Source organism: Aethalodelphis obliquidens, unplaced genomic scaffold, assembly GCF_003676395.1.
Source record: "Aethalodelphis obliquidens isolate GAN/ISIS:26980383/991018 unplaced genomic scaffold, ASM367639v1 scaffold26, whole genome shotgun sequence".
NCBI lineage: Eukaryota > Metazoa > Chordata > Mammalia > Artiodactyla > Delphinidae > Aethalodelphis > Aethalodelphis obliquidens.
In genome coordinates this window covers 443,790-585,002 of record NW_020837970.1, presented here as the reverse complement: position 1 = coordinate 585,002, position 141,213 = coordinate 443,790, and the positions used below count along the sequence as shown (strand labels likewise).

The following is a 141,213-nucleotide window of genomic DNA, read 5'->3' as shown; positions in this document are numbered from 1 at the left end:
CCTGAGAATCCCAGGATTAACTTTCCAGCAAATTATAAAGGTAGTAAAGATCTCTCTTCTCCTGTTTCTTCCCTCTCTTTACATGTCAGGAATTTCTTTCTTTCTTTTTCTTTTTCTCAATGCCTCTCTTTTCCAAAACAAGAAAATCTCTTCCTAGTTTTTTCTTAGTCCTTTAGAGTTGTGGATTGTACTGATTCATGAACTGATTATACAGTAACATGAATGCATTTCCATGTTTGTGTTACTCTGGCCAATTATTTGCATTTGAACACTTTATTTCAAAGAGAAGATTTGTTCTCTACTTAAAGGGTTAAGACTCAGGTGAGAAGTTTATTTTGGGTGAGGAATAGGAATCAGGAAGCGGCCTTTACTCTCAAGTCTATCTGAAAATGTACTTGATTGACTTTTCGGAACCTGAAAGAAAGTCCCCTTCCTCCCTTCCCTCCCTTTTCTGTTGAGAAGAGGCCGGTTAGGACATGTAAGTGAGAGGAGAAGTTTCCGGAAGGGGTATGCTGTTCTGGTTGAAGAGTCATAGTACCCCGAGCTGCTGAACAGGACTGAGAGGCATTAGCCTTCCCTTCCTTTTGTTCATTTTTCATTTTCTCCTATTTAACATTTCTCCTAAATTAACATTCACTAGAATTTCCCGAGGGTAACTACACTCCTTTTTTTTTTTAAAAATTTTTTTTTGAAGTATAGTTGATTTACAATGTTGAGTTAATTTCTGCTGTACAGCAAAGTGATTCAGATATATATACATATACATTCTTTTGTAATATTCTTTTCCATTATGGTTTATCATAGGATATTGAATACAGTTCTTTGTGTTATACGGTAGGACCTTGTTGTTTATCCATTCTATATGTAATAGCTTACATTTGCTAACCCCAAACTCCCACTCTACCCCTCCCTCAACCCCTTTTCCCTTGGCAACCACAAGTCTGTCCTCTATGTCCGTGAGTCTGTTTCAGTTTCATAGTTACGTTCATTTGTATCATATATTAGATTCCATAGATAGATAGATAGATTCCATATCTGTGATATCTATGGTATTTGTCTTTCTCTTTCTGACCCCTTTCTTGAAGTCCCAGAAAACATCCCTAGGCCTCCTGTGGTTCCACCCCCTGTTGACAAGGTTTCTATGACATAGAGCTAGTGTAGAGATGGGACTAGGATTTTTCTGGCTATCCAAAGCAAAACTGCTCTCAGGAGTATATGTCAATTCCAATCTCATATACACACTACTGTATTTAAAATAGATAACTAATAATAACCTACTGTATAGCACAGGAAACTCTACTCAATACTGTAATGACCTTTATGGGAATAGAATCTAAAAAAGAGTGGATATATGTATATGTATAACTGATTCACTTTGCTATACAGAAGAAACTAACACAACATTGTAAATCAACTATACTCCAATAAAAATTAATCTTAAAAAAAACTGCTCTCAGGGGCTCACATATGAAAGGCAAATGAATTTAACAATATTAAACAGAGTTTTATTTAACTTTTTTTTTTTTTTTACTGAAACGTTGTAAGAATAGTACAGAGAACTTCTGTGTACTCTGTACCCAAATTTACCAGGGTTTCAACATTTGTTTTATCATTCTCTCTCTCTCTTCTCTCCTTCCCTCACAAAGCCCCACCACTATTTTGCAATTTTTTTTTCACCCATTGGAGAGCAAGTGGCAAATACCATGGGCCTTCAGTGTTTATTTCCTAAGAACAAGGATATTCTTTTACATAACTACAATATAATTAACAAATTCCAGAAAGTTAATATTGATAAAATAATCTAATCTATAGTCTATATTCCAGTTTTGTCAATTGTCCAAATAATACTTCCTTCACCATATAAGATCATACCATGTCTGTAGTCTCCTTTAATCTGGAATACTTCTTCAGTCTGTCTTTGTCTTTCATGACACTGACCTTTTTGAAGAATGTAGGCCAATTATGTTATACATTCTTCAATTGCTTTATCTAGTGTTTCCTCACTAGAATTCAAATTATGTATCCCCAGCTAGATCATTACTTGGTGATTTTGTGGTCTCCCAGACTATCACATCTGGAGACACATGATATCTGTCAGCATTTATTGGGTGATGTTAATTTCAACCACCCAGTCATTGTTTATTTCTTCACTATATATTCATTGCTGTACCCTTGCAGCCAATCAACAATCTTTGGAGACAATAAGACCATACAAATACCCTGCTCCTCATCAAATTTTCCCACTAGATTTAGCATCCACTCTTTTCCATGATGGTTGCAAAATAGTAATTTCCCAGTTATACCACCACTGACTCTACATTTATTAAATGACATTTGTTGTAAGAAAGAGCTTTCCCTTCTATGACACTCTTTGTTTGTTTACAGCTTTAGTGATATAATTCACCCTTTTGAAGTATACAATTCAGTGGTTTTTCTCCTTTTTTAAAATTATGGTAAAATATACATAATATAAAATTTACCATCTTAACCATTTTTAAATTATAGTTCAGCGGTATTAAATACATTCACGTTGTTGTGCAACCATCACCATCATCCGTCTCCATAACTCTTTCATCTTATAAAACTGAAACCCTATACCCATTAAACAATAACACCCTTCTCCCCTCCCCTGAGCACTTGGCAACCAACACTAATACTCTCTGACTTTATGACTTCGTCTACTGTAAGTACTCTCAGTGGAATCATATGGTATTTATCTTTTTGTGACTGGCTTATTTAACTTAGCATAACGTCCTCAAGGATCATCCATGTTGTCTCATATTGCAGAATTTCTTTCCTTTTTAAGGCTGAATAATATTCCTCTGTGTGTGTGTGTGTGTATTTACAACTTATACATACCACATTTTCCTTATCTATTCACCCATTGATGGACACTGGGTTGCCTTCAAGTTTTAGCTATTGTGAACAATGCTGCCGTGAACATGAGTATACAAATATATTTTCCAAACCCTGCTTTCAATTCTCTTGACTATACACCCAGAAGTGGAATTCCTGAATCATATGATAATTCTATTTTTAATTGTTTGAGGAACTGCCTTACTGTTTTTCACAGTGACTATGCCATTTTACATTCCCACCAACAGTGCACAAGGTTTCAATTTCTCCACATCCTCACAAACACGTGTTGTTTTCTCTTTCTTTGGTAGCAGCCATCCTAATGCGTGTGAGGTGGTATCTCATCATAGTTTTGATTTGCATTTCCCTAATTATTTGTGATGTTGAGCATCTTTTCATGTGCGTATTGGCCATTTGCATATCTTCTTTGGAGAACTGTCTACTCAGATCTTTACCCATTATTGAACTGGGTTGTTTGGTTTTTTTCTTGTTGAGTTTTAGGGGCTTTCTATATATTTGGGATATTAATCCCTTATCACATATGTGATTTACAAATATTTTCTCCTACTCTGTGGGTCACCTTTTTCTTCTGTGGGTAGTGTCTTTTGATACACAAAATTTTTTTAATTCTCATGAAGTCTAATTTGTCTGTTTTTTCTTTTGTAACCTGTGCCTCTGGTGTCAAAATCTTGCAAGTTCTGAATCTGGCTGGTGGGTAACTGAGTGTACATTGTACCATTTTCTCTATGTGTATGGGATTTTTCTCCTGTTTCACCCTCCTGGGCTCCCCAGTCCTGCTCTGCCCACCCTGGCTCAATCTTTCTGGGGATAAGGTCTGTCTCCCCGCTGGAAGATGAACCCCATGAGGGAAAGGCCTGGGCTGTCTCTGTTACCACCTTGTCCTCAGCATCAACCAGCACAGTGTGACAAATTAGATGAACCAGTGAATGAGTACCTTCATTGTGTAGAGAAGTCATCATGTCAATTGAAAAGAAAATACTAAATATTGTGTATCAGATTTCTACTTTGGACCAGACTTATGCTAACTGCATTATATTATTAATAGTTGTGATTAGTAGTAACGACACCAAATAATAGTTAATCATGACAAGCCATGAAATTACTTGCTTTTCTCTAAATGCTCCACCCCCTTCATTCATACTCCCGCCCCCCATGCTCGCCCTCCGGTCATATTCCTTCCACCTCTCCTCCATTTCCAATTCTTCATCCATTACCCTTTCCTCTCCTCCTTAAGAAGTAGAGGATTTAAACAACACAATAAACCAACTTTATCTAACAGACTTACACAGAACACTACCCCAAAACAGCAGAACACACATTCTTCTCAAGTGCACATGGACATCTTCCAGGGTAGACCACATGTTAGGCCACAACTCAAGTCTCACTAGATTTAAAATTAAGATATCATACAAAGTATCTTCTTTGACTACAAATGAGATGAAGTTAGGAATAAATAACAAAAGGAAAGCTGTTTATCTATTCACATGATAATGGGCATTGGGTTTTTCCAGTTTAGAATTACCACAATTAAAGTTGCTATGAACATTTCCACAGAAACTAAGACCCAACACAGCCAAAAATAAAAATAAATAAATTAATTAAAAGAAGGCTCAACATAAAAAAAAAACAAACAACTTCTATTTTCATTCTCCCTTTTACTCATCCAAGAATAACTTTCTTATTTTTTCCACTGGGTCGACCGGCAGTTTGTTTTGGACTATATTAAAACCATTTTCCAAATGGCTTTGCCATGGTTTGAGTTTCCCTAAACATTACCACTTCTGCAGATCTGACCAACTTTATTTTACTTAGTGAGTGATAACGTACATGCAGCAAAGTGCATAAAGTACACAATCTTAAGCATATAGTTTGAGTTTTTACATACGTATACATCTGAATAACCACCATTGAGGTAAAACTGTAGAATACTTCCTGCACCCTATGAGATTCTTTTGTGTACTTTTCATTCTTTTCCTTGAAGGGTTAATCACTATTCTGGCTTCTAAAAACATCTTTTTTTGCGGTACGCGGGCCTCTCACTGTTGTGGCCTCTCCCGTTGTGGAGCACAGGCTCCGGACGCGCAGGCTCAGCGGCCATGGCTCACGGGCCCAGCCGCTCCGCGGCATGTGGGATCTTCCCGAACCGGGGCACGAACCCGTGTCCCCTGCATCGGCAGGCGGACTCTCAACCACTGCGCCACCAGGGAAGCCCCTAAAAACATCTTTTAGTTTAGCTTGCTCTTAAACTGTATGTAAATTGAATGACATACTAGAATTTTTTTTGTGTCTGGCTTCTTTCCTGCAACACAGTATCTATGAGATTTTTCCATCTTGTGTTGGAGACTTTCATTTTTAATTGATGGGTAGTATTCCGTTACATAAATTATCATAATTTATTTATCTGTGTGATGAATATTTGCATTGTTTCATATTTTGGATATTATAAATAAAGCTGCTTTGAATATAATGTACAAATTAGAGGGCATAGGCATTTCTTTGGGGGATAAAAAATGGAATTGCTAGGGCTTCCCTGGTGTCACAGTGGTTGAGAGTCCGCCTGCCGATGCAAGGGACACGGGTTCGTGCCCCGGTCCGGAAGGATCCCACATGCCGCGGAGCGGCTGGGCTTGTGAGCCATGGCCGCTGAGCCTGTGAGCCATGGCCGCTGAGCCTGCGCGTCCGGAGCCTGTGCTTCGCAACGAGAGAGGCCACAACAGTGAGAGGCCCGCGTACTGCAAAGAAGAAAAAAAAAAACAAAGGAATTGCTATATCCTAAACCAAATGCATATTTAACTCTAGTAGAAACTAACAAATGGTTTTCCAAAGAGATTGCATCATTTTGCAGCTCCCACCGACAGTATATGAGATTTACATCCTTGAAAACCCTTGATATTGTCAGTCTTCTAAATCTTAGCCTTTCTGGGGAGGGAATAGTGGTCTCTCACTGTGGTTTTTTTTATTTTTATTTTTTATATTGGAATATAGTTGATTAACTATGTTGTGTTAGTTTCAGGTGTACAACAAAGTGATTCAGTTATATATACATATATGTGCATCTATTCTTTTTCAAATTCTTTTCCCATTTAGGTTATTACAGAATACTGAGCAGAGTTCCCTGTGCTATACAGTAGGTCCTTGTTGCCTATTTAAAATATAACAGTGTGTACATGTCGATCTCAAACTCCCAATCTATCCCTCCCCACCACCCTTCCCCCCTGGTAATCTTGTTGTGGTTTTAATCTGCATTTCCCTGATGAGGCATATAAATCCCTGTTGAGCTTTACTTATGTTTATTGCCCACATAGATATCCTTGTTTTCCAAATTCCTGTTCAAGTCTTTTGCCCTTTTTTTTTTTAAAATTGAGTTGGTTGCCTTTTTTCTTATTGCTTTATAGGAGTCTTTTGTTTTTGGTTTTTTTTAAGGTGGTCTGAATCCTTTGCCAGATGTGTGTATTGCAAATATCTTCTACTCTGTGACTTGCAAGCAAATTTATTTATAAGCAAATGGATTTATGATATGATTAGAACAATAGGTTTAATCTTTTTAATCTTTTCTGGCCTTGAATGCCTTTGGAAGTCTGCCTATGAAACCTATGAATTCCTAAGAATAAATTCCTAATAATAATAATTTAAAATGTATAAATGAAACTACATAAGAATTCAAAGGAATCCAATCATCTTGAAATACAAATATTTCTAAATTATGGCATTTGTTCCATTTATTTATTTATTTATTTATTTATTTATTTATGGATGTGTTGGGTCTCCGTTGCTGTGCGCGGGCTTCTCATTGAGGTGGCTTCTCTTGTTGTGGAGCATGGGCTCTAGGCACGCGGACTTCAGTAGCTGTGGCACAAAGGCTCTAGAGCTCAGGCTCAGTAGTGTGGCGCACGGGCTTAGTTGCTCTGCGGCATGTGGGATCTTCCCGGACTAGGGGTCGAACCCATGTCCCTTGCATTGGCAGGCGGATTCTTAACCGCTGTGCCACCAGTGAAGCCCCATTTGTTCCATTATTGGCATGTAAAAAGATCTAGTGGTAGATCTAATAATTATCATAATTTCAAAGTAGGTATGGCTATAAATGATGTCTTGAGATATATGTTTCAGCTTTAATGTGATACAAAAATATCTATAATTTCTGTTGACAATAGTCATGGGTTCTACCATTACTATGGTTTGTTGCTTACATTCATAACTGAAAGAAATACTAAATTTCAGTTAGATGTTAGTAAAAATTAAAATGTTCTTTTCTCACCAAGCTCACAGACCCAGTGAGTTCTATGTGTGCATCTCAGATGAAGATTCTTTGTGATCAGAAGGATACCATTGCTGATAGGATAGACTAGAAGAAGGGATAAGCTAGAGGCAGGGAGACCATTTCAATGGTCCAGACAAGTTTGAATGGAGGCCATTGTAGTGGGGTTAAAGGCAGTGTCTAGTATTCGGAAATAGAATTGAGGTGTGTGTGTGTTGGGAGTAGGTGGGGCGATGACTGGGAAAGCAGGAGAGAGCCCTGACTAGAGGAGTTCACTGAGGTTCGGAGACTGGATAAGAGGGCTGTTGGCAGTCCAAGCCACTCTAACTCTTACCTAGATTTCAGTAATAGCCTACTAACTGGTTAGTAGTGTCTGTCTTTATCCCCCACAGTCTGATTTCAACAGAACAGTCAAAGTGGACTTTTAAAATGTAAGTAGGATTACATAACGTCTCTGCTCAAAGCCCTGCAATGACCAAAGTCCTTACAATAGTCCTTAGGGCCCCACATGGTCTGAACCTCCGTCCTCTTTCTGACTTCATCTCCTACTGTCTCCACTTCCTCTCCTCTCCCTCCCTCCCCATTAACTGTTTCAGATACAGCTCCTCTTCTCAAACAAACAAGGGAATGTTCCTGCCTTGGGCTTTTGCACTGACTCTTTTTCAGTCTGGGACAGTCTTCTTTAACCAGATGCTAATTCCCTTAACTCCTTCAAGTCTTTGCTCAAAGCTCTTCAAGTCCTTTCTTCCTTAACCTCCTTCAAATCACACTAGTGAGGCCTACCTTGACAACCCTGTTTGAAATAGCATCTCTGTAACCAAGAAGGACCCTATGGGGCCTTTCTGGGACAGACCCCTCCCCCATATCCTCTGCTTTAGCTCCTCTTTGAAATTCCTAGATAATAGTATCTAATACATATTTCCTGAGTTTTTCAGATGCTAAAACCACTACCTCAAGGAAGAAATTAACTACTTGATGATCATAAGAATGTAGCCCCCAGGCCTACTGGCACCTAAGAATTGATAATGTTAACCCCTGTGAAACCAGTTTGTTGCCTCACCATCAACCAATCAGAGAATTGTGCACAAGCTGATCACATACACTGGGACACCCCTCCCTCACCTTGCCTTTAAAAATGCTTTCTTGAAACCCTTTGGAGAGTTTGAGGGTTTTGAGCATGAGCCACCTGTTCTCTTTGTTTGGCACTATTACAATAAACGCTGCACTTTCCTTCACCATAACCCAGTGTCAGTAGATAGGCTTTACTCCATGTGCGTGAGTGGACCCAAGTTTGGTTTAGTAACATTTCCTCAAATCCCACTTACTCTGATTTATTTTTTTCCTGCCTTTTACATACTGTATCACTTATTCAATTTCTTGTCTATCTTCTCTCACGAATGTAAGCTCCATGAGAACAGAGATCTTTGTTTTGGTCACTGTGGTCCCAAATATCAAGAATAGTGGTTGGGGGCTTCCCTGGTGGCGCAGTGGTTGAGAGTCCGCCTGCCAATTCAGGGGACACGGGTTCATGCCCCAGTCCGGGAAGATCCCACATGCCGCGGAGCGGCTGTGCCCGTGAGCCATGGCCGCTGAGCCTGCGCGTCCGGAGCCTGTTGCTCCGCAACGGGAGAGGCCACAACAGTGCGAGGCCCGCGTACCGCAAAAAAAAAAAAAAAAATAGTGGTCGGTACATAGCAGGTGCTCAATAGATACTGTATGAATGAATAGGGGATGGTGATGCAGCTCCAAAAAAGGAAAGGCAGGAGGGAAGTAGAAGCTTTCAGGAAACAAAGAGAATGTTATTGATTTAATATTTTAAGGAAGGATCCGTGGGTCATCCTGGTGGGTACCTGGGCGGTCTGGAGTTCGAGGGAAAGGACTATTGGTACAGAATTTTAGATTTGGAAGTTGATCAGCATGTGGGAGATAGCTGAAACTTGGGCTTGTTCATAGAGTACCTGTTGACTAATGACAGAAGGAATTTGGGAGGAAAAGTAACACTTAAAAAGTAGTCAGAAAAAATGTGATCGCAAAACAAAGAACACTAGAAAGAGCTATCAGAAAACGTACAGTAATTATTAAATTTAACAGTGGAAAAGTATGGTAATCCAGGGAAATAGACAGGACAAAATATATTTCAAAATTAGATTTTAAAAACGTGTAATGGGTTTTTCTAATTCTGTGAAACAGTGGGGTTTTGTGTATGTTACAAATGTTTTGTTTCAGTATTGTTTGTATTTCGTATTTTCTACCTGACCTAACACAAAGGTGCCATATCAAATTTCTATGAATTCTTGAGTCTCAGAGGAGAAATGGTAATTATATGCTTTAATTCTAAGCAATCACATATTTAAAATGTACTCAGTTGGAGGTTTAAGTGTAAAATGCAAAGAGACTGATGTGAAACGTTGCAAAATTCTAGGTAGTATTTCTTTAGAAAATGTATCAAAGTGACGAGTAGTCACATTATATAGTGCACTTAATTTAGAGAACTCACCTAGAGTCTTTGAATAAGAGAAAGGAGAGTTAGGTATGAGAGAGAAGAGTGCAGGCACTGCTATCTGCCATCCCCCTCAACTAATATCTTTTTCTATGTGAGCATGAGAAGTAAGGCTTGAAGAGGTGATTCCATTAGCTGGTATTAGTTTTCACATGCTCTTAGTATAAGCATTTCACTGTATTAAGTGTAATTCTAGGGTTTCATGTAAACTTTTGTAATCAACTTTTCAAATTCCATTTAAAAATCTTGTAGAGATTTTGATTGAGGTTGTATTTAACTTATAGATTGAGAAATCTTTGTGCGTGTGTGTGTATGTGTTTGTTTTCATGTTTATTTTACAGGTAATTTGTAACAATTATAGAAAAATCAGAAAATACATACTATAAACATAAAGAAGATAAAAATCACCTAGATTGATTGAGGTATTTTATCTTTAAACATTGAGTCTTCCTATCCAGTAACATGGTCTGTCTTTCCAGCTATTTAAATATTTTATGTCATTTTGGTTTTGTTGTTGTTGTTTTCCCATGTAAATCTTCAACATTTTTCATTGGGTTTATTTCTAAGTGATGTAATGGTTTTGTTGCTGAAATGAATGGCTCCCTTTCCCCTAACATTTTCTAATAGATTATTGTTGGAGTGTTAGAAGCTATTAATTTTTCAAATGTTGATCACATATTTGAACATGGTACTAAATTCCCTTATTTGTTCTACTAGTTTAACCATAACCTCTGAAATAGTTTTGTTTCAGCCTTTCCATTTACTTGTATCTTATGTCTTTCTTCCTGTTTTAGTGCGTTGACTAAAGCCTCAAATACAATAATGAATAGTAATGGTGGAAGTAGATATTCTTATCTTGTTCTTTCAAGGGGATGCTTGCTTTGAATGTCTCACTATTAGGATGATGTTTGCCATAAGGTTGTGGTAAATTCTCTGTAAGGAAGTTTTCCCGTCTTGTTAGCTCTCTCAGGCATTTTGATAGGAAAGGTATTAAATTTTATCAAGTTCTTTTTTCAGCATAAGATGATCATTTGGTTTCTATTTCTTTAATCAGATAGTATGGTGATTTGTATTAATAGACTTCATAATGTTGAAGCAGTTCTGTATTTCCAGAATAAACTCTCTTGTCTTGATGTGTTAGTCCTTTAATATACTGCCATATTCTGTGCTAATACTGTATTTGGGATACTTGCTTCTGTGTTCATAAATGACATTTGTTTCTTGTGGGGTTTTGGGGGGGAAACAGTACTTTCCATTTTGGGTTGTTATCAGGGTTATGTTGGTCTCAGAATGAGATAGGAAGCTTTTTATCCTTTTCTTTGCCCTGGACAGTTTGTATAACAAAAGAATTACCTGTTCTTCAGTGGTTTGGCAGAACTCTCCCAAACTCTTCTGGGCCTGTTATGTTTTTTGAAGAAGTAGATATTTGACTAACTTTTCTATTTCTTAGATGATGATTAGTCTAGTCAGGTTCTCTACCTCTTCTTGATTCCATATTATAAGTTTATATTTTCCGTAAGATTATCCACTTCATATTAATTTTATAATTAATTATATAAATTATGTAAATAAAATTTTGTGCTAATTAAATTATCTTCTGTAGCTGTGGTTATGTCATCTCTTTAATTTCCATTGTTGTCTGTGTTCTCTGCTTAGAGCTGCAGACCTTTAAACTGCAACCTATTGAATTGAAGACAACAAGAGATAATTTCCATAGCATTACTATAGCAACCAGACTAACTCTCATACAGCAATTAGAAGTTCAGGGGCTTAGGGATTTGAGTATCTTGGAAGGTAAACATGAAAAAGTTTTAATGGTAAAATATAACTAAGAGTATTTCAGTCCCTTGATGCTCCAAGTAAAATAATAGAGTGCGAGAAACTCTGAAGAACTTAACAGTGTTCCCCCAACTCTCTACTCTCACTGGACCATCTTATCTCCACTGAGAAAGACATTCACTCTTAATTTAGTCAGCCTAAGAAATATAGCATTAAAATTTTTTGCTTGACTATTGAGTTACCAACAGGATGCATCAATGTCAACTCCTTGAGACTTCAGTTTCACCAAGCACCAGATTCCATCTTCTCCATTTTTCTTCAGTCTAGTTTAATGAATCACCTATACCTTTATTTTCAGCCGTGTTATCTTGGGCAATCCATGCCATTAATTTTCAGTTTATCTTTTATTTAAGGCAAAGAAAAATGTTCAGCCTTTCTACTTCAGGACTCACTCTCATTTATAGGTGGCACGTTACCACTGTTGCAAAATACTGGCATACAAATGTCATCACTTTATTCTCTTTGGTTGATTTCTATATACAAGCCTCATCTTGTTACTATACTTCTGGCTCTACTTAGGGACCAGGTTCTAGTTAATAGTTTATAGTTTTGTTAACCCTGATTTCTGTTGTTTGCTCTGTTTCTAATATGGTAAATCTTAGAAAGCTCTGAACTGTTATTCAGATATAAATGTAAGTATCCTTAGACCAAAGTATTAACACAAGTATTAATGCTATACCCTTATCAACGTCATATACTTGGAAAACCATAAATATTTAAAACAAGAAAAACAACTGTAGATCACAAGCTTGTGAGACATATTAAGTTTAGGTTTGTCCATATAGTACATATTAAGACCCAAGTAGTCTACGTATTCCAGGCTAGACCATAGCACCATACAAGAAGGAGTCATGTCAATCTTGTTTACTACTAAATTCCTAATGCTAGTACACATCTGGCACATAGTAGGTAATCAGTACATATTGTTGATTGAATAATTAATTGATGTGTGTAGGGACCCTAATTCAATAATGTATCTCAACATTGTTACGATAAAAAGCAATGTAAAATTATGTTAGATGCTTTCAAATTTCAAGTATCAGAGATCTTCAGATTGCCTTTGTTATAGGGGTTTATTGGAAGGATTCATGGAGCCATAAAAGGAAGATTAAAAAAAATCCCAACAGGTATACAGCCGACTGACCATCATTTCCATCATTTGGGACTGGCAACACCCCTAGCAGCCTAATTGCAGCTCTTGGGTTAAGAGCAGTTAATGCTCTTTCAGAATTGGGTGTCTGTTGCCCCCTTTCCCATTGTTCACCATTAAGGAGGCCTCTGTGTTTGCTCAGCTGCCACTAACTCTGCATGTCTGAAGTACATCACTACCCTCCCACCACCACCATCATAATGAATATGATTAGCCAGTCATTAACCAATATAATGGTACTCCTGCTGGGCTTAGTTCTCTAGCACTGAGCCACTTCACAGGTCACTTGCCAACCTATATAGTGTTGCCTTCAGCTCAGGTAATGATCCTTGGTTCAGTCACCTGTGGCAAAGGGGGTAAGGTCACATGGCAAAAGGGGGGCCACAAATGAGGCAGGTACCCTGAGGCAGTTTGCATGGCCTAGTACTACCTTACTGTTAAAAGCAATAACCAGGGCCTGTCCCATATCAATATCTAACAATCCAGACCGCCACACGAGTTGTAGTTTACATTCACGTTGCCACATCTTTGCTGTGTGGATTTCATTTACTAGACAAGCCATCAATACCCAATCACGTTTCCTAGAATCACCATGGTGTATTCTGATGAAGAGACAGAAATGAACCATGATTTACTGAGAGAAAAATGTCATGTATATAGCACACTGAAGAGAAATTCAATATATGGGCACTTATGAATAAGAGCTGGGGAGGGTTTTTTCTGGTTTTTCATATGTGACACTCCTATAAATCAGAAAACATTTCTGAAGTACATTACTCTCAGAAAAACAATTTCTGTGAAATCTCTGAATGTTGGATTTTGCTGGTACACTTCATGAAATCAAGGATAATGGTGTTTCTGGGATATAGCACAAATGATTTTAAATTCCCAAAGCATGTGCTCATAGTCAGATATCAACTGTTCTCAGAATTATGCCACACTGACTGACCTGGTGTAAAGTAGTGATCTGATTCAAAGCACTGGTGCTGTGCATTTCCCAACTATGGGTTATTTTCTGAATAGACAATGAGTTTAATTGGACCCAGGCTACTGCTACTGCTGTCCATCTGTTAAAACAGTTTCAAAATTGTTTCTTCTCTTAAGGGTGACGTGATTGCTAAATCAAAAGAATATTTCCCTTACCTTATTTGACTTCTCCGCAGCAGCCACCATTTCTGAGCACCTTCCTTCTTCTATCCCATGATAGCACCTTCTTCTATCCCATGGAGTACCCACAATTCGTTATGGTGATGGTTTCTGAGCACTACGCATTCAGATGAGACCTCATCCCCAAGCTTCGGAGCAGAATTTTCCTCTGCTTTCATACTGTCTGTCTAGATGATTACAGGTTTTTCAAACTTAATGTATCTAAATTAAATACATTATCCCCTGTTGCCCACCCCTACCCCAGCCTTCAGTGGCCATCTGATTTTTCCTGTCTAAAAGTACATGGTGATTCATCAGCTATTCTGAGCCAGGGTAGGATGGCGTGGTAAGCGTGGGAATGCTGCCCTCTCTCTCTGCCTACAACCAGTCACCACCCAAATTCTATCAGTTCTATCACCTAAACCTCTCTCCAGTCTGTCTTCTCTACTTTATTCCCACTGCCAGTGCCTTAGTTCAGGTCTGCATACTCTCGGGGTCGGGCAACTGTAGTAGCTTTTTTTTTTTTTTTTTTTTTGCGGTACGCGAGACTCTCACTGTTGTGGCCTCTCCCGTTGTGGAGCACAGGCTCCGGATGCGCAGGCTCAGTGGCCATGGCTCACAGGCCCAGCCGCTCCACGGCACGTGGGATCTTCCCGGACTGGGGCATGAACCCGCGTCCCCTGCATCACAGGCGGACTCTCAACCACTGCGCCACCAGGGAAGCCCTGTAGTAGCTTTTTTGCCACCATCTCTTTCCGTCTCCATCTTCCACTTTGTTGCTGAAGCCATCTTTCTGAAACAATCTAACTATTCATTTAAAAATCCTTTATAGTTTTCTGTCATGCACAAGGTAAGACCCAAATTCATTGCTACGGCTGTATTGGTTTTCTAATGCCTCAAAAATGCTGTGTAACAAACCACTCCAAACCTTAGTGGCTTAAAACAACAATTCATATTCTTGGGTGTATGGGTTGGCTATGGTGGTACTGCTAATCAAAGCTGGAATGATCTGTGGGTCATGTGAGGTGGCTAAAGTTCCTTCCATTTGTCTCTCATCTTCCAGGGACCTGCAGGTTAGCCCTGGTATCTGTTTTTCATGGAAATGGTAGAGGCACAAGAGAGCAAACAGCTAAGGCCTCTTAAGGTCTAGCTCAAAACTATCATGTTAGCCTCATTCTATTTGTCAGGGTAAGTAGTGTGGCTGAACCAGGATCTGGGCAATGTATTCTGACCTATTACTGGGAGAGACTGCAAGTTACAAGGGAAAAGCATGGATACCTGGAGGGATGAAGAACTGCGGCCAATGGCAAAAGGGGTGGGGCTGTCTGATATTGTACCTATCACTTTCATTTAACTTTCTTGAATCTGACCTAATATGGCATCTTGAACAAAATATATTCTATCCTGCCTCAGTAACATGCTGGAGTGACATGCTAGGAACAACTTCCCCCATCTGCATCCCACCCCATTTTGCTTGTCTGATGATGACTCCTTCATGCTCCAAAGCATAGCTAATATGTTCCTTTTCCTTCCTAAGCAACTCCTTCTCCTAGAGAGAAGCAACTTTCCTTCTTTGTGACAGCTGTTTTCTTTATCCATGAATTTTTTGCTGCTATCAAATAAATTGCAGTTATTTATTTACATTGCCACCTCCTTTTTAGATTAATAAAGCTTTTGGAGTGTAAGTACTTGCTTTTCTGGCCTCTTTTTCTCTAGAGCCCGGCAAAGTATTTGGCATTCAAAATTCAATGAATGCCAAATTGAATTAAACTTATGTTAGACAGAAATGACGTTTTGGAAATAAAGACCAATTACACTGAGTTGCAAGTACAGAATTTTGCCTGTGAAATTTGGAATAAGAAGGCAGCTAATGTTCTCTTCTCTCTGAAGCATGGCAGAATGAAATTATTAAGATATACACAGCAGGCAAATAAAGGAATCACTTCTAGAATTCTTTTTATGCTGCATTGAGCTTTTTGGTTCTGGCAGAAGCAGCAGAAATTTGATTTGAAAAATTATATTACAAATTGTTCTATCATGCTCTATCAATTGCACGTGAAGAATTTAGTTTCAGTTATGAGTTTTCCCATTTGTAAAAAAGAGTTGGAGATTTTCTGCATTATTTTTGTACAGTCTTACACTCTTTTTTCTTTCTTAAAAGCCTAATAGCATAATAACCTAAGATTGCTTCTTTAAAAACTTTTGGAAGAATAAGACTCTGCTCAAAATACTTTTTCTGAAATATCTAATCATTTAGTTTATCACATACATTTTTAAAAATTGGAGTATAGTTGCTTTACACTGCTGTGTCTTATCATACACATTTTGAAACAGAGGTCACTGTTGTTGTTTATATCTACATTCAAGTCAAATGGTCTGGATTTTTTTTTTTTTTACAGTGAAAAACACTGTCATAGAATTCGCATTAGGATGCAATGAACTGATATATTCTGATGAAAAGATTTAAAGGACCAGTAACTTGATTTATATTAGACTTAATGTCTCTACCAGCTCATGGAGAGTTTAACTGAAATCCACCCATCACTGCTTCTGAAAATAGCTCACACTGTTTGGGGGCAAGATAGTTCTGTGTGTGATCCTTTAACAGGCACAAAAGGGAAAATAATTTCTATGAAAACACTACTGAATTTAACATGTGTGTTTGGAAGGGTCATTCACTACTGTGTCTACTATATCTAAGGTATGCTCTCACCATTTTGTGGTGCGTTCAAGTCTCATTACGATGCATAGAAATTTTGTGTGTGTGTGTGGCCTCACCGCTATGCTTGCAGGATCTTATTTCCCTGACCAGGGATTGAACCCATGCCCTCTGCAGTGAAAGCACCAAGCCCTAACCACTGGACCACCAGGGAATTCCCATAGGATGCATAGAACTCTTTTTTTTTTTTAAATTTTCATTGGAGTATAGTTGCTTTAAAATGTGTTAGTTTCTACTGTACAGCAAAGTGAATCAGCTATATGTATACATATATCCTCTCTTTTTTCGATTTCCTTCCCATTTAGGTTACTGAAGGGCATTGAGTAGAGTTCCCTGTGCTTTACAGTATGTTCCCATCAGTTGCCTATTTTATACATAGTATCAATAGTGTATATATGTCAATCCCCATCTCCCAATTCACCTCCCCTTCCCCCTTGGTATCCATACGTTTGTTCTCTACATCTGTGTCTCTATTTCTGCTTAGGATGCATAGAACTCTTGATAGGACTAGAGCAAGCAGTAAGTTCCCTTAGCCCTAAATCTGAACTGCTAGAAGGCATCACTTGGTTGGGGAGCATAGCTGATTTTCAAATGTCTTTTGTGTTGCTGCTACTAAGCTACCAAGTCCTAGAGCAGTGTTGTCTAATAGAAGTATTATGTGAATTACATATGTAACTTTACATTTCCCAGTAGCCACATTAAAAAAATTTTTAAAAGAAACCAAATCTATCTAAAATAGGATCACTTCAACACATAATCAACATTTTTAGAGTATTAATATTTTATATTCCTTTTTTTATACTTTTCCTAAGTCTTTGAAATCTGGTGTATATTTCAGACTTTCAGCACATTTCAATTTGGTTGCTAAATTTTCATTAGAAATAATTGATATAGTGCCTTGGTCACACTCTCCCTGTCCTACTCCAGCTCCCTCTTTTCTACACCACCCTCCTGCCCAGCCCTCATTGGTCTAGCAAACTTCTGCCCCCATGCCCAAATTCAAATCTTACTTCTTGCAGCATCCCTTATCTCCCTCATCTGTTTTCTCACAATGTTCATATTTTGATTACAATAATCGTCACATCACATTCTACTATGATTTTTTTAAATGTTTCATCCCAGTTGAAAGTGATCTCATTAAGAGCAGATTGTCATATTTATCTTCATACCCTTGGTGCCTAGCAGGTGCTGAGCCTGAAAAATGTTGGTTGATCTATTTATGTGAAATGTGCAACAGAGGCAAATCCATAGACAGGAAGCAGAGTTGTGGGTACCAGGGACTTGGGGGAGGGAGGATGAAGAGTGACTGCTGAATGGTGGGTACAAGGGTTTTTTTAGGGCGTTGGAAATGTTCTGGAACTGATAGTGGTGATGGTTGCATAACATTGCGAATGTTCTAATTGCCACCAAACTGTACACTTTAAAATGGTTACAATGGTGAATTTTATGTTATGTGAATTTCGCTACAATAAAAAATTTCGTTGAAAAAAAAGAAATAATTGATCTATATTTATATTTCCTACAATTTGCAGTTGGAAAAAGTAGATTCATATACCTAAGTTGTTCCAAACATACTTACTTTTCTAATCATGGAATCAAGAACCAGTCATTCAGTTTATATTTAAATTAAAATGGAAAACGCAGTTTCTCAGTTTCACTAGTCACATTCCAAGTGCTCAGTAGCCACATGTGACCAGTGGCTACTGTATTGGCTGGAGTAGTTCTAGAGAATAGTGATGGCCTCAGGTCTTCAGTAATTACTTCAGGCTTTGTGCCCAGTTTGGTGTCAGTCAACACAAGAAATAAAAAGGAACCCGAGGTCACAGTTCATCTCTGCCCATAAAAAGATAAAAAAATATATAGTATGTGGTTTTAACATAATAAATAAAACATGAGTTCATAGAAAAGACAGATGGGTGTGTGTGAGTGTGGGCGTTAGAAGGCATTGTGAAGTAAGATTTTGGGCCCTGAAAGTCCACAAGGGTTTAGATAGGAACTGGGGAGGAACATTTTGTGGGGGAAATGGCAAAAGCCCAGTGGCAGGAAGATACAGGGTTTAGGAGGAAAACCAAACTATATGGGACCAGTACTAGGTGGTAGTTAAGGACATAAGCTCCACAGTCATGCTCCTTGGGTGTGAATCCTGGCTCTGACACTTCCTAATTGCTTGACTTTTGGCATGTTATTTAACTTCCCTTTTCCTGTTTATCTGATTATAAAATAGGGATAATAATACTTCATGGGGATATTGTGAGGATTAAATGAACTAATACCTATAAAGCACTCAGTATAGTGCTTACTACTTAAAAGCTCAAGAAATATTAGCTGCTGTTATTAACTAAGTGTGACTATTTGCTCTTTGGAGTTTACATGTAACAAACCAACCACAGCCATTCTATTTAGAACTTATATCTCAAAGCACTGAGCTTAAGTTTACATAAACCAATTTGCATTCCAAATGTGCAACCATTCTCAAATGTTTCTGAGTATTAGTTTCCCCATTTGAAAAATTTGGAATAATTTAACCTACTTTATCATGTTGTAATGGAAATTAAATGAGCCCACTTAGGAAGCAGGCTGCTTCTACTTATTAACTGCAGCCTTGGGAAACTTACTCATCTCAGAGCCCCAGTTTCCTAATCTACAAGATAATATCACCCTCTCAGGATCAAATGTATAATATATGTGAAGTGCTGAGCACAATTACTGTCACAAAAATGAACAATTATTTTTAACTTTTGAAAAGATCTTAAGTCTTGATGGCTCAGAGACCTCTAGCAGCTCAGCAAACCTTCAGATGAAAGGTTCCCATGGCTTGAAGTTTAGAAGCTTTCATATTTCTGAGTACTATAGTCACTTTCTGCAAGCAGGAACCAGAAAGAATCATTTTTCACTTCCTTATACCCGTGGTTAAAGAAGGTGGACAAACAGGAGTCTCAAAAAAGAACAGATCAGCCAACCGATTTAAAAGAAGGTGGAGGGTTGCTTACATGAGAACAATACCTTAGCAACGACTCCATGACCTCTCTCCCTTAGGAAGAAATGAACTGTAATAAATATGACTGAACAATCAGAAACAATTTTGGTACAGAAAAGATAGCGTGACTTTCCTCTTGTTGCTTCAGGAACTAAAAGTACACAGTTTGATATTTTTTTACTTACCTTAGAAGATTTATCTATACATTCCAGTTAATTCTACTAGTCTTTATTTCCACAATATGGTGAAAACAGATCTACCAATCTCCATATCTAAAACAGTGTATTTTCATGTGATGATTCTCAACTACTTATTATTCATGATCATAAAGTTGTTCTTTTGTGACACTAGAGAGATTTTCTTCACATTTCCAACTATTTACTGTAATTTTTATAGAATTAAAGATCTCCATGATTTGGTGACCATTCAGAATCTGGAAACTTTAGAAAACTTGCAATATCAGCAATGCAACTTACAGGCCAAGAAAAAATTATGGCAATATTCTTTGCTGGAGTTTTATATTAGTTTCCTAGGGCTACGGTAACAAAATACAACAAACTTGAGTGGCTTAAGACAACAGAAATTTATTCCCTCACAGTTCTGAAGATGCAAAGGACAAAAGCAAGATACTGGCAGGGACATGCTCCCTCTGAAATTTCTGGAGAAGAATCCTTCCTTGCCTCTTACTAGACTCTGGTGGCTCGTGGTAACCTTCTGCATTCTTTGGCTTGCAGCTGCATCATTCCAATCTCTGTTGCCCGGTCGCATGGCCATCTTCCTTGTCTCTCCTCTGTCGTCAAATCTCTCTCACTTTATAAGGACACTTGTAATTGGATTTAGGGCCCACCCCACTCCAGCATGACTACATCTTAACTTGATTACATCTGCAAAGACCCTAACTCCAAATAAGGTCACATTCACAGGTATCAGGGTTAGAACATCAATATAGCATTTTGGAAGGCACAATTCAACCCACAACGAGCTCCTACTATTATAAGACAATACCAAAAGTATAATGAAAACTTATCCTTCATGTATGAAGTTTGTGCCACCCACTGATTTCCCAGCTCTCTATCTAGCTTTATCCCACTAGGGAGTAAATGCCAACTGGTATTAGAGGTACAGTTTGTGGGCATGTACAAGAATATTTTATTGGTGAATACAAAGGTTGACATGTATTGAGCTCCTACTCTGTACCAGGTCCTATGCTTGGTGTTAGAGATACAAGAAGAAAAATGCACCAGTCCCTGCTTTGGTGGAGCTCATTCTGGTAGCCTGGACTGGTTCCATGACCTTGGTAACAGTAATAGCCTTGTACTAATAAAGTGAGCAAACCAGTAATCCTCATCACCTTAGTTAGTAAAACACCTCCATTAAACACACAGTTTTGTTATACACTGCCCATGTCAGCAAAACATATCAAAATTGAGGGGATTACCTCCTAGCTGAAGATGAGCTAACTTTTTTGAAGTTAATTACTCAAGTCTTTGCAACACTAGGGGAAAGCAAAATGGAGAGCAAATCAGATGCAAAAGGGGAAAGGTTCCTACCAGCTGTTTTTAAAAAAATAGTTATTTATTTATTTAATTTTTGGCTGCGTTGGGTCTTCGTTGCTGCGCGCGGGCTTCCTCTAGTTGCGGCGAGAGGGGGTTACTCTTTGTTGCGGTGCACAGGCTTCGCATTTCAGTGGCTTCTCTTGTTGCGGAGCATGGGTTTTAGGCATGCGCGCTTCAGTACTTGTGGCTCACGGGCTCTAGAGCGCAGGCTCAGTAGTTGTGGCACACAGGCTTAGTTGCTCCCCGGTATGCGGGATCTTCCTGGACCAGGGACCGAGACCATGTCCCCTGCATTGGCAGGCAGATTCTTAACCACTGCGCCACCAGGGAAGCCCCCTGCCAGCTGTTTTGACTTGCTTTCTTCACCCACTTTCACACCTCACCAAGCAGGAACCAGAGATGTTTGTTTTGCTTGAGTGCTCCAAGGTGCAAACACACTTTACCACCAACACTTAAGAGTTGCCATGGTAGGTAGGTCCTTATTTCCAACCATTCTACAAATGCTTTATACAATTACAGGATTGTTTTAGAATTAGAAAGGAAAGAGATTATTTACTGCCTGAGTCCAAACCCCTCATTTTTATAGGTTAAAAGAGGCTGTAGAATGTGACTTGACCTAGGCTATGCAACTGTAGTAATCAATACTGTAAGCTCCATGAGAGTAATGACCCTGTTTTTGGTGACTTTTGTGCTCTCAGAAACTAGCATATGCCTAGCAGACAGTGAGTGCTCCATAAATGTAGGCTGAGTGAAAAAATAATTTGAAAAATGAATGAATGAGTCAAAAATACACCTCTTTTAAAATATTTTTCCACTACCATAATGATCTCCAATTTTTCAACAAATTTAAGATTCTCAATAAAAAGCTTCAAGGTAGTCTAACAAATGTTCAGACAGCATCATTTATCCATGTGCTGTTAAAACCTAATTGTTTAGGGCTTCCCTGGTGGCACAGTGGTTGGGAATCTGCCTGCCGATGAGGGGGACACAGGTTCGTGCCCCGGTCTGGGAAGATCCCACATGCCGCAGAGCGGCTGGGCCTGTGGGCCATGGCCGCTAAGCCTGCGCGTCCGGAGCCTGTGCTCCACAACGGGAGAGGCCACAGCGGTGAGAGGTCCGTGTACCGCAAAAAAAACAAAAAACAAAAAACAAACTTAATTGTTTAAAAGAGAATTGTTTTCCAGATTATCCAATATTCTCAGCTTCTACTCTCAACATTTTTCTGGTCTTTATACCTCTTGCAAATTCGGCAGAGGAAGAGGAGCTAAATCACAAATCTTGCTGCCTGTTCACCCAGTAAGCCTTTACAATAGCTATTATCTGGTCCCAGCTGTTGTGCTAAATTTAGGATTTTGGATTATCTTTAACTGCTCTTTCTGTCTCCCATTACCAAGGTTAATTGAGAAGTGATGTTAGAACAAGTAAAGCTTCAGTTCATAAAAGAAACTACATACTACAGTATTCTGTAATATCAAAGTCAAATCCACTGGGAGTTAACATTTGCAGCTATTACATAAAGGAACTGTTGCCATTTGTCAGAAGTTTCATCTTCAGGATGCCAGAACATTTCCCATGAAGATGAATGTTACCTTCCTAAATGTTCTGTCCTGTTTTGATTAGTTGCAATCTTAGAGTTAAGGTTTTTAATTGCAGGTGCATATGTAATTTTACTGTGCATATGAAAACATCCAGAAAATATTGTTTTCTTCATAATAAAAATTTCATGTATTTAATAGATCTGAGGCAAAAAAAATGCAATCCCAATCTTGTAATTTACAAAAACTTTTCTGATGTAGAAGTAAACATACTTCCTGTAAAACTTTGGAAACCTCAGAAGAGTACAAAGACTAAAGTAAATCACCTTTAAACCTAACCTAGTACTTGCCTGTTGTGATTCTTGTATGCAAAATTATTTCTTAAAAAAAAAAAGGCTTTTTCTAAATGAAACCAAAGAGGATTGCAAATTTTGTACTTCTCTTTGTCTCTGTTTTGAGCTCACAACCCCATGTGTACTTTGTCTATAAACTGAGTAGCTAATAGCTTCAGCCCTTGTTAGGATTGCTTGTTTTAATTACAGTAGATCCTTGTCATCTGTTTGTGTTGAAATGATGATACAACATCGCAACACGAAATGTCATCATGTCACATTGTTATAGCACAACAACAAAATTACAGCTCCCTAACAATAACACGGTGTCAAAAGTGTCCTCCTGCCATGAGTCAGTGTTTTAGAGGTTATAAAAGTTATTTTTAGCACAGTGAAGGCCTCTAGAGCTTGGGTTCCGAATCCTACTAAAATCCCTGGTGATTTGAAAAAAATCTGGTTGGGGAGGGTTTTTGCTCTTAAACTCCCCAATCCCTGCAGCATATGGCTGCCCACTCTCCTGTCTTGGCCACATTAATTAGACCCGACTTCCACCGTGCACTGCAAGCCCCTTGGGGCTGGGTCACAACTCTGCGCCAGCATCCAGTGTGGAGGAGGAGGAGGAGACTATAATTATCCTCCACGTCTGGGGCAGGCCCTCGGATGACATCTCCCCAGTTACCCTGTGCTCTAATAGCGCAGCTCCGGTTCCTGGTCCCAGAAGCGCCGCAGCCAGCTCGGAGCGCAGGCAGGAGGCGAGCGCGGCCAAAGCGCCGGGCGCCTCTCGGGCCTCCCGGGCTCCGCCGGCCCTTCGCAGCCGGCAGCACCAGCAAGGGAACCCAGGCCCCCAGGCTAGCGCCCCGGGGCGCGGGGAGCGTTGCCATAACAACCGGGCGCCCGCCGCGGAGGCCGCCGGGGAGGAAGTGACGAGCGGTGGGTTGGCTGTTGTTGGGACACGTGACCCGGGCAGTGTTTTGACAGGGCAAACTGAAGAGAAAGAACTGGGCGAGCGAGGGGGACCGGGAGCTGGGGCTCCAGAGCTAGAGGCAGCGGGCGGGCGACGAGCTGGCAGAGGCGCGGGGCGAGCGGGCCGGCCGGGGCGACGGGCAGGCGAAGCCCGGGGGCAGCGGGGCTCGGGTGCGAGTCGGGCAGGCAGGGCGAGGGGCTGAGCGCCGGGAGCGGAGCGAGGCGGCGGCCGAGGCGGGGGTGGATGGCCACAGGGGCGCCGGGGAGCCGCGTCGGGCTTGTTGTCTCGGGCCCCCATGGTCCTCTAACGCAGCCCCGGGGGCCGCTGCGCGCCACATTCCGCTCTCGCCGGCCCTGCGCCTCTCGGAGCCTCACGTCTGAGGTGGGAGTGTGATGTGAGCCGCTGGGCGAGCGGCGGAGAGAAGTGCCAAGAGGAGGAGGGATTGGGACGGGAGAGGAGAGCGAGTTAGTCAGCAGAGGTCGGCCGAGGGAGCCATGAAAACAACTCTCCGGCGGGGAAAAGGGCTGGCGCGGCGCTCCGGACGGCGTGGCTGAAGGAAATCAGGGCCGCGGCGGGACGGAAGGGGGCCGCACGGGCAGGCTGCGCCGAGCAGGGGCGAGCGCCCGGCCGTAAACACCTTCCCGGGAAGACTTCGCAGGGCCGGGGGGTGGCAGGGGCGCCCCGGGACAGCCCAGTAGAGTTCGTTTGGGACTGGGGGCTGGGCACGAGGAGATGACTCGTGTTTCTTTCTGACCCTCTCATTGTGTCAACTTGGCCGCGGTTGAGGCAGGAAGACTAGCCAGAGGGTAACTACACAGGTGAGGCCCGGCGGGGCGGGCGGAGCTGTAGGCGAGGCGCTTGGGGTCTTGAAGAGTTTCCTGCGCCCAAGTCACCAGGTCGGAGCATTTCTATACCAGCCACTGCGGAGGTGCCACTGTTCCCAGCGGTATTTTTCTTACAAAGGGGTTAGTTAGCTTGTGTTGTTTGAATCCTTTTTTTTTTTTTTCCCTGCCTGTACCTTCAGGTTATAAATAGGTCTTCCTTTTGGTTCCGAAACACTGTGTCAAAGAAGGACACGTTGGCCTGGAGAGCACAGGGGCGGGGAAGAGGGGTGCTTGGTCCGGAGGAGACGGGGGAGGGCGGTGCAGAGTTTTGCTTTTTTCAGACCTGCGGATGGTGCTGTCACCGCGCTTAGTGCCAGGGAGAGGCCTGTTAGCAGTAGTTTTCTTGCAAGATCGAGTGTTGAGGGCAAGACCAGATTAATTTTATTTTGATGTCTTTTAGCATTTTAAAAACGGAGCAGTAGCCACAGAATCGGCGGCGAGCCTGTTGAAAGAACCCACACGTGTATTTCACAGCACCTTGGGTGGAAATTGGCGTGAAGATGAAGCCAGACCGAGGTAAATAATTGATTTAAGTAGGATTTTTTTTTTCTGTGCCCCATTTTAGAAAAGTTAACCTAGTTCTGCGGCAGGATCAACTCTCTGTGAATTACATATGATTATTTGTTTCTGTTACAGATTCCAGCTGGTAAGGTAGAGAAGGGCGCATGGAAGAGTTAGGAACTAGATGGGAGAATACATTCTTCAAAAGTGTCTTCAAAGTATTAGTTTCAAGAGATATTAAAAATGAAATTGCCAAGAACAGCACGTGTATCTGTTGCCACAATACTTGGTATCATTTTAGAGTTACATTACTCATTTTTAGGTTCAATCTAACTTCGATTTTAAAGAAGTTTAAAAGTTTTTTCAACTTGAGAATTTGATCTTGATAAACTGAGAAAATTTAAAATTGAGTTCACAAATATTATTTGTCATTGCTGATTTTTGTGCTTTAGGCAAACTCTAAAAGTTTGCAGAGTACTCCAGGGCTTTGTCCAGTATATCAGTATATACACAGGGCTACTGAAATCCCTATAATAAGTAACTGTAAATGTGCCATTTCCTTAATAAACCTGTATTTTCAGGACTTATGGGAATAATGCATACACTGTGTTTCTCAAGGATTTCAAAGGAATTGAAAACTCATTTATCAATCTGCTTTTGATTGGCCATTGCAAGGACCAACTTTAGAAGGTTTTAATATAGTGGTAGTAGGAGTTTGTCATATGGGAATTTGAGTCCAAGGAACATTGTAGGAAGAGGATTAATGTATTTGGTAGGGAGTTGGACTAGATGACAGAGTTCCTTCCAAATCTGAGACTTTCAGATTGGAAATGTTAATTTATCTTTATGAATTAGATGCTTATTTAAAAAAAGATATGGGAGGGCTTCCCTGGTGGCGCAGTGGTTGAGAGTCCGCCTGCCGATGCAGGGGACACAGGTTCGTGCCCAGGTCCGGGAAGATCCCACATGCTGGGCCCGTGAGCCATGGCCGCTGAGCCTGCGCGTCCGGAGCCTGTGCTCCGCAACGGGAGAGGCCACAACAGTGAGAGGCCTGCATACCGCAAAAAAAAAAAAGGGAAATTCCGTGGCGGTCCAGTGGCTAGGACTCCGTGCTTCTTCTGCAGGGGGCACAGGTTTGATCCTTGGTGGGGGAACTAAGATCCCGCAGGCCTCGACATGGCAGTCAATCGATCAATCAATAAATGATAATTTAAAAGAATAAAATAAAATAATTTTAAAAGATATATATTAAACTGGTTATTTTTTCCATATATTTTTTCAAACTGGATTAGAAAGTCAAATTTTCTTTTCTATTAAAATACATCTTTGGTAATACTGTCTTAAAATGCACTAGAAAGAAGTGGAGAAAGCCATACTTAATTTAGTGGATTAGTTTAAGTGTTTGGTTGTTTCTTAAAATCAGCTTTGTATGAATTAAGTATTAGCAAGAATATTGTTACTAAGCAGGTTGCTTGTGTAGAATGCCAAGTTTAGACTTTTAGATTTCATCTGTGACTTTGGAAAGATGGCACCAAGGTCGGTAATTGCATCTCAAAATAAACAAGCAAAGAAAATCAGAGTTGCTCTTTGTTTTTTGTTTTTGTTTTGGTGGTTGTTGCAAAAGTCGCTTTAAGGTCCTACACAGGTTTGTTTGTTTGTTTGTTTATTTTAAAAATTTTGGCTGTACCAGGTCTTTGTTGAGGCACGCGGGATCTTTTAGTTGCCTCATGCACGCGGGATTTAGTTTCCTGACCAGGGATGGAACCTGAACCCCCTGCATTGGGAGGGCAGAGACTTACCCACTGGACCGCCAGGGAAGTCCCCTAAGCAGTTAAAAAAAATAGTATTTGCACACAATCTCTATTTTAGCCAAAACTAGTACTAAACACAATAAAATGTTATATATTAATATAGATTACTAGGAAAAGTAAATACATTTATGCATCAAGACTCCTAAAAAGGAGACTTTTTTCTCGTTAAAATTGTAGCTATCTTTAGCATTATGATGTAAAAATGAGGTGATTGAAAGTTTAGTATTGTGACTATATTTTATAATATGAGTCTTTAGGCCCATGGCTTTCTTTTGACCAGGACCTAGAGTAAGAAGTATCTTTTACTTTGCAAAGTAGTATAGAAATACTGAAATAAACTTCACAAAACATACTTACTCGTACTATGTGCAGTGTGGTCTTGTACTTTCTGTTCTATTTCTGTTGTTAAAAATTGCTTGCATAATCCATTGAATTGATTTCTTGACCTGTGGTTGGCAAGGCACAATTATGGGAGAGCTTGACAACAGTAATACTTCACTTTTTCTACATTGGTAACTAAGAAGCTATTCTATATGAGTTAATTTTCTGGCTAACTGAAACTTTACTCTTCGAATGCCAAAAATATTTTCAGTTGTAATCATGATATGTGGACACAGATTTTTTTTTTCCTCTAGCTTAAACCACTTCAGCCTATTTTTTTTAAGATCTGATTTTTGAATTCCCATGCTGTCAACAGTCTTTGTTGTCAATATGCTTATTCTTGTCTCATTTTAATTTTACTGCTTTTAGTCTCTGGGATAAAGAACTAGATAACCATGCTTAGCACTGAGTTCTCTAAAAAATGAGAATAAATAGGAAAACCTTCAGATATTCACTCAGAAGCTAAGAAAGTATACGAATTCTAGTGTAGAAACTGTGAGATATTTGCTTAGTGGTATACAGCTGTGCTTCAGAAAGTTTCTAAGTGCAAAAGGACCCTCTTATCCTACATGGTTGCATGTGGTAGTTGGTTGGCTAATTTAAAAAGTTTAAATGAGGAATCAGAAAAAATAACAGCCTTAATTATTTCATTTGTCTTTTGGTGTAGGCTCAAGGCCCTTTTTTGGGGGGTGAAATGGGGTCTGTTTTTCAGAGTTAGATATGATCTTCCCTATGTAAACCACACCAAAAATGTACACCTAAGATTTCTACTTTCAATTTCTTTAAAGTGGAATAAGACTGCAAAAAAATCCAAGGGTGGAATATTTTACATTTAAAAAGTGTTAAATTCTTTTTTAATGTTTCACACAACTTTATAGGTGTCTGTGTACACCAGGAATTACAAGGATATTTGTGTAGTCAACAGAAATTTGTTTTGGGAGGAGAGGGAATATATATTCATCAAAATTATGTTCATCAAAATATGTGCTTTCCAAAGCATTCAACGTAGTTTTCACAGAAATAACCTTTTTGTGCATTCATTTCATTGATTTATATAGTTTTAAAATAAATTCACATAAGCAGATTTGGGAAGAAACACCAGATACTACTTAAGCATACAACTCAACTAGTAGGAGTAGAAGTGTGCAGGCAACTGGAAAGTAACTTATTAGCTGCTCATGTCTGTCAGTTTGCTTCTATGGAAGATATGGAAAGCATTGGACAATCTTGCTAGTTGATTAAGTGAAAATTAAAAGACCTTCTACTGTACTTCCAGATAATTAAGATGTTACTGTACAATGGCCATGTTTCACAGTAGTCAATAGAATTTTACTATAGTCTGAGGTAAATCTTTTTTTTCCTCTTTTTTCTTTTTCTAAATTTTTCAGCAGTTATATAACATTACTTGTGCAATGCTGCCAAAGATGAGTCTTTGATGTTATCATTAGCACAGGTTTTGGAATCAGACCTGTATTTGTATCCTTGTTCCATTACTTGCTAGCTGTGTAATCTTCATTAATTTCCTTTATCTTTGAGAGTCTCAGGTTCTTTGTCTGTAAAATGGGGATAATTCCAACTTCTCATAGTTGTTAGAATGAAATACGACACTGGTTGGCACATAGTAGGTTTTAAATAAATGATCATTACCATGTTAAACAAGATATTACAGGTGGTTATATGTTGGTCGGTTATAAAATATGTTCAACAGAGGTAAAGAAATAGTCAAATGTGCAATAACCTAATAGTATCTTGTTTCGTTTTGCATTCATAACCTGTAACCTGCTAAGGCTCAAGCAGATTTAGTAGGCTTTTAATGTATAGTTATCTGAGAAGATACAAAAGCTATGAAAGGATGTTTGATGTATGTGTAATTTATTTCTGTGTCATTTGTTATTACAGTTACATCTTAACCTCTATATGTAGGGGGTGGCATGGGTGGACCAAGCTTCCTGGAAATATATTTTTAAATTCTGACTAGAGCTGGGCAGCTGGAGAGGTTAAACAATGTTACTTCACCTTGTACTCAAGGATGTAAAGTTTGGATCTGATCCTAGTTAGATATTGAATGCCCAGTGTTTCAAGAGATGTCTGAAGTATGGTCTTTGCATAGAAGCAATTAAAGCATTTTATGTTTTTAACATTTAATATTTATTTATGGTATAAATGTATGGTGTTTATAATCTTGTTTGTTTTTGAATGCATATTTTTTCTATAAAAATATTTTTCAAAATAATAGAATATAAGCTTATGTTTTGATTTCAAAAGTCCCAAGGCGGGCTTCTGTGGTGGCGCAGTGGTTGGGAGTCCGCCTGCCGATGCGGGGGGGCGCGGGTTCGTGCTCTGGTCCGGGAGGATCCCACGTGCAGCGGAGTGGCTGGGCCTGTGAGCCATGGCCGCTGAGCCTGCGCCGTCCGGCGCCTGTGTTCCGCAGCGGCAGAGGCCGCGGGGGTGAGAGGCCCAAGTACCGCAAAAAAAAAAAAAAAAAAGTCCCAAGGTTTCAGAAGTCCCAAGTTCATGGTATTGTTCAACAATTTAAGTAGAATCAACATCTTTTCAATTTAAAAGATAAATGTCAATTTTGCTATGCTTTATGCTTTGGTTAGAAACAGTTTATTCATCAGACATTTCTAAGAATGTTGTCTGAGCTTATCAACTGTTATGAAAGGTTAAGGCCTATAACATCTAGGAAATCATCAAGGCATTAATAATTTAAACATACTTTGTTTCAATTCATATTTGAACACATATTGTAAGTCATTTATAATTCTTAAGAAAAAACTATTAGTGCAAAACCTGTTCCACGAATAAAATACCAATCAATTTGATTTTTTGAGGTTAAAACTGAGAGGAATGCTTAGTTTTTTCCCTCTGCTGTAGATTGAATACTTGTGTGCCCCCAAAATCCATGTGTTGAAATCCTAAGCCCTAAAATGATAGTAGTAGGAGGTAGGGGCCTTTGGTAGGTGATGAGGTCATGAGGGTGAATGGCATTAGTGCCCTTATGAAAGAGACCCAAGAAAGTGCCCTTATCCCTTCCACCATCTGAGGTTATAATGAAAAGACAGCTGCCTAATGAGAAAGCTGGTCCTCACCAGACACCCAGATCTGTTAGTGTCTTGATCTTGGACTTTCCAGCCTTCATAACTGTGAGAAATAAATTTCTGTTGTTTATAAGCCACCTAGTTTATGGTATTTTGTTATAGCAGGCTGAATAGACTAAGAAACCCCCTTTTTGATTGTATTACAAATTTAGGCTTTAGCTTTAGTATTGCGATGGCTTATGAACTTGCCTAGAGTATAATGCAAACCATTTTAATCTCAAACAGTTCTTCCTGGGCAACTGAAATAGGAGGAAAGAAGTGGTAAGGACTAGAAAAAAATAGCATGGGAGTTAGATGTGTTGCTTACTTGCTAAGAATAGTTCATTGTTAGCCAGTGTAAGTCAGACAATACGAATGACAGATGTTAGAGGAAAAGAGTGTTGACTAGATTAAACAGATCAGGCTTTTGCTAAATTCCCGGGGTGGAAGTGGTGTGGTACTATTACTAATAACAGCTAACTCTTATACATACTATGTGCCAGGCACTATTCCAAGTAGTTTATATAGGTAACTCATTTATTTATTTATTTATTTATGTGGTACGCGGGCCTCTCACTGTTGTGGCCTCTCCCGTTGCGGAGCACAGGCTCCGGAAGCGCAGGCTCAGCGGCCATGGCTCACTGGGCCCAGCCGCTCCTAGACCGGGGCACGAATCCATGTCCCCTACATTGGCAGGCGGACTCTCAACCACTGCGCCACCAGGGAAGCCCTATATGTAACTCATTTAAACATCACAATTGTTCAAGGAATTAGATGCTATTGTCATCTCCATTTTATAGATAAATGAAATTGAGTCAGAGAGAGAGGTTTGGTAACTTACCCAAGGTTACGCAGCTAATAAGAGGGCTAGCCCAGATTTGAAATAAGCTTGGGTACATGCTCTTAACCCTCTGACTTGTAGGAGTATGTTATATTAAAGTATTATAAGATATTGGGACCAAATTTGTTTTAAAATAGGCCTGAGGAAAATGAAAAACAGATTTACTAATTATTGTGATCTTGGAAAACTGTATATCTTATTTGTGCCTCACCTTCTTCATCTTTACAATGGAGGAAGTAATAGTACCTTGCCTTAGGGTTACTTTGAGTAAATAAGTTAGTGCATGTAATGTGCTTAGAACTATGGCTGGGATATAGTAGACATTCAAATGTGAACTGCTCTTGCTACAATTGGACATATTCTAATTAAGAAGTCAATCATTTAGGGAAAGCTGGGGAGGACAAAAGAAAGGGGCTAATTAAGCTGTATATGTTTTGTATACTCCCTGTGAGCTCAAGTCCAAAAATGACTACTGTTGATCTTTCATCCATTTACATTGATGGGTCTTGACACATCAGTAGCTGTCAAATAATTGCTGGCTTGATACAACTTCTGAGATTCAGTACTAAAGGGCTTGACATAGAGGTTCCCTATGTTTTTGCCTGTCATTCAGTAAGAAGGAAGTGATTCAGTGGGTGGAACACTGTCATTTCTTTGAAGGATGAGAAAAAAGATAATTGGAAGGTAGAATTGAGAGGCTAATGTGTACATAGGGAGAGTGACTCAAAAGCTGATTTCCTTTTCAAAAAGTGAAGAAACCCATGGGGCCTAAGCATTCTGTATTATGAACAAGTATAGAAAAAAATTAGTTGTTAAATGAAGAATATTTATATTCATTTATTCTTTTGTCCTTCTCAACTTTGCACCTAATTATGGTAGTATTTTTCCCCCATTTAAAGCTGAAGTTTTTAAAAACTGAGGGAATGTTAAACTTAGAAATTCTAACTTAATACTGACTTTTTTTTAAATGAAAAAGCAAAATTGTAGTACTAGGAAACAGTATTTCTTTCTTAGTAGGTAAACCAAAGTCAATTTGTTAATACTTAATTCTGTCTTTGCTCAAATGGGTGAAAAATCTGACGTTGATTATGTCAGACTTTCTTTTTAAACTGAAACAGGATGGACTGGCTAAAAATGCCAGTAACTAGTCAAAATATTAGACATTAATCCATGTGTAATACCAAAGACAGACCTAGCAATAACCTGAGTTGAGATTTCTCATATATTCCTTTCCATATAAAAGAAACTCATCCAGTAAAATTATAATAAGGCTTTTTGCATCTCTTCCCGTTGTTCAGCATGCCCAGTGCCATTGGCCAGCTTTTAGGTTTTTGATGACCATTCACAGCCCTGTGTGCACTATTTCCTCTGCCTAAAAAGCCTTTCTCCCTAGTTATCACATGGGTAGCTCTTTGTCATTCTTCTGACCTTGGTTTAAATATCACTTTTCAGAGAGATGTTCTCTGACTACTCTATTTAAAGTGCTCAATTAATGCTAGCTGTTATTATTATTTATTAAATTAGTGTCCTATGTTGTTCTGTGTCTCCGCAGTCTGTTTCCTTCATAGCGTTTACCACATTTTTTTTTTTTTTTTTTTTTTAATCTTTGGCTGTGTTGGGTCTTCGTTGCTGCGTGCAGGCTTTCTCTAGTTGTGGCGAAAAGGGGATACTCTTTGTTGTGGTGTGCGGGCTTCTCGTTGCGGTGGCTTCTATTGTTGCGGAACATGGGCTCTAGGCGCACAGGCTTCAGTAGTGTGGCTTGCGGGCTCTAGAGCACAGGCTCAGTAGTTGTGGCGCACGGGCTTAGTTGCTCCGCGGCATGTGGGATCTTCCCAGACCAGGGCTCGAACCTGTGTCCCCTGCATTGGCAAGTGGATTCTTAACCACTGTGCCACCAGGGAAGTCCCGCATTTACCACATTTTGTGATTTTTTTCTTTGCTTATTGTCTGTCTCCACAGCTTGATTTTAAGTTCCATGAGGACAAGAACCTTATCTCTTGTTCGCAACTATATTTCCATCACCTAGCAGATAGCCTTATACATGGTAGGTGCATAGGAGGTGCTTAATATATATGCTGAAAGAATGAATCACTAGTATATCCCAATATTTGTGGAGCAAATAGGAGTAGAAGCAGATGATTAGCAATCATTGATTGTTTTAGTGTCACCACCTGAAATTCTCTCACTTTAGGAATTTGTTTGCATTATTGACTGTTAGTCTATTATCACAACTTTATACCTAATTAACAAAAATAAATTTAAGATATATTTGCCCGTAACTTACCTTAAAAGAAGGTTATATTTAACCAACAAGGACCTACTGTATAGCACAGGGAACTCTGCTCAATATTATGTAACAACCTAAATGGGAAAAGAAGTTGAAAAAGAATAGATACCTGTATATGTATAACTGAATCACTTTGTTGTACACCTGAAACTATCACAACATTGTTAATAAATTATAATGTAAAATAAAAAGTTAAAAAAGGTTATATTTTTAAATTGATTAAATTGAAATAAAATGCTGTAAAGTAAGAAGTAGGCAAAAGCTGTTTGGTATAGGTGGTCCCCAGTTTATATACATCTACTTAACAAATGATCCACACACAGACATCTTCTGGTAGCTCTCTGCTCTCCAACCACCATGCTGAATTTGTTCCTGTTACTATTTCTTTGAAAGAAAGAGAGATTAAATTTGTTGGATAACTTCAGATTTATGAGTATAAGTAGGATAAAGACTCAAAGGATTTAGAGTTTAGATTTGGGGCTCATTCTGTCACTTATAGGTTCTGTGACTTGGGTCAACTTCCAAGCCTGTTTTCTCATCTCTAAATTGTACTGGGCTCAAAGTGTTGCTTCTGAGTTTCAGGTAAGATAATGTGTCAAAGAACTTTATAAGGTGTGAAATGCTATATATGTTGACTGGTTTGCCCTATGGACAGGATCATCTGTACAGATGAGCAAAGGGCCAGGTGCTCCCAAGTGTATCTTAGGTGGGTTCATTCTGTCTAAAATTATCCATTCACACAGTGCCTGGTTTTTACTGTTTTTAAAGTTTCCCCTTGTTATTCTGATTGAAATTACACCAACAAGAGATCCATTTAGATTAATAAATGTATATTTAATTATACATTTTTCTGGATTATTGAAATAATGGGCATATTTTGTTATAAAATTAGTTCAAATTTCAGCATGCTAAAAAGGAAGAGTTAAGACCCTAAGGCTTTAGGGTCAAACTTAGAAATTCTAACTTCAGCACTTATCAGCCAAATGACCTTGAGCAAATTACATAACCTGTCAGAACTTCAGTTCATTTTGTTCTAATAACATCAACCTTAAGGATTGTGGGAAAGACGAACTGAGAACCTATGGTTCGGCACCTAGCTTGTGCCTGGCACAGGATAGAGATTGGTGAGTGTTTTATTTCCAAGGATACACAACTTGGATCAGCTGCACTGAGGAAATGAATGTTTCAGTACTCTGTTGTGAAAGTTAATCAGAAAAGGCATAAGAGGTCGATAGGCCCTTATTGTTTGTCACTCTGAACCTTGTATTCTGGAATATACAAATAGAGGAACTCGAAACAAGTACTGAACTACACATCTGTAACGTGCATGCAAGGGGAGAGGGAAAGTAGGTAATTGGAGCACACCAACTATTTCTGGGTGATCATACACCATTAAGAGCATTTAGAGCAGCGTTAAGGTAAAGAGATTTGGGTGGGGGTGGACACTAGAAGGAGGTTGATGGAAATTATTAGAATGGTCAGATGGTGCCCCAAATTGCTTTTTTCTTTATTTTAGAATATAAGCTAGGATTGATTTCAGTGCTTGGAGCATGGCCCTTCTGCATCTGTGACCCAGAATTTACACTTGTTCCATGATGCTGTAAGAAATGGGCTAATATTATAGGTTAAGAAACCTTTGGTAGGCTAGCCTGGGAATCTAGTCATAACTTTTTATAATTGTTATTTATTTATTTATTATTTATAAATAATATTTATTCAAAGTATGACTTTTATTTGGACTTTAAAACATCCTTTTTGAGAGCACAACTAGTTTATAGTTAGGAATTAACATTTTAAATTAATATGAAGTTCCCATTTGTTATTTTCCCACTTATTAAACTTATATATTCTGAATGGAATTAAAATTTGATAACAGTAGCTGAAATCGGGCCATTTATATTGATAAAACTTTACTCTGACATCTAGAGAATTCTTTTACATTTTTTAACCAAATCAGCCATTTTCTTTTGTGAAGACATATCATGGTTTGTTGCATTATCCAGTGGGTCACTTCTACTTAAATTCATAATAGTAGGAGAATGTATAACTTTAGCATTCAGTATTGGCAAATTGCTTTTTTTTAAAAACGTTTTGATCTTTTTTTTTTGGCTGCGCTGTGCGGCTTGCGGGATCTTAGCTCCCTGATCAGGGATTGAACCTGAGCCCTCAGCAGTGAAAATGTGGAATCCTAACCACTGGACCGCTAGGGAATTCCAAGGTTTTGATCTTAAAAATAACTTTAAGTTAAAGCTCTATATCATATTCGGTATACTTCCCCAAATTTTTTTGACATACAAAAAAAATTTTGATATACAAACAAATTTTTTGGTATACAATAGAGTTGGCCATAGGATTTCTTTAAACTTCCGTACATTGCTTGCTCTACTTCAAACCCACAAGAAAAGTTGGAATCATACAGTTAACATCCAAGTACTTTTCATGGATTGTAAACATCTTACCACTTTTGTTTTATCTCTCTTGAGTGGGAGGTCAGTAGATAGGTAAGTGGTTAGACAGACAGACATAGGGGCTTTTTTGTTTTGTTTTGTTTTTTGTTTCTATAAATTGAGAGTAAGTGGCAGACATCATGACACTTCAACCCTGTGTACTTCAGTGTGGAACTGGCTGGTAACAGCATGTGAAAGCTGATTGTGTACATTTCTTCCCAGCTCTGCATCAAGTTGGTTGCTTGAAATCAGCAATGGTACCAGCATTTACACCATGGAAATTGGCAGTGCTACAAACCAGGGCTTTTTTTTTTTCCTTTGCAGAGCCAGTCGTTAAACATTTACCATCATACCACTGTGTGTCTCCTAAAAATAAAAACATTCTCCTACATACCTGCAATACAGTTATCCCACCCAAGAAATCTATTGGCACAATGCTAATATCTAATATACTGTTTATATTCATATTTCTCTAGTTGTCCTGGTATTGTCTATAGTCATACTGCCTTTTAAGGAAGTAAGTTGCTTTCTGTTACAGAAAAGGAGTTAGACCCTGATGTTTGAACAACATTTAGAAAGCTTTTGGAGTACACCATAAGAATATGTAAAGGTACAAGTAAATAAAATGATTGGCTTCTGGAAAAAAAAATTAGGTCATGTAAATAGGACAGTTAATTAAGATTTTAGCAGATTTTTCCTTATTTTATTTAGCTTTAAAAAAAATTACCTGGACTAAGTAGATGTAAGAGGAAAATGAGTATTGGTGAAATTCTAAGACTTTTTCAATTGAAAAAGAATTATATTTTAAATTATTTTTGCATTGGGAAGAATTCCATTTTTAATCCTGAAGCTTCATGCTACCTATCTGACCTCATTTTTTGGTACTCTCTAAGGTTCCCTGTACTCTAGGCACATCGATCTTGCTGTTCAGTCACCACAAGCACATTGGCACCATGGAGACTTGGCATTTGCTGTTCCCTTTTGGAATATAAGTCTCATGACTGTCTTTTACTTCATTTGACTTTCTGCTCAGTTGTCAGCTCCTCAAAGAAGCCTTCCTAGATCATCCTATCAAAAGAGTACAGTTCTTTTATTGTCTGTTGACTCTGCATTACTCTTCATAGTCCTTACCACTGCTTGACCTGCTGTTCTATGTTTATTTATTTGCTGTTTTTGTTTTTCTCCCAATAGGAACGTAAACTTCAAGAGGGCAGGGGCTTAGTGGTGTTTGTCCACTGCTGTGTTTCCCCATGCATGGACTGGTGCCTGGCATTTAGTAGCTGCTCAATAAATATTTGTCATTGAATGAATGCTTGCATGCATTTTAATATCTTTGTGGTGCAGCATAAAACTTATTACTGGAAAACTTTTTGCATTATTTTTCTGTGATTTGTTAGTTTTATAACTAAGAATTAATTCTACAGTGTCCATTTTTGTTTCTAGATGAGAATATTTATTCCCACTTCTCAAGGTTATTGGAAGGATCAAATGAGATAACTACAAACAAACAAACAAACATAATACAAGATATTCGTAACTGAGTACAGTAAATGGTAAAAGTAATGTCTACTATCAGAGTTTGTAGGGAATGATTAATTTCAGCTGGGATGATTAATTTCAGGGCAAAGCCTGTCTTTTGGCAGAGACAGCAGCTGTATTGAGCCTTAAAAGTTTGATTTGGATAGATGGAAATTTTACAGAGATTAAGAGGGGGAAAATTGGAAGAGAGGACATGAGCAATAAAGATGTTTGAGGGCTAGCAGGTATACTAATGTGAATTGGAAGGGTTACTTAGGAATGAGGGGATTTGGGTTTTGAATGTCAAGCTAAGGACTTTGAGCTTCATTCATTCGATAGTGGGACACCATTAATTACTGTTTTGTATGATTAAGAGAACTTTTTGGAAGAATAATTTGGCAGTACATTTATATAATTTCATTATAAACCAGAACAGAGATTATTGAATGTCTGACAGTCTTAAATTCAGTTTTTTAGCCCTCAAAATTACATTATTACCTGGTATTATAAAAATTACCTGACACTCATGTCTACTGTTGGCTGTTTTCTCCTCTATATGTTTTTCCCTTCACCACCATTTGTTGTAATATATGAGGGATTAGTGTGTATTGCCTTTTATGAAAATTCTTGGGAATATTAAGATGGCACACAATACCATGGCTATTGTTTTATGATATTCTTTGGTCAGAGTAGTAAACTGCACAGTTTATTTTAAAGTAGCTGTGTGTTAGAACAAATAAAGGGGAAAAGAACAGGATGAAGTTGGAGATTCCTTCTCTCATTCCAGACAATTGCTGGGAGAAACTTAATGAACTCTGTAGGATTAGAAGCCCTTGTACCTCCCAACTGCATGTGAGCATTAAGAGTAAGGAGATTCCCCACAATACTGATAAGCTTTTCTAGCTGTGTTAAGGAGAGAATGAACATATATCTTCTCCACTACCCAACCAAATAAACACTTTTCACACCAAAGCTTCAAGAAAAAAATTTTGGTTATAAGAGGGGTTTGTTCAGCAGTGTATTGTGGTAGAAAGAGCACAGCAGGAAATCTTATTTTCCATCATTCATAACTCCTTTCTTAAAAATTGTTTCTCTGGGCATGTATGTTCTTAAGTTGGTATACTTGCTCTTCAGAAGTTGGAATAAGGAACATACCTGTGCCTTTGAGGAAGTATACTCAAATCTTGGTAGTTATTCTGTTGGTTGAATGATAGTCCTGGAGACATGTTTCTGTAGTCCAGCATATAACAACCCTGGCCTGTGCTGTTTCTTGTAGCTTATGTTGCAGAGTTCAGGGATCTGCCAGGGGACTCTGAATGACTAACAATGAAAAAAAAATCATCGGGTTACATCGTAGTACAGATTAAATTCCATTATGAAGAGCTCAGGACATGAAAATGCTTTTGTTATTCTGAAATTACTCTAAAAGTTATGCTATTGCTAGACAACAGATTTGGAAAGGTCCTTAGAGAGTGTGAATCTCTTTCATTTTTACAGTTGAGAAAACATAAGGCCCCCCAAAAAAGAAGTAACCTCTCTAACTACAAAAGTAAAACTTAAATTACCTGCTAGCCAGTTGAGTATTTTTCTGTACTCTGTTACCTCTAGCAAGATCACAGTTGCCTCTAGGTTCTGGCATCAGAAATGACATCATGATCATCCAGCCTTCCTCAAGGAACTTGAAAGAAACAAAGGCTAGGTGATTATATTTTAACATTCTTCTCAAGTAATGTATACATACTTTTAAAAGAAAGTCAAATCGTAATACATAGACTCAAAGTGAAAGAAATATTTAATCCTTGAAACTGGGTTGCTAAAAAGAGAAAGGAATATAAAGAAATTAGACATAACGCCTAAAATTTAAAAGTCAAGAAATAGTGTAAGCTGCTTATTAAGAATTATAGAGGAAATCCATCTTTAGTTTTGTCATGCGAAAAGCAGGGCTAGTAATAGTGCCTAAATAAAGGACTGTCATAGTGGTTAAATGAAGTAATCCATGTAAAGTGCTTAGAATAGTATTTGATTCTGAAGAAATATTCAATAAATGTTACCTATTATAATACATTAACATTTCTTCAACAAGTAAGGTAAGTACATGTTCTAAGTGCTCTGAAGGAAATATACAAAGGTTAAGAGGGTGACAACTTAGGGCAGGGAGAAGACCCCTTTGGTTGGGATGATTAGCTAAGGCCTCTCTGAGAAAGTGAGGTGAGAACAGGAGCTAGCTGTGTAACGAGTGAGGAGAAGAACATTGCAGGCCAAGGGAGTAGTATGTACAAAGGTCCTGAATTTAGAAAGAGCCTGGCATGCTTTAGGAAATGAAAGAAGACTAGGACACATACCACAATTTGGGCTTCCTTCACTAGAGTATTTGTTCTCCAAGGGCAGCACAGCATCTGACTTCTTCCCTCACACCTGTTATGGTGCTGGGCTCAGAGCTGGCATTTATTAGATGTTTGAGAAAACATTTAAGTGCCTATTGTGTGCTTAATCACTGTCAGTGCTTTGTGGGTGAAGACCTGATCTTTCTTTCCCTTCCTTTCAGACAAGAAAGCTAGGACTAGTGAGCTGCATATGGTAACTTTTTTTTTTTAAGGACATTTGAAAAACCTAATGCACAGTTGTAAAGTATTTCAGATATCATAGAATATCATAAATTTTATATTTTGACTCAGATCAGTGAGTTTCATGGAATAAAAAATTTACATTAAAAAATTAAGTTAACCATTTTATATATCTTTTTTTAAACCATTTTATATATCTATTTTAACCATGAAATTCACATTTTCTTGGGGGATGGGATGGATTAAATGCTACCTGGGATGGTCCTGGTTTTATGCCTGTTGCGCTTGTGTTCAATCCTATTTCACAGTTGTCTCCTTTCACTCTAAATGTGTCATTGTTTGGACAAAGAATTTTATGTTCACCCTAGTTATTAGCCATTTTGTTGTCCTGCTAGTGCACTCAAATCTTGTCTTCCATTAACTTGTATTTTATTCTTTATTTAGCTAGCTTAAATATAGCTCAAGGCAGACAATTTGCCTCAGCTGTGTTCTGTAGGATATTGCATCTAGTATTTTATAATTTATGTGGACTCTTGTACTAAATCAAGGGATTGACAACATGGAATGTTTGCTTTGATTTGGTACAAAACACCTGGACTTTGTTTCAGAAATTCTTGATTTCTAAAATGTTTCTACCAAAATGCACATATTATAGCAAAAAAAATATTTATTCAAAGTCATCTGAATTCTTATGAACAGTGCCTTCTGTAATAAACTTTAAATTAGTGATTACATAGTATATGGATAAAATGACTTATCATTTTTAGAATTTACTGTTAAATATGATAAAACTTTGGACAGTTAGATTCCTTTCCCTCTCTTCTCCTGAAACAAATATTCATTGAGCACCTCCTATGTGCCTGGCACATATGTGGTAGAAATATAATCATGAGCAAGAACTAACATGATCTTTGCCCTGTGGAACCTGTTGTCAAATGTAGTCTTTCCTGACTTTTTTTCCCTGAGTCAACAGACAAATCAGGACTGGAGTGGTTACCCTGTGCTGTTTTGGAAGAGGCGCAGGTGGTGAGTAGGGGAACTGGCCCAGAGGAAGAGAGTATCAGATGGCCTGCACAGACTTGTAGAACTTTGACGTTCCACTACCCTTTTCTATTTGTGGTTGTCTCAAATATTTTTGGTTTGAATATAGGGGGTATGTATGTATGTGTTGGTTGTTCTGTTTTATTTCGTTTTTGAGAATAAGGAATGGAAATTTATTCTCAGTAAGTGCAGGTTTCAATTGAGGTGCTTAGTTCATGAGGTCTTGTTGATTTTCCCCTCTAGGCGATGCAACTAAAACCTTCCTGGTCTAAAAGGTTAGAAACTATTAAGGTATGCAGAGTATAAGTACTTTGCACTGGCTTGCTGGGTAAAATAATTGTGTAAACTGAAATTGTATTGAAAGTGGAAAGCTTTGAGAGGTTGACTAGCATTTGTGTGAAGAAAAGGCTCTCCCTCTACACAAAAAAGTGTATTTAGTAGTTACAGAATTCATGCATTCTGGTGGTAAATCTCTAGCAACTACTTCTTTCTCAAACTAGGTAAAACTTAATATCAGCCTTTAATATATGCTTCCAAAGTCCATGTTGGTTGAATGTGATAAGGTAGAACCAAACACCTATTTGGGAAAATTAAGGGGGTGGTGGTAACTGAGAGGCAGTATCAAACGGAGCAGTAGGTTAAACATTTTTTTGACTGCCCACAAAGACAGCTGAAGTTCCTGCCCTATAACAACATTCCCTCCTCCTAAGCAAAACTCATTACTCAATCTTGCGCACGCAATGGTGGCTCATCTTTTCTTTTTCCTGTTTCATTTAAAAAGAAAATGATAGTCCCAGTCCCTTAAATTAATTTCACATTTAATCCTGCAGATTGTTTTAGCATTTAGAAGAACTAGAAAGACCTGGGTTAAAATTCTGGTTTTGTCACCTGTTCTATGTAAGCTTGATCAAATTACCTAACTTCTCTGAGCTTCAGTTTCTTCATTGGTTAAAATTGAGATAATAATGGTATTCATTTTATAGGTTTGTTGTAATGACATAACTTGAGTAAAGTCGTTGTATCAGGCACTTAATAAACACAGAATCAGTGGCTATTTTTATTCTCTCCGAAGTTTGTTAGCTTAGGAAACTGGGAGTGATAATGGTGAATCCTAATCAGAGGAAAAGTAATTCAGTTTTAGATACATTAGAGTTTGCAGTGATACAGGTAGCCAGAAGAGTTGTTATATCATTTGGAAACAAGACTATATGAAATAGTCTGAAATTAGCAAAATTTTTAAAAATGCAAGTAAATTATTAAAACTTTGAGGGCTTAGCAGTTGAGTCTTAAAGCTACATGAGGTTGTCTTAATTCCACATAACTAATTTACTTTACTAGATTTTTGTTAACATTCTCCAAAATTTTAAATGCAGAATCTGTCATTTGTATGACTATTGGCATAATTAGTAGAGGTAATGACATTACCAGTGATGGCTAGTTGTGGGGAAAAAAAACAACAACAAAACAAACCAGGACTTGGAATTAAACCTGGGTTAGGTGATTCTGTTTCTTCATTCTTATTTCACAAAGTTGTGATCATCTAAGGGACAAGTAAATGTAAGATACATTATCTGTATGGAAATACTTTTATTAAAATATCATTTTATCAGAATAAAAAACCCTTGATTGGTTCTAGGTTGATATGAATCAAACATACCATTCTTTATAATAGCAGAAGGTTAACAACGTCCTAGATCATATCTTTAAAGAAATATGGGTATAGGTAAAGGGGAACCCATGTGCATCCTGGCACATATTTAATAATGATGATAGGGGACTTCCCTGGTGGTGCAGTGGTTAAGAATCTGCCTGCCAATGCAGGGGACACAGGTTCGAGCCCTGGCCCGGGAAGATCCCACATGCCGTGGAGCAATGAAGCCTGTGCACCATAACTACTGAGCCTGCGCTCTAGAGCCCGCGAGCCACAACTACTGAACGCACGTGCCACAACTACTGAAGGCCACCACCTAGAGCCTGTGCTCTGCAACAGGAGAGAAGCCACTGCAATGAGAAGCCTGCACACCGCAACCAAGAGTAGCCCCTGCTTGCCACAACTAGAGAAAGCTCGGGTGTAGCAATGAAGATCCAATGCAGCCAAAAATTAATTAATTAATTTTTAAAAAAAGAAAATAAATAATGATATTTTTATTAAGACCAAGTACTATAGGATATTAAAAATGGATTCTTATACCTGATCTTGATACTTATTAAATCTGACTAGTGTGTGGATATTATTAGAGTGTTTGTCCACTAGCTTAGATTATAAATAATCCCTGTTCTAGCTCATTTTAAACAATGTAGTATGAGTGATGCCAAAAAACAGGCTAGAACATTTTCTTCTCTCCAAGATCTTAGATTTTGTAAACAAGGCTCTGCTTCTGGAACTAATGTAGGTCATCATAACCCCAAATCTTTTGAAAGATGAGAATCCCAATTAAGTCTCTTAGGTACATTTTAATATTTTAAATTTAAGAAGTGTTTTAGCTCTTAAAAACACAGTATGTTTGGATTGTTGTTTGGCCACTTGGCTTATTGGTACCCTGTCATAATAAATACAAATCACTGGATAATCATTTCAGCAATAATGATCACTAGGAATCTCCATGTGAGTGGAAATTAATATAGCTTTTTATGGCTTAATTTATCCCAGTAGTGACCTGACAGCATAATTTTTGAATAAAAACTCTGATTTAATTAGAAAAACCATAAATTTCCCTAATTCCCCAAACTGTAAAATTTAGTTTTGTTTAGTCTTTCTTGCAAATAAGTTAGTGAGCTGTGAAACGTGTCGTCAAAGTGACATCATTTAACGAACTTAAAAAATATCAGTGTCGGGCTTCCCTGGTGGCGCAGTGGTTGAGAGTCCGCCTGCCGATGCAGGGGACATGGGTTCGTGCCCCGGTCCGGGAAGATCCCACATGCCGCGGAGCGGCTGGGCCCGTGAGCCATGGCCGCTGGGCCTGCACGTCCGGAGCCTGTGCTCCGCAGCGGGAGAGGCCACAACAGTGAGAGGCCCGCGTACGGCAAAAAAAAAAAAAAAAAAAAAATCAGTGTCATAAAAATCTTTCTTTGGTAGTCAAGATTTAAATTTTATCCCCACTGTTATTAATATGGGATACTACTGATGTATTGCCCTTTATTTGTTGGTATGTGTATGTGTGTATGCATGTACATTTGCTCTTTAGTAACATCTTATGGAACTGATGTTTGCAAAAGAAAAGAGGACACTTAAATTGCTTGAGAGCAAGTATTGGACTACATGGTTCATAACTCTTAGAGAAATTATTACTCCCACTTTACAGATGAAGAAAGAGACTGAGGTAGGTTAAGTAATTTGATAGCACAGCTTGTTAAGTGGAAAGAACTTGAACCCTAGACTGTCTGGCTCTTCTCCATTATGTCTTGCTGCTTTAAGGGATCTTTTCAGTAATTACACTGGATTTTGTGCAAACATGTTTACTGTGCCAACCCGTAGAAGACTGACCACCAGGGATGACAATATCCTATTTGTGTAGCATTTTGCTGTTTTCAAAATAATTGTTTCTTGTCCTATTTGATCCTTGCAACATACCAATATTGCAGGCAAAAAAAAAAAAGAAAAGAAAAGGAAAAAAAAAAAGATTCCTGACTTAGACGTGAGCAATTTTAGAGAAGTGCTTAAGATCACAAAGCTCATTAGTGGTAGAGTTCAGACTAGAGCCCAGATCTGTGGTTCCTGGTTCAATGTTCATTTGTATAATACTCCCTTTATACTTTATCTGAATCAGGTATGTGTTCTGTGACCATAAAGTAGTGAAGTTTTACAGATTGAATCTTTTATTGTGCCTTCACTATTGCTACAGCCTGGCTCCCTGTTTAGTAGTCAAATCCTGTTTTTCTGTATTATAAGTAGTGTATCAATGACAGTTCTGAGGTGTAATGGGGCTGTAGTGGTGGTTATTGAATGAGTAATAAGTGGAAAATGTTAACTTGAGATTTCTGTATTTAAACTTTATTCTTATGTGATGCCATATTTATCTTATGGAAATGTAATTATGAAAGGAATTGTTAGGAGCACACATATTAGATTTAGGAAGACCTACTTCCTGGCTTTGCCCACTTAGTTCTGCTTACTTGGGCAGGTTACAAGCCGGTTTCCTTATCTCTCAGGATAGTTAACTACCATAGAGTCAGAAGAGATGGGCATGTAAAGAAATTAGCCCCATGCCTGGCCCGTGGGCCTACATATATAGCAGCTATATAATCATTACCTTTGAAGGGTTATTTTTTCCTTCTAGAAGGATATCTTTTTGTTTAAAAACTGTCCAAGCTAGCATGGTTATATCTAAGGTATTTTAAAAGTAGATAGTTTCCAATTATTTCTGCTAACAGAGGACACAAATGATCTGAAACAGTTGATAATTCAAATTTTTCCATTTTATATTTGGAATATGTACCTTAGAAAACTCTTATGGAAGATCTGCTTTCCTATTTATTTCCTACATTAGTATAATATAAATAATTTATATTTCTTGAACTGGTCTATGGAGAGTACAGTTATGACCACGCTGGGCAAAAAGGGGCTTTTTCATGGTTAAGTGTTGAGAATTGAGAACCTGAGACTAGCACTTAGTATAGCATTTTATATTATTCAGATTCTTTTTTTTTGGCTGTGCTAGGTCTTTGTTGCTGCGTGCAGGCTTTCTCTAGTTGTGGCGAGCGGGGGCTACTCTTTATTGAGGTGACTTCTCGTTGTGGAGCACAGGATCTAGGCGCGCAGGCCTCAGCAGTTGTGGCTTGCAGGCTCTAGAGTGCAGGCTCCGTAGTTGTCGCGCACGGGCTTCGTTGCTCCGCGACATGTGGGATCCTCCCGGAGCAGGGCTTGAACCCGTGTACCCTGCCTTGGCAGGCAAATTCTTAACCACTGCGCCTCCAGGGAAGTCCTATTCAGATTCTTAACTTGTAGACTGTTGAGATTATTTATAGCTTTGTGTACCAAGATGACCCAGGAAAAAAAGCAAGCATTCTTCAGAGTTATATAAAGTGCCATTTTGAAATTTATTTACCATTTAGAAAACTGGTAGCAGAGGAAGCATTTCACTAAATAAATCTCTTGGTTGGATTTTACTTTTTAAGGTGGCATGTCTCTTGGAGTTCATTTTATTCACTTATAATTACATATTTCTGATTAAAGTTAATATTTTTTCAATAAGTTCTCTTTGTAAATGTTAATCAGTAGTTTTAGATTATAGAAACAGGCTATCATTAGACTTTAATTAAAAAGTTTAAGAATTCTAACTGAAAGGAAGTATTCTAAAACAGTTTAGAGATTATATGTTCTTTTTTTCAAAGATATAGGAAGAAGTTAATTCTGTTTTTGTTTTTGTTTTTTTGTTTTTGCGGTATGTGGGCCTCTCACTGTTGTGGCCTCTCCCGTTGCGGAGCACAGGCTACGGACGCGCAGGCTCAGCAGCCATGGCTCACGGGCCCAGCCGCTCCGCGGCATGTGGTATCTTCCCGGACCGGGGCACGAACCCGTGTCCCCTGCATCGGCAGGCGGACTCTCAACCACTGCGCCACCAGGGAAGCCCAGAAGTTAATTTTGAATTATAAAGTTATTCATCCAAAAATTTTAAAAAATTTATTTCCTTTGACTTCTAGTTGTATGACTTGAGTAAATACACATTTAGAGCTGATTTTCTTATTTGAACAATGCCGATAATGATACTTGTATTTACCTCCCAAGGTTATGAAATCAAATAAAATAGTATGTGGAATATAAATCAGGCATGGTGTTAGGTAAGCAATAATGTAGACAGATGTAGTACCTCCCTTTAAAGCACTTACAGTGTAGTGGAGGAGAATGTCCAAACAGTCTTTTTGCAAATAATTATTTAACGTTCTGTGAGCTAAGTACTAAGAAAAAAGTACAGGGAGCCTGAGACTAGTCTTGGCTCACAGAAAGCTGCCCTGGGGAAGAGAAATTTAATGGAGACTTATCAATGGAAGGGGTTGTGGGAGACAAGTCCTAGCAAAAGAAGAATAGTATTTGCAAAGACCCTAAGTTTTGAAGAGACTTAGTAACCAAAAAAGCAGTCTGGCTGGCAAAGAGCACCTTTTAACCTTCACAATAATCCTGTGAGTTAACTCCATTTTATAGATTAAAAAACTGAAGCTCAGAGTGGTTAAGTAATTTGTATAGTGTCTTACTGTTTGTAAATGGCAGATTAATATTTTGAACCCAGGTTGGTCAGCCTGACTCCAGCGTCCTTGTTCTCTCTACTATGCCATTCTTTCTCCGAGTCACTTAGCTCAGCGGTTATTGTGCTCCTAAACACATCTTCTCTCTTGTTATTTCTCAGAGGGCTTAGCAGCTCTCCCTCTGGCTAATTGTGGAGGCAAGGATCAGGTTCTTTCCTTACACTAAGGTAATAATAAGATTTAACTCTTACAGGTTATATCTCTTGTTTGTATACTGTAGAACTCCAGAGATCCTAAAAGCTTTTTCAAGGGTAGGAATTTTGTAGATTCTGGGGCTGATATGAAACTGCAGTGTTGTTTGTAGCCTCTCATTTAAAAATAGCCTCATGGTGCTCATGGGGTGCTTTAGTAGTGCCAGCATTTCCATCAGCCTCTCTGCCCTACCCACAAGACACTCCACATAAACAAAGATCTGAGTAATAAACAGCATGCTTCTGCTGTTGCCTCTGCCTACTCCCACAAACCCCTCCTGTATAGAAATCCTAATGCCACCACTAATAATGCATTTTATTGGAAGAATGCAAATTAAAAGGGTTCCATTGCTTTAAAAATTTGAAAAACACTATCCTAGCTTGTGTGAAGTTCAAGGGAAATATTTCCTAAATGAGGAATTTTTCCGATTCTTCATATCTGTTTATCTCCTACTACACTTGCATTGACTCCCCCAAACATCTTCGTAAATTGGGGATGGATTTTTGTTTTTGTTGTTAAAGCTTGTGGAGATAGTGTAGATTGGTACATTGAAGCCCAGTATTTGAAACCTAGGGATAAAAAAATTCCTATGCCTTCCTGTCTCCAGATACTTTTATGATAGAGAAAATAAATTAATCCAGGCTCAGTGTCGTTGTTTTATATTTTATGTCATTGTCGTTTATGTAAGAAGAGATATTATTAATGCAGATACCTAGTTAAATCTTTTATTGTTGTCAGAGTTTATTAAGCAATTATTTTTTCCTTTTAAAATCTTTTTCTAAGCAATCTGTTAACCTCAATTTTTCTTGCCCTCTTAAAAGGCACTGCATAAATTTGAGGGAGGACTATTTTTAGGCCCTGTCTCATTTTAACTATCTAACTGGTCCTGCGTGATTTCCTTGGAATTTGTGAACTTTGTTGTAAAGTAATTCATAGTTCTAGGTAGATGGAGGTTGATGCTTTATCCTAATTGTCGAAAATTTTTGTATTCTTTGTTTTCAGAGGGTTTCACTTGGTAGAGCCTGATTTACTTGAAATGCGAAGTAATAAATTGATTCCCTCCACTACCCCTCTTTGTCCTCAGTTTTATGTGAAACACTGACTGAAGTAAATGTTTGCCCTATGAATTTCTCTCCTTTTTAAAAGCGCCCAGAGATGCACATTTTAGGGGCTCATGCTAGAATACTTTGTCATTATCGTTCTCCTGATCTTTCCTTTCACGTTGCCTAAACACAGCTGAGTTGGTAAGAGGAGCGAAGACAACAAGATACCGCTGCCAAGCAGACAGGAAGCTGTAGTGGACCTAGCGAGCAGGGGCGGCAGAGCGTATCCTCCATCCAATCAGCTGTGAGTGCTGTTGCTATGTGAGCTCTTACTCTGCTGCCTTTGTGAAAAACCTTACACAGAGGGAAGCGGAATCAGCACCCACTGCTGAACATTTGTTTTAACCACTGCAGACATCTGGATCCCTCAGTTACTGACTGTATAGCTATTGACAGCCAGAAGGCAACTTATTTTACACAAGGATTCCAGTATGGTTTTCAGTGGAAACAAAGGGCTTCACAGAGAAGGTGTGTAATGAAGTGTTTTCAACGGCTTTATTTTTAAGCTTCCAATTTTCTGTAGCTGTTTACAGTTGTAGTGTTTGATTTGCGTGGATTTTTAATAAATAGGTCCAGGAAAATGATCTCAGGTTGAAAAACATTGAACTTAGGGAATTTTCTTTAGCTTCATATAGCCTGTTTTCTTTGAACAGCATTGCTTAAAAGATTTTTAAAATGCTGATCTGAACAATGAGTAGGGAGAAAAGAAACCAAAATACAATATGCTTACTTTAATGGGGAAAAAAATATGATAAAAATGAGAAAACTGGGACGAGAATGAGGTTTAGACAGAAGTATTAACTGTACTTGGGGGTAGGAGGTGTTTTTAAAATAAAAGCTGTTAAGGAGAATGTATTTAATATAAGTTACGTATTTTTAACTGAAATTCATTGTTTCTGAATTTGACAGAGATTGTCAGAATTTAGCTTAGTGAGAATTTTGACATACTTTTGACATGGTGTCTTTCTATAAAGGATTTGTGAAGATGCTACCTCAAATTGTATAACCTCTTAATTATTTGATCTGTTGGCTAGTACTTCTCAGTTCAGATAAAAAGGATAGTAGTAAAATCCAACTGCAAAGGTAGTGGCATGTTCTATTAAATGTCCATATAGAAAACTGAAAAAATAAAGGATTTTGAAGACAAACCAGAAATGTTTAAGATAATATTTTAAAATTAAAGTAAACCTTAATTAAATATAATAATTCCATATCTGACTTAGTTAATACTGCAAATATAGTACAGTCTTATTAAATTGAACCTAATTCAATTTTGTAATAATTGAACAGAATATGGGTTACAGTTTATGAGATCTGGAAAAACCAGTTTATCCAACTAATTATAGGCAAGTTTTAAAATATCTTAGATATAAAGAAAAGTTTTACATAATTTCAAATACTGTGAAATTATATTTTATATAGTTGATTTAGCTAATGATTCTTTTAAATTAATTAAAGCAGAACAGAATACTAATTAGTATATTACCCATTTATGAACAATTTTCTTTTGCTTATCCAGTTTCACCCAGTTGTGTAAGTGGCTCCTTTTTAATTCACTAGGTAACTTATGTCTGAATAAAATTAATATAATATAAATTCCAAGTTAATATTCAAGCTTTATTTTTTATCTCTACAAATGATATATTTTGGAATAGGATTGGTTTTGATATTGTTGTTCTCTTCAAGAAGTGCTTGTCATTAGGAAGGGGTAGCATTATTTTATAAGAGAGGAGAGATATATCTTTTCTTGAAAAGAACTCAAAATACATTTCATGCTTTTGCGCCCATTACTGATCATTTTTAAAGATACATATATATTTATAGTAAGTTAAGGATTTCAAATAGGAGGTGAAAATTTACAAAATAAATTGGCCTTAAACGTTAAAAAAGTGTTTTATGTGAGCCTACATGTTGCTAAACTTTAAAAGACTGGCATTTCTTAGTTTTTTCAGTTCGTTACGTGTACCCCCAAACTTGAACTTGATAGGAGTTACAAAAATTATGGCAAAATAAGGAAAGCTATTATAGTTTTTGGACTTGGTGGCCTTTGCAATATAAAGCACTCATTTGCAGAAGAGGAGCTATGAGAAGGGCAGGGATGGGAGGCAGAGGTATGCTGAGTAGACCCAAGTTCATCAAATGTAGCTCTAACCACATGGAAGTCAATCTAGTTTCCATTTTTTTTTAGCTATCACTCTCATCAACTACTATTTTATTTTTTAATATACAACCACAAAAACCAAAATGTTGCTTGAACTGGTTTACTACTCCCTTTTCCTTGGTTTATTTCTTAAGAATTAACAGACTTTCCAAGAGCAGGGTGATTTCATTCATACGCTGCAAAAATAAAGGTACATGATATTGGCAAGAAATTTGGATCTACTGTTGTGTCACACAAAAGCTTTGCCTTGTGTTGCAGGAGGAATAGTCTTGGCAGAATCCCAGATTTTATTCCTGGGCTCAGCCCCTAAAGATGGTTCTTACACGTCTTAACACATCTGAAAGTTCCTCTGGTCAAGGCTAGTGACACTGCTAGCATATTTCAACTCTTTGAATTTATCTGTTATTTGACAATAGAATTTTAATTGTCTTATTCTGTGCCAAATCTTTAAATTAACTATACTTCTTTGTACTTGAAAATAGAAAAATACTTCAGTTCTCAAAAATAGTGATTTCTTTTTTCTCTTAGCCACTTGATACAGTAGCAAATAGAAGTTCTTATATTTATCAGATGCAGTGTGATTGCTGTAACAGATTTTATTTTAAATAAAATAATTTTTTTTGTTTATTCTTAAATAACCAGGCAATAATATGAAGATAGTATTTCATTTATAGTTCTTCAAAAAAAATTCTGTAATTTAAAATTTCAGGCTGGGAAGGGGTAACAATCTGAGTATTTCTTTCTCTTTTGGTCTTTTGTGAAAAATCATTCCTACAGCAAGTATTATCCCAAACGTTTGATTCCTACAGGTATGCTCTAAGTGCTCTATGATACAATGTTTCTTTGACTCCTTCTTGCAGAAATTCCATCACTTGTTCATGTTCTGAATCCAAAAAAGATTTGATTATTATAGTCAGCTAGGCAGGGAAGTTTTGTCTTAACAGCACTTTCTTTTTTAATGATTTTTTTTTTTTTTACAAAAGTTTATTCTTAAATGTACAATAGGTTTCAAGACAACACTTCATTCTAGCTATAGGTGGCAACAGATGTTATGGCAGGGAATCCAGATGTTTAATCCAGATGTTTAAACAGAATGGAATTAAGGATCATCATTGCCTCAGGCACAAGGAACAGCTTACTTTTTTTTTTTTGATAAGTAGACATATTTGATAATATATGGTAGCAAATCTAGATTCTCATTTCTTACCCCTGCCCCCCACCCCATAGATTGTTGTTGCTGCTGCTGTGTGCACATGTGTATGTGTGTGTGTGTTGTTCATTAACTTGCCTGGACACACTACGGGGAGTCTAGAAACAGCTTACTTTTTACCAGATTTCTTAATTCCACCTGTGCCCAGGGGGCCTTTCCTGGCGGCCTTTACTTTTAGCTCCTCGAGTTTCTTTTGCTCCTCCTTCAGTTTCTGCTTGAATGCCTTATCTTCCTCATCCATCTCCTTGGTTTGCATCTTGGGCTGCTTCAGGGGCTTCTTCTTGCCACTTTCGTGGCCCGACGTGGCGCCTGCTGCCCCTTCCCCAGACCCTGCCACCAGATGCCTCTTAACAGCATTTTATCAAGCATTTTCATGTTGCAACAGTGTTATTGCATAAACTATATTGCTTTTGCAAGAGCATAGTAAATCTTTTTTTTTTAAATCTTCAGATGCCGTTGTATCTAAAATCAAAGACCCAAGTTTTAAAAAACATAGTCGTTTACTGTACTGCTTGAATCTGATTATATAATCCTTTGTGGTGAGGCTGAGTTATAAGTGGTAGTATGATGACTGTTACTTGAGAAACTGGAAATGTTGCCTTGTTGCTCACTGGTCTCTATTTTACTCATTTAAAGACTTCTGAACATCAAAGGATTTGAATTATAAGGTTTATGATAAGCACAGGGACATTAAAATTATAAATTACAGGAAGTAGTCAAGATAGGGTAGAAAAAATAGCCGGGCCCTAAGGGTCATACATAGTTGGGCCTCAGATTTTGCTGTAGGCATCTTGTCATCCAGAGTATGAAAGGGGAACTCCGCCAGTTATTTACAATCATTGTTATTTATATAATTTTTTTTGCTAAATATTAACCATTCTCTTTTCTTTAAAATTATTCTACATTTTTAAATTCTGAGAATTTTAAGTATAGTTTTTTATATTTTTCCCTCTAAATTTCACATATGCAGATATACTTTTATGCAGATGTCTCAATTTACTTTATGACCCAGAAAGTTGTGGAAGTTTGGGGATTTGGGCAGAAGAAAGGGCAAGGCTGATAGGGAAGTATGCGACTAAACCTCTGAAGAAAGATAATAGTCAATAATGGCAAGGAAATAATGAGTAAATGGGAAGATAAATGAAGAAGAGAAGGCAGAAAAAAATTTGTTTGATGTAGTGTTATTTTTGGTGTGCGTGTGTGTGTGTGTGCACACCTGTGTGTGCATACAAGTGCCCACAAGTGCTGGGCTGACTAGAGTTGGTAAATCCACTGGGGATTTGTTTACCGGGAAGTAACTCATTTCTAACTTTTCTTTTGAATTCCTCAACTAGGATTGGGCTAAGGGTGACCTTGTATTTACCACTCATTGATGACAAGGGACAAGCCAGCTGTCTGGAAGCCAGAAATTAAATATTGTCACATACGTGATGAATGTAACAGTTTTGAAATATAAGAACTTACAGAATAAAAATCTGGTGGTGTAGGGCTAAAATTTGAAAACTCAAACTTCTAAGCCAAAATGTTCAGAAAATGCTCTTTTGTCATTTTAATAAGTACACAAAATTTCAGATTCTTTTCAGCTGAGCACAGTATTTTCATTGCTTTGGGTGGTGATAATTTTAAGTTATTTTGGGAGAGAGGGTTAATCTGGGTTCCCATCCTGGTTTTCATATTTTCATCAAATGCTAAGATTTTGTGATTCTTATGTAAACTATTGTTTTTTAATAAATTTATTTATTTTATTTATTTATTTTTGGCTCTGTTGGGTTTTTTTGCTGCACACGGGCTTTCTCTAGTTGCAGCGAGCGGGGGCTACTCTTTGTTGCGGTGCGCAAGCTTCTCATTGCGGTGGCTTCTCTTGTTGCGGAGAAACGGCTGTAGGTGCGCAACACAGGCTCTTAGTTGCTCCGCGGCATGTGGGATCTTCCCGGACCAGGGCTCAAACCCGTGTCCCCTGCATTAGCAGGCGGATTCTTAACCACTGCGCCACCAGGGAAGCCAACACAAACATATTTAGTCTTCCAATTTGCTGAAGATAAAGTTTAGCTTACTGAGGATTAGAGAACAAGCAAATGTAAAGAAAAGACAGTCTCTTGCAAGTGTACTCCATTTTTTCACTGTCAATGCATTCAGTGGTACTGCCCAAGTGGCTTCTGCATTGGGTCCAGAGACTATTTCACATCTAACAAAAAGGGTAGGAGAACCTTTTTAGAAATAAGTATCCTGATTTTACCTGATTGCATTGCATTGGTATATTTGTTTACCTTAAATCATTTTTTTCTGAAAAATGTCCACACAGAAAAAGAAAAAAAAGATTGCTCTATGTCATTGTTTCTCATTTAGGGTACTAACCCTTTTGAGAATCTGCTGAAAAGTATCAACCCTCTTGCTAGGAAAAAAAATGCATCTGTGTATATACATACATAATTTTGTGGAAAATATCCAGAGGTTCATAAATTCTCTTAAGTTAAGAAATCTTGTTAAACATAATTTGCCTTTAGTCAGAGAATAAAGGCATTAATTTTAGAGAACTGAGGTTTAAAACAAACTGGATAAGAACTTCAGGATATGTATACGAGCAAAGTGTTAAGTAGTGAACATGGGATGCTGTTTTGTAACTTCTGAGGAGGGGGAAAATGTTCTATCATGTACTCTGTACATTAATACTCTTGCAAATGGATTTGTCCTAGGGAGTACCCCATATTCCTGCGCTGACTCCTATATTCTGGATGGGCTTCTGGTAAAGAACCTAGTACAAAAGGACCAGGCCTGGAATGTAATATCTAGGTCCCCAGCACCTACATATCATCTCTGAGTTGCAGACTGAAATAAGAGGAGACCTAGAAGACACCTCCTATGGCCTTAGGCTTTTACCTGGATGCTCTTACAGAAATAGCTCTGCCCTAGAGATGACAGGTCCACTGCAACAGATGTTACCTAATTCCATCTTTGTTCAAGAGAACTGAGCAGAACTGATCTTAGTGTGTATGTGCAAGTTTTCAACTCTTAACTAAAAACAACTCTCTATCCACTTTTTATTTGTGCTGGAGTTTTAGGGTTCACACATACCAACACACAGTCAGTGGAAAATATGAATGTTAAGAGTACTTAAAAGTAGGAATCATGCATGTGGTAGAGGGAAGGAGGTTGAAAGGACAGGATGTATTTTTGGGGACCAGCCTATGTTGTAACCATATTCCCACGAGATAAAAATGTAAGAAAGACTAAATTAGGTTAAGCTTGAGAGTAATTTTGGAAAGTTATGTGCCAGTTATCTGGGATTAGGAAAGCTGGAACAAAACAAAACAGAACTAGAATAGTGGATTGTTGCTTTTTTAGCACAGGGTCATCTTTTGAGTGTATAGCTAAATCTAGAACTTGTGGTTTTGAGAGACAGGACTTTGTTTCCTTTTTTTTTTAAAAAATAAATTTATTTATTTTATTTTTGGCTGCGTTGGGTCTTCGTTGCTGCGTGTGGGCTTTTCTCTGGTTGCAGCGAGCAGGGGCTACTCTTTGTTGCAGTGTGCAGGCTTCTCATTGCGGTGGCTTCTGTAGTTGTGCAGCACGGGCTCTAGGCACACGGGCTTCATAGTTGTGGCACACAGGCTCAGTAGTTGTGGCACACTAGCTTAGTTGCTCAGTGGCATGTGGGATCTTCCTGGATCAGGTCTCGAACCCATGACCCCCTGCCTTGGCAGGCAGATTCCTAACCACTGCGCCACCAGGGAAGCCCAGGACTTTGTTTCCTTTTGTGGCAGTATTTTCTCAGCTTTTTTGTCCCATGGTTCTTTCTGCATGTGGTATGGAGTGATAACACCCTATATGGGAATATAGGAATATTCCTACAAAAGTGGAAAGGACAATATTTTCTACTTGAGGATTTTCAGGCCCTGAAAAAGTGGTGAATTAGGCTTAATGGTTTACACAGAGCACAGAGAAATTAAAAAATAGGGTCAGTGCAAGTAAAAAGGAAATGAATAAAATCTGTGTAGCTCTAAGTTTGTGCCTGTGCATCTATGATACGTGGCTAAAAGCACAGTTCTGGCAGCCTGAACTTAAGGAGGCAAAACAAAAGAACACCTCAGTAACACTGACTAGGTCTAATTCTTTCTTTCTTTTTTTATTTTTTGGCCGTGCCACACAGCATGCGGGATCTTAGTTCCCCCACCAGGGATCGAACCTGTGCCCCCTGCAATAGAAGCGCCGAGCCCTAACCACTGGAACACCAAGGAATTCCCTAATTCTTTCATTTTAAATATCAGGCCTTCTGGGAGCTTTTTCTGATATCTGAGATTGAGTTCCCACCTAAGCATTCTAGTAACACCTTTATTATCTATCAGGCATCACCCTGAATTAGACTATCTGAATGTGCTCCATAAGACTGTCCTCTACTTGAAGGCATTCTCCCATTGCCTTCTGGAGAAGAGCTGGATTTCACTTGAATTTTTTGACATGCAGATACCTCTTTTTTCCACTCTTACCTTATAGCCAGTCTTTAAATTACTTAAAATACAGTTTTCTTTCTAGAGCTTAAGTTGCCCCCAACTCATCACATAAGCAATCAATAGGTTGGTATGATGAATTCTCTGTTATCCCTTAAAAGACTGTTGAGGCCTAGAAATTCCAATAACCAATATGGAAATTAGAACTCAGAAAGTACTCTCTCTTTTTTATTTTATTTTATTATTATTATTTTTTGTGTGTGGTACGTGGGCCCGTCACTGCTGTGGCCTCTCCCGTCGTGGAGCACAGGCTCCGGACATGCAAGCTCAGCGGCCATGGCTTACGGGCCCAGCCTCTCCGCGGCACGCGGGTTCCTCCCAGATCGGGGCACGAACCTGCATCCCCCACATCGGCAGGTGGACTCCCAACCACTGTGCCACCAGGGAAGCCCCTGTCTTTTTTATTTTTTAAAATGAAAATGTTTTTGTCCTGGGCTAGAGATGTGGTGATTACCTAATGCAATTTCTTTATTTTAAAAACAAATATTTCCTTGTCCCGTTTAAGAAAATTATATAGATAAGGGCATTTAAAAAAAAACTCACAAAAACTATTTCAGTGCAAAATGTCAAATCCAAGAGAAGAATAAAATGATAATTATCTGGAAAGGGTAACAGCAAGCCTTTATCACTTTAACCAGAAATAAGCTGAAATAGGCAGAAAACAAAATATGATGGAACATTAACCATTCAGTATTTCAACAAGTGTTTGAGAGCTTCTTCATGCTAAGTGCTGTGCTGGGTAACTATAAGAGAGTTGGTCCTTGTTCTCATGTAGCTTAGTGGGTTAGAGAAGAGAGGCAAATAGTGATTTATTTTTATCTGTGCTAAGTTTTAGGAAGGAAAAGCATAAGGTACAATGAGCTCTTCTCCTAAAAACAATAAAACATCATGGGAAGGTATAATAGGACCAGATGAGCTGAGATAAGACCTAGGGAAGAATTGTGTATTTAAGCTGAACTAGAGCTCATTGCATTATTTCATACCCTGTTCTTTTTTTTTTTTTAAACATCTTTACTGGAGTATAATTGCTTTGCAGTAGTGTGTTAGTTTCTGCTTTATAACAAAGTGAATCAGCCATACATATACATATATCCTCATATCTCCTCTCTCTTGCATCTCCCTCCCACCCTTCCTATCCCACCCCTCTAGGTGGTCAAAAAGCACCGAGCTGATCTTGCTGTGCTATTCGGCTGCTTCCCACTAGCTATCTGTTTTACATTTGGTAGTATTTATAAGTCCATGCCACTCTTTCACTTTGTCCCAGCTTACCCTTCCCCCTCTGCATGTCCTCAAGTCCATTCTCTCCATCTGCATCTTTATTGCTGTCCTGCCCCTACGTTCTTCAGAACCATTTTTTTTTTTAGATTCCATCTATATGAGTTAGCATATGGTATTTGTTTTCCTCTTTCTGACTTACTTCACTCTGTATGACAGACTCTGGGTCCATCCACCTCAGTACAAATAACTCAATTTCGTTTCTTTTTATGGCTGAGTAATATTCTATTGTATATATGTGCCACATCTTCTTTAGCCATTCATCTCTCGATGGACACTTAGGTTGCTTCCGTGTCCTGGCTATTGTAAATAGAGCTGCAATGAACATTGTGGTACATGACTCTTTTTGAATTATGGTTTTCTCAGGGTATATGCTCAGTAGTGGGATTGCCGGATCATATCATACCCTGTTCTTTTAATCTGTAGAACTTTGATCAAGTGGTAAAGTTAAATTTTTAACTTCATGAGAGTAGAGATTGTTAGAAAATGTAATTTTAAAAACCCATGCACAAGTGTAACAAACAAATCTAATTTTGAATGAACTTAATAGCAAATTCTTTATGAAGAAAATTTTTAAGCTCTTCCAAAGAATATTTTAGAAGGCTTGTATAAATGGTGAGATTTGAACCTTTAAAATGCAGTTTTAAAAAAGTTAGTTGAGGTCTTCCCTGGTGGCACAGTGGTTGAGGGTCCGCCTGCTGATGCAGGGGACGCGGGTTCGTGCCCCGGTCTGGGAAGATCCCACATGCCGCAGAGCAGCTGGGCCCATGAGCCATGGCTGCTGAGCCTGTGTGTCTGGAGCCTGTGCTCCGCAAAAAAAAAAAGTTAGTTGAAGTGATTTTTGAGTCACTAGCTGTAATTTTTGGGACTCATTGGTAAATTAGTGGGGTATCAAGAATGGAAAAGCAGTAAGAGTATTAGGAGAGTTGGAGCACAAAGGATGAATCACCTCCTTACCACAAAGTTTTTCCATGGTGTGGCTTTAAGAATACTGGAATAGTTGGAGAGAATGATTAAAACAACCGAGGTGGGGCTATGAGGCTTGCCAGGAGGGGAGTGCTGGAAACAAGAAAATTATAGTGATTCAGTGGAATACGGAGGGGTGGGATATCTTGAGGTGGCTCTGGGAGAGAATAAGATCAGGTGAGCCAGACCATTGGATGCATAAAGGGCATTAATGACAGATAGCGTCCTTATTTTACCTCGTCTCTCATTGCTTCTCTTTATGCAACCAACGCTTTGGCCAAACTGGGAATGGTGAGGGATCAGATATGGGAGATTGTTAATAGAAGCAGTCAGACTTTACTTATTGGAGGCGGGAGAAAGGGAGGAGGCATAGATAATTCTAAGATTTTGAGTCACAGAAAGCAAAAACAGCTGTAGTTGGGACAAGTTTTGTACTCTGACCAGCACCCCCATGATTATTTTTAGTTTGTGGTAGGCTAGATGTACCAGGATCAGTCTGTGCTTGTGGACAAAGTGGTACTGACAGTAAATGGGATGATAGTATTTTATAACTCCAAAAATTGGCACATGTAGAATCAGATATTATTTAAATTGGAAGGGGCCATCTAGTTTCACATTCCTTCATTTTACAAGTGAGTTTGTGTTTAACTGACCTTTCCCAAAGTCTTGGAACCAGTTCATGACAAAGCTGAAATTAGAATCCAGATCTTCTGACTTCTAGTATAGCATTTTCATACTTTTTGCAAGTTATTATAAAATTTTTTTCATTTGTCCTCTGTTTTATTGAGAGATCTGTCAATTTCAAGATCTGTTACAAGTATAAATGTTAGTGTTAAGATTTATTTAGCTATCAAAATTTAGGTAAAAGATCTAAGTTAAATATGGAATTAAAGCATGTTGGCAAGTTTATCTTCTAAACAGATGATTTTAAAATAATATAACAATAAATAATTGCTTGATGATAATAGCTATGCTCGACTGACGATAGTTCTAATTGTGTGTATACTGGCTGAACTAAAACCAGTTTAATCTGGTTCTAGGAAATATCCTGTACTTGGCTGATTGAAGTTGACGATAATGACCACAGAGTTATCCAATAAAACGTTAATTAAAAGCATTACATTAGCATTAAATCCCCCTGCTTGATCATTATCTTTATCAAAGGATACTGTCTTTGGCAGAGTTACCCATTTTAAAGGGGAAATAGAGCAATATGAAACTGCCTTTGAGGAAAAAAATTAGAGAGAAAAAAGTATTGTTTCTTTTCTTACCAACCTTGTATATAGCAAGGTGATATCTTTACAATAGCCATTTACAGCTAAACTGCAACTTCCATTCAAAATAATTGATCTCCCCACATTTGCACAGAGGTTAATGAATGAATCCACTTGAACAAACAAATGGTTAAAAGGGTGGCATTGTCTCCCTGCTTCAACCAGTTGGATCACTGAAGGAACCAGTGGGTATTCTTTCTTGGTGCTATTACATCATCTCATTTTCTTTTTGGCAAGCTATCTTTCTCATTGACTTCTGGTCCATTGCCCCCTTTTTTTTAGAATTGGCAGTTTTCCACTTTTGTGGAACATGGTCTCTACCCTCCCTATCATTGCTCCTTCAAATGATAGACAAGCTTCTCAGGCTGATTGAAGTGGGAGCAGTAGAGACAGAAAGAGGAAGAACCCCCAGAGAACTGTAGTTGGGCTCTTGGTTATTATTCACACAGGGCCTAAAGTCCAGTAGTTTTCAGGGTAGTAGTAGTTGGTTCCCAAAGACTGGTCCTCAGACCTGTGCTAGTCTAACATAAGCTTTTCATTTGTCCATGGCAAAGATGGCAGCCTTTCTCAAGAGAGACTCCTTTTTCTGGATCATGACTGTTAAATTTTTGTTATTTCTTTTATGAAATGATGGTGAAAGTAAAAAGATAGATAGATAGTACTGTTTTTCTTTCTAATTTTGCTTTTAAGAAGTAAAGTATTTAAAAATCTTCAGAAGCTTTAGAGAGCTTATTTTAGCAAACTTTAGCAAACTTATTATAGTTTTTTATATTGTCATTGTTTCAGATCATCTTTATATCAGTTTATACATTATTGAAAAAAGTCCTAAATATAATATTGTATGTATTGCTGTTTAACTTAATGGATTTTGAGTGCATTTTTCTAAATAATATAATTATTTTAATGGCTGTTGGATATTCCATCATGTTGACATAACATCACTCAAACCATTTTTCATAGATAATTAAAAAAATTATTTTTAACTTTACTATTATAGTAGATAAAACATGGATTTTCAACATGGTTTTAATTGGTATTTCTTTGCTAGAGAGAGTAAACATTCCTCTCTATGTGTTTACTCTTTTTATTTCACCTTATGTGAATTCTTTCTCTTTTCAACTTTTGAAATAGTAAGTTTAATTAAAGTAGCATATAGAATAATATAATATAAATAGGAACACTTTGTCAACCATATAGTATAGAAATATTTTCCCTTTTTTATAAATTTATTTTATTTATTAATTTTTGGCTGCATTGGGTCTTCGTTGCTATGCACGGGCTTTCTCTGGTTGCGGCGAGTGGGGGCTACTCTTTGTTGCGGTGCGCAGGCTTCTCATTGCGGTGGCTTCTCTTGTTGCAGAGCACGCACTCTAGGTGCATGGGCTTCAGTAGTTGTGGCACGCAGGCTCAGTAGTTGTGGCACGCAGGCTCAGTAGTTGTGACTTGCAGGCTTAGTTGCTCCATGGCATGTGGGATCTTCCCGGACCAGGGCTCGAACCCGTGTCCCCTGCGTTGGCAGGTGGATTCTTAACCACTGCACCACCAGGGAAGTCCCCTTCTACCTTTTACCTTTAAGAAATATAAAAAGAAATATATAAAATTTAGATTTAAAACATTTTAATCTGCCAATATTTTCCTTTGTGTGTATTTTTCTCTTGCCAAGCTGAGAAAGGTCTCATTATTCCACAGGTCAAATAAATACATATTGAATATTCTGCTAGTTTTCCCCGTTAAAATTTAGATGTGATTCTTTTTACTTGTGAGGTATTTATTTTGATGTATATTCTAAAGTGCTATTTCTCAAAGTATGATTCAGAGATCACCTGCATCAGAGGCATAGAGCTTTCTTATTAAACATGCAGACCTCCTGAGTCAGAATCTCTGGGAGTAGGACCTGGGAATATACATTTTCTGCAAGCTCCTAAGATGATACTTGTATTAGGATCCTATTTCTGCTGTAAGAAATTGCCACAACTTTATGGCTTAAAACAACATACATTCATGGTCTTACAGTTCTGGGGTCAGAAGTTTACAATGGGTCCAGAGGGCTGTCTTCCTCCTTCTGGGGGCTTTAGGGGAAAGTCTGTCTCTTTGACTTTTATAGCTTTCTAGAGGCCTCCTATTTTCCTTGGCTCATGGCCCCTTCACCAGTCTTCAGAGGTAGCAATGTAGCATCATCTTTCACCTCTACCTCCTGCCTCTTTTTTATAAGGATTTGTGATTATGTTGGGCGTACCAGGATAATCCAGGGACCCCTCCCCCACCATCTCAAGATTAACTTAATCACATCCTCAAAGTTCCTTTTCAATGTAAAGTTACATATACACAGGTTCCAGAGATTGGGACATGGACATTTTTTGGGGGGTCATTACTCTGTCTACCATAATATTTAGAAAAATTAAAATTTGAGAAACACTGGTGTATGGTAGATACTCAATATTTTTCCCTTAATCACTGTATATATATTTGAACTGTTATTAAATAATATTGTTGTGTCTTGGAAAGTTTATATAAGATAGAGGTCTTAAAGTTTTATATATAATTAGTCATCTTAGGAGTTCTCTATTTCAGTAGTCTTTTAAAAAATATCTAGCAAAGTAAAAAGTTGGTAATGCTCTAGTTTTTATGGTAGGTATTTCTTATCTGTGATTTTAAAATCCTTTAAAGGCATGTATCTTTATTTGATTCTCACTGCCCCCTCCCCCAGTTTTGAAAAATTTGATTAAAAATTACAGTAATAGTACATGGTGTTTGAAAAAAAATTCAAACAAACAAAAAGTGTATAAGCAAATAGGGAAAACTCCTTACCTCTTCCTATGCCTACTTTCCCAGGGATAAACAGTATCTATAGTTTTGTGCTTGTATCTTTACTCTTTCTCCTGTCCTCATGTAAGTATATATAATATTAGATGTCTTAAAACTCTCGCAGGCTCAGCGGCCATGGCTCACGGGCCCAATCGCTCCACAGCATGTGGGATCTTCCCAGACCAGGGCACGAACCCATGTCCCCTGCATCGGCAGGCGGACTCTCAACCACTGCGCCACCAGGGAAGCCCTTAAAACTCTTTTTAAACAAAAATAGGATCATACTCTCTCTATATAATTGACACACAGCACTGTATAAGTTTAAGGTGTACAGCATAATAATTTGACTTACCTGCATCATGAAATGATTATCACAATAACTTTAGTGAACATCCATCATCTCAAAATTAAAGAACAGGGAAAAAAACCTTTTTTTGTGTGATGAGAACTCTTAGGATCTACTGTCTTAACAACTTTCATATGTAACATACAGCAGTGTTCATTATATTTATCATGTTGTACATTACATCCCTAGTACTTATTTATCTTATAACTGGAAGTTTGTACCTTTTGACCACCTTCTTCCAATTCCCCCTTCACCCACCCCTTGTCTCTGGTAACCACAATGATCTCTTTTTCTATGAGTGCATTAGTTTTTTGTTTTTGAAGTACAGTTGACATCCAACACTATATTAGTTCCTGTTGCACCAGCATAGTGATTTGGTATTTATACATTTCAAAATAATCACCATGATAAGTGTAGCTATGATATGTCACCATACCAAAGATATTACATAGTTACTGGCTATATTCCCCACACTGTACATTTCATACCCATGACCTATTTCTTTTCTCCCCCCACCCCCTTCCACTTTGGCAACCAACCCCCTTCCACTCTGGCAATTTGTTCTCTATATCTATGACCCTGTTTTGTTACGTTCGCTCATTTGTTTTGTATTTTAGATTCCATATGTAACAGAGATCATACAGTATTTGTCTTTCTCTGTCTGATTTATTTCATTTAGCATGATACCCTCTAGGTCCATCCATGTTGTTGCAATGGCAACATTTCATTCTTTTTTGTGAGTAATATTGCATTGTATATATAAACCATAGCTTCTTTATCCATTCATCTGGGCACTTGGGTTGCTTCCATATCTAGCCTATTGTAAATAATGCTACAGTGAACATAGGGGTGCGTATATCTTTTCCAATTAGTGTGTTTGTTTTCTTTGGATAAATACTCAGGAGTGGAGTTGTTGGATCCTATGGTAGTTCTATTTTTAGTTTTCTGAGGAACCTCCATACTGTTTTTCATAGTGGCTGCAGCAATTTACATTCCCACCAACAGTGCCCGAGGGTCCCCTTTTCTCCATATCCTCACCAACACTTGTTATTTGTTGTCTTTTTGATAATAGCCATTCTGACAGGTGTGCCAAGTATGACTTTTTGCCAACTTCAGAATAATACCTGAGAGAGAGAAAGAGATCTTAAAGATTTTATGAAAAGTTGAAAACCTCCTCCTTATATAATGGAACTGAGATTTGAATCCATTCAGTCTTTCTTCCAGGACTCCCCACAACTATTTAAGGGAAAAAAAATTTTTGAACCAGCTGACATAAGTTATTTTTTAATTACATTGTAGAAAACTGAACTCAGTATAATTTTCTTATAGACCTCATACAACTATAAAACCAAAATGATTTTTAAAACCTAAATGCAGGCCATCATCAAAAAGTCTACAAACAATAAATGCTGGAGAGGATGTGGAGAAAAGGGAATCTCCCTACACTGTTGTTGGGAATGTAGATTGGTACAACCACTATGGAGAACAGTATGGAGGTTCCTTAAAAAACTTAAAATAGCTACCACGTGATCCAGCAATCCCACTCCTGGGCATATATCCGGAGAAAACCATAATCCGAAAGGATACATGCACCCTGATGTTCATTGCAGCACTTTTTACAATAGCCAAGACATGGAAGCAACCTAAATGTCCATCAACAGAGGAATGGATAAAAAAGGTGTGGTACATATATATAATGGAATATTACTTAGCCATAAAAAAGAAGGAAATAATGCCATTTGCAGCAACATAGAGATTATCATACTAAGTGTAGTAAGTCAGAGAAAGACAAATATCATACAATATCGCTCATATATGGAATTTAATTTTAAAAAGATACAAATGAACTTATTTACAAAACAGAAGCTGACTTATAGATATCGAAAACAACTTATGGTTACCAGAGGGGAAACATGGGGGAGAGGGTTAAATCAGGAGCTTGGGATGAACACACGCACACTACTATATATAAGATAGATAACCAACAAGGACTTACTGTAGAGCACAGGGAACTCTATCCAATATTCTGTGATAACCTATATGAGAAAAGAATCTAAAAAACAATGAATATATGTATCTGTATAACAGAATCACTTTGCTGTACACCTGAAACTAACACAACATTGTAAATCAACTCCAATAAAATTAAAATATTTAAAAAGTTTTTCAAAATTAAAAACTAAGTGCAAATAAAACTGTAGAACCAGTAAACTTTAAATCATTATGATGTGTTACAAAGTTACTGGTCAAAATGTGACTATCGTGATTGGTATTATGGGCCAAGTCCTTCTGAGATGAACGTGCCTACCGTACTATGGCTTGATATTTGCTTGTCCCATTTGACTCATTGTCAACTTTTGTTGGTACCCCAGACCACCATTTTGCACACAATATAAAAACATCATCTGTGTTAAGTCCACCTCTCTCACTAGCCTAGAGCTGTTAAAGTCGTGTTATTTAAACACCAGCAAAACTGTAAATGTAAATCATAATAGTACATATGAATATAGCACTGACATTATAAGGCAATCCTTGATTATCATTGTCCAGGATGTTCCAGGCTAGGTTTTTGCTCATTTTTTGAGATTTTCATTGAAAATAAATCACGTGTTAAATTTGGAGAAAGAGCTGTCAGATCCCCAGAATGTCCACAGACCCCAGTCTGAGAACCACTTCTACCTCAGTTATATATTATAAATGGATATTTGAAAATTCACAGCTATAACTGAAAATGTAACTCCAGTGTACATATGTTAAAGCGGGTCTCTTGCTTTTTGAATGTCACCACTATTTTCTCCATGTACCACCTTGCCTAATATCCTCATTTTCTCCCCTTGCTTAGCCTCAAGCTTCCAATTAGAGCAGTGGTTCTCAATCCTTGTTGCATTAAAATTACATTAGAATTACCTAGGGAGCTTTTATAAGAATATAATATCCAGTCTTGGATGTGTCCCTGGGTTTTGTTTCTGTTTTTTGTTTTGTCTTATACTTTGTTTTTAAAGCTCTCCAGTTTGTTCAATGTGCAGCTGGGATTCCAAACCACAAGATTCTAGAACTATTGTAAATTTCTCTCCAGATACTTTGGCTTATTAAGGAACAGTAAGACTATGTATTATATAAAACTGCTTACTGTATGCCATGTTGTCCAACACAACATACTGTTACCTCATGAAACCATTGATGCTATGAAATAGGTATTACCTCCATTTTTCAGGAAAGTAAAGTTTAGAGAGACTAAGTAAGTTCCTTTGGGCTACATCGTTATTAGCAGCAGAACCAGGATTCAGATTGTCTGTTAATCATGATCTTAACCACGAAACTATAAATATCCAGTCTTATTTCACCCTTTTATTACAATATAGATTAACCAGTCACTGTTAAACACACACTTTGATGAAGGTGTTTTTACTTTGAATAATGAATGTACATAGTTAGACTAAAAATATATAAGCGTAAAGTATGAATGCAGTTCATATGAACACCTGCAGCTGTAGCTCTCTCTCTTTTTTCCCATTCAGTTAAGAAGTTTGTTGGCGAAATGATTTCATTCTCCAAGGTTGGATTTCTTCTCAAAAGAGGCTGAAAAACATTCAGTTAGTTAGCTCACTTTGTTTTCAGGTCTATTAAGAAATACTGCATTTAAATCAGATTCTGATTAAACTTATAATTTTAGGATTACCATATTTGGTTGATTTTAGCATGCACATTTTCTATATTTTAAATCTTTGAAATCAGAAAGAAATTTGTTTCTTACACTTTGATGCACACTGTAGTTAAATTGGCAGATTTTTCTTTCTTAATGAAAGATAAAATAGTCATGTATCTTAAAATTAATGACATCTTAGATTTGATGAATTAACAATAGTGGTTATATATGAATGACCATTCCATATATAATCAGGCTATTTTTGGAGGTAAAACAGTGTGATGTATTCTCAGTATCGTTGTGAAGATTAAATAAGATAAAATAATCATCATAGTATCTGGCACATAGTAAGAGCTTAGGAAGTGTCAGCTGTTATTATAGCATTGTAAATACTAGTGTTATAATTGCATGATGGATCCACAACCACAGACCAGAGAAAGGTGTCCAAGCAGTCTTCAGTTTGTAAGTGAAACTTATTTAAATTATTTCCTGTAGGTGGGTTCTTTTATAAACAAATCTGACTGGCATTAAATTGATATTTCCAAGACTGCTGTATTTATAGAATGCTGAAAGCCATCATTATACAATATACTGCACTGTACTGCTCATTAAGGACTCTTACTCTGGCATATTCTCAAAATACAGAATTTAACATAGGTATTCAATAGTCTAGTCTAGGGGAATTTTGTCCAAGAAGCTCAGCACCAGAGGTTATATGAGAAACAATATTATTGTCAGTAGACTTTGAGAATATCAGTTATAATAAGAACTGTGCTTCCCTCAGTCACTTAACTTCTTACCTGTAATACAAATTAAATAGCAAATAATGTGGCAGAACATTATTTCAGTTCTTTCAGTAACTTACACATTTTTTTCAGACCCTGAAGACTTTTAAGTATATTCATACTTATCAGGCATTAAAATGCTTTAATATAAAACATGAACTATGTTAATTTAAGTTTGTACAGAACGTCTTTTTTTTTTTGATCCTGGGACAGTGATAGCTCATCTGAGATTTGATAATTTTCTTTTGTGCTTCTTTTGTTGCTTTCTACTATAATTATTATTATTATTATTTTTTGTGGTATGCGGGCCTCTCACTGTTGTGGCCTCTCCCATTGCGGAGCACAAGCTCCGGACGCGCAGGCTCAGTGGCCATGGCTCACGGGCCCAGCCTCTCCGCGGCATGTGGGATCTTCCCGGACAGGGGCACGAACCCACGTCCCCTGCGTCAGCAGGTGGACTGTCAACCACTGCGCCACCAGGGAAGCCCCTGTAATTTTTGTTTTTGTCTTCATAATTCATGCTTCCTGAGGGAAACTTCTTAAGTACAATTTTGGGATAAGTGAATAGATTATTTTCAGTATTGATTTTTATTTTTTTAAATCTGCAGAAAGTAAAAAAAAAACACCAAGAATATTTTTCTGGCATTTTATAGAAGGGAAATATTTTTTAATTAATAAACTTTTTTTTAGAGAGAAGTTTTATTTTTTTTAAATATTTATTTATTTATTTTGGCTGCCCTGGGTCTTAGTTGCGGCATGTGGGATCTGTTTTAGTTGCAGCATGTGGACTTCTTAGTGGCGGCATGCAGACTTCTTAGTTGTGGCATGCAGACTTCTTAGTTGCAGCATGCATGTGGGATCTAGTTCCCAGACCAGGGATCGAACCCAGGACCCCTGAATCGGGAGCTCGGAGTCTTACCCACTGGACCGCCAGGGAAGTCCCTAGAGAGAAGTTTTAGATTCACAGCAAGACTGAGCACAAAGTACAGAGTGCCATATACACCCTGTTCCCCACACATGCACAACTTCCCCCACTATCAATACCCCATGACACAGTGGTACATTTGTTACAGTCGATGAATCTATATCGACACATCATCACCAAAAGTCTATAGTTTACATTAGGGTTCACTCTTGGTGAAATACATACATATTTTTTTATAGCATTTTACAGGAGGTATTTTTTAACATATGGCTATTTTTTAAAATTTTTTTATTGAAGTATAGTTTACAATATCATATAAGTTTCAGGTGTACAGCACAGTGATTCAGTTATATGTATATATATATATGTATAGTCTTTTTTCAGATTCTTTTCCCTTATAGGTTATTACATAGTATTGGGTATAGTTCCCTGTGCTGTACAGTAGGTCCTTGTTGGTTATCTATTTTATACACACTAGTGTGTAACATATGGACATTTTTTAAAGTATGTATTTTTTAACGGTTTCTTTATTTTATTTTTTTATTTATTAATTTTTTGGGGCACGCCATGCAGCATGCAGGATCTTAGTTCCCTGACCAGGGTTCTAACCCATGCTCCTTGCAATGGAAACGCAGAGTCTTAACCACTGGACCACCAGGGAAGTCCCCATATGGCCATTGGTAGTATAGGTAGGGGCCATAGAGTGAGGAAGAAAAGTGGCTAGAGCTGTTTAGGTGGTGCCGTTTATAGGACTCCATTGCCAAGTTTTTGGCTTGGGCAGTTAAGCATCGATAATGTTAGACTATATAGGGAACTCAAGAGAAAGAGCAGATTTGGGTTTGGAGATGTATAGGTAGTAGGGGGGAGTAGAATATGATGTTGTACTTAGTGAATTCTACATGTATTTATCATTACTTTTGTTTTTCTTTTCCCCTTATTCCTCACTCTTTTCTCAGTTTTCTCCTCTTGCCCCCACCTTGACTTCATTAAGTAGCCATGCCCTCGAACAGAAGGGGTTTTTTTTCCTTTGAGTAAGATTAATTTAATGAATCAGTGTTTGGCATACCTCACTTCTGATCATCATGACAATTATGTAAGATGGTTGGATAGTTATAATTGCTAGGGATTCATAGTACTAACTACCATTTCTCCTTTCCAACTGCAAGTATATACACACAAGATTGATGGTATCAATAGAATGAGAAATAGAGTATCACTTTATTAAACCAGGCATGCACCCTGTGGTTCTCCAAGTGCAAGGATTCTGGAAACCCATTTATGCCTGGTATTTTTACTCCCTCTTTTATTAATTGAGAACATGTAGGCTTTAGGCACTGGCTCCAGCATGCCTTATCTAGAAATCTGGAACAAGGTGCAGGACTACACCCTCTGAGTTTCAGCAAAGAACAGGAAATATAGAGGCAGATTCCTGGCTTTTATCCTTGATGTATTAGTCAGGTTGGGCTGCCATAACAATATACCATAGACTGAGTGGCTTAATCAACAGAATTTCATTTTCACACAGTTAAGGAGGCTGGGAAGTATTAAGATCAAGGTGCCAGCTGATTTGGTTTCTGGTAAGTGTTCTCTTCCTGGCTTGTAGATGGATGCCTTCTTGATGTGTGGTCATATGGTCTCCCCTTTTTTTAAAATTAATTAATTTATTTATTTTTGGCTGCATTGGGCCTTTGTTGTTGCACGCAGGCTTTCTCTAGTTGCAGAGAGTGGGGGCTACCCTTCGTTGTGGTGCACGGGCTTCTCATTGTGGTGGCTTCTCTTGTTGAAGAGCATAGGCTTTAGGCGCACAGGCTTCAGTAGTTCTGGCTCTTGGGCTCTGGAGTGCAGGCTCAGTAGTTGTGCAGTGCAGGCTTAGTTGCTCCACAGCATATGGGATCTTCCCGGACCAGGGCTTGAACCCGTGTCCCCTGCATTGGCAGACGGATTCTTAACCACTGCGCCACCAGGGAAGCCCTTATGGTCTTTCCTTGGTGCATGTGCTTGGAAAGGGGGGAGGTGGGAGGGGAAGGAAGAGAGGTAGAGAGATTTCTCTTTTCCGCTTCCTGTAAGGCCACCAATCCTATTGGTTTACGGCCCCACCCTGATGACTTCATTTAACATTAATTGCCTTCTAAAAGCCGTGTCTCTTAATACAGTCACATTGGAGGTTAGGGCTTCAACATATGAGTTTGGGGGTCGGGGGAGGTGTGGTGGGACACATTTCAGTCCATAAACTTGGAAACCTCACTTCAGAGTAAAGAGGTGGTCCAGTGACTATTGAAATCACACCAGTTATTTACTTCCAAAATATTTAGAGATTTTCCAGCTATCTTTCTCTTACTGACTTCTAATTTAATTCCATTATGGTTGGAGAACACACTTTGGATGATTTTAAACTATTTAAATTTATTGAGACTTGTTTTGTGGCCCAGAATATGGTCTGTCTTGGTAAATGTTGTATGTGTACCTAGTAAAGATGTGTATTCTTCTTTTGTTGAGTGGAGTGTAATGTAAATGCCAATTAGGTCAAATTGATGGTACTGTTCAAGATTTTTATGTTCTTACTGATTTTCTGTTACTTGTTCTATTGATTATTGAAAAAGTGGGTGTTGAAATCTCAAATATAATTGTGGATGTGTCTGTTTCTTCTTACAGTTCTATCATTTTTACTTTATACTTGTTGAAGCTATTTTCTTAGGTACGTAAATGTTTAGGGCTGTTATGCTTTCTTGATGGATTGGCCTCATTATCATTATGAAATGGCCACCATTATCACTTGCAAGTTCATTTGCTCTGGAATCTGTTTCATCTGATTACTGTAGCCACTCCAGCTTTCTTTTGGCTAGTGTTAGCACTCACTTTTAGCTTATTTGTGTCTTTATATTCAAAATGGATTTCTTATAGGTAGTATGCAGTTGTGTCTTGCTTTTTTAACCAATCTGATAATCCTTGCTTTTTTTTTTTTTTTTTTTGCGGTACGTGGGCCTCTCACTGCTGTGGCTTCTCCTGCTGTGGAGCACAGACTCCGGACGCGCAGGCTCAGCAGCCATGGCTCACGGGCCCAGCCACTCTGTGGCATGTGGGATCCTCTCGGACCAGGGCACGAACCCGTGTCCCCTGTATCGGCAGGCAGACTCTCAACCACTGCGCCACCAGGGAAGCCCAATCCTTGCTTTTTAATTAGACCATTCACATTTTAGGTTATTGTTGATATGGATGGGATTAAATCTGTCATCTTATTATTTGCTTTCTATTTGTCCCATCTGGTCTTTGTTCCTTTATCCTTCTTTTTCTGTCTTCTTTTGGATTGACAGTTTGGGGGGTTTTTTTGAATAATTTCATTTTATCTCCTTTGTTAACTTATTAATTATAATTAGTTTTATGGGGGTATGTTTTGTTTGTTTTTTCAGTAGTTACTTTAAAGTATGCAATAATTAACTTGTCACAGTTTACCTTCAAATACTTTGAAGTATTTACCTTCAAATACTTCAACATTTCCTTTAAATAGTTCTATTTAAAAGCGATTTAAAAACAAATAATAAATTATTTTTTATTTACCTACATATTTATGATTTCCAGTTCTCTTTGTGTAGATCCAGATTTCCAAATGGTTTAATTTTCTTTCTGACAGAAGGATTTCCTTTACCATTTTTGATAGTGAGGGTCTGTTGGTGATAAACTTGTTTCAGCTTTTCTGGGTCTAAGGTTTTTGTTTGGTTGTTTGTTTTTCAGGAATTCCAGGTTGACAGTTTTCTTCTTTCACTCCTTCTCTATTTCTCCTGAGCTCACCTTCTTTGTGCTACTCTCCCTTGTCTGGTACTCTGCCCTGTGACTCTAGCCACCTAACTTCCCTTTCCCTTAGTTCTTTTGTGCTTGATTCAGGGAGACTGCTGGATTGCATCTGCCTTCTCCTTCCCTGTCCTTCGGCCTGGAAACGTTCTCCAGGCATTAAAGTTGGGCAGTTTAGAGCTCACCTGTTTATTTTTCTCTCAGAGATCACTGTCTTACACTGTCTGTTGTCCAGTGTCTGGAAACAGTTGTTTGTATTTTGTTGTGGTTTAGGTGTGTGGGTAAATCAAGTCCCTGATACTCCATTTTGACTGGAAATAGCACAGTGACTACCAAAATCAAACCAGTCATGTCAGCCATCCTACTGGCCTTGTGGAAGAATTCATAAAATGGATGAATATAGAAATCATGCGTTTCTCCCCAGTATGTTCCTTGGTGGAAGATAAGAGTTGTGGTAAAGTCCTGCTCTCCCTGTGTACAGAGACCCAACCCAGGTAGAGGGAAGAAGTTCCTTTCTCCCCTGACACTTACCATTATCATTGTATAAATGAAGAAATTAAGTGACATGCCTGAACTTGCCCAGGACTGTCCTCACTGGATCCTACTGTCTTTGTGAAAACAGTAAAATCAAATTCTGCAGTGAATGTTTTACGTGTTGCAGTTACGAAATTAGTTATTAAAGGTTAATTTTATTTTTAGATCTTTACATGAATTTTAATTTTCACTTTGACCATCAGTTATGTTGTATATAACCTCATTTCATTTCTGGAGATGGGAAGGTTTTATGCTTCATAGCATTCCTTGGATCAAATACATTATGAAGGAAATACAGCCTGAAATCAATAATTAATTTATATTCTGGCCCTTTGTATGAAAACTTTACTAAGAATGTCTTCTGACCATAAAGAGCAGTGAATTTATAGTGGGTTTTTAAATATTTGTCAATAAATAAATAAATATTTGTCAACTACATGAGGTTTGCTGTTTAAGGTTAAAATAATAACTGAAATTTAATTTGATAATTCCTACCATAGCAGTGTATGCCAGAGATCAAAGGGCAGAGTCTTTTTTTTCTCAGAAATTTCTCAAAGAATTATTTTAATTTGCCTAGATTCACTCAGTATTTGAATTTACATCTACTTGATCATAAAGCCAATTTTTTCCTCGAAGTTAGGCCACAGTTTAGAACCATCACAGTTCTATAGAAGAACATAAAATTTTAATATTTCAGGTTTAAAATTCACAGTTATAATTTTGGCTTATTATGTGTCCTTTAGAAAAATTAATCTTTAAGATCATTTATCTAAAACCAACAGAAAAATTATTATAAGCAATATGGTTATCAAACAATAAATCATCTCTTAGTTACCAGAGAAATAATTAAGACAGCAACTTGCCTAGGTTACAGTTAATATTTTATGCTCACTAAATTGAAGCTCTGTACCTTTTGAACACTATTGTGAACTGAAATCCAGATTGAATTGGCCTTTTCTACTTTAAAATGTTTTTAATCAATGGGTATACAACTACCTAACAAATTTGGGGCTCCTTTTAGGGGTGCTAGTAGAACATGTGTGAGAAGACAGGGAAGCCTACTTTGCAATGTTTGAAAGATGGGAGTTTAGGAAAAGAGTCTAAGGAACAATTAGAACAGAAAGTGATGGCTCCCCTGAAAAGTTTTTCCCTCCCTCATCTGTTCAGCTTCCTCTAACTCTACTCTTACTCTGTATACTTTATTTTTCCTTTTATATTTCCCCCCCCGCCCCATCTTATTTTCTTGTTTATTCTTTCTTCTTTGTCTATTTTATTTCTCCCTGTCCCTTTCCTCCTTTTTTTCTCTTTATTTTGATCACAATTCTTAGTTACTTATCCTTCTATTCTTTTCTGATTGTTTTCTTTAAAACTTTCCTTATCTCCAACCAAATTACTGTGGTTGAATTGGTAAGGAGCCAGGAGGGGAATGTGGATGGCACTTACATATTAGAGGCTTTGTGTAGTTGGGAATTCGGATTGTAGAGGAAAAGATGTCTGTTACGGCAGCCAATTACAGTCCTCTGGGAAGAGAGTCGCCTTGCAGAATTGTGTGAAGTACAAGCTTTACCTTCCTTGGCTTCTGGTGAACTCTATTTACTCTTCTGTGCCTAGACAATATCTATCTGCTAACAACTGGGTGAAAAATTCAGTAGTAAGTATTGCATAAATTAGATTGAATTTTTTTTAATGAACTCACCAATTGTTTTACTACTATAAAGAGTTGTTTCTTTTGTGTTATGCCTATGTAGCACTTTTAGTTAAAAATTATTTTGATGGAAGATATGTAAATACTAATCATAAATGCCATATTTCTTTGTTATGCAAGCTTTTAACCTATAATATAATCATCTGAGCAGTTTAAATGGCATAAAATATATGCCTTTTTTAAAGTTTTAATATAGTCTATGATAGTGTTTTAAAAAACTACATAGCATTGTATTTTTTGTTACTGTAATTTATTTAATAGTTGTGGTAAACAAATTCAAATTGGTAGGTGATTGCTGTTTTTTATTATGCAATACTTGCAAAGGTGGGAAAAGGGTTAGTACTTATTACTTGACTGTAAGTAATTTAGGGAACATAGGAACTCAGTATGGGCTGAGTTCTGAGTACACAGGCTTGTCATAGCTCATATCAAAGGAGCACCTTCTATGCTTCCAGAATTCTCTTATGTTCTTTTTTAGTTTTAGAACTAGAACTGTTTGTCTTTTAATGTTATTTAGATCCTTGTTTCAAGAAGTTCAAAGTGCTTTAGAAAATACTATTAATCTTAAAATATCTAAGAATGATGGAATGAATATTTTGTATTGATTTTGTTCACAATAATTAAATTTTTGTGTATATATATGAAAATTTCAAAACACCAGTTCTGAGCCTGTTAGAATGTCTACAAACATGAGCAGTTTTAGAAAAATTTAAGAAACATTTTGGAGCATTGAAAATAATTGAAAGTCCTAATTCTCACCCGTCAGATCACTAAGCCTGCCTTCCTTTAGTCCATTTCCATTGGTTATACTAGTTGTGCTAATTGTTAACGATAGAGAATTAGTGATTAGAGAATTAGCCAAGGCTTTTCCTTTGGTTTCTCTGAGATTTAGTGTGAAGATATCTGTAAGATCTGACCCTCAAAAATTACCTGCTTTCAACATTTTAGAGAATACACTATCAGATGGCAGAACTGGCTGTCAAATTGGAATGTCTCTTGAGATACTGATGATTGAGGCCCAGGAACATACATGAATATAATCATTTTAGTGGTGTCTCTGTGTGTGTGTGTGTGTGTGTGTGTGTGTGTGTGTGTGTGTGTGTGTTTTAACAACTCTTTATTGAAATGTCAGTGTGAATAAGTTAAATTCTGTTTTTAAAAAAATGTAGTAAAATAAAAGCTAAAAGAACTTCTTGTGCATTGCCTGATGTCCTGGCACCTTCAATCTGCCATTTGTTAGAGGGCTAATAATCTGAGGTCACTTGTCCTATAATACCTGAATTCTTCAGAGTTGGTCATACTTTAACATAGATCTCAAGTTGATCTGCAACTGAGATCTTATTAATTAGTTAAATAACTACACTTTAACCACTCTTTCATTTTGCTTATGTATTCATTGAGCATCTCCTATACGCCAGGCACTGTCCTAGGCACTGGTAATAGAATGATGGATGTGTTAGACCTGGCTCCTGCATGCCTAGAGTTTATAATCTAATTAGAGACAATCGGCCATTAGAGTAGATTAAGAATTGCAGTAGGAACCCATGAAGCTTATGAGAGGATTTCCCTCTGTGTCTGCTTCCCGCCTGAGTTGAAATTTAACTGAAATCAGGGACTAGAAAAAAGTTGGCAGATTTTCAGTTTCTCCATTGGAAAATACACAGTTTGTAACAGTGTACTCCTTAGTTAAGGTTTTTAACCCGTTTCCCTTCCCCCTTTGGTTTTCCAACTCATTCACAACTCTTCTTTTGCAGCTTTCAAAGTGTCAGGTTTAGTTTGGGTAGCCATGGCATATAGGAATCCCTATCAGATATAATAGATATTGAGGAAACAGTCCTGAGATAGGTAAGCACCTCATGTCTCAGTGGTGAAAGACAGGGTTCAGAGTGGTTGCATGAGCAGAGAAACAAAGAAAATTCTGTCAAGATTGCAGAATAGTAACCGTGTAAACTGGGAAGTCCAGTTAGAATTCAAAGGAAAACAGAGATTGGGAATTAAACATCAAGATGTTTTACAGTAAGGACCAGAATCAGCATTCACAGGCTGGATAACCAATACAGAATGAGCTGTAAGAATGATCTTGATGCTAAGCCAACAAATACCTGAGGCTGAGTCTCCATCCATTATTCTTTCCTGAGCCAGTATTGGAATTGGACTAATTGGGGAGTAGAGTTTAGGTAGGCACCCTGGATGAGACTTGGAAATAAGTCCTCAGATTTTTAACATTTTATATACATAGGAGATCTTGATTTAAGGCCTCACGTTACCATTATATTGCTCTGTGTGTCTGAGCTGTCACTTTACTCTCTGAAGTCCAATTTCTTCATCTATAGATTAATGAAAATACATACTCTTGAAGGTTCCTTTGAGTTCTTACTCCTGAATTCTATACAAAAGCCAAGACTCCCCCCACCTCGCCCCACTTTTTAACTTATCCCCTGTAGTTTTGCCCACAGAAGCTGCTTATTTTTCTTTGATGACAGAGGGACCAAGTTTGGTTTTAATTAACTCTAAGTGGTTTTGAATGCACAAAACAGAACATTGAAACATTTTATTTATAAGCAGATGTAATTGTACAGTTTTGCCAAGCATTATAAGGATAATGTTTTTAAGTGGGGTATCCTCTTGCTCTTTCTGGAACTGCATGATCCAGACCTTTTCCATGATATCTAAATTGAGAAACCTTTAAACTTGGGAGACATAAGGAGAGAAAGGAATAGCTGTCCAAATTCTTTTAATACCAGGAATCCTTGAAGATATGTCTATCTGAGGAGATTTCTAGAATCTATGCCCTGAGTTGGTAGGGTAACCTCTACCCTAAAAATGAGTCTTTTTTGTGTGAAATGAAAAATAAGAATGAACTTTCATAATTGAGAATTATTAAGAACTATTGGTAGTGGAAAGTGGGCTCCTACAGATGGTTCTCTACTTACTGATACTGTTTGTGACCTTGGGCAAATGATTTTACAAATTTAGTTTTTTCATCTGTAAAATGAGAGAAAAACCTATGCCTTCGCATTTATTTTTGTTTTATTTCATTTTGTAAAATAAATTTATTTATTTATTTATTTATTTATGGCTGTGTTGGGTCTTCCTTGCAGTGTGCAGGCTTTTCATTGTGGTGGCTTCTCTTGTTGTGGAGCATGGCCTCTAGGCGTGTGGGCTTCAGTAGTTGTGGCTTGCAGGCTCAGTTGATCCGCAGCAAGTGGGGTCTTCCTGGACCAGGGCTCGAACCCGTGTCCCCTGCATTGGCAGGAGGATTCTTAACCACTGCACCACCAGGGAAGTCCCTATTTTATTTTAAATTTAAGAAACGTTAGATGGAAAATAAAAGAAAAAAGAAACAGTATGGTGCTCACTATGTGCCAGGCAATATTCTAAATATTTTACAAATAACAACCTATTAACTCCCCTCTGAAGGTCAATACTACTATTATTGCCATTTAATAGATTTTTTAAAAACTAAGGCAAAGAGAGGTTGTATCGCTATAACTTGTACAAAGCCAAACAACTAGCAAGTAACAGAACTGTTTGCCTGACCTCAGAGTTCATGTTCTTAACTATTACTTTATGCTACATCATGAGAATTAAGATGAGGAAGCACTTGATAAAACACTCCACAACTCAAGATGATAATGATCATCTTTGTTTAACTGAATGTTTGTATTACGTGACAATTAAAATTTATAGCCAATTTTCAAAGAGCTAGATTATTATAAAAACATACACATGACTTTGTTTTTCAGATAGAACCTCAGAATATTCATTGTTTTAATCATAATTTTGAATTTTGGTGGTTACTGTAGATGTACAGCAGAAATACTTGGTTGAATTTAAGCCACACACGTCTAGAAAGCTTTTAAAGTCAGTCCATGATAAGTTTGTTTACAGATCACTTGCCTTTTTCATAATAGAGTGCTGAGGATTTTTTTAAATTCAGTTTAAGCTTTGTTGTTGGCTAACAAAAACAGAGAATATTTTTGTGTTTGAAGGTACTCTTCTGACAGTGGAAATATTTATGTATCACTAGTATTAATAAAATAATAGTACAGATATAAAGTTGCTTTCATTTATAGCCACAGCCACTATTTTTTGCACTTGTCATTAAAGTCAGCTTTGTCTTTTATTCTCTGCTTAAAGACTTCTCATGGTGTATAAGTCAAGTTGCACTAGGAATGAAGAAACCTGGATTTCTCCAGTATGCATACTGCATACAACTTTAAGCAAGAAAGTTAATGTCTTTTTACCTTACTCTCTTCATCTGGAAGTAAGGTAGATTAGGCCACATGATTTCTAAGGTCCTTTACAATTCTCACTTAAAACAGAAACACTCAACACATACCTATGAGATTGGAACATATAAATGAGAAACCAAAAATATTTCAATGTATGTAGAACTTAACCCATTAGGAGATAAACATCTATGAAATATTAAGAATATTTTTATAAAGAAATGGATGGGTTAGTGTAACTCTGGAAGTGCCTGCAGTTGGGAGAGGGTTGGCTAAAGTTAGCAGTACAGAAAGAAAAAGCAGTGGTACAGGGTGAGAAATGAGTAGAGCGTGGTATACACAGCAGTTTGGGTAGAACACAGAGAGCAGTAAAAGATGAGATTAAGAACCAGAGGTGGGTGGAGTCTTAAGCAGGGTCACCTCAGTGTATAACTTCAAGAGGCAGTGTTCACATCAGAATCTGGCAATGCCCAGCCAGAGTAGCTACCTCTATACAGTGGCGCTGGCCCTAATGTCAGGCTTAAGAGTTCACACTGGGTTTAATAGGAAGTTAGGGAGCCAGTAAAACAAACAAACAACAAACAGAAAAACTTTGAGGAATGTGATGGAATGGCTTTCGGGAAGATTAATCTGCATCAGGGCGCAAGATGAATAAAAAAGGGCCTAGAGTCCTAGACCATAGCTAGGAGACTGGTGTAGTAATTTATGTGTAAAGTAATAGGAATCTAACTTGGTAACTGTTTTGAGGTTAAAAAGGAAGGTTTAATTTCAAGAGAAATTTGAAGAACAAGTTAGTGACTTGTTCAGTCACTGGATTTTAGGACCATAAAGAGGGAGAATCTCCTGCCCCTGTACCATAGACTTAGAAGGGAACTTCTCTTATTCCCTTTTGGGATTTGGCGACAATTTTGTATGAGTGATGATTTTGCATGTGTAATACTTATATTGTGATACATGAATTGCCATTGCGTTAAGAGAGGACTACGAAAGTAGGCTTTTGTATTTATCATCTGTACCCTTCAGAATAATTGACAATGTATGTCACATCTAATCTTCCATCATCACCACCTACTGAGATCGCTATTGTCAAAGTCACCAATGACTTCCTTATTGTCAAATACAGTGGTCATTTCTTTGTTTATATTTTATTAAACCTCACTAGTGTTTAAGACCATTGGCCATGCCCTCCATGAAACATTTTTTTTCTCACAGCTTCCATGATACCATACTTGACATATACCAGCTCCTTTTGCTGGTTCATCATCTTCTAACAGATCTCTACTTCTTAGAGTGCCTCTGGCCTTTGTCATGAATACCCTCTACATGCTTCTAGGTAACTCTTCACTCTAAATACTATCCAAATGCCAATGATTCCCAAAACTATATCCCCAACCCTGGAAAACAACAACCTCCTAACTAGTATACCTACTCTGATTCTTTTTCCCCTATTCTGTTATCAACATAGCAGTCAGAGCGATCATTTAAAAAAGTAAATCAGATCGTGTCACTTCTCTAGTTAAAACCCTCCAGTGACTTCCCATTGCATTTAGGATAAAATCTGAACTCCTTGCCCTAGCTTCAAAATCCTGTGTGATGTAGTCCCTGCCCACCATTCTAAACTATAGTTCTTACCACTTTCCCTCTCTGCTACTGCCATTCCAGCCTTACTCACCTTTTAGTTCCTGGGACATTACTCCTTTATTGTCACCTTAGACCCGCTGCTCAGAATGCTCTTTCCTCTGATATTTGAATTGCTTGTTCCTTGTTCAGACCTTGGCTTAATTAAATGTTATCTGCTCAGAAAAGCCATCCCTCAACAGTTAGTATAAAGCATTTACATAATTATTCTCAATTTTTGCAATTATAGCATGGCACTTAGCACCATCTTCATACCTACATACTGGTAATATCAACTGAGAGTCCAATTCTCTGAGCATAACCTCTTCTACTAATTCTTAACACCCTTTCTCAGATTCATCCATATGTTTCTCATATTATCAGTTTGAGGTGCTAGTTCTTACCTAATTATTTTTAAAAGATTATTTATAAAGAGAAAAAAAGAAAGCAAAGCAAAGCAGAAAAGTGTTTCAAACTGCTAAGTTCTAATTTTTCAACACCAGAACCAGTGTGCTGTTACTTACGTGTGTCTTCACAAATTCCTCTACTGAGTAACCAGACTATGATCTCCTTAGCAGGGGTTTTACAAAACAATAACTCTAATTAAAATATATGACACTATGTAATTCTTTTATTTACATATTATTTTTCAGTTAATAGGCTTTATCATTTATCTAATGCCAGTCAGAGAATAGTAATTTATTTAAAATTTAGTTTATGTGTTTGTGTGTTTGCTTTATAAGACTGATAATATTTTGTTGCATGTATATCTTTCTATGCATGTGTAATTCCACAAACACGTGATCATAACATTCTTTTGAGAGTTGTGTTTCACTTATGATGTAGATAATCTTTCCTTGTCAAAAGTAGATCTATATCATTATTTTAGATAAAACTGTACCACAGTATATTTAACCAGTCCCTTTTTGTTGGACATTTAGATTGATTACAATTATTTTTGACTGGTATAAACATTTTAATAAATATCCTTCAACATTCATCTCTGTGTACTTGTTCTATTATTTCATTGGAATAAATTCATGGAATAATTTTTATTCATATTATTAGATTGTCCATCATAAGTTTGAAAGGACGTTATTTTTAGAGAAACTTTCTTTTTGGCAATCCCCCAGGGGTTCTCATGCTTCTCTTGCCATTTTATTCCATATATGAGGGGGGTGCAATCTACTACCTTGGCAGGCTTTAGAAGTACATTGAACAGTATATACAGCAGCCCAATGGTAGGAAGGACCTTCTTCTGTTTCCTTGAGACAGAGCTTTGAAGTATCCTAGGTTTTTGTTTTAAATCAAGGATCCAGAGGCACCACCATTAAGTGTTTATGATGAGTTCTGATTGAGAGGGGCTCCTGGTTAGGGCCTCCCAAGAAGGAAGTGGTGGTTCTGGTCTCTCCCCTAGGTTTTTTATGAAGTACTTCTGAAGAACAGAGATTCATAGACTCTCAAGGTTGAAAGAACCACTGCAAGTCTAATTCAGTTTCCACTTGACAGCTAAATCCCTTCAACCACACCCCTGGCAATTGTTTATCAGTCTGTTTGTGCCTTGGTGATGAAGAATTTACTTCCCAAGTTAGTCTGTTTCACCTATGGGTCATTCTGATTATTTAAGGTTTTCCCAGTGGCCAAATTATTAACCTCTTTTGTTGGAGAGAACAGATGAAGAACTTTAAGATGGCTGAACTCCGGAGCCAGAAGAGTGTGCCACAAAAAAGGAGCTAGTCTGGTCATGGCTTCTAGTCCGACTGTGGTGTAAGCACTATCCTCATTGAGGTTTTGGGGGCAGAGGGACTATGATTTGATAGATTAATTCCCACTGTCAATTGTCATTGATAGCCTGTGACAACTTATAACATCCTTTCTGTTCTTTTCAAAGTTATATTTTACATCAAATAATTTATCTCTTTTAAAATGTATAGCTAGTAGGTAAGCCTTAGCAGCCCGTATTTGTCTAGATTTGCAGCACTTTTTGTTTTTGTAAAGAGTAAATTGTTTTCAGAGACCCAAAAATTATACCTTATTTCTTGAGTAAGCTATGTCCTCAAAGTATCGTCGGATCTAATGAATTTTCTTTAGTATGACATAAAATTTCCCAGTTCCTTAGTCATATTCTTTATTACAGTAAACTCTGCGCTATGGCAGAGGTTTTAGAGATTGAAATTATCAAAATTTTAATAATGCAACTTTTCTAATGACTACTGTGATTTAGTATTCTCATTTATTAAAATTCAGACACTCATAAATTTTTCCTGACAAGTTCCTAAAGGTTGTCATCACGTAACAGTTCTTTAAAATTTTTATTGGAGTATAGTTGCTTTACAGTGTATAACAGTTTAATTTTTATCACTTTAAACTTGGTAATTTCTAGTATATGAGTAAGCCATTTCCTGATAGGGTTGTTTTTTATTTTTTTACAGTAGCTCCTTGTTAATTATCTATTTTAAATATAACAGTGTGTACATGTCAATTCCAAACTCCCAATCTATCCCCCTCCCCACCCTTCCCCCCAGTAACCATAAATTCATTCCCCTTTCCCACCCTTCCCCCAGGTAACCATAAATTCATTCTCTAAGTCTGTTTCTGTTTTGTAAGTAAGTTCATTTGTATCATTTTTTTTCTTAGATTCCGCATATAAGTGATATCATATGATATTTGTCTTTCTCTCTCTGACTTAACTTCACTTAGTATGATATCTCCAGGTCCATCCATGTTGCTGCAGGTGGCATTATTTCTTTCTTTTTAATGGCTCAGTAATATTCCATGGTATTATATATGTACCACGTCTTCTTTATCCATTCATCTGTCAATGGATATCCTGCTAGGGTTTTGGAGATAAATTATAATTTAAAAAAAATACTGCCAAATATATATGAGACATTACTTAGGCTGTGAACCATCCTTGGTACTCACATGGAGTAACTGACATCTTGACATCATTCAGCTTTCCATAGTGTAAGAGCCACTGCTCTGCCACAATTCTTAGCTCTGCAGGATTACCCCACAGTCCGAGAGAGGAAAAAGGATGAGCCCAGAGAAATCTCCCGGGAGCTAAAATCATCCCATGTAGCCAGCCCATGGCAAGCCTGAGCTAGCCTTGAAAACCCACAGAACCATCAGAGAAAGGTCTGAATGGATTTGTTTTTATGTCTTTTGCTTCCCTCTGAAGGACACCATGGTTTAACTCAGTGAGTCCCAGGAGACCACAGGAGACCCTTGGCTTATGACCTAATTGGTTCCTGGAGGGAAGTTGAAAGTTGAGACCTCTTTTTTTCCCCCAGTTTGGCACATTATTATAAATTATGGTCCTTTTCCTGGAAACAAATCCTGTACCACAATATTCCAAAATATATTGTTAAAATATATGTTGAATACATATTATTTATATTTTTACAAATGTCTATTAAAGTATATAAAGGCAAAATTTGTAGCCACAGTGAAAGGAAGCATGTGTGGGGTAGTTAGGGACTCAGATTCTAGAACCAGACTTGTGTAGGTTCAAATTTCAACTTTGCAACTTCCTAGCTGGGTGATCTTGGGCAAGTTATTTAACCTCTCTATGCTTCGGTTATCTATAAAAATGGTGGTAATAGTCCCTTCTAGAGGTGCTTTGAGGAGTAAATGAGTTAATGTATAGAAAGTAGTGAGAACTGGCAATGCCTAACAACATTACTAAGTGCTGGCTGTTATTTTATATATTGCAAATGGTCATTTTAGGGACTGAATGGTCTTAAAATACCAGCTCAATCAAGTTGGCTCTCAAGACTCCTTCTTTTCCTGGTAAGGCCTTCCTGAGGCTAGAAATAGGCACTCGTCGTCATACTCTTCAAGGCTATTCACAATCAGGCTCCAGTCCTGCCTTTTCTACACTGTTTTTGTACAAATGCTCCGCTCAAGTTGCACTTTCTCTCTCATGGTTCAGCTTAACATCTACCTCTTTGGCAAAATTTTACCACTGTTATCTGAACTTCTTTGGAATTTATTATATGCTTCAGTGTTCTATTGTTTTAAAAAATCGTCCCTGAATCAAATCCTCTGAAACTATTAGCTATGCGCAGTACAACTTTGTGTCCCCTTGTCACCTACTACAGTGTGCTAGGCACTTAAAATATGTGTTGCTTAGCTGGCAGAGATAAGAGAAAGCAACCTTTTCAAGTTTGCACTATAAATTGAATTTCGTGTGTGCATGTACACATGCATGCATGTTCAACCTGCATAGCAGGTTAACAGTTTTAAAGACTAACCGTGCTTTTAAAATTGGAGGACTTGTGAAAAAAATTTAATTTAATATATCTAAGTGAAACATCTGCAGGTTAGATTGTTTGGAACTGCCTAGTAACCAAAAAATATCACACTTCATATATTGCAATACAGGCCTGCATCTCCTGTTGGATAATTATAAAATTTCTTCCTCTGAAACTACTACCACTGCATAGCAAGGAAAGAGAAGGACCCTGTGGCTGTGAGTGTCCACATCACAGAATTAGGGCTCTGAGAACAAGGAACTAGTTCAGGAAGGGAGAGGGAGAGAAAGGGAGAAACATACATTTGTATCTGCCTCTTTTTCTAATATTTAATAACAGTAATAAAACGTCTTAGCTGAAAATATTTATATGACCTAATAAGACATTTTGACCTTTTGGCTATTGGCGAAGTTTTGTGTGTGAAAACTATTGTATTTGATGTCCAAAAATATCATTATCTAAAAGATTATAAATGTACTCCTAAATCTTAAACATTTTAATTGAAGTTTACATAAAAACAATTTTATGCCGTAATTTTAACCGGCTTTGTCTTAAATGAAATTTTGAATTATCCATCATCATCTGACTTCTGTACCTTGTGAATTAAGAGTTTATTGGGTTTTTTAAATAAGTTTGTTTATTTATTTATTTTGGCTGCATTGGGTCTTCGTTTCTGCGTACGGGCTTTCTCTAGTTGCGGTGAGGGGGGGCTACTCTTCATTGCGGTGCTCGGGCTTCTCATTGCAGTGGCTTCTCTTATTGCAGAGCACGGGCTCTAGGAGCGTGGGCTTCAGTACTTGTGGCTCACGGTAGTTGTGGCACATGGGCTCTAGAGCACAGGCTCAGTAGTTGTGGCGCACGGGCTTCGTTGCTCCGTGGCATGTGGGATCTTCCCGCACCAAGGCTCGAACCCTTGTCCCCTGCACTGACAGGCGGATTCTTAACCACTGCGCCACCAGGGAAGTACCAAGGGTTTATTGTATTTTAATTGCCTCACTTTTATTCTCTTTTCACTCTTTGTTAGTGAATATACTTGAATTTGGGCTATGGTATTAGTTATTTTAGACATAAAAAAATGAGTTCTTGTAAAGCAGTTATACTCCAATACAGATGTTAAAAAAAAAAGAGTTCTTGTCAAGAATACCTTAAAGCAAGGACCCATCTTTCTTTCTTTCTTTTTTTTGATACCAGATAGTCTGGATGAATATTTTGAATATGATGCAGAGGAGTTCTTGGTCTCTCTGGCCTTGTTAATAACAGAAGGACGAACACCTGAATGTTCTGTTAAAGGTCGGACGGAAAGTTTCCATTGCCCTCCAGCACAGTCCTGTTACCCAGTAACTAGCAAACATGAATGTAGTGATAAGCTGGCCCAGGTGAGAACTGTGTTTTGAATGTTTTTTATCTTTTATATAAACCTGTTTAAATTCTGTCATTGACTTTGTTAAATCACAATTATAATGTTCACATTTAAGTATAAAATTGGTCACAACATAAAGAAAAGGTACTAATCCTGAACTGCAGCTAATAATTTTGGCTGTGAACAAGGCTCTAAAAGGCTTTTCCATCAGCAGGCAGGTGGGCAGCCAGTTTCATACCTGCCTCCACACACACCAGATTTAAGATTATCTTTGTTACTATGAATTAGCTTTTCTTTAGTTTTAGTCTCAGCCCCGGTTCATCAACTTTGTGTTCTTGTTTATTTAATAGATTGATGTTCATAATTATTTTCCCCACATTAATCACTTTCCCTCTTATATCCCTCCCCTTTTTAATGGGAGGATACTTTTTGCTATCATTAATGTTTTTGTAGAATACTGTTAAAAATATTTATTTTGATATGTAGCGTATAATTTGCTGTAAGGATTTTCCTCCCAGTTAGTCTCTTAACTGTAGTCCAAAATTTTAAACTTCTAAAAATGTTGTCTACTTTGAGTGTTTAATGAAAATGAGTTTTTAATATTTTGATCTTAGAATGAATCTTTCCTCTAATTAATGATGATGTAATTAACAAATGAGGCGAGGCTGGGCCATCTTGCGGCCTGTCAGACATTGGGCATGGCAGTTCTTTTTCCGCAAAATAGAGCAAAGATATCCTCCCCGGAGAAAATTTGCATCTTAATTGTTGTTTGCTACTAATCCCCACACTCTAGAGCTCCTAGTGCTGATGCATTGTTTAATGAGGAAACCTAAATAGGCAGACAAGCCTGAGCTGAGCCCTGCAATAGGCAACTCATTTTCATACAGATATCTGCTTTACAATTATATTTTTCAAATTTAAATATAAAATTGGGTGGGCTCTTGAGCCATTTTGCTTATCTCCATCTTCTCCAAGTGTCGCCAAGCCCGACGAACTAGGTCTGAGGTCGCATTATTGTGGAAGAATAACCTTCCAATCATGGTGGAAGTGATGCTACTACCAGATTGCTGCTACAGTGACGATGGGCCCACCACAGAAGGGATTGATCTAAATGATCCTGCAATTAAGCAAGATGCGTTATTATTAGAAAGATGGATATTGGAGCCAGTTCCTCGACAGTAAGTTGAACTGAGTTTGAAGTTGTCCTTTGTAAATCAGGTTTTCCATTACTTTCTATAAATTATTTTAATAATATATCATATCTTTGAGTCCCTCTATTTATGTAGTAAAATTTACATATTTAGTACTTATGTGACTTCAAATGACACTGGTAAATGCACTCTTATACTCTTGAAAGCACATGTCCTGAGTGATATGTTTATTTCAGCTTTTATCTTTCTAAAATTTAGCCATTTTGTACTTGTTGACATTTAGATGATGCTTTTTTACTTCCCTTAGGAGTGGCGATCGATTTATTGAAGAGAAGACTCTCCTATTGGCTGTCCGCTCATTTGTGTTTTTTTCTCAATTAAGTGCTTGGCTGAGTGTTTCTCATGGTGCTATTCCACGAAATATTATTTACAGGTATGTCTAGGGCAGAAAAAGGACAATGTGTATTCAGCTACAGTGGTTAGCTACTGAATGACATTTTACCTTTTAGGCAGTTTATATCCTTCATTTCTAAATATAAGTGGACAAAATTTACTGAAATTAAAAATTAAAAACTTTACTTGTTTTTCAAAACAAGTTGGAGAAATTTAGATATGACTCAATATGCATTTTGCTTCTTGGGTTAAATCTGGTGTAGAATAGTTTTCAGAGAACTTTTTAGCTTACTTTACAGAACTAACAATGAGAATGTACCACCATTATAAATAAAGTGGAAAAACTTTCTGGGTTGCTGAATTTCCATAATGGTAGACTTAATTTTTAGATCCTGAAAATTATAAACACACAGGCTGCTGAACAACTGTCTTAACTGTCTCTTTAGGCAGGTGGCCGTGAGATAGAGAGTATCTCTTAATCACCATGCGCAACAGAATTAGCTGAATCCATTTATTTAGTAGTAAATGGAAAGTCCTTTTTTCTGTTTTGACAACAAATTTTAAATTATAGTATTTTTGAGCTTTAATGCTTTAATAGAATGGTGTTCTTAAAAAGAAGATGGTCTCTATTCCAGGTATAATCTATTTATGTTGGTTTTGTTAGAATGACATGCATGGTAAAGTAGGTTAAAATAAAATCTCAATAGTAATTAATGCAAACAAAGATAAGTATATGACTGTTTAACATTTTTTAAATAACATATAATAATGATATGTTTTATAATCCACTGATTCCATTTTTTTCTGTGTGATTCTAGAATCAGTGCTGCTGATGTAGACCTACAGTGGAATTTTTCACAAACTCCAATTGAACATGTGTTTCCTGTTCCCAATGTGTCTCACAATGTGGCCTTGAAAGTCAGTGTTCAGTCCTTGCCCAGACAATCTAATTATCCAGTTTTGACCTGTAGTATTCACACTAATATTGGCCTTTTTGAGAAAAGAGTTCAAGACCATGAACTTAAAACCCATCAGCACCGAAATTCTACTGAAGCAGAGCAATGTAGTACAAACAGTTCACAGCGTCTGTGTAGCAAACAAACTTGGACCATGGCACCCGAAAGCATAATATTACATGCAAAAAATGGCACAACTCCAGAATATACTGCAGCTGTCAAAAATGTCAAACTATATCCGGGCACTAGTGGTAAATCTGACTATGGAACATCTCAAGGCAATATTCTGGGCTTCAGTGGTATAGGAGATAAAAAGTCACATGAAACATCAGTGAGAACTTTAAAATCATTTTCAGTGATTGATTCTAGTGAATCTAGCCGCCAGAGTTCCTGGCAGTCAGTTGGTGAGACTAATCCTTTAATAGGCTCTTTAATTCAGGAGCGACAAGAAGTTATTGCAAGAATAGCTCAGCATTTGATTCATTGTGATCCAAGCACTTCACATGTTTCTGGACATCCACTTAATACACAAGAATCTAGTTCACTTAATTCAAAGCTTTTCCGGGTTTCACAAGAAAATGAAAATGTGAGAAAATGTAAAGAAACGTTCTCCATTTCTTTTGGTAATCCAGCGCTCACCTCCTCAGAAGACACCAATGAAGGGAAAATTCGAGTAAAACCAGAAACTCCTCGAAGTGACACTTGCATTTCTAATGGTCTTCATTCTGATCAGTCTGTTGGTGAGATTAATCCTTTGATAAGCTCTTTACTCCAGGAGCGGCAAGATGTCATTGCAAGGATTGCTCAGCACTTGGAGCACATTGATCCAACAGCACCTCACATGCCCCGGCAATCATTCAACATTCAGGACTCCAGTTCAGTTCCTTCTAAAGTGTTTAGGAGTTCCTATGAAGACAGAAATTTGTTGAAGAAGAACAAGGATGACACCTCTGTTTCCATTTCTGATACAAAATTTTCCTTGTTAGATAACATCAGTGAAGGGAAACACTTAACACCTAATAAACGTTTTAGTTCTTTTAAATGCAATAGTAATGTCAAGCCTTCTTTGAAACCTCAAACAAGAAGAAATCTGCATCAGAACAATCCTAGTGAAATCCAAAGTACATTTCAAGAGACACAGAACAAAGCCACTGGTTTAATGACTCCTTCAAATATGTCTCTTTGCAAAGAAGATAACTTAGATTTCACAATCAGATTGGAAAACACACTTTCTGAGTGTCAATTTAAGGAACAAGAAATTGACAATGAAATCAATAAACAGTATTCAAAATGTAACAGTATTGACAAACAGATGTGCACAAATAAGTATAAGGACAAAATAATAATAAATGAAAATTATAATCCAGAATCTTTTAACAATCACCAGTTTGATCATTCAAAAAAAAATGACTCGAAAATAAATGTTACTGTGTTGGAAATGTCTGGATATTTGAACAAACATGCAAATGAGTGCTCAGATAAAAACTCAAAAAAGCCTAAGTCATGCGAACAAAATACTCAACTTAATAGTATAGAAAATTACCTCAATAAAGATAGTGAAGGTTTCAAATGCAAAAAGCCAAACCAATTAAACAATGAACAGGATAAGAAAGAAGATCCAGTTGATGAAAAATCTCAAAACTGTTCTCAGAGGAAGAATATAAAAGACTGTTTGTTTACGTGTGAACGCCTGAAAAATAAAGAGGTATTGGTAGGTAATATCTAACATTTCAAATGTAATCCTCAAACATTTGTTATGGTTTGAACTTTGTTTACAGGAGATCTAGTTAGGCCCAAGATGCCCATTATCTATAGAACTCACTGTCTGATATAATAAACATCCTTGTAAATAACCCGCCCACTTCAGAGCAAATGCTAGGTAAATTCTTCCTGTTGCCTTTTTTTGTTTATTTTAATACTGTGAACAGTTGCTGGAGAGTAAATAAGAGTCAGAAATGAAACTTGTATCATTAGCTTAAGGTATTGTTTGACAGCAGCTCTGGCCTAGTACAAGCAGTGTGCCCATTGTGTTATGCCTAGGAATACCTATAGTGAAATAACTGGGCTGTTGGTCAGAATACCCAAGTGTCAGTCCTGACAATTTGGTCCTTGAGTGAAGCTGAATAAATCACGTAACTTGTAAAACCCTCAGTCTCCTCGATTTTAAAATAAGAACGATGAATATCTTTTGCTTATAGTTGTGGTGATAATCAAATTATAGATCTTTAAACATTTTGTAAGCTTTTAATGCACTACCTAAATCAAAGATATTTAAGTTAGTTCCATTTTATTTGTCTACCAAATCACTTTTTAACTTTAGAAAATTATTACTAGGCTTAAATTTCCTTTATTTTTCCAAGAAGTATCACAAATTTATATCTCAGTTATATGGAAAACTACTTAACTGCCTCAATCCAAATCTGAATGACCTTGATTCATCTTCTTTATCATACAAATTAGTTTTGCCGGACATTAGAGTCTTAAAAGTATGCCATGTTTCCAATTAATATTTTTCAACAGACGATCTCTTTCTAACACATGGGTTTAATCAAATGACAGTTTCCAATTTCCTAAAACTATAATTGTCACAAAAACCTACCCTGGCCTTAAGAATACTAGCTTTTCACGATCCTTTCTGGTACCTAATAGGGAGACTTACTTTGACCATGGTATTTTTCAAGCCACTAAGATTTGTTTTTTCGTACACTTACTTTAAATATAATTATATAGCATTTACTGGATGCCCAGGCACTCTTCTGAGTGTTTTATACATGCTGGCTTACTAAATCCTTTCACTACGCTCTGAGGTTAGGCGCTATTACTAACTCCAGTTTACAAATGAGAACTCTAGGCCCAGAGAGGTTAAGTAACTTGCCCAAGGTCATAAAGCTAGTAAATGGTAGAGCCAGGGCCCCAATTATTCTTCTCTGATTTTTATTCATGTGTTTTTATGCATTTTTTGTTTCTGGTATAAATTTGCCATTTTAAATTCTTAAGAATTAGTCTATTTCTTATATCACTTCAAAAACATGATACTGTGACTGTGTTAAGTATATTTTAAAATTCACATTTAAATTTTTGTATCATGCTGTACCAAATTATATTTTCTGAGAATGGCTCTTGCTACTGACATAGTTTTATATTTTAGAATATTTTACTAATTTTTTTCTGTGAGTTTTTTTTTTTCACAGATTAAAAGAATTGAATATTAGCTTACTAGATGATAGACTGAGTTGTTTTTTTTTAAAACAAACTTATTTATTTATTTGTTTTTATTTTTGGCTGTATTGGGTCTTCATTGCTGTGCGTGAGCTTTCCCTAGCTGTGGTGAGCGGGAGCTACTCTTGGTTGAGGTGCAAGGGCTTCTTATTGCGGTGGCTTCTCTTGTTGCAGAGCACGGGCTCTAGGCGCACGGGCTTCAGTAGTTGTGGCTCGTGGGCTCTATAGCACAGGCTCAGTAGTTGTGCATGGGCTTAGTTGCTCCACAGCATGTGGGATCTTCCCGGGCCAGGGATTGAACCCCTTGTCCTCTGCATTGGCAGGCGGATTCTTAACCACTGCACCACCAGGGAAGCCCAGACTGAGTTTTGATAAATATGTTGATAAGGCAATTGTGTTTGGACATACTTTTTTTAGAATATTTGAGTTTATTCATCAACTTAGAAAAAACTCTTAAACACTGTTTTTTGATTAAAGTGTATATATATGTGTGTATAGATAGTTATATAGGTTGTTAGCTTTACCACCAAGGATGTAATACCTCAGTAGATGTTAAGAATAAATCTAGAAACAAAAAAATTTTAAATATTGCCATTAAAATCTAAATCTTTTCCTAGCAGAGAACTATACCACTTAAACACTCAAGTGTCTGGCGGAAACATAATTTTCATTCCTTGGATGGAACCTCAACCAGAGCCTTTCATCCTCGAACTGGATTGCCTCTTCTTTCCAGTCCTGTAAGTGTTTTTCTCTTATTTTATGTTTAGACTTGCAAAACATGTAAAATGTTTGCAAATCACTTTATCCAAATTTTAATTGAAAAAATTTAAATACCTTCAAAATAAATTTCTAGTGGGAAAACATTTATTTTTTGATACATGTAATAGCTAAATGTTAATATGGAAAAAGGCAGAAAAAATGAATAAAAATGAATTTATTGTATTAGGATTATAAAATTTCTCTGAAATTCTTTTGTCCAGCATATTAATTCTCACTAATGTAAAGAAAATACTTAGTGTAAAGTGGATTTTCTCTAAATAGATTTGTATCATAGTACTGTGGCTGGTTGACACCACCAGCTGAATCATCTGGGAATCAAATTTGTGGCTGTCTTTGACTTGCGACCTGTACAGTTAATCGTCTTATTTTGAGACGTTTCCCCACTCTACATTTACTAATAAATTTATAGATCTGAGTGTGATGGTTAAGAACCTCGCTTTGGCATCACGCTGACTTCACCCTAGCTGTGTGACATTAGGTGAGGAATATTGTCTCTCTGAGCCTCAGTTTCCTCATCTGAAAAATGGGTGATAATGTCTACCTTAGTGTTGGGAAGATGATTAGTATCATTCCTGGTAAGCATTTGATAGTCGCTAAAGCTGCCATTTCGGTTAAACCAGAGGTAAGCAGTCAATATCCTAGTAAACTAAAAACATGTTTATTTTTGCTATTGACATAATTTTTGTTTTTATGTGAGTTTTTTTAAGTAAACTCAAAGCATACAATATCTAGCATATTTTCAAAAATTAATTCTTGAATAAGAGATTTAGTTTTAAATTTGTAACTTGGACCTTAGGTGTTTATTTTAGGGAAGTTGAATTCTAAACAATTTAAAATAACCCCAAATGTTTGACCTATGTATGAGGTGCTTTCAAAATGCCCAAGTGATGAGGAAAAAACTTACAGCATCATGCTGGTGTAAAAAGCACTACAGACTTCTGTTCAATGTGGTGGACTGAGTTAATACAAGAAGATCCTTCCTCCTTCCCAAACACAAAAATCCTGGACAAAATATAACACAACTTTTAAATACATAATATAGTGTAAGTGCAAGAAAGGTAAATCTCCAAAACTCACTTGGGGCAAATTATGACCTTCTAGGATATCTAAATCTAATATAGTGCTAGGGTTTAATGCTCCTGCTGGATCAGGAGTCAGGTCTATACCGGTCGTAGCTGGGACCTAAAACCAAACTCCATAAAGCCAGAAACAGGTGAGGACTGCCATTCTAGAAATGGGAGAAGAGAAAAGAAATCACCTATTTACTTAAGGGGTGCAATAGGAGGGATAGAGTAGATGGGAAAAGAAGCCCCCAAAAGAATTTGGACCTAAGCCTAAGTCACCCATGGTTAGGGGGTTCTGAATTTGTGCTGTCTATGAGAAAACATGAAACTATCCCACATCTATCACCCATGGCACCAAGGATTTATTTTCATGGAAGATAACTCTTACTGAGGATGATCTCAGGGGAATTAAAATTACAAAGCACCTTAAAAGAATCAGCAAGAAGAAGTGGGAAAATTCATATTTAGGAATCCTGTTATCAGAGCAACTTGAAAGAGAATCAGAAATAATTCTTTTTAAAATGTTTCAAGACAGGGAGATCATCTTGGTGCTTTGTGTCCATCTAGAGGGGTGGGATAGGGAGGGTGGGAGGGAGGGAGATACAAGAGGGAGGAGATACGGGGTTATATGTTTATGTATAGCTGATTCACTTTGTTATACAGCAAAAACTAACACAGCATTGTAAAGCAATTACTCCAATAAAGATTTTAACATAAATAAATGAATGAATGAGTGAATGTATGTTCCAAGAGATAAATGAAGATAAAGACAGGGAACTGAGATAAGAGAACATGTGGGATTGGAAAAATAGAAATCAAAAATATGAAAAATATAATTGAAGTGTACACACACGTGCGCATACACATACACATGGATTAAATGGTGGACTGGAATCAGCTGAATAGAGATTTAGTCAATGGATAGACACGTATTAAGAAAGCACCTAGAATAAAGTGCAGAAGGGAAGAGAAATGGTAAAATATGAAAGAGCCCTGGAGGATAAAATGAGATGTTCAGTATAAGCCTAGTAGAAATTCCAAAAGGAAGGCTAGATGGAATGAGGAAAATGCAGTATTGGAAGAAATGAAAGTAGAAAACTTTCCTGAATTGAAGACATAAGAATTTGGATTGAAGATTTCACATTAAGTTCTAACTCCAAAATATAGAATGGTGTGCTTGTACAACTCTCAAAAATATTGAGGTTTTTTAGACTTTCAGTATCATCTGTTTCTTAGTCACAAATTAGACCAATCACTCAGATACTTTATACATATTTAACATTAATTCTAGAGACAAATCCGTCTAACTTGTATGTTGTATGTGATTTTACCTTTAATTTACACTTGGGTCTTTCATTTTTAGATCATTTTTAGCTAGTTGGTGGTTTGTCTTAAATGTAATTTGTTATATAATAGTGGTTAAAAATCCACAGTAGTATTTTTCAAACCTATTCTCTGTGAAGCCCCAGCCAGGGTTCTGGGAAATGTGCAGTCGGGTAGGGATGGTTAAAAGAACAGTAGAGTTGTCAGGACCCCAGACTCCCATCGCCATTTAATTCTTTTTTTCCCCCTTTTATTGTAAAGCTATTAATCATTTATTCCTACCCCCTCAATACAGAAGTATATAAAGTAAAAAAGTAAAAGTCTTATTATATTATATGTTGGGATTACATGTAAGATTTGGTTTTAGAAAAAACTGGTTCTGGTTCTTAAAAAATCAAAACCGAGGGAATTCCATGGCGGTCCAGTGATTTAGACTCAGCGCTTTCACTGCTGTGGCCAGGGTTCAATCCGTGGTTGGGGAACTAAGATTCCGAAGTGCGGTTGGCCAAAAAAAGAAAAAAAGAAAAACCTAGTAAAAGTGCTTTTATTAATCATCTTTTTTTCCAAACTAGTTAATAAAATGAGGACATAGGGACAATATGTAATAAAGAGCATGATTTTAATAAGCTGTTAGGAGAGAAGTTTTATTATTTTTTAAGATATGCTTAGCTTTCATTTGAAAATTGTTCTGTCAATTCAAGAAAAAAATTATAGTCTTCTGAAATTCTTTTGAAACCTAACAAGTGATTATTTTAACCTTAGGTTCCTCAAAGAAAGGCACAATCAGGTTGCTTTAATCTGGATTCTTCATTACTGCATCTGAAAAGCTTATCATCTAGAAGGTATTTATCTTAAAATTCATTAGTGTATATGAAATAATCTTGCACAAAATTCTAGCCTTTCACAGTAAATAATGTTGACTCTGAAAATCAAACTTTGAACAGGAATCCCATTTTTCAGTTTATCATTTTCAAGATGATTTCACACATACAGTTATTAAGGATGAGTGAGGGAGAAATTAAGATGATGAGTAACTAACTATATACAGTGGTCATTATGATAAACAAAACACTTACATTGGTTTTAACATTTAAGTGGGTTTGTCTGTTTCTGGTCATTCACCTCCTCCTTTGTCTTATACTCCTTTGCAAAAAATCCTTGGCAATTTGTTCCATGTTGACAAATAATACTCTCATTATATTCCTTAGTCACATAAGTTTGCCTTTGTATTCTAATTTTTAACTTAAAATGAAGATTGATATAGAAGACTGCATTACAATATTATATATTTCCAGTAGATGCTGCTATGTGATATGTTATAAATTCCACCTTGAAACCTAGGATGTTATTTATATTCTTTATCAAATATTATAACAAAGATTATAAAATCTAATCAGGAATTTAAAATGAGATATTTCATATCTTAAAATTTGGTTACATTAATTTTTTATTATGGTAGTTGAAGTAAAATTGATCAGATCCTCCTAATTTAATTTGTACAAAAGTGAATTAGAAAATACTGTTGTTAATATGTCCATTTGCTGATTTGTTCTTTTTTTAAATAGTCCTCGACCATGTTTAAACATTGAAGATGATCCAGATATTCATGAAAAACCATTTCTGAGTTCTAGTGCTCCACCTATAACAAGTCTTAGTCTCTTAGGAAATTTTGAGGTAATGTTTTTTGAAACTATTTTAAGAGTTGAAGTTTCCTAACCTAGACCCATGGTGTCATTTATGTCATTTGTTCTTAAAAAGGAAATAAGTGGATTATATTTTTCTAAAGCCTTGAAATCACCTCCTTTCCTTTCCCTTTTTCTTTTTTCCTTATCCCTTTTTCCTTTTTTGATTTCCCTTTTTCCTTTCCTTTTCATGAGAAGTAAAGTTGGGAGAATTGTTGGCAGTGACATTTTAGAATTGGGTAGCTGGTGGAGGAGATGCAGGACTTAGGTGAAATCAGGTTGGATGGAGGTATCCGTTACTCGAGCTGGAAAGTAGACTTGACCGCACCTTCTTACCTGGTAAAACTGGCTCTGGGACCCAGGAAGGATGATGGTGGGCTGATAGCAGCTGATTCATGATCAAGGAGGCTGATTTTCAAAATCAAATAGTGCTTTGTACTATATTTGCAACTCCTCTGTAAATCTAAATTTATTATAAAATAAGATTATTTTTAAAAAATCAAATGGTTAAAGGTCTCTGATACATGTGCTGCTTTATTTAATGACTCTTCTACTTGGGATCAAGTATATCAAGGGTTTAGTTTTCTTCAATTAGAAAACAATCTTAAACATGAACCTGTAAATGACATTTAAAAAAAAATTTTATTGGAGTATAGTTGATTTACAATGTTGTGTTAGTTGCAGGTGTACAGCAAAATGAATCAGTTATATATATACATATATGCACTCTTTTTAAGATACTTTTCCCATATAGGCCATTACAGAGTATTGAGTAGAATTCCCTCTGTTACACAGTAGGTCCTAATTAGTTATCTGTTTTATCTCTTTTATATATAGTAGTGTGTATATGTCAATCCCAGTCTCCCAATTTATCCCTCCCCCCCTTTACCCCCCAGTAACCATAAGTTTGTTTTCTACATCTGTAACTCTACTTCTGTTTTGTAGATAAGTTCATTTGTACCCTTTTTTTAGAATCCACACATAAGCGATATCACATGATATTTATCTTTCTCTGTCTGACTTACTTCACTCAGTGTGACAATCTCTAGGTCCATCCATGTCACTGCAAATGGCATTATTTCATTCTTTTTAATGGCTGAGTAATAGTCCATTGTACATATGTACCACATCTTTTTTATCCATTCCCCTGTCAGTGGACATTTAGGTTGCTTCCATGTCCTGGCTATTGTAGATGGTGCTGCAATGAACATTGGGGTGCACTTATCTTTTTGAATTATGGTTTTCTCTGGGTGTATGCCTACGAGTAGGATTGCTGGGGCATATGGTACTTCTAATTTTTGTTTTTTAAGGAACCTCCATACTGTTCTCCATAGCGGTTGTACCAATTTACATTCCCAACAGTGATTTTAGGGAATTCCGTGGCAGCCCAGTGGTTAGGACTCCATGCTTCCACTGTAGGGGGCATGGGTTGGATCCCTGGTTGGGGAACTAAGATCTTGCATGCTGAGAGTTGGGGCTAAAAATATATATATATATATATATAAGTGTTTTTATATGTATGTGTGTGTGTGTGTGTATATATATATATATATATATGTATGTATGTATGTGTGTATAAACATATATAATCACCTATGACCTTGCTCAACTTGCTTATTAATTTTATTGATTTGGAGGGGGCGGATTTTTGTATGTAGATTCCCACATCATCTACAAATAGGGACAGTTTTATTTCTTACTTTGTAATTTGTATGCCTTTTATTTCCTTTTCTTGTAGTTTTGCACTCAGTAGGGCCTAACATGCATGCTAGTACAATATATTCGTTTAAAGTCACAAAAATCTGAATAAAGTCGTAGACTACATTGGATCATTGGCCTTATCCATTAGCATTTTTGTGCTCTTTTTCTGAAATTTTCATACATCCTTAGAACATGTTTCTTATTTAAGAAACATTTATTGAGTACCTACTATGTGTCATGTTATATGCTAGGAATATAAAGCTAAATAATAAACTGCCTGCCTTAGAGAAGTTTACAGTCTGCTGGAGAAGTTGGACATATAAATAATCTATAAACCGAAGTAATTAGCACTGTAATAGAAATTTTCTCAGTCTCCATATATTTGTTCTCTCTGCTAAGGGACTGGGAAAGTTTTACTAAGGAGCTGTCATTTGAGCTTAGTTACAAAAGTTGAGTAGGAATTTGCCAAGTAAATTGTGTGAGAAGTGTCAAGGGATTCTAGACAAAGGGAGCTACATGTGCAAAGGCATATGTGTAAAAGTAGTAAAAGAGCATGGTGATATTCAAAAGCATCATCCAGAACTGGAGTATAAGACTGCGTGCAAGTGAGGAGAGCTGTGGTAAGAGATGTAGGGTGGGCCTTACGTACCATGCTGTGAATATTTGACTTCATCCTGTGGACATCAAGAAACACAAAGTTTTTAACCTGGTGGGTAACGTAAGACTTTTTTTTTTTTTTTAAAGAAAAACTCTGGCAGTAATACAGATGATACACTAAAGATGGAATAACTAATTAGAGGGTATTGCATTTGTTCAGAGGAGAGGTTATGAGGGTCTGAGCTAGGTTACTGGTGTTGAGAGAGCTGAGGCTGTGAGACTGAGAGGTCCCATCAGCAGGGTATGGATTGGATTGATTGCAGGGCAGGAGGGAGATATAGAAGGCTCGTTGTAACATAGGTCTCTTGGTCTGGTCTTTTTGACACGGGACTTGAGAATTGCTGATACCACTTTCAAATTTAGACTCATGAGGGCTTGGAGTGTTTCTTTTCAAAGAATTACTGAATCAAAGAAATGTTACTCACATTTCTTGATGTATGCATATATATGTTGATATATGTATAGGAAGGAGAGCTTGTGAAAGGTTTAACATGTTTCTCATACCTGGAAAGATAAACACTAAATTGTTAAAAGTGGTTTCCTCAGCAAATGAGCTTGGGAGAGATGGATAAGGAGCTTCTCTGTTGTTTGTATTTATGTACTTTTAAATTTTTCCCAATGTGTATTTACTGTTTTTTAAATTAAACTAAACAATAAAACATATGTCACATCCAACAACAATTTTTAAGAGGCAGTTGTTTTTCAGTTAAAGTTATGAGTACTTGGCTTTCTGTTTTGATGGAACTTCTGTATATGACCTGTTAACAAGTTTTCAAGTGCTTCTCTGTGGCTAACAGTAGAAATATACTCTGAGGAATAAGAAAATTTCTGATATTATACCTGCTCTGGTAGAGCATACTTTCTTTACAGAGATAAGAATAACTCATTAAACGATTATATCAAAATAATGGTGAAAAAAAAAATAATGGTGAAGTTCAAAGATAGTTCAGTGTGGGGTTGGAATAGTAAGGAGGCCAAACTTTGTAAGGTGGTAGAAGATTGATTTGGGAGGGGGTTGATTTCAGGTCAGATGAACATTTGAAATGAGGGCATGGCAATGGCAGTGACCACTTTTCTAGTGCCAGAAAGCATACTAACATATTTCTTTAAATAGAAAGAAGGAATGAATGTGTTAACTTTTAAATTTTATTTCTTAAAAATTCTTTTATTTTGCCTTCCAGGAGTCTGTCTTGAACTATCGTTTAGATCCTCTCGGCATTGTTGATGGCTTTACTGCCGAGGTAGGGGCAAGTGGTGTTTTCTGCCCCACTCATTTGACTCTTCCAGTTGAAGTGTCATTCTACAGTGTTTCTGATGATAATGCTCCCTCTCCTTATATGGCAAGTATTTTTAATTGTCTTCTTCTGCTAAAATCAACCATCTTAATGACAAATACCTTTAAGTTTAAAGAGATTTAGTACTACTTTGGTGCCATGCTTGAAAATATAAAGCATTTCCTAAGAGGGGATTGAAGGCTGCATAGAGATGAATATGCCAGAATAACACCTCACAACTTCTTTCTGAGCAAGCTCTAATAACAGATATCCTCTATTACATTTGAGGATTGTGCTGAAAATTTACTTGTTTCTATGTAATATGAAAAAATGATAAAATTTTGATTAGTGACACTGTGATTCCATATCTTGCTGAGTTCACGCAGATTCTCAAGTGCTTACTGGGCACTCTAGTCCTAACAGTGTTGCCTTCACTATGATCCTCATCTCAGTAGAGTTTAGGTAAAGATTTGGTGACGTACGGCTTTTGTGATGCCCTTTCACCCCCTTTCTCCTGTTTGGTTTATCTTTGGACCATTCGTTTTCCAATCCTAGGGTTCTTTAGAATACTAGCTATTTCTGACTCCATGCCAATGTTTTAGTGGAGAGTAAAATAGCTAAGAGGAATAAGAGCACTGTCTTGAGCCTTAGGATCCTATAATTTTATCTTTCCCATCTTTTATTCCAGTGGATTTGAGGATGAAATAAGCCCTCAACTGCAAAAATGATACCAAGTCCTGGTGTGTGATTACTATCAGCCCTTTTCCAAAAGACAAGTTAGTGGCTAGCAGTGCAAGTCTGTAAGAAGTTTACATTGATGGTATAAAATATGGAGTCAGATCTGGGTTTTTATGTTAGGTCTTACTTTGAGAAATACAAATTGCAGTAGGCATAGAAATATACAGCTCTGGTCTTGCTACTTGAATTTCCTAACTTACCTCCTGACCCAATTGCTTCCTTTCTAATATCCCTCTCCCCCACCTTCTAGGTTCCTCAAGGACATTAGCAGCAATGTCTTTTGTTATTAATAAAAACTATGAAAAGCAAATTCTGCATAATTGAGAAACAACAGAGGAAGGGAAGTTACAGTTTTTTAGGGACCTAAATGCAGTCTACTCATTATTGATGTAGTTTGTTCACGGAAGGTTGTTAAGCCTTATTCCATTCTAAGGGTGAAATTTTAATCAAGAGTCTGATTGGTGTTTCATACTTTGATCTAAAAAGCACAGTGGTGTCATTTATTCAAAGTTTTCTTTTTTCAATAATAATAACACTTGTGGGTCATAATTGTAAAGATGCATAACAGTGGTTGTTATAAAAAACAGAGGCCCAGTTCTTCACAAGCCTACCCAGTTATCACATATACCACTTGTTACTCATTTACCATAGTAAGATGTATCCACTTTCCAGTATAATTTTGAAAAAATAACTGTTAATTTTAGATAATTAATAAAATGGAAAATATCATTGAGATAAGCTCAATACCAGAAAAAATGTGTATCTTACTGGAATGCTTACAATATTAGAATATAGCTATAGGGCTTCCCTGGTGGCGCAGTGGTTGAGAGTCCGCCTGCCGATGCAGGGGACATGGGTTCGCACCCCGGTCCGGGAAGATCCCACATGCCACGGAGCGGCTGGGCCCGTGAGCCATGGCCGCTGAGCCTGCGCGTCCAGAGCCTGCGCTCCGCAACGGGAGAGGCCACAACAGTGAGAGGCCCGTGTACCGCAAAAAAAAAAAAAAGAATATAGCTATAAAGATGGCCATTCTGCTTTACTGGGACATCAAGAAGTCTCATTAGTTTCAGGTATTCTATTGGCACATGGTAATAAAGAATGGAAAGATAAGATCTGAGGTCATTAGTGTACAGAGTCCCTGATGACCATTAGGATGAGTTAGAAACAAGTAAAAGAGTGAATTGGCTGAAAGTCAGCTCAAAAAACTATCTTTGAGTGAAATTCATGAGCAAGAGGTAATTTGAACTATGCTTTAAAAAAGCAAAATAACATTAATTCTTGACCTTGGTTGACATCTAAAAAAATAAGGATTAAGAGATAAAGGATTTAGGGGGAAAGTGGGGGTCGGGGGTGGGATGAACTAGGAGATTGGGATTGACATATATACACTAATATATACAAAATAGATAACTAATAAGAACCTGCTGTATAAAAAATAAATTAATTAAATTAAATTTTAAAAAGAGAGAGATAAAGGATTTTATCACTCTGTCTCCAGAAAGCACACACAAATGATCACAGATTTTGAATAAATATTGAAAAGAGTCTAAATTAGGTTAAGTTAGTCTATCCTTTAAGAATCTTTTTCTTACTTTTCTCTGATAATATTCTTTAATAAATTTTCCAATATGTAATTGTTTTTACTCATTAGGAATGGGTTCCCTTTACAAATGACCCAGTCCAAATCTTAGACCACGGATCTTTCCTACTGTAAATTAATCAAATTAATCTTATTCGGTAGGGAGTGTTATTTGTATTTTGGTAGTTTAGTCTGTTTTCAAAGGTCTGATCATGTTTTGATAAGATAGTACATATCACAGACCAGTGGAGCTGAGACACCAAACCCCTATTTGTTACTCTAATAATAACCTTGGGACCTCTCATGACAAATTATACAAATGACTTGCAAGGGTGAAATTTTAGCACAGAGAATTCTGTCTTTGTGGGGTAGAGATAGTACAGGGCTTTTCATTAAATAATTCCTTTTAGACTAGCTCAAAGCCATACAAATGTCTCTCTCCAATCCTATGTCAGTAGTAAAAATGTTCTCCAAGTGTTACGTAATATGGCAACATTTCACTGTTTAGAAACTATTGCACGGTGGAACCAGGCAGAAAGGTCTAAAGCAGTTTTGCCCGTGGCAAATTCATGGTATGACTTGCTTTATGATCATATTAACAGCACTATATATTTTATATATTTTCTTCTATTTATAATTAACGAAATTAAGATGTACCTCCTTCAGTTTTACTTAGCTTTGCATATTCTCTATTCCCCAGTCACTTGAGAATTTTTTGTGTAAGATTTTGACCAAATTTAGTTCATCTTAATCTACCTATTCCATCCTAAAATGCCAGAAGAAAATGTATTTTTCTTCTTTATGTTAAATACAGTAACTTTCTAGGTGGAAATATTAATATGCCAACCAATTAAAATAATGAAATTTAAAAAAAAATAATAAATTTAATAATAATACAAATAAAATTCCAAATACTTTCCCAATCCCTTCAAAATTCCTAACTTGCCATTGCCAATACTAGTCTTATATTGCTTAGAAATTATTGTTGTAAAGTGTTGCCTTAAACTTTGAGGGGTTTTATCCATATTCTTTCTTTATAAATTGATTTAGTTACTGTTATTATGTTCTAAAATCTATTAGAGTTGTATTGTGTTAAAGGAAGTAAGTGTAGGCTTGGTAGTAGATTTTCCCTCACCAGTTTTCTTATATATATTTAGCGGAGGATGGCAAGGAAAAACAGTAATATATTGCCTGGAGCAATGTGATTAGAAAGGTAGCTATTATTTAGATATATTCTGCTTTTTCTTTCTGGAACTAGGAAGAAGAGGAGCATTATATACCATAGCATTTTTTCATGTAGAGAAGATTGTAAGAGAAAAATTATTAAAACTTCATTACTGTGTTGGTTAGGGATGCAGTTTGTTGATATGCTGTTTTCATGCTTTAAATGACCATGTAATCATATTTGTTAAGAACCACATATGTCTTTTCAGTGCCCATTTCCATGAACATTTCCCATTATTAACGTATTAATTTAATATTCTGATTGTCAATTGCTGTTCACTTGGAGATTAGGTATTCACATATTAGAGTCTGGCCTTCCCTTTTACCTTTGTCCACTGCTTTCTACCCCCCACCGCCTCCCCTGGTCTGTCTTTCAAACCCAACAAATGTTGCCTGATGGGACAGTCCTGTTTTATATTTACTTTTACATAAGGTTGACACATTTTGCAGGTACAGTGTAAAATGATGGGATATGAGTTGTAGAGCATGCAATTATTCTACTTAACTACTCAAAAGAAAACTATTCACCCAGTTAAATGAATCAGCATTTGTTTCTTAAAGCCACCTAAGAATTAAGTATCACAGTCACCACCTGTAGTAATTTGGTCATCCTGGTTATCTAGAAACTTTCACACATTCAGTCTTAGCTTCCCGTGTTTTAATTTATACTGTTCGTCATTGTTTCAACTTCTGCAGTGATTACAGCATCTTTCTCAGAAAACTATTTTATATAATATGGCAGTGCCTCTCAAACTTTAATGTACATATGATATCATCTGGGGAATCTTGTTAAAATGCAGATTTGATTTGGTAGATCTGGGGAGAAGCCAGAAATTATGCATTTCTAACAAGTTCACAGGTGATGCTGATGATGCTGGTCTGTCTCTAGTCAGAAGTCCATATGTGTATATAACAACTCAACTTTCTGACTGAAGAATTGACTTCATTTTTGGGAAAGACTTAGGATCAGTCCTCATTCCTGAGTTTCTGTATGTCCAAAGACCAATAAATTGTTTTGCTTCATTTCCCTGCTCCCACATGGTACAAGAGAATAATCCTGTCATCTCCCTTTATTTCCTTTTTAGTTAAAGAACTTCTCACTTCTATATCTTATATCTTAATATTAATTTCAAGCAGTATGGTCATTGATGTTATGTATTGTTTATTGAAGCATCTCTTGGAAGAACAGTAAATTGTTTCCTAGTGAGGTGGGATCCTCACTATTTCATATTCATAGAATGTATCTCTATTAATTCAATGTGAATGTTTTTCCATACAAATACAATTCTGAAATGTTAGTAATTACATGATTTATTATTCTTATTTTAGTCTTTTATGTATATATATGCATCAGTTTGTACTCAGTTTGTCTTCTTTTATTTCAAGGGTGTGATTACTTTAGAGTCCCTTGGTAAAAGGGGTTATCGAGTACCTCCTTCAGGAACAATACAAGTGGTATGTGTTTTATAGCCTACAATTGCAATAATCATTCTCTCACATACATATAGAACTTAGCCCTTTCTCCTGCTACTGCTGCTGCAACAACTTTGGTAAGTAACAGTGGGGCTGCAGCTTTGTTTGGAGTTTCCCTGCTCTGCCTCAGGAATGACCATTTGGGGACCTCCATAAAAGGAAAGCATTAATAAGCTAATCAAGGTGAATGCTTTAGAAAAATAGTGTATGACAGTTAACATAATTTAAATAGAGCTATTTTCAGTATAATTAGAATTTAGATTACCAGTACCTTCTACTTAATATAATAAGCCGGACTGAGATTGACCTATGTAAAAGGAGACCCCAAATATTAGTATTGCTTTGTCAGGGAAACATGGGAAGCAAAATTATATTATCCCTACTGTAATAATTTCTAAAATTGATTTAATGAGACGGTTACACAAAGCAGAAATGCAGTCCGACAGATGTCAGGGCAAAGAATGCCTCTTTCCTTTTGGTCTAGGTGTAGATCTAGTTTTGGCTTAGGAGAACTCTTCTAGCCCAGAGCAGTAATCCTTCATCATCCTTGATCTAGGGTTCTCAGAAGAGTAATTTTATATCAAGGCCAGTTTGTGATTGAGTTCATCTCCAAGTCAGACCCAGGATAATCCTGTAAGCGCGCAAGTCTATTACAGTGTTGGCTCTTGCAACTCTTGGAAGGAGTCTAGCTGAGATTTGTCAACTGTACCTCAATAAAGCTGAAATTAAAAAAAAAAAAAAAAAGAGTCTAGTTGAGTTCCTCACACTAAGGATCTGGTCTAATCCAGCAAGCCTTTTGATGACCTTTGGCTTCAGTGTGATCAGTGCTTCGAAGGACCACTTTTACTCATCTTCGTTGTTCCAGTATAGCGAAGAGTCTGTACATTTGTTTATTTCGTATCACACAGGAATGAAACATAGTACTAGGCAATATATATGCATATATGTATTGCAGTATGTACACATGTATAAATTTTACCAAGGAAAAATCACTGCATTTTAAAGTAAGATTTTTATGTTGAATGTATTTCTTGAACTAAAAGAGTGATCATCTTCTGATCTCTTGCCTCTGGCTCTGTAGTGCTTGTGAAAGTGTGGGTCACTGGAAAGCTAGCTATCAGGTGTCATAATAATGAGGCAGAAACCCAGACGCAGCACATTTACCCCTTGTTTGAAGACTACCAACTCTACTGGCTATTTTAAATCTGAAATTTGGATATGTCTTTCATTCCTTGTATAAATTTAATTATGTATAAACATGACTTGAACTCCTGGCTTGCTAGTTGTTGTGGTTGTTAAATGTATTATTAGCCTTAATCTTAAGACTCACTAGATTTCAAAAATTGGATCATAATATTGATATATTTCTCATTTTGATTCAGTGAGTGATGTCCAGTGCCACGGATGAGCTTCTGAAAGCATGGGCACCAAGTTACCTATTGATGTGTTGGTAATTTGGTTAAAGTCAAATCAGCAGCTTGGAATTTTGTTTAAAAATTAGTACTTTAAAAAATAATATTCCTTCAGTTATTAATGGCCAAGTAGCAACTGAATTTAATTTCAGTCTATTATGATATTGATGATGATTAAAAAAAAAGTCTAGTGTCACTGCAGTGTTTGAAATGAATCCAACTGTGAGAACATGAAGTATTACTTAGCCTACTTTGTAACTAATAATAATGAACTTTATTTTCTAAACCTGGAAAAATTTCCAAACAAGAAAAATTCTCTTTTTTGAGAATATATTTTAAATTTTATAATAACCATATGTACCTGAAACATCATATCAAAGTCTAGTTTTACCAAGATTTTATTTTTTTATTTAAAAAAATTCTATTTATTCACTATTAAAATGTGAGGAAAACTAAAATTCTATTTTGAGCATTTTTCAGTTGACTTATTTTAATAAAGCTAGTGTTTGAAGTAGTTGAACTGGAATGCTTTAATTCAGTGAAGGTGTATTTTGCTTAATCTAATGGAACCAGTTCTTAAAATATGAACAAGAGTAAATGTTATGTATTATCTATTATTAATATGACATTTGTGACTAAAGATTTTGATTTGTTACAGGAGTTTTTATTTCTTTTATTTCTGTAAATAAAAAATCTAATTGAACCATTAAAAAATATTGAATATCATTTCATAAACTTCTGAAATTTTATTAACTTTATTCCCCCAAACTGAATTATATCCACTGGGATTAATTTATTATTGAAAAGCCTATTTTGTTATTGGCACAATCATTTTGAATCAAATGAACAAATCACTGTTTTTAAAGAATAATTTCTATATTGTTTCTTCAGACCTTATTTAATCCTAATAAGACTGTGGTGAAGATGTTTGTTGTGATATATGACTTACGAGATATGCCAGCCAATCATCAGACATTCCTACGACAAAGAACTTTTTCTGTACCTGTTAAACAAGAAATGAAGAGAAGTGTTAATAAAGAGAACATCCGACATACAGAAGAACGGTTATTACGCTACCTCATACATCTGAGGTAATGTTTCAAATGAATATGAAAATACGTTACTTTAGAAGAAAACTCTAAAATTTTTAGTTTATTTTTAAAAACTGTCATTCTAACTAGACGAGTACCCCTTGGAATTTGCTTAACTTCGACACTGTTTATGATAGACCAGGATGCAGAAAACACATGGCATATCTTCCTTCAGTCATTACTACTTGTTGAATTAGGGGAGTTTTCATTTATAGCTGTGTAATGGAAACTATGTTATAGCAATACAATGCTAATATATCTGGGGGAAATGAAACACAGTTGTCTAAACCCATGCTGTCCAATAGAATTGTAATATGAGCCATATATATAGTTCTATATTTTCTAGTAGCCACATTAAAAAAAGTAATAAGAAGCAGAGGTTTAATATATTTTATTGAACCTAACATATTCAAGTGTTATAATTGGAATATGTAATCTATATAAAAATTATTAATGAGATATTTACATTCCTTTGCTGTACTCAGTTTGAACTAGCCACATTTCAGGTGCTCAGTAGCCACATGTGGCTTGTGGCTGCTGAGTTGGACAGGGAAATTCTTAACTTTCATTTATTCATTCATTTATTCAACAAACATTGATGTGTCCGGCATGCTTCTAGACTCTTGGAAACAGCAGGGACAAAATCTCTGTTCTTATACAGCTTATATTCTGGTGATTCCATTAGAAATATATTTTCCTCAGACTTTTACTACCCAGCTAATAGCTCTAGGTTGTGAGAAACCATTTGTTTGCTCTTGAGGTCCATGCTTCCAGCATCATAGGGTAAGGTTTTTAGCCCTGAAATCCTAGTGTAGTTCTTAAGATCAATGAGCAAGTGTATTGCTTAGAAGAGAACTCAGTAGCCCTTTGCCTGTAACTCTATTCCTAATAATAATTTTCTGATGTTGTTCATAAGAAGTCCTCAATCACATCAGTGACAGTAATTCATCTTAGCTTAACTGCTTACTCCAAGGAGCCCTATTCATCAGGAGGAGGTAACTTCAATCTGTTACAACAGCCTTAGCCATATATAACCAACATTCGCCAAAAAGTCAACTATCCCAGCTTTTGTCATCTCCACATAATGATTAGATACCTTAAATGCTGTGAAGAAACTGCTTTAGAAGGCATGGCATAATTCCCAAAGCTCACCATGTTCTTCTTCAGATTGAGAAGGTGAAAAACTGCAGAAAGAATCAAAGAGTGAGCCAGTCTGAGGTCTGCTTTAATATATACAACTGACCACCAGATTTTTCAGCTAATTTGGGAATAAAATCCACAAACCCAGATATTTCTGCTATGCAAAGGGAAAACTAGAGAAATTAACACTAAAGGGTATGTTTGACTATCTGCCAGTTAAGTTTATGTGATTAAAGCCTCCAACCCCCTGTATTATGCTGTAAGCTGTTAGCAGAGGATAGAAACAGTTCCATATACAGCTTTGGTAACCATTTTCATTTCACTGCTAACTTTCCTCTTGGTTTCTAATGATGATTAGGTTTTATTTAGCTAGCCACTACTGGTGGTAGCAGTCGTTTCTCATCCTGTGATTGTCTCAAAACTTGATAGTTTTCTGTGGTGACTTTCCAAGTGTGGAATCCATTTTAATGTACTCAAAATTGTAGGAGGGCAAGTTGTGTGAAATGGGTCATTCTTTGTAGCTAGAAGATGCCCAAATGTAGTGTAATTGGCTGACGTGAACTGAAAGTGCATACTACAGGTAAGGAAAGGTGCATGTGCTGTGGTGTCAGGGATGTAGAGTCAGATTGCATGTGAAACCCAGATTTACAAAAAGAAGCACCTCTGTCATTGTAAGAGGGGAAAGGGAGTATGGAATGTTTAGGGATAGTGAGGGAGAGGCACTGAAATAGCAGCAAGTGCTTTGGCAATATAAGACTTTAAATATCTTGTTAAAGAGGCACTGTTAATGTTGTAGCAAGACTAATCCTTCCTGCTTTCAAAATTTAATTACTCAGGTTTGTTTGTTTTAAACACTAATTCCCTGAAATGAAGCATCATTTTGTTGTTTCTTTGTTTAGGTTCCAGAGTTCTAAATCTGGAAAGATCTACCTCCATAGAGATGTACGGCTCCTGTTCTCTAGAAAGTCGATGGAAGTTGATAGCGGTGCTGCATATGAACTCAAATCTTACACTGAATCGCCAACAAACCCTCAGTTTTCACCAAGATGTTGATAAAGAGTGACAATTCAAAGTATTTGGGTACCCTCAGTACCCAAGTTTGAAAGTAAAAAATAGCGTAGAAGGGAGTGTACCAAATTAACAAGCAGGAGAGTGGGTCCTCTCCTGTTATCCTGGACCAGTTTTTATGAAAGGATTCCTGGGATGAGATCCACATATTCCAAGGAGACTGGAAACACTCATGTCCTAACCCTTTTTGTACTGTCGAAACCACTTCACTGGACTTGTTGCAAGAGCAAACCACCCCCCATCCCCCCACCCCCGCCACAGTTAGATTAGCGTTTACACGTTTCGTTTCTCAGTTATTTAATATTTAATGTTTTCCTTACTACTCAAGTGATGTTTGTCTTTAGTGTTCTAATGTAGCACAAATCCTATGTAAAATCATACTATGTATTTTTGACATTAATGTTGAAATCTGAAATATATGCACAAGTCTTTTAATTTTGTGTGATGTGTTTTAAGTACTATTCATTTAAGTTATTGAAAATGAGAATGAAATGTTGAGCTTCTTTCAAGATTAACGCACTATGCAAGCATGTGTACTTTTTATATCTCCCAGGTTTAGTTTTTACAACACCCCATCCCGGTTGCTGTCTCACACAATAGTCCTTTAACATGCTGTATCGGCAGTGCAACGCGGAGTAAGCTGCTTCACATTCCCTTAGCAAGTTCAGATCATCATGCCCATTCATATTCCTTCTAGAATCCCTTATCCCCAAAACAGTTCTATTTTTTCCTTAATCACTACTACAAAGGCTTTACGTTAAATTGCTGTCCCATTCTAGAAAACTTTTGCAAATTGTTAAAAGAATATGTACTTTGAAAACAAATTAGTATTTATATTGTAAATATATGCAAGAAACAAAGAAATGTGTATTTGGCTTTTATTTTTAGATGAGACATTTATATGATTGAGTGAATTTCTGGTACCGATCCGACAGTTTCTATTCTAGCTTTACAGCTGATAAGAGGGGAGAGATATCTTGAGCCTTGTACCAATTTATCACTTTCTCATTCACAGTCACATGGAAGGCATTTGGCAACTGGGAAAACACTGAGTAAAGGAACATGATTGAGCGCATCAAAAGTCTTCCCATCCATCCCCCTCAGAAAGAGGAGTGGTTTTAGATCTTTGTACAGGGACAGTGGGCAACAGCAGATCAGTTAACAAGGCACAAATACTGGGAATGCTCACACAAAGCCGTGAACGCAGGTTAGAAAATACATACAGTTCAAGTAGGCCAGACCCAGGAGACCTGGGAGTCTAGAACCAAGTGAGCAGTCTGGAATTTGGGAGATGGGAAGGTCTTTACTTTGGCACTCAGCTAATGGATAGACTATACAAGGCATATAAGAGTGTATACCTGCAGGCTGTGGGGTGCTCAGCAAGAAGCCTCTTATAAAGTCCTTTTGAAACACCAGCTTAAAGAGAAAAGTCTATTTACACTCCACGAAAAAAAAGTTTTCAGTGACACAAATTTATAAAGGTTTGTTTTTAATCTTTAGGTGTGTGGTATCAACATGGAATTAGGACCCATAAGGTTTGGATTATAGTCCTAGCTCTAATGGTATCTGATGGAACTGACCTTTCTGGCTCTGTGTGATTGAGAAAATGGGGTGAGAGTATCATTAACGTGTCTTCTTAAAGTGTCATCTAATTATTGGAATATGTATTTCAATACATGTATCTAGACTTTTAAAAAATTTTTATTGGCGTACGGTTGATTTACAATGTTAGTTTGAGGTGTACAGCAAAGTGATTCAGTTATACATACACATATATCCACTCTTTTTAGATTCTTTTCCTATACAGGCCATTACAGAGTATGGCAGAGTTCCCTGTGCTATACAGTAAGTCCTTATTAGTTATTTTGTATATAGTAGTGTGTATATGTCAATCCCAATAGACTTTTTATATATATTTGACAAAAGTCAATATTGATAATTTTATATAAAACTCAGAAAATACCAAGTATTTAAAACATCAAAATGCCTTTATTTAATTTAAAAAAATGTTATTGCTGCTTTGACCTCTCTAGTACTCCAAAAATTAATGATGTATGTGTATGCAGGTGTCTTTTTATGTGGATACGACACTGCAATCTTTCTAGAATTATTTCTAGTACCTGGTTTTCCACGTTTCTGGGCATTTTAAAGAAAATTTCCAGAAAATGAGTGAAGCAGCTGGATGCATCTTGTGCTTTTCCTAGCAAGTTTGTGCAAGGGAAACAAGTGCTGACATTTTGTCCATCTACTTCTTAAGGCCTTTTTTGTCTGTGTTCTTTTTCCCAGTGAGGTATGGTGACCCAGCATCTGTCTGCTCTCACTTGCCCTGGCACTATCTCTATCATAATGGTTCTTTTTCTACCCTTCTTTTGTCATAGGCCGAGACTTTACCACACTTCCTGTGTGGCTCCTCTTCGTACTCACAGATTATGTCACTACACTGAGAGTTGGCTTGCAGGTAAAGACAACCAACACTGCTACCTGTGACAGATAATAGAGATCTCACTTACTGCAGGCTCACTTGGCAGTTTTGCAGACTAACAAAATGAGTGATAACTTCTTTTTAAAAGGAACCCCAGGACACAAGTAACCTCCGGAAAGTCCTTGGAGATTTTCTTGTCAGAAGAGAATGAAAAATATTAATAAGAAGTGGTGACAATGGGGACTGGCTGCAAGGCACCCAACAGAAGGTTCCCTCTCCTGTCATTTTACCCCACCAGTTCTCTCTCATTCCCAGAGGGTTAGAGAAAGGAAGCAATTTCTTCTTCAAAAACTTCATCCTTGGGATCCCCACTCTCCCTAGTCAGTTCGTGAGTGAAGCAATGATTTGTTTTTAAATTTAATTTTTTTAATTTATGCAATACATGTTTACTATAAAATTTTTTTTACAGTACATAGTTATGTAAAGTAAATGTGAAAGTCCCTCCTTCAATCCACCTTTCTAGCTATCACTTTACAGATGTGGTGGCTCTTAAAATTTTAGTATATGACACTGCACATGATCTACTAGACCTGGGAACACAGTATCAGTCTAGATGGGAAGTAGGCTTTTCATCATGGTAGGAATTCACTCTCAATCCCTAAGCCTGTCTCTCTGTGACATTGGAATCAGCTCATTGTAGTCCACCATGGATTATCTGTGAGAGATATATGTCTTAAACTTGAACACTGTTGGAAGAGGCGGGGAACATATGAATGCCTACTGTGTGCCAGGCATTGTAAACAATTTATATGTTATTTAATACTTAAAGCCATGATTCAGAGAGAGTATGGATATAGTCTACAATGAAAGAAAAAGGACACTTGAAGTACTTGCCCAAGGTCCCATGGTCAGTAAGTTGAAGAGCCAGGATTCAAATCTAGGTTAAATCTTCTTTTTTCCACTCTACTACACTGGCATTTCACCCCTTTTTTCTTTTTTCTTTTTTCTACTACAAATTGTGGCCTGGCATCAAAATATAATTTTCATCAATATTCTTGGCAAAAAGTTAATTTGCTGTGTAATGAGATTATATAATAAGGCAATGCCTATTAATCATTAGGGGGGAAAATATTTTGATTAAAAAATAAAAGACTTTAGGAAGGAATGTCCTAAAGCAACTCAGAGGCCCTTCAACTTAGTATACGGTCAGGAGGCATGCAAATACAGTTGTGAGAAGTTTTAGAAACATATTGTGGCAAATATTTTATGAGATTTAAATGTTTAAAGTTTTAAACATCTCTTCCAGACCCCACCGTTCATCATTCTTTTTAATTCATTCAAAAATTTCCTATTCCAGCCTTTCCAGTTCGTATAACGTTCTCTTGTCTCACTAAGTCCCTAGAGAAGTGGCATCCTCCACTTCCAACACTCAAGTTGTTAAAACTTTTTTTTTGTTTTTTTACAGTTCTCTGACTTACTTATTCAGGTAATGTTCCCTGAGTTTTCTCACAGACATCACCATTTATACTCAGGGTTTTTTGGCACTCTGTTATCTAACTTGGTTTCTCTGCATTGATCTTCCAGTCTCTCCCTTTCATTAAAAATGTATTCTGTTTTTAGAAAGACAAATATCATATGATATCACTTATATGTGGAATCTAAAAAAAAAATGATACAAATGAACTTATTTACAAAACAGAAACAGACTCACAGAATTAGAAAACAAACTTGTTACCAAAGGGGAAAGGGAATAGGGATAAATTAGGAGTTTGGGATTAATAGATACAAGCTACTATATATAAAGTAGATAAACAACAAGGACCTACTGTATACCACAGGGAACTATATTCAATATCTTATAATAACCTATAATGGAAAAGAATCTGAAAAAGAACATATTTTTTTTATATATATATATATATAAAAGAACATATATAAATATATATATATATATATGCATCACTTTGCTGTACACCTGAAACTAACACAACATTGTAACTCAACTATACTTCAATTAAAAAAAAGGTATTCAGTTCTTGATATTTGCTACAATATCAGCAATGATGCAGGTAGACTTCCTCACTCAGCTGTTTGAGGAATGGATGGGGTGTGACTTCTCATCTCCTTTACTCACTCCTACAAACCCTTGAGCTAGGGCACCTAAACCTCAAAAAGACCCCTGATCTTTTTAAAACTTTTATATACCTACCTAGCTCCAAGCCTGAAAAATCTTTTGTGCGTGTATGCACCAGAATCACCAGGGGGAGCTTTGGCTAAACATCAGTTCTTTGACTTTGCCCCAGACTTAATGCGAATCTCTGTCACTAGGGTTTCTCAGTGATTCTAATCCTTGTAGCTAATTTAATTTAATTAAATAAAATTGAAAAATTCACTTAGTTGTGCCAGTCACATTTCAGATGCTCATTATTCATATATGGCTACTGGCTACTGTATTGGCTAGCACAGATACAGAATATTTCCATCATCACAGAAAGTTCTCTTGGATAGCACTGATCTAGAATATATAAATGGCAGTTGAAACTATGAGGATGGAAATGATTTCTCAGAAAGTATAAAACTGGAAGAGAAGGGGATCCTAGGACAGAATTGTTAAAATCCTCCCATTAAGAGGCAGGTAAAGACTCAGCGAAGCAATGACCAGAGAAGTAAGAGAGAATAAGGGAGTGGTATCCTAAACATCAAGGGAAGAAAGTTTTGAGAAACAGGGAATTGGTGATCGCTGTGTAATTTTAAACATTAAGGTACATGGTTGATGATGCAAAAAGGAATATTACTTGGGGAAGGATGGCTTCTCAGACAGTCCCCACAGTGGGACATTGGCCTTTGTGGATTCTCCATTGACCAAAATCTGCCTCCCAGAAATCCAAACTTTCCCTCATGTGAGTGTCAGTATCTTTCAGGAACAGATTCTCTCTATCTAAGGTTACATATACTGATTTTCTATATATGTGCATCTATCAGATTTTAGCTCACAAATACATTGATGTAGGATATATAACAGAATGTCAACTCAATAAAAATAAAACTGTTAGATGCTTAAGTTAGCCTGACTAGTGCATTCTGCCTTCTCCCTGTAGGTCTGCATAAAAGAAAGGCAAATTTTCAGTAGGTTACTTTGTGAGTATGAAATGAGAACAAATATTTAGTTGATCTTATGAAGTTTCTCAGCTGGCCCAGCTTAAGTCACTCCCAAGGCATATACTTGTCAAAGAAAGAGCTCAGTCTCTTGAACCCTTGTATTTTAAATGCTCCCTTGCCTGACAAACCCCTTCTTTTCTTTCTCCAAAAGGAGTGTACTTTTTGTTTTTCAAGTTGCAATCCCAGTGCAATTTTTCCTGCCTGAGAGTCTACGTAGGACAACCTGGTTGAGTTTTTATGGTTTCCAAATTCCCACAGAACTGCATTCATCATCTGTTGCTTTTTACTAGTTTAACTTTTAGAGGGCAATCTTATTTCCAAGTTTCTGAGAGATGCTTCATTGGAACCACCACATATTGCCTGTATCTATTCAGATGTCAAGTAGAATAAGGATTCAATGTAAAGCCAACGGATTTGGCAATTAAGAAAGTCATTGAGGGACCTCCCCGGTGGCACAGTGGTTAAGAATCCACCTGCCAATGCGGGGACCATGGGTTCGAGCCCTGGTCCAGGAAGATCCCACATGCCACGGAGCAACTAAGCCCGTGTGCCACAACTACGGAGCCTGCACTCTAGAGCCCGTGTGCCACAACTGCTGAAGCTCACGTGCCTAGAGCCTGTGCTCCCCAACAAGAGAAGCCACTGCAATGAGAAGCCTGTGCACCGCAGCAAAGAGTAGCCCCCGCTCACTGCAACTAGAGAAAGCCTGTGTGCAGCAATGAAGACCCAACGCAGCCAAAACTAAAATAAATAAATTTATTTAAAAAAATCATTGGAGGAGTTTGGTGCCAGCAGTTTGAGTAAATTTGTGGGAGTGGACCCCTGGGAGTTGACAAATGAGTAGAAGCTGAATTCCTTCATCAGATATTTATTAACTATCTAGGAATTTCTGGGCTCTGGGAACAAAACATAAGCAAATATGGACGAGGTCCCTGCCCTGATGTGGCTTATCTAAACAGGAAAGGTGACATAAAGTAATCACAACAAATACTGTCTAATGATAAAGCGTGCATTGTCGAACTATGCAGAGATGTGACAGCATTTAAGAGGTGGATCTGACCTAGTAGGGTCTCAGTAAAAGCCCGAGGCGATGACGTAGTATTGAAGATGTGAAAAATAGGGTTAAGAAGGCGAAGCAGAGTGGGGAGAGACTTGTGGAGCACAGAGTTATGGGGCGCCCAAAAGAAAGTATGTATGGCCGCAGCGCGGAGAGCCAGGAGGAGAGCGGAACCAGGCGAGCCTGGGGAAGTGAAAATAGGAACGCTCCTGGAATCGAAGGGACCAGACTAGGTAGGTAAGGGCGGGGAGAAGCGGCTCCACTCATAAACTACAATTCCCAGGAAGCGTTCGGCGGACGGATGTGAGGTGAGGCGCGAGCCGCGACGTTTGAAGGAAAGAAGGAAGTGCTTGGGCGTCGCAGAGCGGGAGAAGCGGGCTAAGGTAGGCGAGGGCGCGGCGGGGAAGGGGCGGCGGGCCGAAGGGGCGGCGGGCCGGCGGCGGGCCGTAGTGGTGGCCGCCCTCCGGGCGCGGCGGCGCTGCGTGTCGTCATAAGGCGGCGGCCATTTTTGCGGGCAGAGACGGCCCGGGCGGGCGCTCGGGGAGCGGGGCGGGCTTGAGGCTGCGCGGCGGGCGGGCGGCCTTGGCCACCCGGTAATTGTTTCTCTTCCCGGCGTTTTGTCCACAGAGGGAGCAGTATGTCCGCGGAAGTCCCCGAGGCAGCCTCCGCGGAGGAGCAGAAGGTGAGTGTGCCCGTGGAGCGGGCCGGGGAGCCCGCAAGGCCCGGGGCCGTCGCTGCCGGGGGCCGGGCCTGGCGGCGGCCTGGTCCCACCGCGGGCGAAGGGGCGCAGCCGGAGCCAGCCCGGCGCCGGTGCAGAGCCGGTGTGCCGCTCTTCCTCACCTGGCAAGGCCACACACTCCGGAACCGGCCGCCCGCAGGAGCTCGGGTAGTTAGCGCCGGCGTGGTGCGAGTTGGAGGTTCTCAGCGTCCTGGCTGAAACGTTCCTTTAGCGCCTGGGTGTGTCGGGGTTTCCCTTAATACTCAACTGTACACAAGAGCCCGTGACTTGGTCCTTATGCGTGGAGCCTAAGTTTTTCCGTGGGCTACACTTGGCTCATGAACCTTTATTTTTCTCTCGAAGAACTAACTGTCCAACTGCTTGTATTGTCTGCGTGTTCTTAGCTCTAAAGGCGGTATCTCGTGTTGGGGCGGTCACTTAGACCTGGGTTGGAATTTCAGGTCCAGTCATTGTTAGCCGTGTAACTTTGTTCAGTTACTAAACTGTTCAAGCTTCAGTCTTCTCATCTGTAGAATAAGAATAATAGTCCTTGCTGGATACAGTTGTTGTGAAGCTTAAATGTGGTGGATAACTTACCGCTTTGGCGCAGCGTGTGCTCCGAAATGTGTGCCAGTGGGATTCGCCTGTGGTGCTTGACTAAAACTCGAAAGGTTGGAATTTAAATTTTTTTTTTGCCAGCTGACTTGATCACGTGTTTCGTGGAAACATGGGAACATTTTGTGAACTCACTTGGTAATACCTTGCTGATGTAGGGAAATAGGCCACGGATCGGTGTGATTCAGATTATGGATATAAAGGCTTTATATTTGTCTAGGTTAGTGCTTGCTTCTAAATAACCATAATTATTTAAAGAGTCAGAGGGCATTGTCATAAATGAGATTTGGTCTAATACTTGGATTTTGTAAGGGCTTCTGCTTTAGGTTACAACCATGCTCCTAATCAGGCTGAAAATTTGATTAGTGTTTTAAACCCATTCCATGTGTTGTTTACCATGTTAACTTTCCCTGAATTGGATGGTTCTGTTATGATATTACTTGTAAAGTAACTGGAGAAAAAAGCAATAACAAATAATAGGCCAAGTCACTACCTTATTCGAGAATATTCCGATGTAAACTATGTTGGGTATTTTTCACACTTTGCTAAAAATCGAACTTGGGGGCAAAAAAAAAAGTATATATGCTGTATATAATTTGAGGATTACAGTCATAATAGTAATATTAAATATTTATTGTAAAATATTTATCGTGATGTTCATTATTGCTTAGGATTTAGGAGCCCAGATAAAACAGCAAACCCATGTCTGTGCTGTCTTGTCCTAAACACTAAAATCAAGCTCAGTTTTGACTTCTGACGCACAATAATGTGCTATGTAATTTTCTTTTATGAGATTTGTTAATATGTTGCCAAAGCGTGGAGTGTTGATTTCTGCATTGTAAATGCTTTCACTTGGGAGAGCCTAATATTTATGTCTCTTAACAAGTTTAAGGCTATCTTCAATGTGTTCTTTTTGTGTCTACATTAAAATTTTAATTCAGGTCTTTTGGTTTTAGGGCTGCTGTGTGAGGTTAGTAATATAATGTCCCTTCTTGAATTAAGGTTTGGCTGTAGATGTTAAGTGCCCGTAGCATGGATACCATCCCTAAACATGAGGAAAATGTGCAGAGTCACTTCTGTGTTCCTGTGAGCCAAATCACCTGTTTCTTGTATTTGGAAGAATAGTTAGATGACGTAAAAAAATTGGATTATTGTTTTTGTACCCAATTGACCTTTGAATTAAAGCCAAAGTAGTCAACTAAAATACCTTTATAGTTTTATGGTACGTCAGCCTATTGCTTCTGAAAAACTAAGGTAAAGAGATGATGAGCCTGGCATAGAGTAAGAGCTAAGTCACTATTTATCTACCTGAGTAGTATGTGCACCCTTGTTAAGAGAAGAAAACTATAGGCCACTATTTTTTATTGCGATACTAATTAAATATTACAAACGTAAAAATAAGTATAAACTCTTATCTCTCTTACACCACTCTAAATCTAAAACAAACTAAATACAGACAAAAACATTCTAAATTATTAATTCACTGTCACATGGTGTTTTGCTGAAACTGAATTTCCAGTGTATTGAGACTATGGTAGCAATTGTTAAAGTACAGGAGCCTTTTGAGTTTGGCAAGTTAACACTTCCTTAGACCATATGATCCCTCAGTTCTCCCTTTTTTAAGAGTTAGCTGTATGGTCATTTAACTGTAGTCTTAGGTAGATCATTTACATTTTAAATTCAGCTCTGTAGTTTTCTCATTATTTGGACAAATGGAGTAGTAAATGAAAGCTCAGACACCCAAGCACCATAGGACTGCTTAAATATAAGATGACAATTAAGATGCCCTAAGATATGCTTATATTTTTCTTTAGATTATCACCGAAGTGAAAAGTAAACATTATTTTAGCAGAGACCTCGTGGATCCATCATCCACTTTGAATAATACTTAGCTGAGACAGGCATGCAGTCTGATCCTGGGGGTGAAAAGGGACATGTGGAGCCTTAAAACACATAGTTCTGTTTTCATTGTGAGCATCTTAAACTCAGGACTCTCCTTTATCTATCTTTTCTCCCATGGCACCTAGGATAGTGCCTGGCATTGTTCTGAAAATGTTGGTTGAATGAATTTTTCTCCAAACTTTTCAGTTGAAACTATTGCCAAAGCACTATGTCAATACAAATGACGATACTAGTACTGCAGTTAAAAAAAGAGAGGGATAGACCATGGTAATATAAAAAACCTTAGCTTAGACCCACTTAAGAAATCTGAATGAAAGTAGAAGGATGTTTATATGTATTTTTTCATATATATGGCTTTTAACTTTTTCTTAGAGAAGATCTTAATAGCAGGTTCTCTAGAAAACAGGTTTTCTAGAGATTTTATTACAAAATTCATCAAATTAAGTTAGTAAGGTGTCTTGGGAAAGGCTAACTCAAGTAGAGCTTTCAACTTAAATATCTTTGTCAGTTTAAAAGGTATGCTTGGTGCTTTTGTGACTGGTGGAGGAGGAAGAGAACTACTGTTTAAATTACTTCATTATGTCATCAGTAAAGAGTGGATATAAATTGCTGTCCCATTTTCCCAGTTTTTAAAAAATCGTGGTTAATATTGGCCTTTTCTGGGACTGTTTTGACAGTACTTTTGGTAACCAAAAGGCTTAAGATATATTCAGTTTGTACCACAACCTGCTCCTCTGGTTTGTTGTGCAACCATTGATTCTTAACAATCTAGAAGTAAACCTCAGAAAAGTTTTAAAATGTCTTTCAAAAAAAAAAGGCTCTTTCATTTGTTGTATAGTAAATTGCTGAGATAGCAACAGTGTTTAGGCTTGCCTGTTGTTTGTGCAAGACTTCAATACTTAACAGCTTCTATTCCTGAACTTATAGTGTCTACTAAACATGAAATATTCCAAAGATAAGCTGTTGGTGAAACTATAACGCGTTTAGAAAGTTTCTTAACTTTTAAAAAACAGCTGGAGTACATTGTATTTGTTCATTCAGTAGACTTTTATTGAACACCAATTAAATGCCGGGGACTGGGCAAGCAGCAAGGACTTAATAGAACTACAGAATTTTTCCACAGAGGTTGATAACAGTATTGGTCCCTTCCTGACACTATACCAAAGGATTTGTTGGCGTTCATTAATCTTATTCATCAATCAGTGCATCAATGAACATATTGCTGAGCAGATTGAGAATTTACTTAGAGCGGTCAGATTTTTATTTGCTGATGTAGTTGTGTAACTTCCCTGCTGAAGAGCAAAAAGTGGTATTAATCATTCAAACTTACTATCAATTCCATGACAGACTACAAAATAATCCTTAATTATTTGAATATATGTATGTTTATATATGTGTATATATATGCTTTTATACCTTATACTCCTCCTACTTACAGAAAGCTTAGCTAGTATATTTCAATAGACTGATTCACAAAAATGCAAGTGCCTAACGTTAATAAATATTAGGCCCTGTGCTAATTGTAGAGTATACAACGAAGATTATTTTGGGGCATATGTTATTGCCAAGAGAATAACTATCACTTAAAATATTGTTTTTAAGTTTTTGTTTTTTGTACATCATAAGCATACATCTCTGTTGCAGTATCCTGGATTTCTGCTTTCCTAGTTTGTAGCCTAGAGTAAAAGTTCCAGAATTCTAATGATGCTTTTTCCCCCCTCCTCCCAAAGCTATTATCAGCATAGAAACCACTTAGCTAAATGAAGTCACTCATATTCCAGCATCTATTTCTAAAAACTAGTAAAATTTCAGTGTAACACAAAGGCCTCTTGGAGAGTAAAGATTCAAAACCAGATTTGAATTTTTAAAAATACTTTCTTCTTGGTTAAGCATGTCATTTCCCATCTTTGTTGATCCTTTCTATTGTATCTTTCTTTTTTATTTCATTAATTTCTGCTTTTTGTTTTCTCCTGTTTTCTTTGGGTTCCGTTCTTTGTCTAACTTCTCAAGTTGGATGCATAGCTCATTGAGTTTTAGTTTTCTTTAATATAAGCCCTTAAGGGACACTTGTATCCCACAAATTTGGTATGTGTAGAATTTTTATTATTAGTGAGTTCCAAGTAATTTTTTTTATTCCTATGATTCCTTTTTTAACCATGAATTATTTAGTAATGTACTTTAATTTCCAAATGGCAGGGATATATACAGTTTGAAATAATTGACTTTTAACTTTCTGAATTGCAGTCATAGATTGTGGCCTGGATGGAAATGGTTAAGACTCGCTTTATGGCCTAATATTTAGTCAGTTTTTCCATTTGTCCTTGAGAAGAATATGTATTTCCTAATTGTTGGATGCAGAATTAAAATCAAGTATGTTGACTACTTTGTCTTTTTCACATACCAATATGAGGAAGGTCTGTTGAACTCTCCTATGCTGATAGACCTATCAGTTGCTCCCTATAATTTTGTTGATTTATTTATTTTGAGGCTTTCTTACTAGAGGCATAAACATTAGATCTTCTGCATTCCTAATAAAGCTTTTTGGTCTTTTTTTTTTCCATTTCTTGTCCTCCTCCCCCCCTCCCCCCTCCTTGTTTTTTTCAATTGACTGATTTTCTTCTTCCATTTTACCCCCACTATTAGTTTGGAAGTTATATACTTTATTTTGTTATTAAATTGATTCCCCCTGAAATTTTATCAAGCCTCTTCAACTAAGCAAAGTGTAAAATTAATATCATAAATCTTTTTGTAAATGAGACAGAAACATAGAACACTTAAACTTTAAAAAACTGTTGTATATTTTTGTTCTGTCCTTTTTTAACCTCACATATTAAGACATTAAAATTAGGAAAGTGTGTCAATTATATTTCAGTAAAGCTGGGGAAAAAATTAGAAAAGTGACTTGTTCAGTATACATACATACATACCAATTTCTTGTTTGCTTTTTCCTTCTTTATCTCAGACCTTTTGAGGGATGTATTTTCATTCTAGCTGGAATAAATGTTCAGAAATTCCTTTGAAGGATGTTCAGAAACATGCAATCACACCAAATTTTGTGTGCTTCTTTGCATTTTTTAACGTGACTGTAGGGATAAATTGCCTTTTTAAAAAAAAATTTCTATTGCAGCTTTTTATTTTAAATCACTGTGAAATGAAATTCTCACAACATAAGACCTCTTCAAACTCCAAAGTCAGGCATCTGGAGTAGACTCTCAGGTCACTTCTCCCTCTTAGCCCTGTGTCCACCCCAGTCACCCCAAATTCTGCCAGGACCATCCTGGTGATCTCTTTTTATTTGTAATAGTTCTAGCAAAAGTTATACAACAGTTTATTCCTTTAATTTTAATTGGCAGTTTACATATATACATACTGCTATACATATTATCTCCTTTCTTTTAAATTACACAAATACTTTCTAGGAACTATTTCAGTAAATTGCTTATTTTACCTGATTTTGTCAGTTAATGTCCTGCTCTGGAGAATAGAAATCAATTTGGGTATTTCAGACAGAAAGGGATATGATTTAGGGGGTTAGGTTACAAATTATTTGAAAGGATAGAGTAGCAGAAAGGGGAAGATGATGTTTCCAGAGGTGAGGGATTACAAAAAAACCTTTGACACTGCAAGAGTGAGCACTATTCTGAGCCCAGCATCCTCTGCCCTATCTCATGTAGCTGCTACAATAGACCCTAATCATGAGCTTGATGCCCTTCTGCAGGAACACACAGGAGCTACTGCTGTCTGCACATTGTGTGGCATCACCAGGAATAAAATGGATTCTTTTTCCCATGCCTTTTAATTTGTTGTAGGTACCATTGGCAGAACCTTATAGGAATTCAGTCTGAGAAATGTGCTTTCAGGCTTATTCTAACTGTGGTGATTCAGAGGAGTGTTTAGAGAAGGGTGAGTGTGGGCTGAATGCCCATGGACACAGTCCACCACCTGACATGTTATTAATACTCCACAAGCAAACTGTACCTGCGTCAGATCATTGGTGAACATCCAGGCATTTGAACTTGCTTATCAATAAGCCCTAGAACTGTATACATTTGCAGAAGGTTTAAGAATGTTTCTGTATGATCCATTAAAAGTATTGTATGTGTCTTGATGGTACTGACTACATTTTAAAAATGTAGCTTAGGTCATATTTTCCACCCTTTTGGTGTTAAATGTAGCTGAAATCCTGAATCCAACTGCCAAGTTACACCTAACAGGGACTTGCCATTGTGCTGTGTATTTGGCCAGGAAGTCCAAGAATTGGTTTGTTTTTCTAGGACATATTACAGATTTATTGTAAATCTAAATAATATTTTCAGCTGTAGGTGCTGTTTTGCCCAAAATATTTTTCGATAGTAAACTGTTTCAATTTAATTAAACTGTTTCATTTAATTCAATATTATATGTAAATATATACATAAATGTGTTCCTTATTAAGAAAATAGGGGAGTGCCAGATAAGATGGCATATTGTGCACAACTTTTTTCCCCTCGTATATAAAATGGAGAAATCTCCAGAAACGCTGGAAATTAGGGAAAGTTGCTACCCCATACTAGAAATTTTAAGGAATCTTTCTTAGATACAGAGAACTGATAATTCAAATCAAAGAAGTAGAGTGCTCTCATTTCCCAAGCCTAAGAAAGCTGGATGGTTTTAGTGGAAATGTAGGACTCTGTTAACATCCTTTAATTTGAAGATGCTGGGACTGAAAGGCTATAATTGGGTTGGAGTCCTTTTCAACCAGTGTCCAAATTTAACGTCAGCCAATTTAAAAAACAATTGTATAGTGGAACCCAAGAGGAGGTCCCTCCCAAGTCCACTTATAAATTAACCACTATGGATACCCTGGGGCTGTAGTAGCGAAGTGAAGCCTCTGTGGTGACCCAGCGCACTGTCTTATACTAAACTGGGAACCTTAAATTTATATTATTTATCCAGCTTATCTGATTAATACAATGTAGTCATATCTTGTATAGGGGTTAGGTTCTAAAGTTAGTAAGGCAAAAAATCACATATAACTGAAATCACCCTTGAAAAACCCAGTGAAGTCATGATCACATTAGAGACTGCCCCGTCAATTCTCAGTAGGTCAAGTGGTAGTCACTTTTTTGTCTAGCGTTTGAACAGATGGCCGAGCTGGTTCTTCAGTTGATTGCCAGCTGAGGTAGTTGACTCCTGTTACAGGGGCCGAGTTTTTAAACACTGGAATGATAAACAGCATGTTGATACACTTACACTCTGAAAGAGACATACTCTGGGATTGAGACTCTCCTGGGAATGCAGGGTTGCGTCATAAACCTCACACTTGAGCTACCCTTTTTGAATGGAATGACTGGCAGAATCACCGATACTATTTAGAGTCTCTATCTCTGGCTGGGCACACATAGTTGAGTTTTTTGTACATCGGGTGAATGATGCAGCCACTGTAAAAAGAATGAAAATCAAAATATGTAGACGCATGAAACTGCAGCATAAGAAGAGAGTAGAACACTTGAAGCAGAAGGAAGCATACACATAAAAGAAGCCCCATAGAAAGGGTATATTCGACAGCAGCAGCAGCTTTTTTCTCAAAATCCTCTAAGACTAAAAATGAGAAAAGGTAACAACACATGAGGAAGCTTTTGAAGATGGAAAAAAATATTGACAATCTATAGGGTGAATAAAGTTGATTATAAAACATGTATGAAAATACTTTTGAGGAAGATATATGCAAAAATTATATGAAGTTTCTTGAGTTCCTAGATTAATAAATGATTACTTGCTGCTGTGTAAGAACAGTAGGCTTGACATTTATGGATAACATTTCTGCTTTTTGACTATTCATAAATAACCTGGAAGAATCAAGATATGCAGAGGTGTGTAATTTTGCTGAGCTGGTGTGCAGAAGTGAGTCCATTAGCTAAAAAGTATGCCTTGCCATTGCCCAGCCTCCCCTATCAAGGCAGCTCTATTTTTCTTGATTCATTCTTTCTTCTGCACTACTTGCCATGAAGTGGTAAACACTGCTTCCCTATAAAATATTACTCTTGAGGACTTCCCCGCAGTCCAGTGGTTAAGACTCCCCGCTTCCACTGCAGGGGGCACAGGTTCCATCCCTGGTTGGGGAACTAAGATCCCACGTGCTGTGTGGCACAGCCTATATATATATATATATATATATATATATATATATATATATATATATATATGGAAGAAAGTAAGCTATATCAAGACTGTGTTAAAAGTGAATAGGCTTAAGATATTGATAGTCCTTGGTCAGAAAACATATTTTTGATGCATTAAAGATGGGATCTTTGGCATGAAAACTGTTTTCCATTAAATATGGGTAGAAATTAGGCAATAAAATATACAGATGTAAAGATTGGCAGAGATGATGTTTCTCTCCTTTAAAAATAACAAGGTCTTCTGCATTATTCAAGGAAAATATGATGGTAAGTAAGCTGCTGTTAATTTCTATTAAAGATTCTCAGAGCTTTCAATTAAATATGATTTTGAATAAACAGGAGGTCAAAAAGCTCTTTTTTATTTTAACAGTATTAAGATGGTTCTCTAAATATGGGCAAAGAGCTGATGAGTTCCATAGAAGGTGACTAACTATAAATGTATTATACATGACTGGAAAGTAATGGCAAGCAAGACTTCAGAGCTGAGCTATCTTGATATTTTTATCCAGTGTGTGGGGTGTTATACATGCATCACAGCTATAATAGAGCTGTCACATGGATCATTTGAAAAACAAGACAGAGATGTTTTAAAAGCCTCTGTGCTTGATTTCTTAGTCTGTTGCTGCATTATTTGGTATTTGACAACTAAAACCAGAATCCAGATATTTAAAAGGTGGAATTATCTAAAATAACTGAATTGTAATAGACAAGTAATTTATTTAAAATTATTTCAGGAAATGGAAGACAAAGTGACTAGTCCAGAGAAAGCTGAAGAAGCAAAATTAAAAGCAAGGTATCCTCATCTGGGACAAAAGCCTGGAGGTTCAGATTTTTTAAGGAAACGATTGCAGAAAGGGGTAAGTTCTCATGTGTAAATCTTCATATGTTTTAAGTCCTGTGAACTCATTGTGCCGAAAGAGATTGTGAAATGGGTGTCTGTGTATATAGCTCTTTACCACCAGATGTGTGTGCATTGATAAGTATATATGTTGGCTATAGTTATATGTGGATTATTTTCTCAAATAAACCAAATTGCAAGGGAATTTTTTTTCAGCTTTATTGAGTTATAACTGATGTAAAATATTATGTAACTTTAAGGTGTACAGTGTGATGATTTGATACATGTACATATTGCTAAATGCTTACCATAATAAGGTTAGCTAACACATCTTTTACCTCACATAATTACCATTTTCTTCTTGTTATGGTGAGAACGTTAAAGCCTGACTCTCATAGCAACTTCCAAATATACAGTCCAATATTGTTAACTGCAGTTAACACCATGTTGTCCATTTATTAGATCCCTGGAACTTACTTATCTTAGAATTGAAAGTTTGCACCCATTCACCAGCATCTCCCCATTTCCCCCACCACTCAGCCCCTGGCAACCACTGTTCTACTCTGTTTTCTATGAGTTTGATGATTTTAGATTCCACATATAAGTGATGTCATACACTAATTGTCTTTCTACCAAAAGAATATTTTAACATTAATTTTAGTTTAACAGATTACTTTTAAAAGTGGCAAAATATAGAATGGTGTTTTTATATAGCATGAAAGAATGACATTCACAGCTTTGAAATAATAGAATGACAAAGAAGGATTATACCAAAACATAAAAATAAAATCCTTGATCCATGAAAAGTAATATGGTGGGGAAATTATTATAAAAATGTTAGTTAATATTTGTAATACATAAAATGGTTTTTCAAATACACAAGGAAAACATTAAGGTGCCCTAGATAAAGGATTTTAGCAGAGGAAATATTGTTATGAAACACAAAAAAATGTTTATCCAGGATAGAAATCAATGGAGTATGAATTAGAACAATTATTTCTTTGTAGCTTTAACTATAATAAAAAGCAGCACCATTATTCAACAGCAGAGATATAGTAAATAAATTGTGATAAGTCAACAAAGTAGAACATTATGTGGTCATTTGAAAAGCAAAGACCATAATATACAGGATAAATAGAAAAAAGCAGCATTGAGAAACATGTTATGCATTCTGTGTAAAATGTATCTGTACCAAGTCTCATTTTGAAATCATTCCATCAGATGTGGTTTTAGTATGGAATTATGTAATTTTCTTTGATTATTATTATTTGGATTTGGGATTTGACTGTTAGTGTTTAGGAAACTTTTTTTCCTTTGCTAATCTTCAGTATAACTTATGCTAACAGCCTTTCCTCCAACATTTGGGCTGTTGACTTCGTCATTTTTCTAGCTTCAACGATTTATGACTTTAAGTATTTTCAAGTTAGAATTTATATATATTGTATCTTGGCGTTGGTGTTATAGATGTAAATAGTTGTCAATAAGAAAATGCCACTTGAATCAAGAAATTTATATAGAATTTGAGATGGGAGCTCTTGAATGATTCTGTATTTTACCAAAATGTCAGTGAATAAGCACTTTTATATTAGGGAAATGAAATGTTATATTCAACTATATAATTTCTTACTATGTTAAAAGAGTTTTTTTTAAAAAAAATGTCTGAATCACAGGGTTTTAGTTTTCCTCTGTCGTAATAGCAAACTGACAAGTTATCTTAGTATCTTTAAACAGTTTCTTGTTCATTTGAGAGGGTTGGTTAGATATCATGTATTTTAGGTCCCTTTCTGTTTTATTGTACTTGTTAATGTTATTTATTCGGATACCTATTTTTAGGCTTTTAACAATATGACGTGTGAGGGATATCAAGCAGCAGTCTGGCCCATGTTTTTTCGTATTTGTGGAGTTTGTGAAGTCCCAAGAAAACTGAGGGTCCAGTTTTAAGAAACATGACCTTAAAATTAAGTATTGTCACTTTGGTGATCCATTAGTGTCAATGCAATTATAAATATGGATGTAAATATGGCCCTTAAATTGAAGTGGGAAAAGGCTCTTATAAGAGTGTCATCTAGATGGTACAGAATATGTTAATTTTTAAAATTTTCACTTATACAAAATTTAAAAATTGTTAAAGACAAGTAATATTGCCTTCTTGAACTGTATCTTTTCCAATATGAGAAACATTGATCTAGTTCATTCCTCTACCTAGAGCAGTTATAATTATTAAGCATTGAGTTTAGTTTTTCTCTCACCACACTAAATAAATTTAATTCCTTTTCCTCAAGCAAAGTAGCCTAATCTACAGATAAGTGTGATCCCCTTGTGATGAACCTTTGTTTACTATAAAATAGGTAACATTAGAAACAGACTTTATTACGTTGGGGAAACTCTGCCTAAAATTTGCACTATGTGTTAAAGTTCTCATTTTGTGCTTTTGACTCTAAGAAATTTGGCAGTCTACTTTCTCTTTTAGAGGCTACTAAACTTCAGAAGTAGCTCTCTAATATAATATAGTACATCAGAAGTTCTGAGGTTTTTTTTTTCACTACACTTATTTTAAAACATGCAGAAATGAAGCTGCAGCAAGTCTTAGAAAGGCCTGGTCCAAGTTTCCTACTCTATGTGTAGTGACACATGAAAAGCAATTTCTAACTTTAGACTCTGGCCTAAGGCCAGATGCTTATAAAAGAATAGTCACTGGAGGGAGGCAGCCAGTGAGACCTTTTTTTTCAGGCCATTCAGCAATCTTAAACTAAGCTGTGAGTTCCTAGCTCCTTGATTTACCACTTGAGTTACCCCTGAAGTCTCAAAGAGAATATTTATATTTCCTCCCCTTCATCCTTTGTCCAAGCCCTCATCTCGTATCTGGATTCTTGTCTATGCTATAGGCAAAGGTTAGGTTCCCCTCCTTTGAGTAACCATAGCACCTCATGTATTTAAAACTGTAACAGTGGATTTACTTGACTGTTGTCCATCTTTATATCTCTCTTCATGATTCACACAGTGCCTCATGTAGTATTGCAGGCACTCACTAAAGGTAGGCTAAACATGATAGGTGAAAGTCATAACCCAGGCAAATTCATCTGTTTTTACCTCGGAACAGACTAATTCATTAGGTTATCTATATTAAGGTTGATCTTTAGCTCCACAATTTATATTTCAGTGATAAATGGTGTGGTTGTTACCACATCCATCTCCAACTAATAAGAGCGATTGTTGTACTTAGTGTCTTAGGTGAAAAATGGTGGTATAGGATAGGGTTGTGTATTTTAAGTGATAATTAATTTCTAATGAGTTCATTTCTTTTATTACCCTAAGCATTTATATTTTAACCTTAATTTTTATGTTAGTGAACTGCTGTAATTCAAATAAATGGTTTAAATCCTTACAGAACAGTTCATCTTAGATGACAGAGTACCAGCAACTATAAATAATAGTTTTAATAATTGTAAGCTTGATTGGAGGTGGGTGACATCCCAAATGCAAGTTGGTGGATTGTGTGTTTTTATTTTCAAAATCATTTAAACAAGAAATTCATGCTGGTTTTTCCATTAGTAAGTGAAAGGCTTGTGTCCCACTCTTTAAGTCCAGGGCTATTAGCTCCCAGATAGATTGATATGGAAGTTGATGTCAATATTGAGGGTTCCATACTGGAACTAGAATGATATATGTAAGCCTGAAGAAAGGGTTCTTGCCTGACTTCTCAGCTGTTGACTTGTGATAGAACTCACTGTAGAGTCATAGCTATTTCGTGTAGTTGATGTTTTTGTTTAAAAACTTTTAGGTTTATTTTATTTTGACAGTACAGGGTCACATCTATATCTTAAACCAGTGTAATTGCATATGAAAGCTTTTTAAACTCTAGTCTGAATTTTTTTTTTCTTGTAGCAAAAATATTTTGATTCTGGGGATTACAACATGGCTAAAGCAAAAATGAAGAACAAGCAACTTCCTACTGCAGCTCCGGATAAGACAGACGTCACTGGTGACCACATTCCCACTCCACAGGACCTTCCTCAACGGAAACCATCTCTTGTTGCTAGCAAGCTGGCTGGCTGATTAAAAGAGCTGAACTGCATGAATCTTCTAATTCCCATTATTTCTCCTTAATATGTTACTTCTCCACTTTTTATTTCCTTTCACTCACTAAGTCGTTTGAGAGTTATGGCTTTGCAGGTAGTGGTAGTGTGTGTGTGTAAGGGAATATACATGTGTAGAGTTTTGATTAGTTTAACAGTGCACTGATGAAAAGAACATGTTAGAGCAATGTAAAGTAATCTACTTGAAAATAATTATATATATTACCTAACTCCTAGTGTAGGACTGGTTCCAACAAGTAACAAGCAAGTTTTACAATTTTAATGTTTTGGCTTTCTTTAATTCATCTTAATTATAGCTTTGTATGTTACTCTTATTTAATGTAACCTTTATTGTATTGATTTCTTCTGTATTTTCCTTTTGAATTTTGTAAAACAGAAGTTTAAGACCACAAGTTAGAAGAAAGGTCACATATTTCAAACATAAATAGATGGGGCTTCAAAAGATTTGTATCCTGTGCTTGAACTTGAATGGCCTTAAATCTGTTTCAGCTTTAACAATAGAATTTTACTTGGGCAATATTTGCCCATTCTGGTGTAACTTATGTGACTCTAGTGCTTAACAGCTGCTGTTGAAGAGTATTCTTATTCAGTTCTGTAGTGTTAGAATACCTTTTGTTGTTGAAGATGTGAATGAAGTGTGCATGTGCATCGACTGTTGAATTCACTTTTGTGCCATTTTTGTAAATACAGTAGTTTTGCACAACCTCTCACAACTGTCTGTATTAATTTCACATATTAAAGAGTAGATGATGTGCCAACCAGAAGCACAAGAGTTCCTACACAAAACCCTGTGTGTCATTAGAGCTTTTGCATAGTAAGAGTAGTTTACAGTCTTGGCTGCCATAGACTTAAGCTTTTTCATTTGTTCCTCATATCCATGACATTCAGTGGCCTTGTGCAAATATGATATGTTGCTTAGGCATATCTTTTGTCCTATGCAGAACATTTCATTTTGACTTTTATGAAAATTACAATTCATGTAATTTATATAAACTTTTTTAATGTAGAAACTTTTTACTTCCATAGTCAATTTTGGGGACACTAGAATAAAATACTTTGCCTCCTGTGGCCCCTCCCTTCTTTTTTTCTTGCTTCTTTGACTCAAATTGTGTTGGGCTGTGCCGTTCAGTCTCTTCAGAAACATAGGTGTCTGTATCTTTACTCTTGAAATTTGCTCTATTGAATGCTGTGTATTCTAACACAATAATGATATTTTCCTTATAATATTTCTCAGTTGTTAATTAACCACTCTTAATCCTGTATTGTTAAGAATTGACAATTGTTTAAATAAAAGGAAATTTATAATGAAACAAATATTTGAGAAGATTGGCCCAGGAACCTAGTCAGGATGAGCTGAATTTTAAGTAATATAATGAGCTAGGTGAATTAGGCTTGTGACAATTAGAGCAATTTACATGATAGGTGGAACATATTCATAATAAATACTTAGATATTTTGTTTCTATAGATGTCACTTTAATAAAATACAATACTTATGGTTTATCTAGTTAGTAAGAACTTTAATTAACAGACTTAACTGGGACAAATTTGCTGGTCTTTTAGGAGCTCTTCCCATGATGCTGAGGATATGTAGCCTGAGATGACAGTATGTTTTTCTTCATCTTTGACTTGTGCAGGGCCTTCCCCTCTTTTGGATCCAGGCATCTTTTCTGGATCTTGGCTCCATTTGTATACCTGCTTTCCTATGACCGCAAATCACCATAGATGGTGCCTTGAGCATAGTACCTGCACTTAAAGGCTGCCTAGCTCTCTGAGGAAAACTTGCTGATTATCTTCGTGCTTCACCCACCCCAAAAGGCAGAAAACAACAAAATCGATAATGTGTTAATTTGTTATTATAAGGATTAGTTATATATAAATAGATTTCTAACAGGAGTATGTAGGTTATTCCAAAGTATGTATAATCATTGTAGGATTATTTAAGAATTACAAAATAGCCCAAAGTAGAATATCTAGTGGTTTTGTTTTGTTTTTATGACTATTTGCAAGCTATCACCATTAAATTCACACACACACATCAGAGATTAATCTCAAAGATCAGACCATGTTACTGATTATGGTAGGACTCCTGCTATGGTTTGTGACAAGTGATGTAATCTCTGCCTGAGTTTTCATTTGTAAAATACAATGCTAATATTAACCTACCTCAAAACTTGTTGAGGATCTGTGAAATACTGAGTAAGTGCCCAAAATAAAACATTGTTGATTGTCTTTTTATTAAAAGTAAATTTCCTCATTAAACCAACCTGCCTTCTGTAAAGTCACAGTAATAGAAATCTCAGGATTTTCCATCAGAAAAGACCTGTCATTTAGGACTTGTAGGTATAATTGCTTAGCCTCCATTATTGGTGCTTGGGATAGAGGTTTTACATTTTTCTGTTTTTGTTCTGCTTCAAAGCTCAGTTAATTGAAGACATATTTGCAGGCTGTTTCACCATTGCTTGAATGAAGATTTTTGACCAAGGTGGGCTTAATCAAACATTTCTGTGATTTCAGAATTGTGGTTTGAGAAATGGCCAGTTTTAATCATTGTCCTTCTTATTATAAATGAATGTTGGAATAAACAAGTTGGAGATAAATACTTCATGAAAACTAGCTAATGTCTGAACTCAGTTATCTGTTTTATGTCCAGTAGCTCCTATTTGATAATACAGTTCTGAGAAACATTTCATTTTTAAAGGCTACATCTGACTAAAACAATTATTGGCATGTTGGGATAGTAAGGACTGTTGGATTGTTTTGAGGAACTGAAAGGAGCATTTTTGCAGTCTATTTACAAGTTATTCAATATTCCTTTGCTGCTCACCTAAAAATAAGTCTTAACTATTCATCAAGCCCTCTACTTGTTGTTACTTCACTTGGAATTTGTTGCTGTTTTTACTTAATGTAACAAATCTATACCTCTGAATGTTTATTGATACTTTTTACTAAATCAGACATGTATTCTTTCTCAATCCAAATTAGTGAAGTTTTATCAGTGCTGAAATATGATCTCTACTTGAATTGTGCTCTAAACTTGGTGTTTGGTGATCCAGGGGCAAGTATCCAATAGGAAGAGCATGTCTGAATGGCAACTTAAGCAGTTTCTGTGGTGGCCTTTTTACATTCCCCAACATTCAGACACATTTCTTCCATTTTTCATTTTCCTTTTTCACCTCATTTTACTTCACTTCTCCCCCCTCCCATCCCTGCTTATTTCTTAAGCCGCCTGATGGCATCTGTTAAATGGTATTTAGGACTGATGAATGATCAATCCTTTAATACCCTTCTCAATATAACACAATTAAGGACCCATTTAAAATTTTCTAAAACACTGTCCTCATCTGGATAATGACAAGTTTGAGCCACCGTCCCAACTCTGCAATTCAGCATGCACTGCCAGTCTTCCCCCATATCCCTTCTCCCCCTGACATCACACCACACCTTGTAAAATTGGGATCAAAGAAGTCTCATTCTGGGATTGTTAATCTAAGGATAAAAACACTGATTTTAATACTGTTTTACTAGTTTCTGCCTTTTAAAGCAGGTAGGCCTATAGGTTTTATTCTGGAAATCACTGATGGTCACGACAGCCATTAATTATGTTTGTATTTTGTTATTTATCAACTAAACAGCATTTGAAAGAAAAATCTAATTTCTTTAATATACCCTCAGATCTGTTACTGCATCTTTTATTTGTGATGCAGTAGGACACTTGCCTGTATTAAAAGGGCCAAGAGTAAATGCCTTTTTTGTTGAACATGTCTATAGAGTTGGCAGTTAATGCTGAAATTTGTTAAATAGCCCTTCCAAAATTATACTTGTGAAATACACAAAAATAAATTGATCTACTTAATTTCTATTGATTCGATTTGCAGTTTTTGTCTCATTTAAGTGTTATATTGTTTTTCGGTGTATTTTCTGAAGTTGATCCCTTTAGATTTCAGCTACTACAATATGCAGAAAGAATTTGACTATTGTAGTCTTAAATTTTGTTTTAATTTACAGTGTTTGTTTATGAGGTCTTGGCAGCCTAACTTACATTTGTAAAGGCTTTGTAATTTAGGTAACATGAAATGCTTGCAGATTGTGAGTCTTTTCCATCTCAGGTATAAAACACTCTAGTACAATACTGTCAGAAATAGAAAGATGGATGAGACATTCTGAGAAATTTTATATACATACAGTTGACCCTTGAACAATATGGGGGGTTAGGGGTGCCAACCCTGGGCGCAGTTGAAATTTTGTGTATAACTTACAGTCTGCCCCCCTTATCCGTGGTTCTGCATCCACGGATTCGGCCAGTCACAGATCGTGTAATATTGTAGTGTGTATTTAGTGAAAAATTCCACCTCTAAGTGGTCCCGCACAATTCAAACCCGTGTTGTTTAAGGGTCAACTGTATGTGTGTGTGTGCATTTAGATAGATGGATAGATAAAACTTAATGCAAGGTGGAAGTATTACATTCCTTAAGAGAAATAGGAATAATAAAGTTCCAGGAAGTCTAGAGGAATGCATTATTAAATTTAGGGGATAAATGGGATGAGTGGTAAATTAGGGAAATTTTAGAGGTAGTTTTGAGAGATGGGTTGCTGTAGGCATTGGTGGAGGGAAAGGGAGAAAGAAACATTTTAGGTGGAGGGCTGTTATTTTCAAATAGGCAAGGAGTTGGGAAAATGTGGCTCTGTATAAGGAAGTTTGGTTGGAGATCAGGGCATGCGAAGGAACTTGATTTTCCTGCATAACACTGTCCTTTCCTCCAGCCTTCAACTCAGTAAATACACCTCTGTGCACTTGCCCACTTGAGTACTTGAGCCAACGTTAGAAGTTATCCTTTATTCCTCAGAGGCTGTGACCAACACCCACCAAAATACACTGAATTTGTCCATTTCTCTTCCCTGCTGGCACCATACCCAAAGCCACTATTTCTTAACCTGGACAACTGCTATAGTTCTAACACGTAACTTTCTTTCTTTTTCGTTTTTTTGCGGTACGCGGGCCTCTCACTGTTGCGGCCTCTCCCGTTGTGGAGCACAGGCTCCGGACGCACAGGCTCAGCGGCCATGGCTCACGGGCCCAGCCGCTCCGCGGCATGTGGGATCTTCCCGGACCGGGGCATGAACCCGTGTCCCCTGCATCGGCAGGCGGACTCTCGACCACTGCACCACCAGGGAAGCCCTAACACATAACTTTCTACTCCTGCTCCCTTGTGCGTGCTGCAGTCCCACCCATTCCCACTGCCCCATCCCATTTCCATTCTGAAATCATACATCCAAGATCCTTTTGCCCCTGTTGAACATGTTTCTTTTCCATTAAACACTTCCCCTGTTTCATAGTTTGGCTAGCTCTTTTTCATTCTGAAGTCGGATCAAATTTAACTTCCTTAGATGAAGTCTGATTCGTTATTGCATCCCTAGCACCTAGAAACAGCTTATACATACTACATGCTTGTTGAATGAATAAAGTGAAATGGAATATTGGGTTGGAAATTAAGTGAGAAACCAGATTAAGGTTATGGATGCAGAGAGATGATGATTCTCCATTCAGTCACGTCTAACCTTTCCTTCGTTGCAGTAGGCCTTTATACTCTGTTTCTCTGCATGAGGAGAAATGTCAAGGAGCTTTGCTCTCATAAACCTCACATCACTGAAATTGGTGCGCCTGATTTTCTATGGCAAGGATGTATTAAATGTTCACTGCTTCTCTACTCTTGCTTGTGATCACAACCTTGCAAACATTCTGCATCTGGTTTCTGAGGCTCTTTATTGCCCCATTACCAATAACTTGGGCTGGTTAGTGTCTTGTAGACTCTCACTTTCCTGCAACTATACAAGCTAACATTCCTAATGACTTTGTCTATAGATGTAAGGTGCCAGTTGCTTGAGTTACTGCAAAAATGATCACTATAGGGCAGCCATATTTTTAGGATAAAGATCAGAAGCAGACACACCAGTGCGCAGCTTTCTGTCACACCACACTTAACAAGTTACAGAACACAAACCTTTCACTTCTTCAGTAGAATATCCTGGGTATATTCTGTTACAATATTGCCAGCTGTTTGCAGTATATTCACATTCCTATGGGAGATTGGTTCTACGGAAGCAAAGGGAGGAAAAACTTCAATAAGAGGATGGTCGTCTACAGAGTAGAGTGCAGCAGAATGAAGAGTGGCACCTGAGAAAAGGCCACTGGAAGTTGGTATCACTGATCATTTGGAGAGAGCAGTTTCAGTAGAGGTGTGCATGGGCCTGGGACAGAGGGACAGAAAAGGAACAATAAGTGATTAAAGGTGAGTTAGTGGAGAGGATGTGATTTTTTGAGAATTTCTGAGGTACATAAAAGAAGATACAGTCTTTGGCTTTGCTTTTAAATGTAGGAAAGATTTGAGTTTGGTTACAGATAGGCAAAACAAAAGCATGGGAGAAAAACCAAAGATATAGAAGAGGCAAGAGGGCAAGAGCTGGGGTTGAGAGCATGCGTGAGGAGATTAGCCTTGGCATGTCTTCTAAACAGAGGATGAATGACTAGAGTGCAGGTGGGGGAAAGAGATACTAGAGGAGAGTGGTCACTGAATGACCTTAGTCTTACTTGTAAGAGGGGGGTTGAGGTCATTTTCCTGTAGGGTATGAAGAGAAGAGGGTAGAGCTTTGAAACCCAGGGACTCTTTATAGCTTTGTAAAAGCATGTATGTACTTAACAGATCCAGAAAGGATCTAGAAATTTAAAAGTGGTTTCGTTGGGATCATTGTTTGAATTCACAACGTTTTTTAAAATTTAAATTTTTTTAAGGAGAACTGAATGGAGCAAATGCCTTCTGTGGGGCATCAGTCGTTGGGGTAAAAATGTGGAAAAGAATGGTAGAACCAAAACCTGGTTCTAAATTAAATTATTAGATTTCTTTTCCTGCTCCTCTTCACTTTTTTAAAAGGTAGAAGTATACTTGTAATGATTCTAAAGTCAAGTAGTACAGAAGGACATGGTGAAAAGCTAAGAATCACAAAATATGCCTCTACCACCAAGTTTAGCTCCTCTACCACTGGAGACATTCAAGCTGTTTTGTGTTTCTTCTGGTAGTTGCCTCCATGCTCTCAATAGTATGTTTTTTTTTTGTTTTTTTTTTTTCAATAGTATGTTTATACCACTGTTGCTTAATTTCTTAATTTTAAACATAAATTAATAGTTTTCAAGACTGATAAATGAGAATTAAGCTTATATTTCCCACCTCCCTTCCCTCCCACCCTCTTTCTAGGATCATATCACTACTTTTGATTCCTCTATAGGCTTCCTTTACAATGTCTAATATATTTTCACCATTATTTCTTATCCCATTGGCTGTCAACAGTATTTCTTGTCTCTCTAGTGTGTAATATGACAATATGAACACCACTGTCCTTCCTTTTGACTCTCCTCCCTTCTCTTGGCCTTTGTCATCTGTGTTCTTACCTTATTAAGGTTGATAACACTTGCATTCTATTTTATAATCATTATTAATAGTCCTCTTAGCTTTATAGGTTGATATAGTTCACTGCAGATCACAGTGTATACTATGATTTCATTTTTTAAATCGCTTTTTGTTTTTCTTGGTGTTTCTGATTATTTTTTCTCTTCATCCTTTTGGCCTCTATCATAACCACAATTATTTTAATGTCTCCCATCACATGAAGTATTCTATAGAGTCATCCTTTTACTCCAGAAAACTCCCCTGTAGGCAGGTCTCCTTGCTTCAGTCCGACCTTGTTGATTTCTTATCCTAATACATAGTCGTCACCTTGGGACTCAGCTGCTCCTCCTGAACTGAATCCATTATTTTCTAGATTGCATACATGGCAACCATTGCCTTTTGCCAGTGTCTTATGTCATATTCCCCAGAAGTGGGAACTTCCCTAGAAGTGGAAGTTCTTTATTTTTTAAAAATTTCATGGATAGTTTTATGTGTCATGAATATCTTTCTCCAGTCTGTGGCTTGCTTTGTCTTAGTTCGTGATATCTATTGATACATTCCTAGTTATATTTTAGAACTTAATTCAAACATACCTTTGTGAAAACTGAATATTAATTGTTAATATTATTAATTAACAATTAATAATTGTTAATTATTCCATTTTCTGAGACACAATAACCATTTCCATATAACACTGTTTTAGCACTTAATCACAATACATTCTAATTGAGTTCATTTATCCTTTCTTACAGGAAAATTATCTTATTTTGCTCCAGCACTTAGCCTAGTGCCTGGCCATTTTAAGTGCCCAATAAATATTTTCTGAAAGAAACTATACCCTTGAGATATAGCCATTCCCATTCACCACATTCATCCCATATACCACTCTATAATGGTCAGGGTTCTTAATCACAAATTCATAACTGGCTCATTTAGGCGAAAATGGATTCACTGAAAGATATCAGGTCACTTACAAAATTGTTAGAAAGGCTGGAGAAACAGTCTTGATGTAAATCTAGGAACAACCCCAGAAACGTGCTACAGCAATGGCCTGATGTGGATGCTGCTGCTGCTACCGCTGCTGCTGCTACCACTCCTGCCACCAACCACTGAAAGCCAGGAGCCCGACTTTGATGTGACCACTGTTGTCCTACAAACTTGGCTACCTCTGCTACTACCTTCATTAGCAATTGGAAGTTCTGGGCAGAGCCTGTTTCTCCATGTTTCTCACTTCTGTAACCTAAGTCTTGTGCAGATGAATCTGATCTTTGTGGCTTAGGTCATATGACTGCATCCAAGCTGCAAAAGAGGAGGGAATTTGCAACTATCAGGAGGCAGGACTAGTGTAGAAAATTCCCCCAAATAGAGAAAAGATGACAGACAGGCACAAATATGATAGAGACCATTATACCTTCCCGTGTGCTTCTGCAATACAGCATTGCAATGTTGTCTACTTGAGGGTGCAAGAACTTCATGGAGCTTATGATTTCCTTACTCATTTTGATTTGACATGCCTGGAAGCATTAAAAGAGGATCTTAAACTATACAGCGGTATTATACCCAAGTAAGTCAATAAATTGACACAGTGCTAATCTTTGAACTATTCATCATTTCTGGCTGACCCATCAAAATGCTCTTTTAGAAGTCACTCAGTTTTTATTCAGCTTCCATTGGATCCTGCAACATGGCACAACCAGGCAGTCAAAGGCAGGGAGTGAATATGTGAGGAGAGATAGGACTGAGAATTTGATTAATAATATCTTAAAATTGTAGAGCACTGTCGAGTTTCCAGTACACTTTCTCATTTATCTGATTTGAACCCCTCAACAATACACATATAAGTTGTCTGGTTTTTGCTTGTTTAAAAAAAAAAAAAAGGCTCAGGTTTCTCACACTGGTAGAGTTTACAGGTGAGCTAGGGGACAAGGCAAGAAATCTATGTGGTAATAGATACAGAGTTGGAGACATCAGTATGAACTCTTGTTTGATTTAATATAGAGAGCTACATCAGAAATATTTTTAGATATGTGTACATACACAGGTTAGTGTACACATAATTGCTTGCTCTGTGGCGGAGAGGGCCTAGAAGCAATGATACCCCAGTAGCAACAAGGCCCAGATCATAGCTTCTAATATTGTTCTCCAATGAAATGAACCAGGACTCCCTGGAGAAATGGCTGATTCTAGGACTGTGGCAAGGAATAGACAAGATAGAATCTTGTAGTGCTAAAAAGAAAGTGCTTAAAAAATAAAAAAACAAAACACACAAAATGATGGGGCAGTATGTCAAACGGACACAGGTATCAACTGAAATCTCCCAATGGCCAAAGCTTGAACAATTTGAGCAGCAAAATAAAGCAGTATTAGATTATAATGCAGGGACTTCCCTAGTGGTCCAGTGGTTAAGAATCGCCTTCCAATGCAGGGGACATGAGTTCGATCCCCAGTCGGGAAACTAGGATCCCACGTGCTGCATGGTGCAGCCCCCCAAAAAAAGTCAATTATAATGCAAAGTGTAAAATAAATATCCATGAGTCTATACTGATATAAATGAATGAATGAATAAGTGGGGGAGATGAGACAAATTGCCCACATAGAAGAATTCCAGGTTTATGGAGGTACTCTCCTCAAGGAGTTGGAGAACAACTCTCCACTCCTTAAGTGTGGGCTGCATATGGTGACTGTGTTCAAGTGTATGGAAAGGGGCCCGAATTAGTTTGCTAGGGCTGCCGTGACAAAATACCATAGAC

At 37.1% G+C, this 141,213-nt stretch overlaps 2 protein-coding genes and 1 pseudogene across 12 annotated transcripts; 2 read left to right on the top strand and 1 right to left on the bottom strand.

Moving 5' to 3' along the window:
• Positions 1-23,672: 23,672 nt before the first annotated feature.
• On the top strand, positions 23,673-110,917 carry ATOSA (atos homolog A). 10 transcript variants are annotated; one of them, XM_027123054.1, is made up of 15 exons: positions 23,673-23,816; positions 25,135-25,250; positions 66,801-66,838; positions 70,164-70,215; positions 85,960-86,144; positions 87,104-87,306; positions 87,587-87,712; positions 88,491-90,339; positions 92,465-92,584; positions 95,777-95,856; positions 96,580-96,688; positions 100,236-100,394; positions 105,256-105,324; positions 107,646-107,845; positions 109,885-110,913. In XM_027123054.1, exons 2-15 carry the CDS (start codon positions 25,235-25,237, stop codon positions 110,036-110,038), a joined length of 3,360 nt encoding a protein of 1,119 aa, XP_026978855.1. In that variant the 5' UTR covers positions 23,673-23,816; positions 25,135-25,234; the 3' UTR covers positions 110,039-110,913. The 10 variants fall into 10 exon arrangements, 9 of the variants coding, with proteins under 9 accessions (XP_026978855.1, XP_026978857.1, XP_026978856.1 ...); XM_027123056.1 differs by lacking the exon at positions 23,673-23,816 and adding an exon at positions 23,873-24,815 and having other exon boundaries at positions 92,468-92,584; positions 109,885-110,917; XM_027123055.1 differs by lacking the exon at positions 23,673-23,816 and adding an exon at positions 23,873-24,668.
• LOC113629314 (translation machinery-associated protein 7 pseudogene) lies at positions 51,987-52,469 on the bottom strand (annotated as a pseudogene).
• A 6,076-nt stretch (positions 110,918-116,993) lies between the features above and the next one.
• ARPP19 (cAMP regulated phosphoprotein 19) lies at positions 116,994-131,730 on the top strand. Of its 2 annotated transcripts, XM_027123052.1 has the most exons (4): positions 116,994-117,074; positions 117,319-117,373; positions 126,822-126,944; positions 130,811-131,730. In XM_027123052.1, the coding sequence occupies exons 2-4, from the start codon at positions 117,329-117,331 to the stop codon at positions 130,979-130,981; spliced, it is 339 nt and encodes a 112-aa protein (XP_026978853.1). In that variant the 5' UTR covers positions 116,994-117,074; positions 117,319-117,328; the 3' UTR covers positions 130,982-131,730. The 2 variants fall into 2 exon arrangements, with proteins under 2 accessions (XP_026978853.1, XP_026978852.1); XM_027123051.1 differs by lacking the exon at positions 116,994-117,074 and having other exon boundaries at positions 117,166-117,373.
• Positions 131,731-141,213: the final 9,483 nt, after the last annotated feature.

Bases quoted from the DNA above. Each gene is read 5' to 3' on its own strand.
- ATOSA (XM_027123054.1), top strand. The intron at 100,395-105,255 runs GCAAGTATTTTT...TTTTATTTCAAG, and splicing joins ATGCTCCCTCTCCTTATATG to GGTGTGATTACTTTAGAGTC. The intron at 107,846-109,884 runs GTAATGTTTCAA...TTCTTTGTTTAG, and splicing joins CGCTACCTCATACATCTGAG to GTTCCAGAGTTCTAAATCTG.
- ARPP19 (XM_027123052.1), top strand. From the start codon at position 117,329: ATGTCCGCGGAAGTCCCCGAGGCAGCCTCCGCGGAGGAGCAGAAG. The intron at 117,374-126,821 runs GTGAGTGTGCCC...AAATTATTTCAG, and splicing joins CCTCCGCGGAGGAGCAGAAG to GAAATGGAAGACAAAGTGAC. The intron at 126,945-130,810 runs GTAAGTTCTCAT...TTTTTCTTGTAG, and splicing joins GGAAACGATTGCAGAAAGGG to CAAAAATATTTTGATTCTGG.